At 46.9% G+C, this 144,179-nt stretch overlaps 2 protein-coding genes across 6 annotated transcripts; one reads left to right on the top strand and one right to left on the bottom strand.

The window, feature by feature from the left end:
* Positions 1-34,835: 34,835 nt before the first annotated feature.
* Positions 34,836-56,124, bottom strand: DERL2 (derlin 2). The gene is made up of 7 exons (XM_073590573.1): positions 55,825-56,124; positions 44,380-44,445; positions 43,148-43,221; positions 40,405-40,498; positions 38,735-38,930; positions 38,228-38,318; positions 34,836-35,661 (listed from the first exon to the last, which is right to left on the bottom strand). The coding sequence occupies exons 1-7, from the start codon at positions 55,915-55,917 to the stop codon at positions 35,556-35,558; spliced, it is 720 nt and encodes a 239-aa protein (XP_073446674.1). The 5' UTR covers positions 55,918-56,124; the 3' UTR covers positions 34,836-35,555.
* Positions 56,125-56,963: 839 nt separating this feature from the next.
* On the top strand, positions 56,964-94,466 carry MIS12 (MIS12 kinetochore complex component). Of its 5 annotated transcripts, none has more exons than XM_073590577.1 (2): positions 56,964-57,246; positions 93,680-94,466. In XM_073590577.1, exon 2 carries the CDS (start codon positions 93,696-93,698, stop codon positions 94,335-94,337), a length of 642 nt encoding a protein of 213 aa, XP_073446678.1. In that variant the 5' UTR covers positions 56,964-57,246; positions 93,680-93,695; the 3' UTR covers positions 94,338-94,466. The 5 variants fall into 5 exon arrangements, with proteins under 5 accessions (XP_073446678.1, XP_073446679.1, XP_073446677.1 ...); XM_073590578.1 differs by having other exon boundaries at positions 57,243-57,264; XM_073590576.1 differs by lacking the exon at positions 56,964-57,246 and adding an exon at positions 67,952-68,195.
* Positions 94,467-144,179: the final 49,713 nt, after the last annotated feature.

Below are 144,179 nucleotides of genomic sequence, written 5' to 3' on the forward strand. Positions count from 1 at the left end.
GTGGTACTCCACAATTTTGTTATCTGCAAGGAACCCATTTCCATTGAGGACACCTCTGAAGAAACCACCTTGCAAGATTACCATGACATTACCACTAGAAGTTCTGTGACGGTTTCAGTAATGAGGGACAATTTTGCACTATACTTTATGTCACCTCAAGGCAGAGTACACTGGCAGGATGACAGAGTGTGAAAGATTTGTGCCCTAACCAAACTTGTGTACCTTCTGTACCAACAGTATATACCTTTGCCAACCAAAGTTGGCTATCTTGTCATGGTCTCTATTTTTAGCTTTAGGCCACAGGTGTGTACCTGGTTGTGTTTTATGCAAAGTATTTCACCTTTTAACAAAAGTTGTGTACATTGTTAGGAAATCACCAACAATAAACACAACTTTTCAGGTGAAATACTTTGCTTCAAACACAACCAGGAACACAACTGTGGCAAAAAGCTAAAATTTACCCACAGTTATATACCTGGTTTTGAATACCTTTTTACCTTTTAAATACCCTGTATTTAACCTTTTTTTTAAACATATTTCGCCGCAGAAAGAAATGACAGACAACCAGTGTAAACAATAATTTAACTTTTATTTAAAATATTTTTTTTGTGTAAACTGTTTTTAAAGTTAAAAAAACTTTTTTAATAAAGGTTTGAAACCAACCAAATGGGCATTTTTATTACAAAAAAAACATTATAACTCGGTGTAGTGTGGGGTGGAAATACTGCTGGAGGGGCTGCGGGACACTTCGACAATGGGAGTGTGGAGAGAGGACTGGGATCGTGGTGGGGAAGGAACAGTTAGAGGTGATGGTGTGGAAAAAGCTACAGAATGGGTGGACATGTGGGAGGCAGAAGAGGTGGTGGGCGGTGGAGTGGAGGGTTGGGCAGGGACTGTAGGAGCAGATGATGTTGATGGAAAGTTGTATGGGGAAGGAGTTTGGTACGGGGAAGGAGTTTGGTACGGGGCAGGTTGCTGGAAGTGGGGAGATGTCTGGTACTGGGGAGGTTGCTGGTACTGGGGAGGTTGCTGGTACTGGTGAGGTTGCTGGTATGTAATAGGAGGGGGAGGATGGAAAGTGGCAGGAGGGGGTGCAGATGTAATAGGAGGGGGAGGATGGAAAGTGGCTGGAGGGGGTGCAGATGTAATAGGAGGGGGAGGATGGAAAGTGGCTGGAGGGGGTGCAGGTGGAGGAACTACAGTGGTGGGATGTGGAGGTTGGGAGGTAACCTGCTGTAGAGCACCGTGGCACGAATGCATTACATGCATCTGCTGGGTAGGAGATAGTGTTGCCATGCGCTCCACAACAGACCTGAAAAAGGTGTGGTTTGGCGAAGATCTTGCTTCTGAATGCATGGTTTGCAGAAGTGTCTTCACCTCCAGAATGCTGGAGTTGATCTGCTGAAAGCCTGCGGAGATTTGCTCTGACAAGACTTTTAGACAGTTCTGGAAAGATGCATTCAGATGCAAGAACTCTGGCGCATAACTCTTTTCCTGACCCCTCTGCCGCTGCCGCCCAGTACCCGCAGGTGTACTAGAGGTGGCAGGGGCAGAAGGGTGGGGTAAAGGGAAAGCGATCTCCTCACCAGCAGCTTCATGTAATGTAGGTGGCCACGATGCTCCTGTGCTGGTGGATGGGACAGATGGGTCGAATGTGTGGGAAGGCTGGGAAGGTGCAGATGTACCGGGGCGGTCGAAGTGTCCCTCGGTGCCGGTCTCCTCAGGGATCGCCTCAGAAGGGTCCAATCGTGCAGGCTCCCGAGTGCTGCTCACTGTGCTGTGGAATAAAGAGAAAAAAAAACAATTAAAATACTGACATGGTATGGCCCTGGCTGAAAAAAAAAAGTTACATCTAACATTTTTTTTCACATGTGGTGTGTAATATTTACCTTCTGGTGACCATTGTTTCCCGGAGGAACGACAGGGCTTGTGCGTACTTGTACTTGCTCCTGCGTCCTCCAGATCCACTCGGGGCCCGCATCTCTTTATTGAACTCCTTCTTGAAACGATCCCTCACAGACCGCCACCGATTCACAATTCTGTTCCCTGAAACGAGAAAGGAGTGGTTAGTATACAACATCAGTGTTTCCCAAACTCCAGTCCTCATGGTCCCCAGGGGTCATGTTTTAAGGATTTCCATAGTAAATAGAAATCCTGAACACATGATCCGTGGGGACCACGAGGACTGGAGTTCGGGAAACACTGGTTTGCATCAAGCAACCGGTACTGTATATAATTACGCTCTTTAATCTGGGCCCGAGCATCGAGGTCCTCCCAGCGGCCCACAAGGAGCGAACAGATTTCCTCCCAGAGTCGTCGGGTAACGATAAGGTCAGCATGGCGGCGGTCAGCCATATTCCAGAGCGGCTCCCTTTCTCTGACAAGATCGATGAGGTGGTCCACATCAAGTCCTCCATCCTCACCGTCAGAGTCGGGAGCACGCTGTGAAGGCTGTTAAAGAAAAAGACAAAAATAACATAATTAGCCTCCACAAAAGAAATGAAATAAAAAGTGCAAAAAAACAAAGCAAAAATACTTATACTTACACGCTGGTGACCGCCGCGTTGCTGTCGCCGACGACCCTGGGAGGCACTACGAGGACCTCTTGGCCGAGCACCAGATTGAGAAGACTAGAGAAGAAAACAAAAAAAGTTATCTCTTTGGATGTAGGCATTTGTTTGCTGTGTGTGGTCTGCAGAACATTGTTTTCTATGTGTTGTGTGTAGTGTGATGTTGTGTTTCTGCGTTTGATGCAAAAAACTTACCAATTGTGAGCCCACTCCAAGTGTCTGTCCACCCCTTCCTTCTTCTTCTGGGAGCTCCTCTTCATCTTGTGAATCCTGTTTTGAAATAAAAGGCAATGAATAGACATATATTTACAGAGATGATGGATTTTGGATATAAAAACTTACCGTCAAACGCTGACGATGCGAGGGAGGGCTCCCAGAAGATGATGTGCTGTCTTCCTGGTGGCCACACTCCATGCCTGTGGGTGGTGTTCCAGCTGCTGCCATTGCTGCTGCTGCTGCTGCTGCATCTATTGGGCGGCTGTTGAATAAAGAGAAACAAAGGGCCAATGAATATCTTGATATTCAATAGCCCTAGTTTGGAGGAATGGGGGATTTGATAATTACCATCTCTCATCTGCTGCTGGCCTCCCCTCCTCAGCATGTTCCATTTGCTGCTCCATTTGGGGTGGTGGTGGTGCTGATGGTGCTGCAGTGGTCTCCTGCCTTCTCCTGCGCTTGGTTGCTTTCTTGGGTGGCATGTTGGGTGTGGCTGTGGGTCCCACTGTCTTGCTTTTATATATGTCTTGTGGGCAGAGCTACTGAGCATTCTCAGACCAAAAAAACCGGATCCGGCTACCGGATCCGGCTTTCGCCGGATCAGGCGCATTGCGGCGCTCATAGGCTTTCATTGTGTGAAAAAGCCGGACGCGCCGGATCCGGCGTGTCCGGCTTTTTCGCCGGAGACAAAAAACGTTACAGTAGCCGTTTTTTCCAGACGCCGGATCGCGACACATTGCCGGATCCGGCGAAAACCGGATGAAACGTATGGCCATCCGGCGCGATCCGGCGCAAATGCAAGTCAATGGGGGGGAACCGGATCCGGCATTGCATTTCGCCGGATCCGGTTTTTGTCAAAAGCGCCGGATCGCGCCTGACGGCGAAAACCTGATGTGTGAAAGAGGCCTTAGCATATAACTTGGCCAAATTATATCTGCTCATCAACCAATGTCAAGGTAGCCTCAAAGTCTGATGGGTACCTACACTGTGTGAATACCTCTCTAAGGCCTCTTTCACACATCAGTATTTCATCAGTATTTGTATGCCAAAACCAGGAGTGTCTCCAAAACAAAGAACTGTTATGAGTGGCGGAACACACTAAATAAAAAATATAAATAAAGTGTGTTCGCCGCTCGGGGTCCACCGTGCGGTAGTTGTTAAAACCGCTGCTAGGTGGTGGCAGAGCAATCTGGCGGTAATGTGCACGGGGTTAGATGTCACCCAGGTGCACTAAGCAAACTCTGTTGAACTCACAGAGCTACTATAAACAAACGAGAAAATATAATGTCGCTGAGCCTGTTAGAGGCACAGGGACCAGCGACGCACACGTGGTAATTGGTCACAGGAGAAGCCCTAGCTGGCGGCACTGACTCCGTCTAGACCTACCGTAATACTCGTGTGCCTAGCGTTGCAATTGCAAGCGCACGTGAAAGCTGCTACCGCAGCGCGGCGTAGAGAATACTGCAGAGTAACACCGCAAATAGCGCTGGCGAGATGTTAGGCCTCTTTCACACTTCCGTTTTTGACCATCAGTCAAAATCCGCCAGGTTTTGAAAAAAACGGATCCGCCATTTTTTTTTGCAGATCCGTTATTTTTCCCATTGGGTTGCATTACTGGCGGATCTTGATGGATGGCCATCCGTTGGATCCGTTTTTGTGAGGATCCGCCAAATTTTTTTCGTCCGCCAGCATGCTTGGACGGACCTTGCAACGTTTTTTTTTGTTGTTGGATCCGCATTTTCCATTGCGCATGCCCGGAGAAAGGAAGTCAGGGAGAAAATTAACCCTGAAATCCTTTCTGGCGGACAAAAACGGTTCCTGTGGCATCCGCTTTTCCGCCTTTTTGTTGGATTTTAACTGACACAAAAAACTGAAGTGTGAAAGAGGCCTTAGACGCTAGCAGGTGTGTCCATGGAGCAATAGCGCACTGGCTAAACTCAATCCCTCACACATTCGTATTATCAAAGGAATGGGGTTTCAAATGAGTCATTCACCAGAACATGTATCCATCACCACCATACACACAGCAGCAAGTATGACTATACTAGCGCATGGCGGAATAGCCATGCACACTTTTTATAGCAAACAGGACCTTCTGGAAGTCTTCAGAACTCTGAGCTGACCCAATAGAATCAGGAGCAGGACCTGAGCACCTGACTACTGATCTCCAATGGGAGATCGTCCCAGGAGGGAGCATGCTCAGAGGAGAGAGTTGCTGCAAAGCAATCTCCTCTGCAGTAAACGAAGAGCAGGAGACTGCAGAATGTGAGGGTCTTGATTCCTGCATAGCGAGGGCAGAAATCAGACTCCTAACATTACCCCCCCTCCTAGGGCCCCCCCCTCCCTGAACCTTCCGATCCACCAGCCTCCGCCCGACAGTGGCACAGGCCTCAGACTCGTCCGAAGGCGAGCCTGATGTCCTGGTAGGTGACACAGTAAACCGGGACACACAGAAGGTATCAGAGGAGGCAAGGTCGCGAGGTTTTAAAAGGGACACCCGGGAGATGATGGGAGCGGGAGTTTCAGGGGAACGCCGCCGTGTGTCAGCGGCCGTCGCCATACTCCGTCTGGGAAGGCTATCCCGAGCACATGAGGTGCATGCCCGAATAAACCTTTTAACGTCCCGAGCCCTGTGCGGCCACCAATACGACCCAGCCAGAGACTTCATGGTCTGCATATAGCCACGGTGGCCGTCCGCATTGGACACGTGTGCCCACGCGAGAATCTTAGGCCTCAGGCGAGGATGAACAAAGGTCTCGCCGACCGACTCACAATCAGACCATTGCGGGACGCTGTCATCCTGAGCAACAGCGTGTAGACGGTGACAACCGCACATGGAATCTTGAGCCGGGCGTGTCTCAAAAATGGCGCGAGACACCTCCATGGGCTCTGGGGATAGAACCTCTGGCTCGGGCAGCTCTAGAGGCTCGAAAACATTGGGAGCTGGAGTACCTCTCCGTTTGGAGTGAGCACGCTCCATACCGCACTCCAAAAAACGGAGGTTAATACACGTGGAGATTGAAATTAACTCCTCCAGACTGGTGGGAATCTCTCTAGTAGAGAGAGCATCCTTTACATGCTCCACTAAACCTCTCCAAAAAACAGGGATAAGGGCCTTATCGGACCACTCCAGCTCGGACGCCAGTGTCCGGAAACGGACGGCGTACTGGCTAACCGAGAGGGATCCCTGAGACAAGGCAAGCAGCTGCAGAGAGGTGTCGTGTGTGACCCGTGGACCGAGGAAAATTTGCTTGATGGCTGCTAGCAAATGAGCAGCGGTCCGAATCTTGGGGTCACCACGCTCCCATAAAGGCGTAGCCCATTCCAACGCCTTGCCCGACAGTAGGGAAACAATAAATGCCACCTTGGCCTTTTCCATCGGGAATTGCTCAGGCAGCAGCTCCAGCTGAATTGAGCACTGGCTGATGAAACCCCTACAGGAAGCGCCATCACCGGAAAACTTATCGGGCAACGGGAGACGGGTCACTGTCGGCGCAAGGGAGGACATGGACATATGGCCTACCGCGTCTGAAAGTGCTTTGACAGCAGCAACAGTGGCTTGCGCAGCTGAGAGAGCCCTCTCAAGAGTAACCACGCGGCCCTCTAGCTGTAGGAGTTGCTGCTGTTCTGCCATCACTAGCCAGACCCTGGCGCTAGTATAATGTTATAAGTGGCGGAACACACTAAATAAAAAATATAAAAAAGTGTGTTCGCCGCTCGGGGTCCACCGTGCGGTAGTTGTTAAAACCGCTGCTAGGTGGTGGCAGAGCAATCTGGCAGTAATGTGCACGGGGTTAGATGTCACCCAGGTGCACTAAGCAAATTCTGTTGAACTCACAGAGCTACTATAAAAAAAAGAGAAAATATAATGTCGCTGAGCCTGTTAGAGGCACAGGGACCAGCGAAGCACACGTGGCAATTGGTCACAGGAGAAGCCCTAGATGGCGGCACTAACGCCGTCTAGACCTACCGTAATACTCGTGTGCCTAGCGTTGCAATTGCAAGCTCACGTGAAAGCTGCTACCGCAGCGCGGCGTAGAGAATACCGCAGAGTAACACCGCAAATAGCGCAGGCACGATGTTAGACGCTAGCAGGTGTGTCCGTGGAGCAATAGCGCGCTGGCGCTGGTACTGGCTAAACTCAATCCCTCACACATTCGTATTATCAAAGGAATGGGGTTTCAAATGAGCCATTCACCAGAACATGCATCCATCAACATACACACAGCAGCAAGTATGACTATACTAGCGCATGGCAGAACAGCCATGCACACTTTATATAGCAAACCGGACCTTCCGGAAGTCTCCAGAACTCTGAGCTGACCCAATGGAATCAGGAGCACGGTGGCTCAGTGGTTAGTGCTGCAGCCTTGCAGTGCTGGGGTCCTGGGTTTGAACCCCACCAAGGACAACATCTGTGTTTGTGTGGGTTTCCTCCCACATTCTAAAGACATACTAATAGGGACTTTAGATTGTGAGCCCCATTGGGGACAGTGATGATAATGTGTGCAAACTGTAAAGCGCTGTGGAAAATGTTAGTGCTATATAAAGATTATTATTATTAGGAGCAGGACCTGAACTCCAATAGGAGATTGTCCCAGGAGCATGCTCAGAGGATGGAATGAAGGACTTAGGCTAGTTTCACACTTGCTTTTTTTTGCAGCGCGTTTTTCCCGCAAAAAAACGCATTGAAAAAACGCATACATAAGCATACAACTGCTGCGTTTTTTTCAAGCATTTTTATGAGCATGCATGAAAAAAACGCAGCGTTTTTAAGCGTTTGTACGCGTTTTTAGTGCGTTTTTACCGCGTTTGCGTTTTTTTCCAACATTTTTAGGTGGCCCCTCACACTACCCAAACCATGACTTTACTAACCCTAACCCTAACCCTAACCCTAACCCTGACCCTAACCCTAACCCTAACCCTGACCCTAACCCTTAACCAAATCATACTTAACCCTAACCCAAACCCTAAACCCTAACTAACCCTAACCCTAACCCTAACCCTGACCCTAACCCTAACCCTAACCCTGACCCTAACCCTAACCCTAACCCTAACCCTGACCCTAACCCTTAACAAAACCATACTTAACCCTAATCCTGACCCTAACCCTGACCCTAATCCTTAACAAAACCATACTTAACCCTAACCCTGACCCTAACCCTAACCCTGACCCTAACCCTAACCCTGACCCTAACCCTAACCCTAACCCTGACCCTAACCCTTAACAAAACCATACTTAACCCTAATCCTGACCCTAACCCTGACCCTAACCCTTAACCAAACCATACTTAACCCTAACCCTGACCCAAACCCCAACCCTAACCCTGACCCTGACCCTAACCCTAAACCCCCTTAACTAACCCTAACTCTAACCCAAACCCCTAAATTCCATGGTTTAAAAAAAAAAACGCATATGCAAAAAAACGCATACATGAGCATGCCAGTGCGCACATATGCGCATCCATAGGCTATAATGGCCATTTTTAGCGCAAAACGTGCGCATATGTGCGCATGCGCTTTTTTGCAGGGCCAAAAAATGCAACATGCTGCGTCTGGAAAATACCAACGCACACCCCAAAAAAACGCAGCGCATGAAAATCGCATACATGCGCTTACAAGCGCGCAGGTATGCGCACCCATGTTAAATATAGGGGAAAAAACGCATGCGCAGGTATGCGTTTTTTTCCAGCGCTAAAAAACGCAAATGTGAAACCAGCCTTAGCCTCCGGAGAGAGTTGCTGCAAAGCAATCTCCTGTGCAGTAAACGAAGAGCAGGAGACTGCAGAATGTGAGGGTCTTGATTCCTGCATAGCAAGGGCAGAAATCAGACTCCTAACAAGAACAGACATCAGTCTTTCAATTATATTTTTTTCTTGGTAACTTCCATTCCTGGCTTTGGCATACAAACACTGATGCAAAATACTTACCAAATACTGACGTGTGAATGAGCCTTAGGCCGGGGTCACACTAGCGAGGAATACGGACGAGTGAGAGGCGTTAAAAGCACGCATTACACACGGACAAATGATTCTCTATGGGGTCCCTCGCACCAGCCGTATATTTCTCGGGCGTATTCTACGGTCCGTGCCAATCGCAGCATGCTGCGATTGTCAGCGTACTACGCCAGTAGTACTCCAGTGCAAGTCTATGGGTGCCCAAAAAATACGCATTACACACGTACCACACATGTGACTTGCGAGAAATACGCACCCGGTGTCTTTTAGAAAAGCCGGCAATTCAGTGCGCTATACAGTAAACTCACACTGACAGGTTTAGTAAAGAAAGAAAGAATAGATATAGACACATAGAATACATATATATATATATATATATATATATATATCCATAATCTTTGAAAATTCTTGGAGAACAGGAGAAGTGCCAGAAGACTGGAGAAGAGCAAATGTTGTTCCTATCTTCAAAAAGGGGAAGGTGGACCCAGGCAACTATAGGCCGGTGAGCCTGACTTCTATACCAGGAAAGATCTTTGAACAAATTATTAAACAACATGTATGTCAATACCTGGATAAGAATGAAGTGATTAAACAGAGTCAGCATGGGTTTGTAACTAATAAGTCATGTCAGACTAACTTAATTTCCTTCTATGACGGTATCACTGATTGGGTGGATCAAGGAAATGCTGTAGATATAGTATATCTTGACTTCAGCAAAGCATTTGACAAAGTCTCTCATATAATCCTTATTGAAAAAATGACTAAGTATGGAATGGACAAGGCAACTGTTAGGTGGATTCATAACTGGCTTAGTGATCGGACCCAAAGAGTGGTCGTAAATGGCTGCACATCCAGTTGGAAGAATGTCTCAAGTGGGGTACCACAGGGCTCTGTCCTGGGCCCTGTATTGTTCAACATCTTTATCAACGATTTAGATGAAGGAATTGAGGGTAAACTGATTAAATTTGCTGATGACACAAAGCTAGGAGGGATAGCTAATACTAGAGAAGAGAGAGAGAGGATTCAAAAAGATATAAATAAACTGGAGAAGTGGACAGCAACTAACAGAATGGTTTTTAACAGGGAGAAATGCAAAGTACTACAACTGGGCAATAAAAATGAAAAAAGCATATACAGAATGGGAGGAATAGGGCTAAGTGACAGCACATGTGAAAAAGAATTGGGTATACTAATAGATCACAGACTGAATATGAGTCAACAGTGTGATGCAGCAGCAAAAAAGGCAAATGCAATTCTAGGATGTATTAACAGAAGCATACAGTCTAGATCACGTGAAGTCATTATTTCCCTCTACTCCTCTTTGGTCAGACCTCATCTGGAATATTGTGTCCAGTTTTGGGTGCCACATTTTAAAAAAGACATCAACAAACTGGAGCAAGTTCAGAAAAGAGCGACCAGAATGGTGACCGGTCTGCAAACCCTGTCTTATGAGGAAAGGTTGCAGGATTTGGGAATGTTTAGTTTGCAAAAGAGAAGACTGAGAGGAGACTTAATAGCTGTCTACAAATATCTAAAGGGCTGTCACATTGTAGAAGGATCAACTTTATTCTCATTTGCACAAGGAAAGACTAGAAGCAATGGGATGAAACTGAATGGGAGGAGACACAGATTAGAGATTAGAAAAAACTTTTTGACAGTTAGAGTGATCAATGAGTGGAACAGGCTGCCACGAGAAGTGGTGAGTTCTCCTTCAATGGAAGTCTTCAAACAGAGGCTGGACAGATATCTGACTGGGATGATTTAGCGAATCCTGCTTTGAACAGGGGGTTGGACCAGATGGCCCAGGAGGTCCCTTCCAACTCTACGATTCTATGTCATTGTGACAAACATATATATATATTTATATTTAATAATATTAGTGTGCGCTTGGAACACTCAAAGAAGATGGAAATCTAAATTGGGTGGTTATAGAAAAAAAAAAAAAAACTCTTATAAGTGCTCTTTATGTAGCTGGATAATAGCGAGAAAATAGCAATTAGTAATAGTCAATTGTAAGACCTCAGAAGAAGTGCTTAAGGGAAAAAGAATATATATAGATGCTGGTGGCAATCTTAGTTCCAACCTGAACAATCACAAACTAAAAAGGCATGAGTGAGTTTAAAAACCTGAAATCACTGAACAGGTTATATACTGCAGGGTAAGGCTACTTTCACACATCAGGTTTTCGGCGTCAGGCGCGATCCGGCGTCGTGCCGGAACGCCGGATCCGGCAAATGTTTAGTAAAACCGGATGTGACGGATCCGGTTTTCTGCCGGATCCGTCTTTTTCTTGACAGACAAAACCGGATCCATCTCATCCGGTTCATCCGTTTTTCTATCCGTTTTTCGACGGATTACGTCGGATCCCGTTTTTAAAATTGACCCTTGTGGCCTTCCGAACGGGATTGGCTACTGGAAAACTATATATAGCATGTTCCTACAGCCCTTCTTTGACAGGTTGTAGAGGAGAAAGTGCAGGTTGGAGAGAAGAGCAAGTACTGGCGAAGATGGATGTTGTCATTGAAAATATTTTGAAGAATTTGGCGGATTTTACAGCGGAGGCAAATCGTTTGAGGGTGATTGTTCTGGAGAAGGAGAGAGCGAGACAGCAGCGCATCAGGCATCGTAGACGACGTTTGTGGATCCACCCCATCACAGCCAAGAGAATGACGCGTGGGGTCTATTCTACACTATGCATGGACCTTCGACGAAACCCGGATAAATTTTTTGGATATGTTAGGATGAAAATGGAGAATTTTGATTACTTGGTGGAGCGCATTGCACACCTCATAAGAAAAGCGGACACCTATTGCCGCTTCTCAGTTTCACCCGCAGAGCGTCTGATGGTGACTTTAAGGTAAGCCACATTTATTGGATATGATCGCATCAGAGCACACTTTCACTGCAATCTTGTTGGTGGTAATTTGTATCTCCAAGTGTTATAGGTCAGTTTTGGTATGTAATGCTGTGATTTAAAACTAATTTATTGTTTGTTAATTCCCCACAGATTTCTTGCAACTGGAGAATCCCTTTCGTCACTGCATTTACAGTACAGACTCGGGATTTCCACCATATCTGGAATTGTGAAGTACACATGCCGTGCACTGTGGGACTCCTTAGCTGAAGAGTTTTTACCAGAGCCCACAACAGAGAGGTGGATTGAAATTACTGACAAGTTTCAACAGATATGTCAGTTTCCAAACTGCTTGGGCGCTGTGGACGGGAAACATATCCGCATTGTAAAGCCAGCTGGATCGGGATCGGAATATTTCAATTACAAGAAATATTTTTCAATTGTCCTCATGGCCATCGCTGACGCGGAATACAAATTTATTGCGGTTGATATTGGGGCCTATGGCCGCTCCAATGACTCTCAAGTTTTCAAACTGTCTGCCATGGGGCGTAAACTGTATGGAAACACCTTCCAGTTCCCACCACCTAGACCGCTGCCGCAAACATCTGGTCCACCTATGCCATTTGTCTGTGTAGGGGATGAAGCCTTCCAGCTGTCAGAACACCTTTTGAAACCGTACTCTAGCAGAGGATTGACAAGACCAAAACGCATTTTTAATTACCGCCTCACAAGAGCAAGAAGAATGGTTGAATGTACCTTTGGTATTCTGACAGCCAAATGGCGGGTCCTATTGACTGCGATCAACCTCAAGACAGAAACTGTGGACGAGGTGATCAAAGCGTGCGTGGTACTCCACAATTTTGTTATCTGCAAGGAACCCATTTCCATTGAGGACACCTCTGAAGAAACCACCTTGCAAGATTACCATGACATTACCACTAGAAGTTCTGTGACGGTTTCAGTAATGAGGGACAATTTTGCACTATACTTTATGTCACCTCAAGGCAGAGTACACTGGCAGGATGACAGAGTGTGAAAGATTTGTGCCCTAACCAAACTTGTGTACCTTCTGTACCAACAGTATATACCTTTGCCAACCAAAGTTGGCTATCTTGTCATGGTCTCTATTTTTAGCATTAGGCCACAGGTGTGTACCTGGTTGTGTTTTATGCAAAGTATTTCACCTTTTAACAAAAGTTGTGTACATTGTTAGGAAATCACCAACAATAAACACAACTTTTTAGGTGAAATACTTTGCTTCAAACACAACCAGGAACACAACTGTGGCAAAAAGCTAAAATTTACCCACAGTTATATACCTAGTTTTGAATACCATTTCACCTTTTAAATACCCTGTATTTAACCTTTTTCGCCGCAGAAAGAAATGACAGACAACCAGTGTAAAATAATTTAACTTTTATTGAAAAATGTTTTTTTTAGTAAACTTTTTTAAAATTTTAATAAACATGTTTAATAAAAATTTGAAACTATAAAACTGAAACCATAAAACTGGTCATTTTTATTTAAATACACACATTATAATTCTGTGTAGTGTGTGGTGGAAATACTGCTGTAGGGGCTGCGGGACACTTCGACACTGGGAGTGTGGAGAGAGGACTGGGATCGTGGTGGGGAAGGAACAGTTAGAGGTGAAGGTGTGGAAAAAACTACAGAATGGGTGGACATGTGGGAAGCAGAAGAGGTGGTGGGTGGTGGAGTGGAGGGTTGGGCAGGGACTGTAGGAGCAGATGATGTTGATGGCAAGTTGTATGGGGAAGGAGTTTGGTACGGGGCAGGTTGCTGGAAGTGGGGAGATGTCTGGTACGGGGCAGGTTGCTGGAAGTGGGGAGATGTCTGGTACGGGGCAGGTTGCTGGAAGTGGGGAGATGTCTGGTACGGGGCAGGTTGCTGGAAGTGGGGAGATGTCTGGTACTGGGGAGGTTGCTGGTACTGGGGAGTTTGCAGGTACTGTGGAGGTTGCTGGTACTGGTGAGGTTGCTGGTGCTGGGGAGGTTGCTGGTGCTGGGGAGGTGGATGGTGCTGGGGAGGTGGATGGTGCTGGGGAGGTGGATGGTGCTGGGGAGGTGGATGGTATGTAATAGGAGGGGGAGGATGGAAAGTGGCTGGAGGTGGATGGTATGTAATAGGAGGGGGAGGATGGAAAGTGGCTGGAGGGGGTGTAGATGTAATAGGAGGGGGAGGATGGAAAGTGGCTGGAGGGGGTGTAGATGTAATAGGAGGGGGAGGATGGAAAGTGGCTGGAGGGGGTGTAGATGTAATAGGAGGGGGAGGATGGAAAGTGGCTGGAGGGGGTGCAGGTGGAGGAACTACTGTGGTGGGAGGAGGAGGAGGTTGGGAGGTAACTTGCTGGAGAGCAGCGTGGCATGAATGCATTACATGCATCTGCTGGGCAGGAGAGAGCGTTTCCATGCGCTCCACAACAGACCTGAAAAAGGTGTGGTTTGGCGAAGATCTTGCTTCTGAATGCATGGTTTGCAGAAGTGTCTTCACCTCCAGAATGCTGGAGTTGATCTGCTGATAGCCTGCGGAGATTTGCTCTGACAAGACTTTTAGACAGTTCTGGAAAGATGCATTCAGATGCAAGAACTCTGGGGCATAAGTCTTTTCCTGACCCCTATGCCGCTGCCGCCCAGTACCCGCAGGTGTACTAGAGGTGGCAGGGGCAGAAGGGTGGGGTAAAGGGAAAGCGATCTCCTCACCAGCAGCTTCATGTAATGTAGGCGGCCACGATGCTCCTGTGCTGGTGGATGGGACAGATGGGTCGAATGTGTTGGAAGGCTGGGAAGGTGCAGATGTACCGGGGCGGTCGAAGTGTCCCTCGGTGCCGGTCTCCTCAGGGATCGCCTCAGAAGGGTCCAATCGTGCCGGCTCCCGAGTGCTGCTCACCGTGCTGTGGAATAAAGAGAAAAAAAAACAATTAAAATACTGACATGGTATGGCCCTGGCTGAAAAAAAAATTTACATCTAACATTTTTTTTCACATGTGGTGTGTAATATTTACCTTCTGGTGACCATTGTTTCCCGGAGGAATGACAGGGCTTCTGCGTACTTGTACTTGCTCCTGCGTCCTCCAGATCCACTCGGGGCCCGCATCTCTTTATTGAACTCCTTCTTGAAACGATCCCTCACAGACCGCCACCGATTCACAATTCTGTTCCCTGAAACGAGAAAGGAGTGGTTAGTATACAACATCAGTGTTTCCCAAACTCCAGTCCTCATGGTCCCCAGGGGTCATGTTTTCAGGATTTCCATAGTAAATAGAAATCCTGAACACATGATCCGTGGGGACCACGAGGACTGGAGTTCGGGAAACACTGGTTTACATCAAGCAACCGGTACTGTATATACTTACGCTCTGTAATCTGGGCCCGAACATCGAGGTCCTCCCAGCGGCCCACAAGGAGCGAACAGATTTCCTCCCAGAGTCGTCGGGTAACGATCAGGTCAGCGTGGCGGCGGTCAGCCATATTCCAGAGCGGCTCCCTTTCTCTGACGAGATCGATGAGGCGGTCCACATCAATCCCTCCATCCTCAACGTCAGAGTCGGGAGCACGCTGTGAAGGCTGTTAAAGAAAAAGACAAAAATAACATAATTAGCCTCCACAAAAGAAATGAAATAAAAAGTGCAAAAAAACAAAGCAAAAATATTTATACTTACACGCTGGTGACCGCCGCGTTGCTGTCGCCGACGACCCTGGGAGGCACTGCGAGGACCTCTTGGCCAAGCACCAGATTGGGAAGACTAGAGAAGAAAACAAAAAAAGTTATCTCTTTGGATGTAGGCATTTGTTTGCTGTGTGTGGTCTGCAGAACATTGTTTTCTATGTGTTGTGTGTAGTGTGATGTTGTGTTTCTGCGTTTGATGCAAAAAACTTACCAATTGTGAGCCCACTCCAGGTGTCTGTCCACCCCTTCCTTCTTCTTCTGGGAGCTCCTCTTCATCTTGTGATTACTGTTTTGAAATAAAAGGCCATGAATAGACATATATTACAGAGAAGATGGATTTTGGAAATAAAAACTTACCGTCAAACGCTGACGATGCGAGGGAGGGCTCCCAGAAGATGATGTGCTGTCTTCCTGGTGGCCACACTCCATGCCTGTGGGTGGTGTTCCAGCTGCTGCCATTGTTGCTGCTGCTGCATCTATTGGGCGGCTGTTGAATAAAGAGAAACAAAGGGCCAATGAATATCTTGATATTCAATAGCCCTAGTTTGGAGGAATGGGTGATTTGATAATTACCGTCTCTCATCTGCTGCTGGACTCCCCTCCCGTTGTTCAGCATGCTGCTCCAATTGGGGTGGTGCTGATGGTGCTGCTGCAGATGTCTCCTGCCTTCTCCTGCGCCTGGTTGCTGTCTTGGGTGGCATGTTGGGTGTGGCTGTGGGTCCCACTGTCTTGCTTTTATATATGTCTTGTGGGCAGAGCTACTGAGCATGCTCAGACCAAAAAACCGGATCCGGCGCATTGCGGCGCTCATAGGCTTTCATTGTGTGAAAAAGCCGGACGCGCCGGATCCGGCGTGTCCGGCTTTTTCGCCGGAGACAAAAAACGTTACAGTAGACGTTTTTTCCAGACGCCGGATCGCGACACATTGCGACACATTGCCGGATCCGGCGAAAACCGGATGAAACGCATGGCCATCCGGCGCTATCCGGCGTAAATGCAAGTCAATGGGGGGGAAACCGGATCCGGCATTGCATTTCGCCGGATCCGGTTTCTGTCAAAAGCGCCGGATCGCGCCTGACGGCGAAAACCTGATGTGTGAAAGAGGCCTAATTCTCCCTGATAGTAGCTTAAAAAAAAAAAAAAAAAAGTCAAAGTCAAATTGCAGCCTGTGAACGGCTGTGCAGAGTAGCCGCAATAGTAAATGCACAAGTCAGAGAGCGGTACCTGTAAAGATAATGCGATGCGAAGTCCTCACTCCAGTAAGCGGTGCAAATTAAAATAGCGTTTTTGCTCCAGCGCTTGGAAAAGGAGGGGGGGGTTTGTACACTGGGGTATAGACGAGTTACAGGGGCTACCCCGGCCGGTGGCAGCCTCCTGTCAGTGTACCTCCAGCTGTGGAGCAGACGTGAGCGGCCTCTCGTGCTCCCGGCGTCTGTGAGCTGCTCCAGGTATACAGGACCTTCATGATGTGAATCAACACATGACCACGTCAGTTTCACTTGCTGGAGGTTGCGACAGGGAACAATGGACTTTCCAACATGTTTCAAAGACTAACTGTCTTCTTCCTCTTTTTTTTTTTAAGCTACTATCAGGGAGAATTACCCTGCAGTATATAACCTGTTCAGTGATTTCAGGTTTTTACCCTCACTCATGCCTTTTTAGTTTGTGATTGTTCAGGTTGGAACTAAGATTGCCACCAGCATCTATATTTCTCCTTCGTCTCATTGGGGGACACAGAGACTGTGGGTGTGTGCTTCTGCCGTCTGGAGGCCGACACTAAGTGTACAAAAAAAGAGTTAGCTCCTCCTCCGCCGCATACACCCTCGCCCCTAGGCCGGGCGTAACTCAGTTTTTGCTTAGTGTCTGATGGAGGCACACGCAGTCTGGAGCTCCAGACTAGATTTTTTTTTTTTTTCCCTTTTTTTCTATGAAGATAAGACAGGGGCGACGGATCCTATAGAGAGGATCCGATCTCCCCAAATCATCAACGGGCGACCACGTGTGAGTAACCCTCCACGTGTCCTCTCCCGCACCGAGGGACACATCTGGGACTTTTTGCCAGACAACTATTTTTTAAAAGAGGGGCAACGCGTCCTGATAAGAGGATTCGGTTTCCCCATAACTTCATCAGGCGAGCACGTGTGAGCAGAACCAGGGGTCAGCCTCCACGTTGTTCCTCTCCTACAACAACAATGTATGGAGGCCCCTTCCACCCCTTGGTAGTGAGTCCAGGGGCTGAATTGGAGGCGCAGGTGAGCCGATCTAGTTTGTGGACGTGGCGAGTACAGGGGGAAGAAACCGGTACCAGAAGTCCCCCCCCCCCCCCTGCCGGGGATGGAGCCCACGGCGGATGGCCCTGCTCACCTTTAATATTTGGGGGATCCGCTCCTGGAGCGCACCGCAAGTTTGCCCCGGTGAGTAACGGTAGCCAGAGTGGCGTTGCAACCGGACGCCGCACACCGCGTGTACCGGAGTGCGGCCGGAAGCCCGCCGGCGGCTGCGGCCCCGCTGCAGGAGGAGGTCCGTGACTATCGCGCGAGGCCGCGCGCCGACTTCCGGTGGTAGCCGGAAGTCCCGCCCACTGACGTCGGGGAGACGCGCTGTATAGGAGCAGGAGGCCTGGAGGTCAAGGGGTGGAAAACGGCGGGCGCACAGGTCCCGGAGAGGAGACTTCCGCCCTACCACCTCGCGTCCACGCATCCGGAGCTTCCCGGGGTACTTCAAACAGGAGTGGGACCCTGCCGGTGGGTGAGTGTAACTCCGTTTGGAGAACCGCACTGGTTGTCAGGGAAGGGGTTACCCTCCTCCTCCTTCTACCCTGCCTTCAGCCTGTGCAAGTATGTCTGCCAAAGGGAAAGCTCACTCTTTCCTGTACGCGGTTTGCGTGTCCTGTGGGGTCAGGCTGCCAAAGGCACAGGCGGGTAAATATTGTGAAGCCTGCGAGTCGGAGCGCGCCCAGGAGCCCCCCACTGTTTCTGAACCCAGGGGTCAGGACCCCCCGGAATGGGCGGTGTCCTTATCGCATTCTATGCTGTCCCTTACAAGGGCAATTGAATCCCTTCAAGGCCCGGGCAGGAACAAGGATGGTGGTCTGCCAGCGGAAGAGAGCTCGTCCTCGTCTCAGGACCCTCCAACCATTAGAGGTCGCTCCAGTACCAGGCAAGCTCATATCAAAAGGGCTCGTTCCCCGTCGGCCGGGCCCTCCGGGGCTTCGGCGGCGGGTATTAGGGCATCCCGTTCCCCGTCGCTGAGATCAGGGAGCGATCAGGATGAAGGAGAGGAGGAGGAGGCCTGGAATCTAGAAAGCCTGGGGTTCCAGGACTCGGTGGACAGTCTCATTGAGGCAGTCAACCAGACATTAGAGATCGAGGACGATGTGCCCACAGCCTCAGGTCACAAGGTCTCTTTCAAGAAATCCAGGCGACCACATAGAAGGTTTGCCACGCATCCGGAGTTTGAGGAGCTAGTCCAGAAACATAGAGAACACCCGGATAAGCGTTTTGCAATGCAAAAAGCGCTGCAAGCAAAGTATCCGTTTCCTCCTGAGCTCCATAAGGGTTGGGTAGAGTCGCCAGTAGTGGACCCACCGGTATCACGTTTAGCATCAAGATCGCTATTGTCGATACCCAGTGTTTCTTCTATAAAGGACCCAACTGATCGCCTCATGGACGGGCTTGCCCGCTCGGTATATGAGGCAGCAGGGTCGGCTCTGGCCCCCTCCTTTGCGGCAACTTGGGTGGCTAAAGCCATGGTTTCGTGGGGGGACGCTCTGTATAAGGCCCTCCAAGACAGGGATCTGCCCGCGGAGGTCTTGGAGGTGGCAAATCAGATATCAGGAGCGAGTGATTATCTTGTCAGCGCCTCACTGGACGCGGCCGAGTGTTCGGCTGTGGCGGCAGCGAATGCGATCGCCATTAGGCGTGCATTATGGCTGAGGCTGTGGAAAGCGGATTCTATCTCTAAAAAATCCTTAACCTCATTGCCTTTTCAGGGCAATCGGCTGTTCGGTGAGAAGCTGGACAAGCTTATCTCAGAAGCCACAGGGGGGAGAAGTAGTTTCCTCCCGCAGCAGAGAAGTTGCCCGGCATTCAGGCAAACGCAGAGGCGTTTTCGACCCTTTCGTAGCCCCTGGGGGGGGACTTCGGCCAGGGCATACTCCTCCGCAAACGATGGCCAGAGTAGGGAAAAGCAAGCCTCTTACAGGGCCAATCCGCTGGGTAGAGGCCGAGGCCGTTTGCCCAGAGCGAGGGGGGCCAGGTCCCAAAAACCTCCAGCTAAATGACTGGAGGCGCTCCGTACCTACGGACGACAGAGTGGGCGGACGCCTACTAGGGTTCAGCCACGTTTGGGTCGCAGTGACACGCGACACTTGGGTGGCAGAACTAATATCGTCCGGGTACAAGATAGAGTTTGTCGGACGGCCACCACAGCGATTCTTACGTTCCCGACTTTCCAAGACAGATTCGCAGGCGGAGAGTTTGTTACAGGCTATAATGACGCTACAGCGCAAAGGGGTCATCGCCCCAGTGCCGCAGGGCGAAGAGTCGCAGGGGTTTTACTCCAATCTGTTTTCGGTCCCCAAAAAAGACGGGACTGTGAGGCCAGTACTGGATCTGAAGATCCTGAACAGATTCATCAGGGTCAGGCGATTCCGGATGGAGTCCCTCCGCTCGGTCATTGCAGCCATGGATCCAGGGGAATTCCTGGCCTCGATCGATGTGCAGGATGCATATCTGCATATTCCGATATTTCCCCCACACCAGAGGTTCCTGCGATTTGCGATCGGAGGACGTCATTTCCAATTTGTGGCTCTGCCCTTCGGCTTAGCCACTGCCCCCAGAGTCTTTACAAAGATAATGGCGGTGGTTATGGCCATCCTGCATGCACGGGGCATAACGGTGTTACCTTACCTGGACGACCTTTTGGTAAAGGGGCCGTCGTTTCAGGAGTGCCAGGACAATGTCAGTATCACTCTGGATACCCTGGCCCGTCTGGGCTGGTTGATCAATCGGAGCAAGTCGTCCTTGGTTCCAGCCCAAAGAATCGTGTTCCTAGGCATGATTTTCGACACCTCCCGGGGGCTGGTGATCCTCCCTCAGGACAAGGCGCAAAAAATCAAGCAAGGGGTACGGAACCTTCTACAGCCGGGCACCAGATCCATCCGGTACGGCATGAGTGTGTTGGGCAGAATGGTGGCGGCGATGGAAGCAATCCCGTTTGCCCAGTTCCATCTCCGTCCGCTTCAGCATGCGCTCTTGACAGCATGGGACCGGAGGCTGCTGTCTCTCAGTCATCGGTGCAAGTTGTCTCCGCTGGTACGAGGTTCACTCCGGTGGTGGACTCGCGACTCGTCTCTGGTCCAGGGGAAACCCTTTCCCCCGGAACAATGGTTGGTGGTGACGACCGATGCAAGCCTGCAAGGTTGGGGAGCAGTTTTCCAGAGTCACATAGCCCAGGGGCGGTGGTCCGTTCAGGAGATAGTTCTCCCGATCAACATTCTGGAGATACGGGCAATACGATTGGCCCTGCAACATTTCCAGTGTTTCCTGAGACACCGGCCGGTGCGCATCCAGTCGGACAATGCTACAGCAGTAGCATATGTCAACCATCAAGGGGGCACGCGCAGCCAGGCAGCCATGCGCGAGGTCGGACTGGTACTGCGTTGGGCAGAGAAGAACCGCGTGGTAATTTCAGCGGTGCACATTCCAGGAGTCGAAAACTGGGCGGCAGATTTTCTCAGCCGACAGGGGGTCGCGGCAGGGGAATGGTCCCTGCACCCCGAGATCTTTCAGCAGATCTGCCAACGGTGGGGGACACCAGACGTGGACCTTATGGCATCCAGAGAGAATGCCAAGGTACAAAGGTTTGTCGCTCGATCCCTCGATCCGCAGGCAATCGCAGCAGACGCTCTGGTGCTCCCGTGGAGCCAGTTTCGTCTCCCGTACTTGTTCCCCCCGCTGCCGCTGCTTCCAAGAGTTATCAGGAAAATAAGGAGAGAGAAGGTTCCAGCAATTCTGCTGGCCCCAGACTGGCCCCGGCGGGCCTGGTATGCAGATCTGGTCCAACTAGTGGTGGACGTACCCTGGCGTCTTCCAGATCGGCCGGACTTACTGTCCCAGGGGCCGATCTGCCATCCGAACTTAGGGGCCCTGTGTTTGACGGCGTGGCCATTGAATCTTGGCTGTTAACACAGGCAGGATTCAGGCGCGATGTGGCGGCCACGATGGTGAGTGCCCGAAAGCCTTCCTCGGCGAGAGTATATCATCGAACTTGGGAAGTTTTTTTCCGTTGGTGTAGGGATCGTGAAGTGGCTCCTCTGGTTTTTTCGATCCCCAACGTACTGGCTTTTCTACAGGCAGGGCTGGACGCAGGGTTGGCTCCGAGTTCGCTCAGAACGCAAATCTCGGCCCTGTCGGTGCTTTTCCAACGAAAAGTCGCTTCGGTCTGGCAGGTTAGGACGTTTATGCAAGGGGTCGCACATTTAGTACCCCCCTATAAGGCGCCGACGGAATCATGGGACCTGAACTTGGTGCTCAGGGCCCTTCAGGAGGCTCCTTTCGAACCATTGCAAGAGGTCTCCTTACCTTACCTGTCCAGAAAGGTCGTTTTTCTAGTAGCTATAACGTCTATTAGGCGGGTTTCGGAATTGGCGGCCTTATCTTGTAAACCGCCGTTCCTGACCTTTTATAAAGATAAGGTAGTTTTAAGGCCAGCTCCTCCCTTCTTGCCGAAGGTTGTGTCTGCATTTCATATCAACGAAGACATTGTCTTACCCTCGTTTTGCCCGGCACCGGTGCACAGGGTAGAGAAGGCTTTGCACACCCTGGATCTGGTAAGAGCTCTTAGAAGGTATGTGACAAGGACAGCGCCATTCCGCCAGACAGACTCTCTATTCGTGGTTCCAGAGGGGCGGCGGAAGGGGCTTGCTGCGTCCAGAGCGACTTTGGCCAGATGGGTTCGCCTGACGGTCCAAGAAGCTTATCAAATCAGTGGCACGCCGGTTCCGGCAGGGATCAAGGCTCACTCGGCACGGGCAGTGGGTGCCTCATGGGCACTGCGACACCAGGCTTCAGCGGAGCAGGTATGCAAAGCAGCTACCTGGTCCAGTTTGCATACGTTTGTCAAACATTATAACGTACATACCCAGGCATCCTCGGATGCAAGCCTGGGAAGAAAGATTCTCCAGGCAGCAGTTGCGCACCTCTAATCAGGGGCGCAAATTAGCATGGATTGGGTGAGCTAAGATCCCGCCCAGAGGACTGCTTTAGAACGTCCCACAGTCTCTGTGTCCCCCAATGAGACGAAGGAGAAACATGGATTTTTGTGAGTACTCACCGTAAAATCCTTTTCTCCGAGACGCTCATTGGGGGACACAGCACCCACCCTATCAGCCAGTTGGCATTTACTTATTTTGAGTTTTACAAATCCTTGTACAAGGTTTAGGGTGGCCCCCTTTTTCAGACATATAGTTTCTTGCCTGAGTTTAAGGCGCGTTCTCCTACTGCTTATGCACTAAACTGAGTTACGCCCGGCCTAGGGGCGAGGGTGTATGCGGCGGAGGAGGAGCTAACTCTTTTTTTGTACACTTAGTGTCGGCCTCCAGACGGCAGAAGCACACACCCACAGTCTCTGTGTCCCCCAATGAGCGTCTCGGAGAAAAGGATTTTACGGTGAGTACTCACAAAAATCCATGTATATTTTTTTTCCCTTAAGCACTTCTTCTGAGGTCTTACAATTGACTATTACTAATTGCTATTTTCTCGCTATTATCCAGCTACATAAAGAGCACTTATAAGAGGTTTTTTTTTTTTTTTCCTATAACCACCCAATTTAGATTTCCCTCTTCTTTGAGTGTTCCAAGCGCACACTAATATTATTAGTTATTTTACCTTATTTCTTTGACACCCTTGTGACAGGTGTCTTAGTGTTTGCTGCTGGAATTACACTCATACACAAGCGCCACTGAATCTCCATTTATATATTTATATTTCACAGAGTTCTTCATAGCAGAATAGCCGCTAATTAAATTGCCGGCTTCTATCAAATCCTTCCCCAACCTGACATGAAATGACACATGGTTTGGTTTACATTCAGTAAAGCATTTCATTTCATGTTTTTTTTTATATGTCCTTGACTAATAATTAGATGCGGGTTTGTGTGCAAAATTTGGGAGTTGTAGTTGTTATTTTAAGGGGTTAATTCGTTGTTAAAAAATGCGTGGGCTTCCCTTTGCCCTATATTGGTGGCGAGTGGGTTAATCTAACAAAGGGTTAATGTCACCATTCGATTGTAAGGTGACATTAACCCTTTGTTAGATTAACCCATTCGCCACCGCTACAGGGAAATGGGAAGCCCACGCATTTTTTATAAATGAATTAACACCTTTAAATAACAACTACAACTCCCAAAATACGCAACCACACCTTGCTTACGGATGACCTACAGAGCACTATTTAGGGGTCATTCATCCGTATTACGCCTGTAAACTACGGAGCGTATTTTGCGCCGAGTAGTGTGACCCCGGCCTTAAGGCTGATGTCTGAATTCCTGGGTGAATGTGGACACCTCTGTCAGCAATGCCTGCATTTATGGGTAAGTAGGGACCTGCTATAATTAAAATCACCACCTGGTGGAGGGCGGAGTGCTCGGTCAGTAAGCTAACATACAAGAGACAAAAAAGTGACTGGCACATCCAAACTAATGTGAATAGGTGCATACCAAGAGGAGCTACCCTCATATACAATATACAAAGAATGGTTGCACTCTATCATGCTAAGGCATGTCAATGTGGAATATATGTAATTAGAATTGCAATACAGCTTTAGAATTATAGAAAAAATATATGAGACTCTTAGCATAAAATTTGGCCAAATATTAACTGCCCACCAGCCAACGTCAAGGCGGAGTCAAATCTGATGGGTACCTACACTGTGTGAATACCTCTCTAAGACTGATGTCTGAATTCCTGGGTGAATGTGGACACCTCTGTCAGCAATGCCTGCATTTATGGGTAAGTAGGGACCTGCTGTAGTTAAAATCACCACCTGGTGGAGGTCAGAGTGTAGGTACCTATTAGACTTTAAGGCCACCTTGACGTTGGTTGATGGGCAGATATAATTTGGCCAAGTTATATGCTAAGCGTCTCATATTTTTTCTTAATGTTCCATAGCTGTATTGCTATTCAAATTTATACATTGAAATGCTTTAGCATGATAGAGGCAACCTTATATTGTATATGGAGGTAGCTCCTCCTGGTATGCACGTATTCACACTAGTCTGGATGTGCCAGTCAGTTTTTTGCCTTTTGGACATTAAAAAACTAACATGTCAGCCTGTTTTGTCCATGGAAACACACTGACGTGCACAGACCCATTCACTTGAATAGACAAATAGGGCTCCGTTCTTCCCGAGTCTCTTCGCATGACTAAGTAGTACTGTACAGAAACATAGGGGGTATTGCCACGTTCAGTAGAAATTGCGGGACAAATTTTGTTGCAATTTTTACCTACTTCGTGTGTGAAAATGTAAAATCTTTGGCTAAAATAAAATTGTGGTGGTAAAAATGAAGTTATTATGTCCTCACTGCCCAATGGTATAAAATTCTATGACACACCCATGGTGTCAATATGATCACTGCACCCATAGATGAATTCATTGAGAGGTGTAGTTCGTAAAATGTGGTCACTTATGGGAGGGGGTTCTGCTGTTTTGGCACCTTATGGGCTCTCCCAGTGGGTCATGGCACCTGCAAACTGTAACAGTAAAACATGGCGCTCCTTCCCTTCTGAGCTCTGCCATGTGCCCAAACAGTGGTATCAACGTACTCAGGACAATTTGCACAATAAATGTTGGGGTTCAATTTCTGTTAACCTTGGAAAAATAAAAAATGGGGGGCGAAAATATCATTTTTGTGGAAAAAAAAATACGATTTATTTTTACAGCTCTACGTTATAAACTTCTGTGAAGCAAATGGTTGTTCAAAGTGCTCACCACAAATCTAGATACGTTCCTTAGGGGGTCTAGATTCCAAAATGGGGTCACTTGTGGGAAGTTTCCATTGTTTAGGTACATCAGTGGCTCTCCAAACGTGACACGGCCTCCGATCTGAATTCCAGCCAATTTTGCATTGAAAAGTCAAACGGCGCTCCTACCATTCTGAGCTCTGCCATGCGCCCAAACAGTTGTTTACCTGCATATATGGGGCATCAGCGTACTCAGGAGAAATTGCACAACTTTTGGGGTCCAATTTCTCCTGTTACCCTTGGTAAAATAAAAAAAAAATTGTATCTGAAATAATTTTTTTGTGATAAAAAGTTAAATGTTCATTTTTTTTAAACATTCTAAAAATTCCTGTGAAGCAACTGAAGTGTTAATAAACTTCTTGAATGTGGTTTTGAGCACCATCAGGGGTGCAGTTTTTAGAGTGGCATCACTTTTGGGTATTTTCTATCATATAGACCCCTCAAAGTGACTTCAAATGTGATGTGGTCCCTGTAAAAATGAGAAATCGCTGGTCAACTTTTAACAAAAAAACTGGTTCCAAAATTGTGCTGATGTAAAGTAGACATGTGGGAAATGTTATTTATTTAGTATTTTATGTGACATCTGTGATTTAAGGGCATGAAAATTCAAAATTGGAAAATTGCAAAATTTTCGCCAAACTTGTTTTTTTTTCACAAATAAACGCAAGTAATATCAAAGAAATTTTTACCACTAACATGAAGTACAATATGTTACGAGAAAACAATGTCAGAATCACCGGGATCCATGGAAGCATTCCAGAGTTATTACCTCATAAAGGGACAGTGGTCAGAATTGTAAAAATTGGCCTGGGCATGAACATGCAAACCACCCTTGGGGGTAAAGGGGTTAAACCATACTTATGACCTCGCCCATTTCCCCGATTCCCTCGTTATCTGCAAAAGAGTTAAAAAAACAACAATATTCCTCACCTTTCCACAGAGAAGCTGCTAATCCATTTGTCCTACAACGGGTCCAGCTCTGCTACATCTAGATGGCAGGCTGCATGGTTGCATCATGCCACCATACAGCCTATCATCCAGCAAAGACACTGAGCACCGTGTTCTTAGTGTCTTCCTGTGAACTCGTATTCCCTGTCTGAGGGCACCGCGAGCGTGAGAATGTTCTCCTGCTTGCGGTGCCATCAGACAGGTCCTGCGAGTTCACAGCCAATGAACTCTCTTCACCTTTCTGATGTCAATGACAGCGCCATGGGAAATTTATATATATGTGTGTGTGTCACTGACATCTTTTTGTCTATATAGTCTATGTGTATATATCTGTTCTATCAGTTCTAGTCTAACCTGTCAGTGTGATTTTACTGTATGTGGCATTTGAATTGCCGGCTGCTGAGATTACAACAGACACATTTGTTCACATTTCCTGCACGGACCCCATCTATTCCCAACCTGCACAATCTCTTACCCTGCAGATACCCCAATAATGAGCTGCTGCTGCCGTGTGTGTCCCTATTACTGCACCTTCTGTGTGGTACTGTGTGCCCTCTAAATGGTAAAACAAACTTCGAGAATATAGTAATGCCCTGTGCAAGTGCCCTAGAAAAAAGTGCCCACATTTTGCCCCATAGAAAGTAATAATGTCCTCTGTGTGCTCCTTTGACAGTTATAATATCCAGAGTAGTCCTCATACTGTATCATTGCTCCCTCAGTAACACCCACTCTGTATCATGGCCTCCTTAGTAGCCCCTCTCTCTATCATGGCCCCCTTGGTAATCCACATACTGTGTTATTGTCCCCTTAGTAGCCCCCACACTCTGATAGCCCCCTAAGTAGCCCTACTGTGTATGATGGCCTCCCCTTAGTAGCCCCTAATTATGGGGGCCTACTTAGTAGCCTCCACTGTTTATAGAGGACCCCATTAGTAGCCCCCACACATTATGGCCATAACACAATTTTAAAAGAAAAAAAATAAACCTCATACACTCACCTTACCCCAGCGAGTGCAAAGGCAGACACATGGGCAGACAAACGCGGTGACGTCATCGCACCAGGACTCACGTCCTGTGCATGTCATGGTGCGATGACTTCATTGTGTCACTTCGCTCTGGATCTGCCGTTCTGTAGGCAGCAGGACTAAAGAGACCTACATCCTACAGAAAAGAGAGCTGCACTCATGGGCGTACATAGAAATCATGGGGCCCTATAGCAGAAGTTCTAATTCTCTCCCCACCTAAAGAAAAAAAAAATATTTGGTGGGGTCACAGAAGAACATATAGAGCATATCTCCCAACGTTTCAGCTTTTACAAAGTAACTTTCCTACTACTGGAAGCCTAGATTCCCCATTCATTGCACTCAAATTATAAGGTCAACAAAAGTGCCCCACAAACGCTGTAAAATACCCCTATGATGAACCAACTGTACCCCACCACTCAACTGCCCTGGAAAATTATGATCCCCCCCAAACTGTGACCCCCACACAGCCCTCCATACAGTATAATGGCCCCCACACAAACCTTCACACTATATAATTGCTTGCATCATATATATATATATATATAATTGTCTTATCATGTCTGTCTGTAACCGAAATCCTGCGTCGCTGATTGGTCTCGGCAGTTAGGCCGTGACCAATCAGCGACAGTCGCTTAGTCGTCGCGGCAACACGGCCGCATCGCTTTTTGTACAGGCACATTACAGCCCTTAAAGGCATCACTGCTGTGTCGCTCATTACACAGGCACAGTCCTGTACATATACAATACATTAGGTAAGAGCAGAACAGTGACTGCAGCTCTGGGTGCAACTGGAGTACAAAACATTAGGTAAGAGCAGAAAAGTGGCTGCAGCTCTGGGTGTAACTGGAGTATAATACATTAGGTAAGAGCAGAGTGGTGACTGCAGCTCTGCGTGTAACTGGACTACAGTACATTAGGTAAAAGCAGAATAGTGACTGCAGCTCTGGGTGTAACTGGAGTACACTACATTAGGTAACAGCAGAACAGAGACTGCAGCTCTGGGTGTAACAGGAGTACATTAGGTAACAGCAGAACAGTGACTGCAGATCTGGGTATAACTGGAGTACAATACATTAGATATCAGCAGAACAGCGACTGCAGATCTGTGTGTAACTGGAGTACACTACATTAGGTATCAGCAGAACAGTGACTGCAGCTCTGGGTGTAACAGGAGTACATTAGGTAACAGGAGAACAGTGACTGCAGATCTGGGTGTAACTGGAGTACAATACATTAGGTAACAGCCGAACAGTGACTGCAGCTCTGGGTGTAACTTGAGTACAATACATTTGGTAAGATCTGAACAGTGATTGCAGCTCTGGCTGTAACAGGAGTATAATACATTATGTAAGAGCAGAATGGTGACTGCAGCTCTGGGTGTAACTGGACTACAATACATTAGATAACCGCAGAACAGTGACTGCAGCTCTGGCTGTAACTGGAGTACAATACATTAGGTAACAGCAGAACAGTGACAGCAGCTCCAGGTGTAACAGGAGTATAATACACTAGATGGTGGCCCGATTCTATCGCATCGGGTATTTTAGAGTCTCTGTTAAAATAAAAAAGTTATATACTCACCTTCCAGACGGCCCCCGGACTCTTTCTCTCCTCTCACCATGCTCCTGGCATCTTCCGGTTCCAGTAATGCTTAGAGAGAAGGGCTGAAGATGACTTCGCTCTCGTGAGAGCGCGACGTCATCAGCGGTGTTTCGCGCAAAGCATTACTGGAACCGGAAGATGCCGGGAGCATGTAGAGGAAAGAATCCGGGGGCAATCGGAAGATGAGTATATAATTACTTTTTATTTTAACAGAGACTCTAGAATACCCGATGCGATAGAATCGGGCCACCATCTAGTACATTATAAAGGCTCCCACATAGCCCTCCAAATATTATAATAGCCACATAGCCTTCCGTAAAATGCACACTATTGTTCTTCACATAGTATGATGCACTCCCCATAGTCCTCCATATAGTATAATACACTCCCTATAATCCTCCATATAGAATAATGCACTCCCCATAGTCCTCCATATAGTATAATGCACTCCCCAGTCCTCCATATAGTATAATGCACCCCATAGTCCTCCATACAGTATAATGCACTCCCCATAGTCCTCCATATAGTATAATGCACTCCCCATAGTCCTCCATACAGTATAATGCACTCCTTATAGTCCTCCATATAGTATAATGCACTCCCCAGTCCTCCATATAGTATAATGCACTTCCCATAGTCCTCCATATAGTATAATACACTCCCCATAGCCCTCCATACAGTATAATGCTCTCCCCACATAGTCCTCCATACAGTATAATACACACCATGTAGTCAGACACCGAAGAATAATGGGGGAGTAGGCATCAGCTAATTCTCTTTAACCCATTACGGACACCGGATGGTATAGTACATCCAATGTCAGTATCCCCCGCTTTGATGTGGGCTCCGGCGGTGAGCCCACCTCAAATCCAGGACATGTCAGCTGTTTTGAACAGTGGACATGTGCCCACAATAGCCACAGGCAGAAATGCGATCCACCCGCGGCTATTAACTAAATGCTTCCGTCAAACTGACAGTGGCATCTAAATCACGCTTCCGGACATCGGGCCGGAAATACGCGCACCGCTGACCCCCGTCACGTAATCGGGGGTCATTGGTTCGTCGGCATGACAACCAGAGGTCTCCTGGTTGGCGCTCACAGCAAGCCTATAATTCTGCTACATAGAGGTGATCTGCCCATCGCCTATATGTAGCAGAGTCGATCGAGCTATGGCCACTTCTAGCCTCTCATGGAGGCTTTTGAAGCATGCCAAAAGTTAAAGAAAAATGTTTTTAAAAATATTACAATATGAAAAAAAAATAAAAAAATTTCAAATTACCCCCCTTTCGCCCAATTCAAAAAAAAAAAAAAAAGAAAATCACACGTACACATATTAGGCATCGCCACGTTCAGTATCACTCGATCAATAAAAAAAAAGGATTAACTTGATTGGTAAACTGTGTAGCAAAAAAAAAGAATCGAAACACCAGAAATACGTTTTTCTGGTCGTCGCAACATTGCATTCAAATGTAATAACGGGCGATCAAAAGAACGTATCTGCACAAAAGTGGTATTATTAAAAATGTCAGCTCGGTGCGCAAAAAATAAGCCCTCACCCACCCCGAGATCATGAAAAATGGAGCAATTTGTTTATTTTTTCAGCAAACTTTGGAATTTTTTTTCACCACTTAGATAAAAAAGAACCTAGACATGTTTGGTGTCTATGAACTCGTAATGACCTGGAGAATCATTATGGCAGGTCAGGTTTAGCAATTAGTGAACCTAGCAAAAAAAGCCAACCAAAAAGCAAGTGTGGGATTGTACTTTTTATGAAATATCACCGCACTTGGAATTTTTTCCCGTTTTCGAGTACACGACATGGTAAAACCAATGGTGTCGTTGAAAAGTACAACTCGTCCTGCAAAAAATAAGCCCTCACATGGCCATATTGACGGAAAAATAAAAAAGTTATGGCTCTGGAAAGAAGAGAGAAAAACGAAAACGCAAAACCAAAAATAGCTCCACTCATTAAGGGGTTAAACATTGCTTTCAACTGTATCAGCATCCAGGATGCCACTTGAATGTGTGGACAAGTGTCTTTTATACAGGTAACGAGTTCAAACAGGTGCAATTAATACCAGGTAATGAGTGTAGGGCTTCTTAAAGAAAATCTAACAGGTGTGTGAGAGCCAGAATTCTTGCTGGTTAGTAGATGATCAAATACTTATTCCATGCAATAAAATGCAATTCCTTACTTAAAAATCATACAATGGGATTTTCTGTTTTTATTTGTAGCTATGATAAAAATTACAGACCTCTCCATTCTTTGTAGGTGGGAAAACGTGCAAAATCGGCAGTGTATCAAATACTTATTTCCACACTGTGTATGGGCTTATAGCCACAATTCTTATATGTAAATGAGCTGTTCAGAGGTGTTGGCTGGACACAGATCTCCTTGAGAATCTGACTCCAGAGTTTATTGTAAATGAAGAGGCATTACCAGTGTGAGACATGTAATGACTGACAGTCTGTTCTGCAAATCTACGTGTCTCACACTGGTAATTCCCCCTTCATTTACAATAAGCTCTGGAGGCAGATTCTTATACAGATGTGTCCAGCCCATAGATCTTAACAGCTCATTTACATATAAGGAAAACATGAATTTCTCTGAAATAAGACATCAGATTGGCAATATCAACGTATCATTGTATTCATCTTCCTATGACTTACATGCCCATATAGATGGCTTAGGAGGGTTGATCCTTCTCACAGATTTCCTTTTAATACAATAGGTTCAATCAGGTCAGTTGAATCGAATAGTTTATACAAATGAATAATTAGATCGTATAGAAGAGCTCTATATTGGGGATGCACTGTAGTGGCATAACAGTGTGTGTGAAGGGGATCATTGTGGGGCATCATAGTGAGTGTGGGAGGAAGGGCACTGTATGTAAAGGAATGGTGGGGCATCTGTGTGTTTGCGGGGATGCCCAACATACTGTGTAAGGCCGGGGTCACACCTGCGAGAAATTCGCACGAGTCTTGCGACTTAATACCCGGCACTCGGGACCGGAGCGTACAGCTGCATGTATTTCTATGCAGCTGAGCGCTCCAGTCCGAGTGCCGGCGGCAGTGCCAGGTATTGAAACGCGAGACTCATGCGAGTTTCTCTGGCCTAAGGGAGATCATTTGTGGGAGGGCATCACACTGTCTTATGGGACATCATGGTGGTGCTGTTCTGCATGGGAAGGCATCATACTGTATGGAAAGGCTAAGAGAATTTACTAGGGGCTCTATTTCTGCGTGGCAATACAAAAGGAACTGGATGGCTTTAGCATAAAGAAACTTATGACTACCTTGTCATTACTTGTCCCACTGTCCTAGCTCTCAAAATTATTATACATGCGATTCTCATCCTTAATCAATAATGCATGCCGCTATTTTATGAATATGTAGCACATTGGCCACCATTGGCCTGCATGCTGTGCAGGGTGTTTTGCACAAAAACAGCAATGACTGACAATACACCTATCTCAACGAGTGACTTTTTTTTTCTCTGAAACAAGTGACTTGTGGGCTTTTTCAAGGCTCTCCAAATTCTCCGTTACCAGACTCCAGCAACCAGAACTCTATATCCTTTTGCCCACAGTTGTGACCATCAGGCACAGGTGGCCCTTGTTAATGCATGAAATGTCCTATGGATGCTACACTTAATACAGGGCAAACACACTGATGTGTGACACTAGGCCAAGCCTCACGTAGGCGGGACAAATCTCATCTGTGACAAGTCCGAGGTGTCTGGAAGACGTAAGGAACATTTCAGGTGATACCATGTTTGACAAGCTCTTATCAGAGTTATCAGTGCCACTACACTACTCAAAGACCTTTAACAATTTGTACTATATATTTTCCCCCTGATAAGGCCTATTATAAAAGACTGAAAAGCATAGGTAATGGTTGGGGTTCACTATTACAGGGTCATACTTGGGTACTGCCCTTGTTAGAGCAGGAGTCCTGCATTTGGGGCACGACAGGGGATATTAAGGCCTAACAATCTCACTGATCCCCATTCTCCTATGCTGCCTTCTGAGAGGTTTCTAGAGAAACGTGTGAGATTTTACCCCACAATTGTTATTAAAGGGAACCTGTCGGCAGGATTGTGCACAGTAACCTACACACAGTGTCATGTTGGCGCCGTTATACTGGTAAAAACGATACCTTGGTTGATAAAATCCGTCTTGTGGTTGTTGTTTAATTTTCATTTTTAGTTTTGAGCTAATGAGATGCTCGGGCCCCGGGGCGACCTGGGGGGGGGGGATCTGCATGTGGTGCTCTGCTTAGGTATTTATAATGCAAAAAAAATCCCCTTCTGATCGGATCCATAAATGTGCATTTAATTATGGTTTTAGATGGTATCTATAAAAAAAAAAAAAAAAAATCAGTCTGAAAACAGCGATGCTGTGCAGTCGGTGCCACAGTGCTAGAGAAGAAAAAAAGTCTCCACTAAGATGGCGCCGGCCACGCCTGCTATCTGATGGATGCTACTGCACCGGTGGCACCATCTTGGAAGGGGCAATTTTTGTTTTTGTTCACCAGCCTATGCAGTATCAGCTTCCGGATCACAGATAACTGCTATTGTGCAGGCGGCGCCATTTTCAAACTTTTTTTTATGAATACCATCAAAAATGCACATTATGGATGCGATCATGGTGCAGGGCATTTGCTGCCAGCATCTGCTTAAAATGTATATAATATTAAATATATAAACTAGGGAGCAGGTCAGTGAGGGATCAATGACCTGTTAGAAACCATTCTGATGAATACCTAATCAGAGCATCACATGAAGACCCCCCCCCCCCCACAGGCCGCCTGCATCACGAGCATCTCATTAGCTCAAAACTGAAAATAAAGATTAAACCACAGCCACAAGGTGGATTTCATCAACCCAGGTATGATGTTTATCAGTATAACGGCGCCGACCTGACACTGTGTGTAGGTTACTGCGCACAATCCTGCTGACAGGTTCTTTTTAATGGCACAGGTCTCGCTGTGAGCACCTTTTATGAATGTTTGTGTCATGTCAGATGCTGAAAGCAGAGCAGCTTTGCCTCTACAGCATTGAAAAAGCTTGGAAAGGCAATGATGCCAGCCAATATCAGGCATAAAGAACTTGCACGCACAAACTGCTTGTCTAGGAGACAGGCTACCTTTGATAGGACTGTAGCGGTGGCCGGTAACCGAGGCAATGAGCGCTAACTATAGATATAACAATCTCTTGGTTTCTGAAGAGAGTATTCTCAATACAGGTATGTGCACTGGACATCTTTTTCTGGCTGAATTTCACCTGTAACCGATGTAAAAACACAAAACCCACACACCTTTGGCAAGGCTGCCAAAGAAGGCTAGTCAAGAAAAACATCATTGGGGGTTTCCTGAAACATCTTCTGCTTCAAAAGCTCAGTGGGTGTGCCATAGCGCATGCCTTTAGGGAAAAGCACTTTGTAATTTCACCCACTTAAGCCCCCGTCACACACAGCGAGATCGCTAGCAATATCGCTATAACATCACTGGTTTTGTGACGCAGCAGTGATATCGCTATGTCTGATACTTACCTGCGACCGGCTCCCCCGCTGGTTATCGCTGGTTGCGCGAGAACGTCCTGGACCATTTCTCGTCGGGCGCTTCCTGTGGCGCCGACGAGCGACGCGTGGACGCAGGCGGGAGGACGTCAGGATCGCCGCGTCTGACAGGTAAGTAACGACCCCCGACCCCTGCTATGTCGCTGGTGAGATCTGCCTGTGTGGCAGCTCACTAGCGACCACTTAGCGATGCACCAGCGATCCATATCATTGTCGGGATCGCTGGTGCATCGCTAAGTGTAACGGTACCCTTAGGGTGATGAGAAATCCCCGTTAACACGAACTTGTAAATGTTCAGGTTAGACAGTCATGGGGCCTAACGACGTTGTTAATTCCCCCATTACGTTATACATGGAAAATGCCAGGAATTTGGAATCTGGTTTAAAAGCACAGCTTCAGTGGATTTATTGTGCATATAAAATATTATATAATACACCAATTTTTATTTTTCTTGGATTCCTTGTATTTCCATCCCCCAAATGAAATCCGGTAATAAACCAACTATCTGATAATCAAACCAAAAAAAATGAAAAAAAAAAAATGAAAAAAAAAAAATAATCAGCCAGCAAAGTTTGTGTCGCTGCACAAAAGAGTGTAGTCTAGGGTCGTAACATGTATATAAAATAAGCATCTTGCGTTGGTGCACAGAAGAGGAATGGCGGCTGTTGTAGGACCCCTATTTTGTGCAGTTTATTGGCATTTGCACAGTCTTCTCTACACACAGTATAATTTATGTTCTGCCAAAATCTGGACAAGCCATGTATCCTTAAAGATTTTCTTTTTTTGTATCAAAAATAAAGAAATAGCACACAACTGTTAAAAAGCAATAAAGAAGTCTGCACAGTTTGGTTAAATAGAATAAGTTTCCATATTTCCAGTTTAGGGTCCAAGAGCTTCAAGTACCATTGCAAACAAGTCCTCTATAGGGAGGCACTGGTGGGAAAGTAAAAAGGTCTCCTTGTGTCAGTCAATGGAAGATAAAGTGCATCCTGTTCTGGAGAACTGTAGGTTATTACTACAACAGGGCAATGTGCATTCAAGACGAGATTACACGAGTTCAGCTCCTGTGTGACACTTTCTCTTGTGGGCTTTTCTTTAACCTCCGAGTCTTTGTCCTTCTCCCCAAGCAAATCCCCCAGGACGATCTTCAGGGAGTGGATTGTAGTTTGGGTCTTCATCTTGTGCATCAAATATTGCTTTCCTGCAAATTAAGTGATGTAAAGGCACTATATAAGAGAAATAACTTGTGACTGCACAAAACACATTTGTTACTTCGTGTGCTCACTAAAAGTGAATCTGTCAGCAGGTTTTTACCATGTAATCTGAGAGCTGCATGAAATAGGGGTAGAGACCCTGATTCCAGGGATGTATTACTTACTAGGCTGCTTGTTGCAGTTTTAATAGACTCCATGTGTTCTCTGCTGTAGATGTGGCAGTGGTCACAATGCTGAGCTGTGCATAACCCTGCCCACATCACTGATTGGCAGCTTCCTGGCAATCAGTGGTGAGGGCGGGGTTACACAGATTAGCTAGAATGACCCACAGAGACCTAAGCAGGCAGTGATAATCTCCTGTTGATAAAACACTGATTGTATTGAAAGCACAGCAAGTTTCTCTGCAAGGAATACATCTATGCATCTACATTATGCTGATTAAATAGCAAAAACCTGCAGACAAAATTCCCCATTAAGAGCCTGCATTTACAGGTGCATCTCATAAAATTAGAATATCATCAAAAAGTTAATTTCAGTTCTTCAATACAAAAAGTGAGACTCATTATATAGAGTCATTACAAACAGAGTGATGTATTTCACGAATGTGTCTGTTAATGTTGATGATTATGACTTACAGTCTATCAGGAAGGCTGCTATCAAAGCAACCTGGGCTTCCATAACACCTCAGCAGTGCCACAGGCTGATCACTTCCATGCCACACCGCATTGATGCAGTAATTGATGCAAAAGGAGCCCTGACCAAGTATTAAGTGCATTTACAGAACATACATTTCAGTAGGCCAACATTTCGGATTTTAAAATCATTTTTCAAGCTGGTGTTATAAAGTATTCTAATTTACTGAGATAATGACTTTTGGGTTGTCATTGGCTGTAAGCCATAATCATCAACATTAGCAGAAATAAACACGTGAAATACATCACTCTGCTTGCAATGACAATATGAGTTTCACTTTTTGTATTGAAGAACTGAAATAAATTAACTTTTTAAAAATATTGTACGGTAATTTTGTGAGATGTACCTGTAAAATATATATATATCTATTATATAAAGCTCAAGTGTGTGTGTGTTGTTATGTGTGTATGTCCGGGATTGGCATCCGCACCGTCGCAGCTACAGCCAATAAAATTTGGCAGAGTCACACGTCTGGACCCCGAGAGTGTCCTAAGCTATGTTGTGAGGCGAAATTTTAACCCCGCGCATTCCAATTCACCAAACAATTTGGCCCCTATCTACATAACGGGGAAAAAGTGTGTGCGTATCAACCCCCGCCCCTCATTATGATGTCATAATGGTTGCCATGGCGACGCTGATGTCATCATAGGCTGCAAGCCCCGCTGCTCATTATGATGTCATAACGGCTGACTATGGGATGGAGGATATGCATGACGGGTATATGGGCACTGGACTATGGGATGGAGGATATGTATGACGGGTATATGGGCACTGGACTATGGGATGGAGGATATGTATGATGGGTATATGGGCACTGGACTATGGGATGGAGGATATGCATGACGGGTATATGGGCACTGGACTATGGGATGGCAGATATGTATGACGGGTATATGGGCACTGGACTATGGGATGGAGGATATGTATGACGGGTATATGGGCACGGGCCTATGGGATGGAGGATACGTATGACGGGTATATGAGCATGGGACTATCAGATGAAGGATGTGTGATGGATATATGGGCACTCGACTATGGGATGGCGAATATGTATGATGGGTATATGGGCATGGGACTATGGGATGGAGAATATGTATGACGGGTATATGGGCATGGGACTATGGGATGGAGAATATGTATGATGGGTATATGGGCATGGGACTATGGGATGGAGGATATGTGACGGGTATATGGGCACTTGACTATGGGATGGTGGATATGTATGATGGGTATATGGGCACGGGCCTATGGGATGGTGGATATGTATGATGGGTATTTGGGCACGGGACTATGGGATGGAGGATAATTATTTGCTATAACTAACCACAGTGTTAGTTACTATGCCCGGGCAGCGCCGGGCTCTTCAGCTAGTAAATATATATAATGCTAAAAGGTTATTGACTTTGGAAATGAGCTATCCAATACTGGCTAGATGGAAAGCTATCCATAGGATAGCAGAGGACTTACTGATTGCTGGGAGTATGAACTCTGGGACCCCCCTGATCAAGATAACAGGGATTCTCCCCATTCGAGTAATGCAGAAGTCAAGCACATGAACCTCTGTTCATGATCAATGGGACTGCTGGAAGTAGCTGACATTCCCTATGCTATGGCTCAGGAATAACTTTCAGTCTAGGTAAATCCCGTTTAAGTATAACTGGAGCAAATGTCACAAGCAGCTCTGATTTCTTCAAGATAGCGATGTTGGCTGAACAACTATGACAGACATGCATAAAGAAGTACATTTGGTGATATTTATCCTGATTCTTTACTCCAGTAGTGACACTTGTTTTCTTACTAGATGCATGTAAGCATGCAGAGGCAAGAGAGACGATGTCCCTGAACCAGCACTTCACTTACAAAATGTATGGGGTCTTCAAAATTCTTCCTCCTCCGGGCTGGTTAGGAAACACATCTTCTAAAAAGAAATAGATGTGTCCAACAGCAATACCTAAAAGAACAAAAAGACACAAAAAAGTCACAAAGTGCAACATATGAACAGAGCTACAAACACAGAAACTTTCCCATAAGGATACACCTATGTGGTATTTCTATCGATTTTCCTGGCGTTGCCAGTTTTCTAATGCCTTGAGTAAACATGCCCTCGAGAAAATAAATGAGCCAGACAGATCACTAAAAGCATTGCCAAGTCATTAAGGATTGCATTAACGCAGTGAAGCGCCAGTCTTGAGAAACTTGCACTGCAAAGTAAGACTTTTCTCCTCTATCAATGGGACACATGTGGTGTACAGTGCGAATATTAATCTTTCCTTGTGCATAAGGGGGCAAGGAACACGGACAATACAATTGGATTAAGAAAAAAACATTTACTCCAACAAGTTTCATACCAGGTAGTATAGATCTTACCCAAGAGATCCACAATAATTGAATTCCCCAGCAGCAGGGAAAAGCCCATGAGGACCCATGGAAGGAATGGAGCCTGAAAATTCAAAAGCCCAAAGAAGTTCATTCGAACATATGGATTTCTCCTGCTCCATACATACACAAGCATTATTGTAAAAGCTTGGCCGAGGAAAACTAAATTGACAAAAAGTCCAAAAATCTAGAAAATATTAAGAAAAATGCTGTTAAAGGGAATGTCCCCACCAAAACTCATTTGAAACTAGTTATATAGGGAACTATAAGAGCCATGCCTATAGTGTAGTTTTTTGTGCGCAAAATTATTGCCAACTCAATTACCATAACCTTCCCCTCTGTAGATTGACAGTAGTATATAATTTCTCAATTGCAAAGACATTAGCAATCTCACTATTTAGCATCTAATGTGTTAATTTTGTTAAGTCAAATGTATGTTATCACAATTTTCACTGGTGGAGTGTACTTCCCCCTGTATGATGCTAACCAATCATAGCCGGATGCAACACAGGAGAAAAAGAACATGCCCCAAAATATCTCAGAACAGACTACTCCTGCTTGAGATTTAATGACAGCCTGTTCTGCTCTCACTGCTGATCCATTAGAAGTTACTGTGTCCAGACATAAATGTGGTTATTACACCTTTAAGTTCTAATCTCCAGACAGGCAGCGTGGGGAAAAGGGCAGTAAAGTTGAGGTGACAGTGATTTGATTTTGTAATGCAATGTTTGTAACGTAATACAGCTAAACTCAGCTGTGCTGTCCCTCCTCCACATGGCCGGTCTTGACCTTATCTGAAAGATAATAATCACCTGTGCTCTACTCCCAGCACTTTCTAATCAGGCAGAATATTAGACCAAGATATCAGGGCAGTCTGCCGTTACAAGGAACACAATGAGAAACATGCATTAAACTATTTTGGGACGAGTGTTCTTTTTAACCTGCTGTGTTGCTGCCTGCTTATGATTGGGCAACTGTCACATATAATGATGACGCACACACCCGAAAATCACTCTGGTAAGGTCCACTTGGACAAAATTGAGCTGATTAGTTGCCAAATTCTTTGACTGCTAATTAGTGATAAACCAGCATGCTCATGTGGAAACCAAGTGTCTTCGGCGTCCTCGAATAATATGTTCGAGCCCCTACACCTGTATGTCTCACATCTGATCAACAGCCCCAATACATGGAGGGATTGCCTGTTTGTTAAGACAATCCCTGCATGTTCCATGTATTGGAGCCGTTGATCAGCTGCGAGACATGCAGGGGCAGGGACTCGAACATATTATTCGAGCATGCCGAAGACACTTGATTAGCACCAGAGCATGCGCTGATGACACCTTATGCGATCAAGTACGCTCATCTATGATTGCCAATATCTTCGCAACAGACACAAAAAGAAATAATCTGCCCTGTAGCCAATATTACAGCATGTCCAGTTCAAAATGAAACTGTTGGTGAAAAGTCTTCTATAAAGACATGATGCACTACATATGTCCTTAGCAGTGGAAAAAGGTTTAAAAATGTATTACTTTTCTTTAGATTACGCTAAACATTATTACTTATGGGTGCAAAGTTGAACTATTAATATACCACTGACATTAAGGCCTAGTAAAAAAAAAATATAAAATATATATAATACTGAATACTTATAAGGATACAGTCATTAAAAGGCCACCAAAGAGGAACATAAATACAAAATCTGCTGTACGACCACGAAACGATCCTTCTTCAAGCATCCGGCAGTATCTATATCTGAGTACATTTTTTGTTAAGGAACAGTTCTTATAATTTATTAGACAAACCACATGACTCCAAGTTAACACTTGACCCTGTATAAAACTAAATGTATAGTCAGTCAGTGGGCACGGTCTAAGCTACAGAAATATTGAAGATGACCCATATGTTTAAGGGGAACCTGACAGAGGATATATGCTGTCTGACCCATGGGCAGCAAGTACCAGATGATGACTGCATCATCTCAGGCAGGCATGTTTGACTAGGTAGAAAATCATGCTTTAAAAGCGCCACTGAGGATCAAGTCTCATGGGAAACCAGTCAGAATGGAGGGTCCCCTGGATCCGGTCAGCAAAAAAAAATATGGAACCGTTACAAATTAGGCTTGTTTCACACTAGCGTTTATGAGCGCAGCAACGGCCTGCGCACGGCCGCCGCTAAGCCCTGCCCCCTGCCGCCGGTAGCTCCGCCCACCGGCGCATGACGCTGCATGCGCCCTGCGTCCCCTATCTTTAGCACTGGGTATGCAGGCCGTGCGCAGTATGCGTTTGGCGGCGCACGCGCCTTTTTGACGGTGCGCCGACGCAACCAAACTGCAGCAGGTTGCGTTTGGCGCAGGTCGGCGCACCGTCAAAAGGACGCATGCGCCGCCAAACGCATACTGCGCACGGCCTGCGCCCCCTGTGATAAAGATAGGGGACGCAGGGCGCATGCAGCGTCATGCGCCGGTGGGTGGAGCTACCGGCGGAGGCGCGGCAGGGGCGGGGCTTAGCGGCGGCCGTGCGCAGGCCGTCGCTGCGCTCATAAACGCTAGTGTGAAACTAGCCTTAGAGAAATATGTCAGTGGAAATACAGCACTCCAGCATAAGTCAGTGCTCGGATAACAAATCCGTTTTTCCGTAGTCTTCAATATTAAAAAATAACAGATCCAGCAGAGATCACTTATTTAAAAATGGACTAAAATGTTGTGTGCGCACATCTTTTTTGGTAACAAATTGCTGCTGGGTCCATTCGAGCCGATCTCACCAAACATGTGAGCATAGCCTTAGGCTATGTGCACACGGTGCGGATTCTGCTGCGGATCCGCAGCGTTTCTGGCCCTGCGGGTCCGCAGCAGTTTCTGCTGCGTTGTACAGTACCATCGTTTGCAATGCTAAAACCAAAAACGCTGTGCACATGCTGCAGATTTGCTGCGGGTTGCAATCCGCAGCATGTCAATTCTTTGCGCGGATTCCGCTGCGGTTTCACACCTTCACCACTGTAGCGGTGTGAAACCGCAGGTCTTTTTACCCGAGATTTTACCTGCGGATTTTTACAAATCCGTGCGGAAAAATCCGCAGGACCAAAATCTACGTGTGCACATAGCCTTAGAATGTTTTTCTCTAAAACGCCACAGCACTGCAGAGTCAAACATACCTGGCTGAGGTCATGCAGCCAATGGCTGATACATGCTGCCTGGGGATCGAGCAGCATATATTAGCCATCAGGGTAGCTAGAGCTGCTTTGTTTGCACTGCAGAAAAAATAATTATGGGCAAGTAGAGAATGGAAGCTTTACATAACATGCAGGAGAAGCCACCCAATAATTTTGTATATGAAAAGGAATGTACATTTTAGGAAAGTGACCTCTAAAATCCTCCTCACTAAACAGACAAAAAAAAAACACACACCACTACTTATTCATTTCTATGGTTCATCCATTTTGCAGTTCATGAGGGTTTTCAGCCTGAAAAGGTTTAGAAAAACGTAATGTGAAATAAAGCGCATGTCACTTCTTTGAAATGGAACCCGATGGCATCCACCCCAAACTGGGCACACACCAATCAAAAGGTTGAGAAAAAAACCTCTTCCAAATCTTCTCAGGTAGAGAATAACGCCACAAAAAAAGTCTAACTACAAGAATTTGCCAGCAAGGATTCACCCCCTGAAAGTATTTATATGCACATGTAGCTTTTTCAAATGCAATCCCAGCAATACCTTTACATGGCCAGTCTCTTCCTCCGTTTGAATCTATATGCAAATGGCTGGCTATGATAGATCTGAAGCTTCTGTCATTCCAGCTGTGTTCCCTGCCCTTCAACACCCCCTACTCTTCCCTGACCAATAGCCTTTATGCTGCGTGACTTCTGGTAAGGGAGCCATCCGCAGTCAAGCAGAAGAGGCGTTGCTGGGTGGGGAATAGAGCTGGAGTGACAGAGGCTTCAGATCTTCAGCCTCATTTACACATCAGTTCAAATGGTGATTTCTCAATATGGAGGCACAGACTGTCCATGTAAAGGTATTGATGAGCTTGTCTCTGAAAGCACTACGTGGTCATATAAAAAAGCTTGGGGTTTGAAATCCCGCTGACAGATTCCCTTAAATATGATGGACTTGGGGCTTATGCGGACACGGCCATGCAGATGATATCCCTATGTAAAAATATAAGCGTTGTTTTCCATTTACTCACTTGTAGAGTCAGGTATTAAATACCACACTTTGCCTCCATTTTGCTGTTGTATCTGTCTGTCCCAAAAACAGTCAGGCTTTGCCAGTTTTTGGTTATTAACACATTAAGTTTCCTAACAGAAGTAAGATGTTTCCAGACCTGTAAATCTAAACTTAAAATGATGTAAATTGTCATGTCATACTAGGAATCATGTCTGAAAATCCATTTTATAAAGGATACAGAAAAATCATATTAAATAAAAAATTGAATCCAACTGGTCCAAAAAATAAGAAGTTTGTGACTAGTCTCCATACCTAAAGAAGACGGGGGGGGGAAAAAAAAAAAAAAAATAGAAGCATATTACTTTTCAGAACAGAGTTGCGGAAGTGTCGTAGAGAAACTGTACAGTGACAATTAAAGAGCAAACAGATCGCAACCTGGTCAAGGTAAAAATGTGATATCAAAACAGACAAGTTGAGGAACCTTGGCTTGTAACAAACGCCTACAGGCCCTATGCGATTGCAGACTGCCCAACTGTGACAGCATGTGGTTCCTACGATTCCCCGGTATTTCCACTGCAAGCCGGAGGTCACATGACAGAATGGATACAACTAGCATACCAGTGGTCACATGAAAACCAGACTTACTCCTCTTGAAGGAAGCTGGATGAATCTAGTCGGCACGTGACCACGAGAAGGCAAATTGCATACATTCTGCATATGACAGCCAGCTTACACTAGGGATATCCAAGCGTAACAGTATGAGCGGTCTCTGACTATGGACTCCCCCCCCCCCCAAGCCCAGATCACTCCATTAATCATGGAGACTTGCTCAGCGGAGTAAGATTAAGCTTAAAAAGCTTGTCCATTACTTGGACAACCCCTTCTTAACCAGGATGTTTCCTCCTAGTAAAATAAGACATACTCAACTCCCATGCTGGCACCTTTCCAGTAGTGCCGGCACTGGCATCCCAATGTTATGTAACGTGATCTCGCTGCTCAGTCAGCGATGGCTTCACTCTACCCACCGTCGTGCAAATCAGACATCGAGAGGAAGTCAGATCTGTGGTGGCCGCTCACTTCCTCTTGATGTCTGACGGCAAAGAGAGTGAAGCCATCACTGAATGGTCACAGGGATCGCGTGACATAATGTGATGCAAATCCCAGGAGAGCTGGTGCCAACACTGCCGGAATGGCACTGGAGGCGAGTAAAGAACATTTCAAAAACCACAGTAGAGTCTTTGTACCAGATGTAGACCTATAAAATATCTGCTAACAGCTGTCATTTGGCAAAGATGCACAGTCGAAAACCATGTAATATGAAACTGCCAACAGAATTCAGAAAAAAAAAAAACCCTGTTGTCACCTAACTTTCTGCAGTACTTACTGAGCGCTCCTACAATATTCTGCCACATCACAGAACACTGCAGAAATGGAAACATTACAGACAGGGCCAAAGCCCAGAAGACTCACCTGGTAATGTCGAAATATCAGCTCAGGGTTGAAATATAGTTGAAAGGGTGTGATAATTTCTAATTGCTGGAAGAAAGAAAACAGGAGGTAAATTGTGTATAAAATCCCTGAGCCATTTCCTGCACTACTATGTAGCTAGATATACTATACTAGATGTGGGGGCGTGTGTCCCGCCGCTGCGTGCCTATCCACCTCCGTGAAGTCAGTCGGCAGGAAAGACCGCGGCTTGCGGCCTGTGCTGGAAATTGGGTGCGAGCGCCCTCTAGTGGTCGGACCCGACGCTGCCTGACTACACATGCCAGATCAAACCGCTGCCTGCCCACCCACCCACCTCCGTGCAGTCACAGCCGGCAGGAAAGACGGTGGTTTGCGGCCTGTGCTGGAGATGGGGTGCGGCGCCACCAGAGGGCGCCTGGACCCCATCTCCAGCACAAGCCGCGGTCTTTCCTGCCGACTGTGACGGCAACAAAGGTGGGTGAGCAGGCAGCAGCGGGATCCGGTGCGTGTAGTCAGGCGGCGGGTCCGGCGGTGTCCCACTGGTGGAGCTGCGGAAGGGCCTGGTATCACCAGCAGGTGCCATATTGGAATACCCATCACTTGGGTATTCCAATATGGCGGTCGGCGTACTTCCGATGCAGCGCGGTGGATTGTGGGATTCGAGGACATACGGACAGAAGTGGATGATGGACAATTTTAGGTAAGTATATAATAGATACATGGTAAAGGGAATCGGCATTGGCAGCGCCCATATCAGGCTTGCTGGGACTTCTAGTAGCTGCAGTGCTCCTGGTGCCGACCTGTTCCAGCTCAGTGCCCTTACTGGTGAAGCGGCCAACAAAGCAAACAAGCGAGGTTTACATATCGCTCGGCTTTCTTAGAAGCATCTTCACATAAACTTTTTAATACTTGGGGGGGGGGGGGGGGGGGGAATACACCACACATTCAGATTGTCTTTAACCCCTTAACCCCCAAGGGTGGTTTGCACGTTCATGACCGGGCCAATTTTTACAATTCTGACCACTGTCCCTTTATGAGGTAATAACTCAAACGCTTCCATGGATCCCGGTGATTCTGACATTATTTTCTCGTGACATATCGTACTTCATGTTAGTGGTTAAATTTCATTCATATAACTTACGTTTATTTGTGGAAAAAAACGGAAATTTGGCGAAAATTTCGCAATTTTCCAACTTTGATTTTTTTATGCCCTTAAATCACAGAGATACGGCACACAAAAAACTTAAGTAACATTTCCCACATGTTTACTTTACATCAGCACAATTTTGGAACCAGGGGTAACAGGAGAAATTGGACTGCAAAAGTTATTGTGCAATTTGTCCTGAGTATGCTGATACCTGATATGTGGGGGGGGAGCCACTGTTTCGGCGCATGGCAGAGCTCAGAAGGGAAGGAGCGCCGTTTGATTTTTTCAATGCAAAATTGGCTGGAATTCAGATTGGACGCCATGTCACGTTTGGAGAGCCCCTGATGTACCTAAACAGTGGAAACCCCCCACAAGTAACCCCATTTTGGAAACTAGACCCCCCCAAGGAACTTAGCTAGATATGTGGTGAGAACTTTGAACCCACAAGGGCTTCACAGAAGTTTATAACGTACAGCCGTACAATTAAAAAATCATTTTTTCCACAAAAATGATCTTTTCACCCCCAATTTTTATTTTCCCAAGAGTAACAAGACCTTAAAAGTTATTGTGCAATTTGTCAATTAGCCCATATGTGGGTGTAAACGACTATTTAGGCGCATGGCAGAGCTCGGAAGGGAAGCAGCGCCATTTGACTTTTTTTGGCTGGAATTGAGATCGGACACCATGTCACGTTTGGAAAGCTCCTGATGTACCAAAACAGTGGAAACCCCCCACAAATGACACCATTTTGGAAACTAGACCCCTCAAGGAACTTATCTAGATGTATGGTGAGCACTTTGAACCCCCCAGTGCTTCACAGAAGTTTATAACGCCCGGGCATGAAAATAAAAAAATCATATTTTTTCCACAAACATGATCTTTTAGTCCCCAATTTTTTTTGTTTTCCCAAGGGTACCAGGAGAAATTGGACCCCAAAAGTTGTTGTCCAATTTGTCCTGAGTACGCTGATACCCCATATGTGGAAAAAAACTACTGTATGGGCACACGTCGGGGCTCGGAAGGGAAGTAGTGACGTTTTGGAATGCAGACTTTGATGGAATGGTCTTCGGGTGTCATGTTGCCTTTGGAGAGCCTCTGATGTACCTAACAGTGGAAACCCCCCACAAGTGACCCCATTTTGGAAACTAGACCCCCTAATGAACTTATCTAGATGTGTGGTGAGCACTTTGAACCCCCAAGGGCTTCACAGAAGTTTATAATGCGGGGCGTAAAAATCCCCAATTTTTTATTTTCCTAAGGGTAACAGGAGACTTTGGACCGCAAAAGTTGTTTTGCAATTTGTCCTGAGTAGGCTGATACCTCATATGTGGGGGTAAACCACTGTTTGGGTGCATGGCAGAGCTTGGAAGGGAAGGAGCACCATTTGACTTTTTCAACGCAGAATTGGCTGGAATTGAGATCAGATGCCATGTTGCGTTTGGAGAGCACCTGATGTGCTCAAACAGTGGAAACCCCCCAATTCTAACTCCAACCCTAACCCCTACACACCTCTAACCCTAATCTCAGCCCTAATGGGAAAATGGAAATAAATACATTTTCTTTTTATTTTATTATTTTTCCCTACTTAAGGGGGTGATAACGGGGGAATTGATTTACTATTTATGGCGGTTTTTATGTTTGGCAGCTGTCGCACGCTAAAAGACGCTTTTTATTGTAAACATAGTTTTTGCATCACCACATATTGAGAGCTATAATTTTTCCGTATTTTGACCCACAGAGTCATGTGAGGTCTTATTTTTTGCGGGACGAGTTGACGTTTTTATTGGTACCATTTTTGGGCACGTGACATTTTTTGATCGCTTTTTATTCCGATTTTTTTGGATGCAGAATGAACAAAAACCAGCATTTCAAGAATTTCTTTTGGGGGGTGCGTTTACACCGTTCCGCGTGCGGTAAAATTGATAAAGCCCTTTTATTCTGCGGGTTAGTACGATTACAGCGATACCTCATTTAGGTCTTTTTTTATGTTTTGGCGCTTTTATGCAATGAAAACAATTTTATATAAAAAAAAATTATTTTTGCATCGCTTTATTCTGCGTGCTATAACTTTATTTTTTCGCTGATGACGCTGTATGGCGGCTCGTTTTATGCGGGACAAGATGACGTTTTCAGCGGTAGCATGGTTATTTATATCTGTCTTTTTGTTCGCGCGTTATTGCATTTTTTGTTCGGCGGTATGATGACAAAGCTTTATTTTTTTATTCATTTTTTATTTTTATTTTTTAAGGGGTTCAGTAAAGGGGTTAGCTAATGGGACAGTTTTATAGGGCGGGTCGTTACGAATGCGGCGTTACTAAATATGTGTACTTTTATTGTTTGTTTTTTTTATTTCCAAAAAATGAATTAGGGAATTTTTTTTTTTTTTATTTATTTAGCGATTTTTTTATAAATTATTTTTACACTTTTTTTTTTAACTTTATTACAATGTCCCAGGGGGGGACATAACTGTCATGTGACAGATCGCTGATCTGTCACATCACAGATAACTGTGACAGATCAGCGATCTGTCACAGGCAGTGCAGAAGGCTTCCTCGTGCCTGCGCTTTGCAGGCAGTGAGGAAGCCGGCTCCCTGCAGGCCCCCGCCGCCATTTTGGATCCGGGGACCCGCAGGGAAGGAGGCCCCCGCAGCAGCGCTGTACATTGCACTGCTGCGGGGGGCTCAGGAAAGCACTGAGGGAGCCCCCTCCCTCCCGATGTTTCCCTAAACCCCCCGGTACACTGCGATCGTGTTTGATTGCAGTGTGCCAGGGGTTAACGTGTCGGGGGCGGTCCGTGACCGCCCTTGACACATAGTGCCGGGTGTCAGCTGTGATAATCAGCTGACACCCGGACGTGATCAGCGGCGCTCACTACTTGAGCGCCACTAATCGCTATGACATACTATCCCGTCCATGGGCATAGGGGCCCGGGTCCCATGGACGGGATAGTACGTCAGATGGCAGAAAAGGGTTAATGGCAATTTAACTAATTTTTGGTGAATGTAATATTTTGCACATGCATTTAGTCTCGGAAAAAAAACCATCATACAGAATTGCACGCTGCATTTTAAACCGAACCCGTCAGCAGATATTCTCCATATAAAGTTCAGCCAGTAGCTGTAAGCAGTCGTGTATATACGTCCCCAATCGGACCGGGCCACACCATAGGCGAGCCTAATAAAAGCTATTTTTATGCATTGCAGAGCTGATTGGGGACACATACCGCATTCTAGAAAGCTGTATATAAGAGCTTACAGGTGAAGGAAAACTGGGTGATAGGTTCCTTTTAATATAACTAAAACCACAGCTATGACATTTTATTCAGACTTATTATTTTGCTATAAATTTTAGAATAATATCTGTCCGCAGAGTTTTAGCAATAAAAAAAAAACTAATGAAGATGATCCTTGGGCTGGAAAAACAATACATACAGTGGGGCAAAAAAGTATTTAGTCAGTCAGCAATAGTGCAAGTTCCACCACTTAAAAAGATGAGAGGCGTCTGTAATTTACATCATAGGTAGACCTCAACTATGGGAGACAAACTGAGAAAAAAAAAATCCAGAAAATCACATTGTCTGTTTTTTTTCATTTTATTTGCATATTATGGTGGAAAATAAGTATTTGGTCAGAAACAAAATTTCATCTCAATACTTTGTGATATATCCTTTGTTGGCAATGACAGAGGTCAAACGTTTTCTGTAAGTCTTCACAAGGTTGCCACACACTGTTGTTGGTATGTTGGCCCATTCCTCCATGCAGATCTCCTCTAGAGCAGTGATGTTTTTGGCTTTTCGCTTGGCAACACGGACTTTCAACTCCCTCCAAAGGTTTTCTATAGGGTTGAGATCTGGAGACTGGCTAGGGCACTCCAGGACCTTGAAATGCTTCTTACGAAGCCACTCCTTCGTTGCCCTGGCGGTGTGCTTTGGATCATTGTCATGTTGAAAGACCCAGCCACGTTTCATCTTCAATGCCCTTGCTGATGAAAGGAGGTATGCACTCAAAATCTCACGATACATGGCCCCATTCATTCTTTCATGTACCCGGATCAGTCGTCCTGGCCCCTTTGCAGAGAAACAGCCCCAAAGCATGATGTTTCCACCACCATGCTTTACAGTAGGTATGGTGTTTGATGGATGCAACTCAGTATTCTTTTTCCTCCAAACACGACAAGTTGTGTTTCTACCAAACAGTTCCAGTTTGGTTTCATCAGACCATAGGACATTCTCCCAAAACTCCTCTGGATCATCCAAATGCTCTCTAGCAAACTTCAGACGGGCCCGGACATGTACAGGCTTAAGCTGTGGGACCAGTCTGGCACTGCAGGATCTGAGTCCATGGTGGCGTAGTGTGTTACTTATGGTAGGCCTTGTTACATTGGTCCCAGCTCTCTGCAGTTCATTCACTAGGTCCCCCCGCGTGGTTCTGGGATTTTTGCTCACCGTTCTTGTGATCATTCTGACCCCACGGGGTGGGATTTTGCGTGGAGCACCAGATCGAGGGAGATTATCAGTGGTCTTGTATGTCTTCCATTTTCTAATTATTGCTCCCACAGTTGATTTCTTCACTCCAAGCTGGTTGGCTATTGCAGATTCAGTCTTCCCAGCCTGGTGCAGGGCTACAATTTTGTTTCTGGTGTCCTTTGACAGCTCTTTGGTCTTCACCATAGTGGAGTTTGGAGTCAGACTGTTTGAGGGTGTGCACAGGTGTCTTTTTATACTGATAACAAGTTTAAACAGGTGCCATTACTACAGGTAATGAGTGGAGGAAAGAGGAGACTCTTAAAGAAGAAGTTACAGGTCTGTGAAAGCCAGAAATCTTGATTGCTTGTTTCTGACCAAATACTTATTTTCCACCATAATATGCAAATAAAATGAAAAAAAAAAAACAGACAACGTGATTTTCTGGATTTTTTTTTCTCAGTTTGTCTCCCATAGTTTAGGTCTACCTATGATGTAAATTACAGACGCCTCTCATCTTTTTAAGTGGTGGAACTTGCACTATTGCTGACTGACTAAATACTTTTTTGCCCCACTGTATATATCTTTTTTAAAGGGGGTGCTCATTACTTCCATATTGATGATCTATCCTTAAAGCAAACCCGTCACCTGATTCATGCTGTGCAAACCGCAGGTAGCAGGACACAAAACTTCGCTGCGTGATTGCAGCCAGGCATTATGCTTCGCTTATATATCACCATCATATTTCGCAGCACTTTACAGACATCATCGGCTCACGATCTAAACCCAGCACTTCGTACACATTTTATAAGTGGTCATAAACTTGTAAATAACACATGAAAGAATAAAGTTATGTTAAAACCAAGCACATCATTGTTTTTTTTGTGAAATTCTCAGTAAGTTTGATGTGTCACATGGCCGGCCCTCTTCCCATTGCAAAAAATAAAGTTGGATCCAAAATGGCCGCCATGGTCACCACCCATCTAGAAAAGTTTCCCCCTCCCATATACTAATGTGCCACTAATAGGAAGTTGATATCACCAACCATTCCCGTTTTATTTAGGTGTATCCATATAAATGGCCCACCTTGTGCTTCATGGATCCAGCCGGGGAGTAGACTAGTCCAGCGCCACCCTTGGCTGGCTTCTCCCTGCTCTACATCAGGTAATAGGCAGGTCTCTCCCTATGTACTGATCTGGGAGCAATATGTCAGTCACATAGGAGAAGCGATCCAGAGATGTCACCAAACTAGTCACACTGAAAACATACCTGGCTGCAATAGTGCTGCTTGACGTTTGGGCATCATGAATCGAGTGTCAGGTTTACTTTAGAATGGAATGTCCACTACTCTGACAACCCCTACATTTCCCCTTTATAACAGCTGTATTACAGTGCGGGCGCTGGTTCTCCTGTGAAACTGTTATGACCTGTGAGCCCTGCACTCTCCCGTCCTTCAGACATCACTTCCACCGAATGTATGATGTGTCTGAAGAAGGGTAGAGAAAGAAAAATGCCTTAAAGCATTCTCTCTCTCATTTTTCTGCCATTTGGCAAATAATATTTATAGTAATCCTAATTGACCTAAAACTGGAAAGGTTTATTCTGATTTCATGTCAGATATTGAGAAAAACATGCATGCGTCTTCTTATATAGTGTATGTAAACTTCTAGCCTCAACTGTAATTTTATATACAAACAGTATACACCCACAGCCATACATTATATACACACACACACACATGTCTGACAGCAGAGTATATATACATACACACATATATACACACATACACACTGCTCAAAAAAATAAAGGGAACACTAAAATACCACATCCTAGATATCTCTGAATGTGAAATATTCCAGTTGCAAATTTTTATTCATTGCATAGTGGAATGTGTTCGGAACAATAAAACATAACAATTATCAGTATAAATCAAAATGAATATCCCATGGAGGTCTGGATTTGGAATGATACTCAAAATCAAAGTGGAAAATCAAATTACAGGCAACTTCAGTGGAAATGCCTCATGTCAAGGAAATATCGCTCAGTATTGTGCGAGTCCATAGCTTCAATGCCTTCATCTTGCAGGAACTGCTGACACTCCAGCCACATGAGGTCTGGCATTGTCCTGCATTAGGAGGAACCCAGGGCCAACCGCACCAGCATATGGTCTCACAAGGAGTCTGAGGATCTCATCTCGGTACCTAATGGTAGTCAGGCTAACTCTGGCGAGCACATGCAGGGCTGTGCGGCCCTCCAAAGAAATGCCACCTCACACCATTACTGACCCACTGCCAAACCGGTCATGCTGAAGGATGTTGCAGGCAGATCACTCTCCACGGCGTCTCCAGACTCTGTCACATGTGCTCAGTGTGCACCTGCTTTCATCTGTGAAGAGCACAGGGCACCAGTGCTGAATTTGCCAATCCTGGTGTTCTGTGGCTAATGCCAAGCATCCTGCACAGTGTTGGGCTGTGAGCACAACCCCCATCTGTGGACGTCGGGAACTCAGACCATCCTCATGGAGTCGGTTTCTAAACGATTGTGCAGACATATGCACATTTGTAACCTGCTGGAGGTCATTTTGCAGGGCTCTGCCAGTGCTCCTCCTTGCACAAAAGTGGAGGTAGCAGTCCTGCTGCTGGGTCGTTGCCCTCCTACGGCCCCCTCCACGTCTCCTGGTAGCGCCTCCAGCCTCTGGACACTACGCTGACAGACACAGCAAACCTTCTTGCCACATCTTGCATTGATGTGCCATCCTGGCTGAGCTGCACTACCTGAGCCACTTGCATGGGTTGTAGAGTCCGTCTCATGCTGCCAAGAGTGTGAAAGCACAACCAACATTCAAAAGTGACCAAAACATCAGCCAGAAAGCATTGGCTCTGAGATGTGGTCTGTGGTCCCCACCTGCCTGCAGAACCACTCCTTCATTCAGTGTGTCTTGATAATTGCCAATAATTTCCATCTGTTGTCAATCAGTGTTGCTTCCTAAGTGGACAGTTTGATTTCACAGAAGTTTGACTTACTTGGCGTTATAACAACTCTGTTGTTTAAGTGTCCCCTTTATTTTTTTGAGCAGTGTATAATACACACACACATGGTTTCTCTCTAGGAGACGCACTCTGAGCTGTCCCTGCAGTCTGTGTCAGTCTGCCCCCCCCCCACTCCCTGCGTCGCTCCGCGTCAGCCTGGTCCCCCCCGCGCGCTCCGCGTCAGCCTGGTCCCCCCGCGCTCCGCGTCAGTCTGTCCCTCCAGCCGCGCTCTGCGTCAGCCTGTCCCCCGCACGCGCTCTGCGTCAGCCTGTCCCCCGCACGCGCTCTGCGTCAGCCTGTCCCCCGCACGCGCTCTGCGTCAGCCTGTCCCCCGCACGCGCTCTGCGTCAGCCTGTCCCCCGCACGCGCTCTGCGTCAGCCTGTCCCCCGCACGCGCTCTGCGTCAGCCTGTCCCCCGCACGCGCTCTGCGTCAGCCTGTCCCCCGCACGCGCTCTGCGTCAGTCTGTTTCCCCCTGCGCTCTGCGTCAGTCTGTCCCTCCAGCCGCGCTCTGCGTCAGCCTGTCCCCCCGGCGCTTTGCGTCAGCCTGTACCCCCACGCTCTGCGCCAGTCTGTCCCTCCAGCCGCGCTCTCTGCATCAGTCTGTCCCCCGCGCTCTCTGCGTCAGTCTGTCCCCCGCGCTCTCTGCGTCAGTCTGTCCCTCCAGCCACGCTCTCTGCGTCAGTCTGTCCCCCGCGCTCTCTGCGTCAGTCTGTCCCCCGCACGCGCTCTGCGTCAGTCTGTCCCCCGCACGCGCTCTGCGTCAGTCTGTCCCCCGCACGCGCTCTGCGTCAGTCTGTCCCCCGCACGCGCTCTGCGTCAGTCTGTCCCCCGCACGCGCTCTGCGTCAGTCTGTCCCCCGCACGCGCTCTGCGTCAGTCTGTCCCCCGCACGCGCTCTGCGTCAGCCTGTCCCCCGCACGCGCTCTGCGTCAGCCTGTCCCCCGCACGCGCTCTGCGCCAGCCTGTCCCCCGCACGCGCTCTGCGCCAGCCTGTCCCCCGCACGCGCTCTGCGTCAGCCTGTCCCCCGCACGCGCTCTGCGTCAGCCTGTCCCCCGCACGCGCTCTGCGTCAGCCTGTCCCCCGCACGCGCTCTGCGTCAGCCTGTCCCCCGCACGCGCTCTGCGTCAGCCTTTCCCCGCACGCGCTCTGCGTCAGCCTGTCCCCCGCACGCGCTCTGCGTCAGCCTGTCCCCCGCACGCGCTCTGCGCCAGCCTGTCCCCCGCACGCGCTCTGCGCCAGCCTGTCCCCCGCACGCGCTCTGCGCCAGTCTGTCCCCCCGCGCTCTCTGCGTCAGTCTGTCCCTCCAGCCGCGCTCTCTGCGTCAGTCTGTCCCTCCAGCCGCGCTCTCTGCGTCAGTCTGTCCCTCCAGCCGCGCTCTCTGCGTCAGTCTGTCCCTCCAGCCACGCTCTCTGCGTCAGTCTCAGTCTGTCCCCCGCACGCGCTCTGCGTCAGTCTGTCCCCCGCACGCGCTCTGCGTCAGTCTGTCCCCCGCACGCGCTCTGCGTCAGTCTGTCCCCCGCACGCGCTCTGCGTCAGTCTGTCCCCCGCACGCGCTCTGCGTCAGTCTGTCCCCCGCACGCGCTCTGCGTCAGTCTGTCCCTCCAGCCACGCTCTCTGCGTCAGTCTGTCCCCCGCGCTCTCTGCGTCAGTCTGTCCCTCCAGCCACGCTCTCTGCGTCAGTCTGTCCCCCGCGCTCTCTGCGTCAGTCTGTCCCCCGCGCTCTCTGCGTCAGTCTGTCCCCCGCGCTCTCTGCGTCAGTCTGTCCCCCGCGCTCTCTGCGTCAGTCTGTCCCCCGCGCTCTCTGCGTCAGTCTGTCCCCCGCGCTCTCTGCGTCAGTCTGTCCCCCGCGCTCTCTGCGTCAGTCTGTCCCCCGCGCTCTCTGCGTCAGTCTGTCCCCCGCGCTCTCTGCGTCAGTCTGTCCCCCGCGCTCTCTGCGTCAGTCTGTCCCTCCAGCCACGCTCTCTGCGTCAGTCTGTCCCTCCAGCCACGCTCTCTGCGTCAGTCTGTCCCCCGCACGCGCTCTGCGTCAGTCTGTCCCCCGCACGCGCTCTGCGTCAGTCTGTCCCCCCGCGCTCTCTGCGTCAGTCTGTCCCCCCGCGCTCTCTGCGTCAGTCTGTCCCCCCGCGCTCTCTGCGTCAGACTGTCCCCCGCGCGCTCTGCGTCAGTCTGTCCCCCGCACGCGCTCTGCGTCAGTCTGTCCCCCGCACGCGCTCTGCGTCAGTCTGTCCCCCTGCGCTCTGCATCAGTCTGTCCCCCGCGCTCTCTGCGTCAGTCTGTCCCCCGCACGCGCTCTGCGTCAGTCTGTCCCCCGCACGCGCTCTGCGTCAGTCTGTCCCCCGCACGCGCTCTGCGTCAGTCTGTCCCCCGCACGCGCTCTGCGTCAGTCTGTCCCCCGCACGCGCTCTGCGTCAGTCTGTCCCCCTGCGCTCTGCATCAGTCTGTCCCCCGCGCTCTCTGCGTCAGTCTGTCCCCCGCGCTCTCTGCGTCAGTCTGTCCCCTGTGCTCTCTGCGCCAGTCTGTCCCCCCGCGCTCTCTGCGTCAGTCTGTCCCCCGCGCTCTCTGCGTCAGTCTGTCCCCCGCGCTCTCTGCGTCAGTCTGTCCCCCGCACGCGCTCTGCGTCAGTCTGTCCCCCGCGCTCTCTGCGCCAGTCTGTCCCCCGCGCTCTCTGCGTCAGTCTGTCCCCTGCGCTCTGCATCAGTCTTTCCCAGGACATAGATCTTTCCCATCATTGTACTGGAGGCGGTCAGCAGAGGCAGGACACCACGGTCCCATCAGCACATAGTGCGCCCCTCACTGCCCGGCACTTACCACTACAGCTGTGGTGAGCACACAGGCCGTGGTATACGCTCTGGTCACAGGCGGGATCTGCATATACTCCTGCCGGAAAGTCTGGTACGCCATCTTGCTGCCTCCGCTCTCATCTCCGCCTCGTCCACGTCCAGTAGTGATGTGTCGCTCGTGAACGATCCAATAGAAAGAGCCGTTTCCCTGCTGAGAACGAAGTGAGCCGGCTCTGCAGGGTGAATGAGCCGTTTTTTTTTTTTTCTGGCGCCTGGAGCAGTGAATCTAGACTGTGACTCATCTGGGGGGAGGAGCAGTCAGGAGAGGAGGAGATGTGGAGAAATGCACGTGAGTTAACCCTTCAGTACCAAATATATCCTGCCAGTTCCTCCATGGCATATATAGTGTGTGACTATGTGTAAGAGGAGGGACGCAGCACATTGTTTGTCATCATCATCATCTGCAATGACCTGTGCGTTACCTTTAGGTGCGGATTTGGCCGCGAGGATTTTGTAAAATCCGCAGGTAAGATGCAGGTCAAAAGACTTGCGGTTTTACCTGCGGATTGCTCTGCGGTTTTTCATCTCCACAATGGAAGAGATGGCAAACCGCAGCGGAATCCGCAGAAAGAATAGACATGTCAAACCGCAGAAAAACCGCGTGGAAAAATCCGCACTGTCTGCATTGCGGTTTTGTATTCCCATAGGGAATCATGGTACTGTACACCGCAGCAAAAACTCCTGCAGATCCGCAGCGGCCAAAACCGCTGCAGAACCGCAGCAGAATCCGCAGCGTGTGCACACAGCCTTAGTCCCGAATAAAGATCCACTTTCCTGGCCCCTCATCCATGGCGTATACATACAGTATATGGTATGTGTAGGAGGAGAGGCTCCGCACGTTGTTTGGTATATCGTCTTCTCATAGTGTTAGGCCAGGTTCACATTGCATTTATGGCCCTGCGTTCAACGGGATCGTTACATAGCGGCACTAACACTGTAACAGATAATAATAATAATAATCTTTATATAGCGCCAACATATTCCGCAGCGCTTTACAGTTTAACAGTTTCAAAACACAAGAGCCATAAGTAACAACGTTAACAATACAATAATTAAAGCAAAATAAGACGACCCTGCTCGTGAGAGCGTACAATCTACAATGAGGTGGGGGAGATACAAAGTACAGGTGTGTATTTACAATGGTGTATTTACAATGAAGGTCCAGCCATCTTGCGGGAGTGAAGGATGGATGGAGATAGTGAATGGGCTACGCACGCACACTTACACAGAGAATGACTTTGATTAGTGAATGTGATAGGCCGCTCTGAACAAGTGTGTTTTGAGGGAGTGCCTAAAACTATGCAAATTGTGGATAGTCCTGATGTCTTGGGGTAGAGCATTCCAGAGGATAGGAGCAGCACGGGAGAAGTCTTGGAGTCGGGAGTGGGAGGTATGGATTAGTGCAGAGGTTAGTCGAAAGTCGTTTGCAGAGCGCAGCGATCGACTAGGCCGATAGACAGAAATGAGAGAAGAGATGTAAGGGGGTGAGGTAACGCACCCATTGGCCGCAATGATACTAATGCATCCAAAATCGGCATGATGCGTTACTCCATGACGCCCCCTGGAGCGCGGTCTGCAGCATTTGTGGGGGCGTCATGAAGTAACGCAACATGCCGATTTTGAATGCGTTAGTAGCATTGCGGCCAATGGGTGCGTTACCTCATCCGTTACAGCGTTAGTGCCGCTATGTAACGATCCCGTTGATCGCAGGGCCAGGAGGATTCAGGACAACACTGCAGGGAGGAGGATAGACGACGGCAGTTGTTGCTGCTAACGGCTCACACTCACTTGTGAGAGACGCACGTGATTCTCATGCAAGTCTCTCGCATGAAAACCTGGCACTGCCACCAACTCTGGGACCGGAGCGTGCGGTTACATGTACTTCTATGCAGCCGCACGCTCCAGTCCCAGTTCCGGCGGCAGGGCCAGGTTTCCATACGTGAGACTCGCACAAGAATCGTCCGAGTCTCTCGCTAGTGAGTATGAGCCCTAAGGGGAGGGGAAGTAATATAAAGTGATTTTAGGTAAAACCTGTGGAGAGATCAGGTCCAGCCCCAATCATTATATAGGGTTAAGCTGGGTTCACACTTGCATATTTTGGCTGCACACGGATTCGTTTTGATCTCCATTGACTTTCAGTGGTGACGGATGGGACTTGCGTGTGCATCCAGTTGTCACCGTTTTCCCACAGATCCACATGTCTGCATATTTTATCAGATGCACAATAACGCAACTTGTTGCAGTTTTGTGTCATCTGAAAAACACGCAGGCGCAGGGCGACGCACGGATCCGCGGCTACAAGTCTGGAATTAACATGGAGCTCTATGGAGCACGGATCCAGGACAACACGGGTCCATGTGCTTCCGTGTGCAGGGATCCGTTCTGCGGCACTGAGCATACTCAGAAACGAGGGATGTGCTGTATGGGACCAGTCTGCAGACATAATATAGACTATGCTGCTCGGTCATACAGTGATCTTTCCTGCCTCACTAGAAGGGCTTGTGCCCTGTGCTGTGGTAATGATAATAAAATGTATTGGGAGCATGTATGGGGGCTCCTGGTTAGGGGCTGCATGAGTGGGGCTGCGTTCACACATAGACTGTAGTGGGCCCCTCCCCCTTCATAGGCCAACAAAGTTATTTGTTGTTATCTAATATTGAGTCTATGCAGGGCTGGATATAATATCCGTATAGAATATAATGTAACCCTTCATAGAATATAATGCAGTCCCCCCCATATAGTATAATGCAGCCCCTCCATAGAATATATGGCAACCCCCTCATAGGATATAATGCAGCCCCTTATTTAGTATAATGTAGCCCCTCCATAGAATATAATGCAGCCCCCATAGAATATAATAAATATAATACAGCCCCCTATAGAATATAATGTAGCCCCAAATAGAATATAATACAGCCCACCTCCCCATAGAATATAATGTAGCCCCCCCATATTATATAACACAGCCTCCCCTTATAGAATATAATGTAAAATGTACCCCCATGGTATATAACACAGCCTCATAGTGTATAGCCCAGCAACACATGGTATACAACCCACCATGGTATATAGCTCACCATGGTATAATACAGCCCAGCATGGTATAATACAACCTAGCATGGTATATAGCCCCCCCAGCACGGTATAATACAGCCCAGCATGGTATATAGCCCCCCAACATGTTACAATACAGCCCAGCATGGTATATAGCCCCCCAGTATGGTATAATACAGCCCAGCATGTTATATAGCCCCCCAGCATGGTATAATACAGCCCAGCATGGTATATAGCCCCCCCAGCATGGTATAATACAGCCCAGCATGGTATATAGCCCCCCAGCATGGTATAATACAGCTTAGCATGGTATATAGCCTCGCAGTATGGTATAATACAGCCCAGCATGGTATATAGCCCCCCAGCATGGTATAATACAGCCCAGCATGGTATATAGCCCCCCCCAGCATGGTATGATACAGCCCAGCATGGTATATAGCCCCCCCTGCATGGTATGTAGCCCCCCAGCATGGTATAATACAGCCCAGCATGGTATATAGCCCCCCCAGCATGGCATAATACAGCCCAGCATGGTATATAGCCCCCCAGTATGGTATAATACAGCCCAGCATGGTATATAGCCCCCCAGCATGGTATAATACAGCCCAGCATGGTATATAGCCCCCCCAGCATGGTATGATACAGCCCAGCATGGTATATTTTCCCCCCTGCATGGTATGTAGCACCCCAGCATGGTATAATACAGCCCAGCATGGTATATAGCCCCCCCAGCATGGTATAATACAGCCCAGCATGGTATATAGCCCCCCCAGCATGGTACAATACAGCCCAGCATGGTATATAGCCCCCCAGCATGGTATAATACAACCTAGCATGGTATATAGCCCCCCCAGCACGGTATAATACAGCCCAGCATGGTATATAGCCCCCCCAGCATGGTACAATACAGTCCAGCATGGTATATAGCCCCCCAGTATGGATTAATACAGCCCAGCATGGTATATAGCCCCCCCAGCATGGTATAATACAGCCCAGCATGGTATATAGCCCCCCCTGCATGGTACAATACAGCCCAGCATGGTATATAGCCCCCCAGCATGGTATAATACAGCCCAGCATGGTATATAGCCCCCCAGTATGGTATTATACAGCCCAGCATAGTATATAGCCCCCCAGCATGGTATAATACAGCCCAGCATGGTATATAGCCCCCCAGCATGGTATAATACAGCCCAGCATGGTATATAGCCCCCCCCAGCATGGTATGATACAGCCCAGCATGGTATATAGCCCCCCCAGCATGGTATACAGCCCAGCATGGTATATAGCCCCCCCAGCATGGTACAATACAGTCCAGCATGGTATATAGCCCCCCCAGCATGGTATAATACAGCCCAGCATGGTATATAGCCCCACAGTATGGTATAATACAGCCCAGCATGGTATATAGCCCCCCAGCATGGTATAATACAGCCCAGCATGGTATATAGCCCCCCCAGCATGGTATGATACAGCCCAGCATGGTATATAGCCCCCCTGCATGGTATGTAGCCCCCCAGCATGGTATAATACAGCCCAGCATGGTATATAGCCCCCCCAGCATGGCATAATGCAGCCCAGCATGGTATATAGCCCCCCAGTATGGTATAATACAGCCCAGCATGGTATATAGCCCCCAGCATGGTATAATACAGCCCAGCATGGTATATAGCCCCCCCAGCATGGTATGATACAGCCCAGCATGGTATATTTTCCCCCCTGCATGGTATGTAGCGCCCCAGCATGGTATAATACAGCCCAGCATGGTATATAGCCCCCCCAGCATGGTATAATACAGCCCAGCATGGTATATAGCCCCCCCAGCATGGTACAATACAGCCCAGCATGGTATATAGCCCTCCAGCATGGTATAATACAACCTACATTGGTATATAGCCCCCCCAGCACGGTATAATACAGCCCAGCATGGTATATAGCCCCCCCAGCATGGTACAATACAGCCTAGCATGGTATATAGCCCCCCAGTATGGATTAATACAGCCCAGCATGGTATATAGCCCCCCCAGCATGGTATAATACAGCCCAGCATGGTATATAGCCCCCCCTGCATGGTACAATACAGCCCAGCATGGTATATAGCCCCCCAGCATGGTATAATACAGCCCAGCATGGTATATAGCCCCCCAGTATGGTATAATACAGCCCAGCATGGTATATAGCCCCCCAGCATGGTATAATACAGCCCAGCATGGTATATAGCCCCCCCAGCATGGTATGATACAGCCCAGCATGGTATATAGCCCCCCTGCATGGTATGTAGCCCCCCAGCATGGTATAATACAGCCCAGCATGGTATATAGCCTCCCAGCATGGTATGATACAGCCCAGCATGGTATATAGCCCCCCCTGCATGGTATGTAGCCCCCCAGCATGGTATAATACAGCCCAGCATGGTATATAGCCCCCCCAGCATGGTATGATACAGCCCAGCATGGTATATAGCCCCCCCTGCATGGTATGTAGCCCCCCAGCATGGTATAATACAGCCCAGCATGGTATATAGCCCCCCAGTATGGTATTATACAGCCCAGCATAGTATATAGCCCCCCAGCATGGTATAATACAGCCCAGCATGGTATATAGCCCCCCAGCATGGTATAATACAGCCCAGCATGGTATATAGCCCCCCCAGCATGGTATGATACAGCCCAGCATGGTATATAGCCCCCCCAGCATGGTATAATACAGTCCAGCATGGTATATAGCCACCCAGCATGGTATAATACAGCCCAGCATGGTATATAGTCCCACAGTATGGTATAATACAGCCCAGCATGGTATAATACAGCCCAGCATGGTATATAGCCCCCCCAGCATGGTATGATACAGCGCAGCATGGTATATAGCCCCCCTGCATGGTATGTAGCCCCCCAGCGTGGTATAATACAGCCCAGCATGGTATATAGCCCCCCCAGCATGGCATAATACAGCCCAGCATGGTATATAGCCCCCCAGTATGGTATAATACAGCCCAGCATGGTATATAGCCCCCCAGCATGGTATAATACAGCCCAGCATGGTATATAGCCCCCCCAGCATGGTATGATACAGCCCAGCATGGTATATTTTCCCCCCTGCATGGTATGTAGCGCCCCAGCATGGTATAATACAGCCCAGCATGGTATATAGCCCCCCAGCATGGTATAATACAGCCCAGCATGGTATATAGCCCCCCCCCCAGCATGGTACAATACAGCCCAGCATGGTATATAGCCCTCCAGCATGGTATAATACAACCTACATTGGTATATAGCCCCCCCATCACGGTATAATACAGCCCAGCATGGTATATAGCCCCCCCTGCATGGTACAATACAGCCCAGCATGGTATATAGCCCCCCAGCATGGTATAATACAGCCCAGCATGGTATATAGCCCCCCAGTATGGTATAATACAGCCCAGCATGGTATATAGCCCCCCAGCATGGTATAATACAGCCCAGCATGGTATATAGCCCCCCCTGCATGGTATGTAGCCCCCCAGCATGGTATAATACAGCCCAGCATGGTATATAGCCCCCCAGTATGGTATAATACAGCCCAGCATGGTATGTAGCCCCCCAGCATGGTATAATACAGCCCAGCATGGTATATAGCCTCCCAGCATGGTATGATACAGCCCAGCATGGTATATAGCCCCCCCTGCATGGTATGTAGCCCCCCAGCATGGTATAATACAGCCCAGCATGGTATATAGCCCCCCCAGCATGGTATGATACAGCCCAGCATGGTATATAGCCCCCCCTGCATGGTATGTAGCCCCCCAGCATGGTATAATACAGCCCAGCATGGTATATAGCCCCCCCAGCATGGTATAATACAGCCCTGCATGGTATATATCCCACCCAGCATGGTACAATACAGCCCAGCATGGTATATAGCCCCCCAGCATGGTATAATACAGCCCAGCATGGTATATAGCCCCCCCAGCATGGTACAATACAGCCCAGCATGGTATATAGCCCCCCCAGCATGGTACAATACAGCCCAGCATGGTATATAGCCCTCCAGCATGGTATAATACAGCCCAGCATGGTATATAGCCCCCCAGCATGGTAGAATACAGCCCAGCATGGTATAATACAGCCCAGCATGGTATATAGCCCCCCATTATGGTATAATACAGCCCAGCATGGTATAATACAGCCCAGCATGGTATATAGCCCCCCAGCATGGTAGAATACAGCCCAGCATGGTATATAGCCCCCCAGCATGGTAGAATACAGCCCAGCATGGTATAATACAGCCCAGCATGGTATATAGCCCCCCATTATGGTATAATACAGCCCAGCATGGTATAATACAGCCCAGCATGGTATATAGCCCCCCAGCATGGTATAATACAGCCCAGCATGGTATATAGCCCCCCAGCATGGTATAATACAGCCCAGCATGGTATAATACAGCCCAGCATGGTATATAGCCCCCCAGCATGGTATAATACAGCCCAGCATGGTATATAGCCCCCCAGCATGGTAGAATACAGCCCAGCATGGTATAATACAGCCCAGCATGGTATATAGCCCCCCATTATGGTATAATACAGCCCAGCATGGTATAATACAGCCCAGCATGGTATAATACAGCCCAGCATGGTATATAGCCCCCCAGCATGGCATAATACAGCCCAGCATGGTATATAGCCCCCCAGCATGGTATAATACAGCCCAGCATGGTATATAGCCCCCCAGCATGGTATAATACAGCCCAGCATGGTATATAGCCCCCCCTGCATGGTATGTAGCCCCCCAGCATGGTATAATACAGCCCAGCATGGTATATAGCCCCCCAGTATGGTATAATACAGCCCAGCATGGTATGTAGCCCCCCAGCATGGTATAATACAGCCCAGCATGTTATATAGCCTCCCAGCATGGTATGATACAGCCCAGCATGGTATATAGCCCCCCCTGCATGGTATGTAGCCCCCCAGCATGGTATAATACAGCCCAGCATGGTATATAGCCCCCCCATCATGGTATGATACAGCCCAGCATGGTATATAGCCCCCCCTGCATGGTATGTAGCCCCCCAGCATGGTATAATACAGCCCAGCATGGTATATAGCCCCCCCAGCATGGTATAATACAGCCCTGCATGGTATATATCCCACCCAGCATGGTACAATACAGCCCAGCATGGTATATAGCCCCCCAGCATGGTATAATACAGCCCAGCATGGTATATAGCCCCCCCAGCGTGGTACAATACAGCCCAGCATGGTATATAGCCCCCCCAGCATGGTACAATACAGCCCAGGATGGTATATAGCCCTCCAGCATGGTATAATACAGCCCAGCATGGTATATAGCCCCCCAGCATGGTAGAATACAGCCCAGCATGGTATATAGCCCCCCATTATGGTATAATACAGCCCAGCATGGTATAATACAGCCCAGCATGGTATATAGCCCCCCAGCATGGTATAATACAGCCCAGCATGGTATATAGCCCCCCAGCATGGTAGAATACAGCCCAGCATGGTATAATACAGCCCAGCATCGTATATAGCCCCCCATTATGGTATAATACAGCCCAGCATGGTATAATACAGCCCAGCATGGTATATAGCCCCCCAGCATGGTATAATACAGCCCAGCATGGTATATAGCCCCCCAGCATGGTATAATACAGCCCAGCATGGTATAATACAGCCCAGCATGGTATATAGCCCCCCAGCATGGTATAATACAGCCCAGCATGGTATATAGCCCCCCAGCATGGTAGAATACAGCCCAGCATGGTATAATACAGCCCAGCATGGTATATAGCCCCCCATTATGGTATAATACAGCCCAGCATGGTATAATACAGCCCAGCATGGTATATAGCCCTCCAGCATGGTATAATACAGCCCAGCATGGTATATAGCCCCCCAGCATGGTAGAATACAGCCCAGCATGGTATAATACAGCCCAGCATGGTATATAGCCACCCATTATGGTATAATACAGCCCAGCATGGTATAATACAGCCCAGCATGGTATATAGCCCCCCAGCATGGTATAATACAGCCCAGCATGGTATATAGCCCCCCAGCATGGTAGAATACAGCCCAGCATGGTATATAGCCCCCCATTATGGTATAATACAGCCCAGCATGGTATAATACAGCCCAGCATGGTATATAGCCCCCCAGCATGGTATAATACAGCCCAGCATGGTATATAGCCCCCCAGCATGGTATAATACAGCCCAGCATGGTATAATACAGCCCAGCATGGTATATAGCCCCCCAGCATGGTATAATACAGCCCAGCATGGTATATAGCCCCCCAGCATGGTAGAATACAGCCCAGCATGGTATAATACAGCCCAGCATGGTATATAGCCCCCCATTATGGTATAATACAGCCCAGCATGGTATAATACAGCCCAGCATGGTATATAGCCCCCCAGCATGGTATAATACAGCCCAGCATGGTATATAGCCCCCCAGCATGGCATAATACAGCCCAGCATGGTATATAGCCCCCCAGCATGGTATAATACAGCCCAGCATGGTATATAGCCCCCCAGCATGGTATAATACAGCCCAGCATGGTATATAGTCCCCCCAGCATGGTATGATACAGCCCAGCATGGTATAATACAGCCCAGCATGGTATATAGCCCCCCAGCATGGTATAATACAGCCCAGCATGGTATAATACAGCCCAGCATGGTATATAGCCCCCCAGCATGGTATAATACAGCCCAGCATGGTAGAATACAGCCCAGCATGGTAGAATACAGCCCAGCATGGTATATAGCCCCCCATTATGGTATAATACAGCCCAGCATGGTATAATACAGCCCAGCATGGTATATAGCCCCCCAGCATGGTATAATACAGTCCAGCATGGTATATAGCCCCCCAGCATGGTAGAATACAGCCCAGCATGGTATAATACAGCCCAGCATGGTATATAGCCCCCCAGCATGGTAGAATACAGCCCAGCATGGTATAATACAGCCCAGCATGGTATATAGCCCCCCATTATGGTATAATACAGCCCAGCATGGTATAATACAGCCCAGCATGGTATATAGCCCCCCAGCATGGTATAATACAGCCCAGCATGGTATATAGCCCCCCAGCATGGTATAATACAGCCCAGCATGGTATATATCCCCCCAGCATAGTATATAGCCCCCCAGCATGGCATAATACAGCCCAGCATGGTATATAGCCCCCCAGCATGGTATAATACAGCCCAGCATGGTATATAGCCCCCCAGCATGGTATAATACAGCCCAGCATGGTATATAGCCCCCCAGCATGGTATAATATAGCACAGCATGGTATATAGCCCCCCAGCATGGTATAATACAGCCCAGCATGGTATATAGTCCCCCCAGCATGGTATGATACAGCCCAGCATGGTATATAGCCCCCCCAGCATGGTATAATACAGCCCAGCATGGTATATAACCCCCCCCCAGCATGGTATGATACAGCCCAGCATGGTATATAGCCCCCCAGCATGGTAGAATACAGCCCAGCATGGTATAATACAGCCCAGCATGGTATATAGCCCCCCAGCATGGTATAATACAGCCCAGCATGGTATATAGCCCCCCCAGCATGGTATAATACAGCCCAGCATGGTATATAGCCCCCCAGCATGGTAGAATACAGCCCAGCATGGTATAATACAGCCCAGCATGGTATATAGCCCCCCAGCATGGTATAATACAGCCCAGCATGGTATATAGCCCCCCATTATGGTATAATACAGCCCAGCATGGTATAATACAGCCCAGCATGGTATAATACAGCCCAGCATGGTATATAGCCCCCCAGCATGGTATAATACAGCCCAGCATGGTATATAGCCCCCCAGCATGGTATAATACAGCCCAGCATGGTATATAGCCCCCCAGCATGGTATATAGCCCCCCAGCATGGCATAATACAGCCCAGCATGGTATATAGCCCCCCAGCATGGTATAATACAGCCCAGCATGGTATATAGCCCCCCAGCATGGTATAATACAGCCCAGCATGGTATATAGCCCCCCAGCATGGTATAATACAGCCCAGCATGGTATATAGCCCCCCAGCATGGTATAATACAGCCCAGCATGGTATATAGCCCCCCAGCATGGTATAATACAGCCCAGCATGGTATATAGCCCCCCAGCATGGTATATAGCCCCCCAGCATGGCATAATACAGCCCAGCATGGTATATAGCCCCCCAGCATGGTATAATACAGCCCAGCATGGTATATAGCCCCCCAGCATGGTATAATACAGCCCAGCATGGTATATAGCCCCCCAGCATGGTATAATACAGCCCAGCATGGTATATAGCCCCCCAGCATGGTATAATACAGCCCAGCATGGTATATAGCCCCCCAGCATGGTATAATATAGCACAGCATGGTATATAGCCCCCCAGCATGGTATAATACAGCCCAGCATGGTATATAGTCCCCCCAGCATGGTATGATACAGCCCAGCATGGTATATAGCCCCCCCCAGCATGGTATAATACAGCCCAGCATGGTATATAGCCCCCCCCAGCATGGTATGATACAGCCCACTAGTGTTTTGGTACGGTGCGTTGTGATGTGTAGCAATCCTGATCCAGATTAGATCCCTATACTTAACATAGGGACGCACGGACCTGCGTTGGCATCAGGATCAGGATGCATCAGGTGCACCGACACTTATCACAGCACTTACTAATTCACAAAGGACATTAACAATAAATGCCACACTACATGGTAAGACTACAACTGAGGAGGAGCTGGGGACTGATCACAAGAGCTGACAATCTGAGGAAGCAGCAATGCTGAATAACAGTCTACACTGCGTCTCACAGGGGGAGAATGAGGCCCTCACTTCACAGGCAAAGACCTAGAACCATGACTCTGGAAAACGGATTTCTATTTAAGAAAAGAGCCGTTTAAAGAGCCAAAAGAGCCGGCTCTTTATGGTGAGCGGAGCCGAATGAGCCGGATCACCAAAAAAGAGCCGAACTTCCCATCACTATCGTCCAACCTTGCACATCATACAGACACATTCAAATGCCTGAACATCCGCTAACCAATAGCCGCAAGGCTACCATGATATTCTCCTCCTGATTGGCTAAACTGTTCTGTCGCTTCCGCCCACAGTGTGTAGTTATGTCATGTCTGCACGCCATTGGTCCGCGTTGTACATGTCAGTAAAGCCTGATTGGTGGGGAAGTCGGCCAGCTCAATGAGCTTAGCCTCCGACGCCGTTTTAGAAGGACTGTGGGGATTGTACAGACTGCAGCTGTCACTCTGTAATGTAAATGTGGGGAATAGCTGTCAGCTGTAAGGCGGTCTGTGCCAGAATCAAAGATGGCCACGCCCGTCTCTGTTGTCGACTGTTGACGTGCTCCAGAAGTGTCGGGATTGGTTGCCTACCGTCACGCGTGCGCTGTGGCTTTGGATCTGTTGTTTCTCTCAGTCGGCGGGAAGTTGAGAAGTGACCGGAATAGTGATGGGAAGTTCGACTCTTTTTGGTGATCTGGCTCATTCGGCTCCGCTCACCATAAAGAGCCGGCTATTTTTTTAAATAGAAATCCGTTTTCCAGAGTCATGGTTCTAGGTCTTTGCCTGTGAAGTGAGGGCCTCATTCTCCCCCTGTGTGACGCAGTGTAGACTGTTATTCAGCATTGCTGCTTCCTCAGATTGTCAGCTCTTGTGATCAGTCCCCGGCTCCTCCTCAGTTGTAGTCTTAACATGTAGTGTGGCATTTTTTGTTAATGTCCTTTGTGAATTAGTAAGTGCTGTGATAAGTGTTGCTGCACCTGATGCATCCTGATCCTGATGCCAACGCAGGTCCGTGCGTCCCTATGTTAAGTATAGGGATCTAATCTGGATCAGGATTGCTACACATCACAACGCACCGTACCAAAACACTAGTGGGCTGTATCATACCATGCCGGGGGGGCTATATACCAAGCTGTGCTGTATTATACCATGCTGGGGGGCTATATACAATGATGGGGGGCTATATACCAAGCTGTGCTGTATTCTACCATGCTGGGGGCTATATACAATGCTGGGCTGTATCATACCATGCTGAGGGGGCTATATACAATGATGGGGGGCTATATACCAAGCTGTGCTGTATTATACCATGCTGGGGGGCTATATACCATGCTGGGCTGTATCATACCATACTGGGGGGGGCTATATACCATGCTGGACTGTATTATACCATGCTGGGGGGACTATATACCATGCTGGGCTGTATTATACCATGCTGGGCTGTATTATACCATGCTGGGCTGTATTATACCATGCTGGGGGGCTATATACCATGCAGGGGGGGCTATATACCATGCTGGGCTGTATTGTACCATGCTGGGGGGGGGCTATATACCATGCTGGGCTGCATTATACCATGCTGGGGGGGCTATATACCATGCTGGGCTGTATTATACCATGCTGGGGGGGCTATATACCATGCTGGGCTGTATTATACCGTGCTGGGGGGGCTATATACCATGATGGGCTGTATCTTACCATGCTGGGGGAGCCATATACCATGCTGGGCTGTATTATACCATGCTGGGCTGTATTATACCATGCTGGGCTGTATTGTACCATGCTGGGCTGTATTGTACCATGCTGGGCTGTATTGTACCATGCTGGGGGGCTATATACCATGCTGGGCTGTATTATACCATGCTGGGGGGGCTATATACCATGCTGGGCTGTATTATACCATGCTGGGCTGTATTATACCATGCTGGGCTGTATTATACCATGCTGGGGGGGCTATCTACCATGCTGGGCTGTATTATACCATGCTGGGGGGGCTATCTACCATGCTGGGCTGTATTATACCATGCTGGGGGGCTACATACCATGCAGGGGGGGCTATATACCATGCTGGGCTGTATTGTACCATGCTGGGGGGGCTATATACCATGCTGGGCTGCATTATACCATGCTGGGGGGGCTATATACCATGCTGGGCTGTATTATACCATGCTGGGGGGGCTATATACCATGCTGGGCTGTATTATACCGTGCTGGGGGGGCTATATACCATGATGGGCTGTATCTTACCATGCTGGGGGAGCCATATACCATGCTGGGCTGTATCATACCATGCTGGGCTGTATTATACCATGCTGGAGGGATATATACCATGCTGGGCTGTATTATACCATGCTGGGCTGTATTATACCATGCTGGGCTGTATTGTACCATGCTGGGCTGTATTGTACCATGCTGGGCTGTATTGTACCATGCTGGGCTGTATTGTACCATGCTGGGCTGTATTGTACCATGCTGGGGGGCTATCTACCATGCTGGGCTGTATTATACCATGCTGGGGGGGCTATCTACCATGCTGGGCTGTATTATACCATGCTGGGGGGCTATCTACCATGCTGGGCTGTATTATACCATGCTGGGGGGGCTATCTACCATGCTGGGCTGTATTATACCATGCTGGGGGGCTACATACCATGCAGGGGGGGCTATATACCATGCTGGGCTGTATTGTACCATGCTGGGGGGGCTATATACCATGCTGGGCTGTATCATACCGTGCTGGGGGGGCTATATACCATGATGGGCTGTATCTTACCGTGCTGGGGGAGCCATATACCATGCTGGGCTGTATCATACCATGCTGGGCTGTATTATACCATGCTGGGCTGTATTATACCATGCTGGGCTGTATTATACCATGCTGGAGGGCTATATACCATGCTGGGCTGTATTGTACCATGCTGGGGGGGCTATATACCATGCTGGGCTGCATTATACCATGCTGGGGGGGCTATATACCATGCTGGGCTGTATCATACCGTGCTGGGGGGGCTATATACCATGATGGGCTGTATCTTACCGTGCTGGGGGCGCCATATACCATGCTGGGCTGTATCATATCATGCTGGGCTGTATTATACCATGCTGGAGGGCTATATACCATGCTGGGCTGTATTATACCATGCTGGAGGGGCTATATACCATGCTGGGCTGTATTGTACCATGCTGGGCTGTATTGTACCATGCTGGGCTGTATTGTACCATGCTGGGCTGTATTGTACCATGCTGGGCTGTATTGTACCATGCTGGGGGGCTATATACCATGCTGGGCTGTATTATACCATGCTGGGGGGCTATATACCATGCTGGGCTGTATTATACCATGCTGGGGGGGCTATCTACCATGCTGGGCTGTATTATACCATGCTAGGGGGGGTATCTACCATGCTGGGCTGTATTATACCATGCTGGGGGGCTATATACCATGCAGGGGGGGCTATATACCATGCTGGGCTGTATTGTACCATGCTGGGGGGGCTATATACCATGCTGGGCTGCATTATACCATGCTGGGGGGGCTATATACCATGCTGGGCTGTATCATACCGTGCTGGGGGGGCTATATACCATGATGGGCTGTATCATACCATGCTGGGCTGTATTATACCATGCTGGAGGGCTATATACCATGGTGGGCTGTAGTATACCATGCTGGGGCGGCTATATACCATGCTGGGCTGTATTGTACCATGCTGGGGGGGGGCTATATACCATGCTGGACTGTATTATACCATGCTGGGGGGCTATATACCATGTTGGGCTGTATTATACCATGGTGGGTTATATACCATGGTGGGTTGTATACCATGTGTTGCTGGGCTATACACTATGCGGCTGTGTTATATACCATGGGGGTACATTTTGCATTATATTCTATAAGGGGAGGCTGTGTTATATAATATGGGGGGCTACATTATATTCTATGGGGAGGTGGGCTGTATTATATTATATTCTATGGGGGCTGCATTATATTCTATGGAGGGGCTACATTATACTATATAAGGGGCTGCATTATATCCTATGAGGGGGTTGCCATATATTCTATTGAGGGGCTGCATTATACCATATGGGGGTACTGCATTATATTCTATGAAGGGTTACATTATATTTTATACGGATATTATATCCAGCCCTGCATAGACTCAATATTAGATAACAACAAATAACTTTGTTGCCCTATGAAGGGGGGGGGGGGGGGCCCACTACAGTCTATGTCCGCCCCTGCGCTAGTGTGAACGCAGCCCCACTCATGCAGCCCCTAACCAGGAGCCCCCATACATGCTCCCAATACATTTTATTATCATTACCACAGCATAGCACAGGGCACAAGCCCTTCTATTGAGGCGGGAAAGATCACTGTATGACAGAGCAGCATAGTCTATATTATGTCTGCAGACTGGTCCCATACAGCACATCCCTCGTTTCTGAGCATGCTCAGTGCCGCAGAACGGATCCCTGCACACGGAAGCACATGGACCCGTGTTGTCCTGGATCCGTGCTCCATAGAGCTCCATGTTAATTCCAGACGTGTAGCTGCGGATCCGTGCGTCGCCCTGCGCCTGCGTGTTTTTCAGATGACACAAAACTGCAACAAGTTGCGTTATTGTGCATCTGATAAAATATGCAGACATGTGGATCTGTGGGAAAACGGTGACAACTGGATGCACACGCAAGTCCCATCCGTCACCACTGAAAGTCAATGGAGACCAAAACGAATCCGTGTGCAGCCAAAATATGCAAGTGTGAACCCAGCTTAACCCTATATAATGATTGGGGCTGGACCTGATCTCTCCACAGGTTTTACCTAAAATCACTTTATATTACTTCCCCTCCCCTTAGGGCTCATACTCACTAGCGAGAGACTCGGACGATTCTTGTGCGAGTCTCACGCATGGAAACCTGGCCCTGCCGCCGGCACTGGGACTGGAGCGTGCGGCTGCATAGAAGTACATGTAACCGCACGCTCTGGTCCCAGTGCTGGTGGCAGTGCCAGGTTTTCATGCGAGAGACTTGCATGAGAATCACGTGCGTCTCTCACAAGTGAGTGTGAGCCGTTAGCAGCAACAACTGCCGTCGTCTATCCTCCTCCCTGCAGTGTTGTCCTGAATCCTCCTGGCCCTGCGATCAACGGGATCGTTACATAGCGGTACTAACGCTGTAACGGATGAGGTAACGCACCCATTGGCCGCAATGCTACTAACGCATTCAAAATCTGCATGATGCGTTACTCCATGACGCCCCCACAAATGCTGCAGACCGCGCTCCAGGGGGCGTCATGGAGTAACGCATCATGCCGATTTTGAATGCGTTAGTAGCATTGCGGCCAATGGGTGCGTTACCTCATCCGTTACAGCGTTAGTGCCGCTATGTAACGATCCCGTTGAACGCAGGGCCATAAATGCAATGTGAACCTGGCCTAACACTATGAGAAGACGATATACCAAACAACGTGCGGAGCCTCTCCTCCTACACATACCATATACTGTATGTATACGCCATGGATGAGGGGCCAGGAAAGTGGATCTTTATTCGGGACTAAGGCTGTGTGCACACGCTGCGGATTCTGCTGCGGTTCTGCTGTGGTTTTGGCCGCTGCGGATCCGCTGGAGTTTTTGCTGCGGTGTACAGTACCATTATTCCCTATGGGAATACAAAACCGCAGTGCAGACAGTGCGGATTTTTCCACGCGGTTTTTCTGCGGTTTGACATGTCTATTCTTTCTGCGGATTCCGCTGCGGTTTGCCATCTCTTCCATTGTGGAGATGAAAAACCGCAGAGCAATCCGCAGGTAAAACCGCAAGTCTTTTGACCTGCATCTTACCTGCGGATTTTACAAAATCTTCGCGGCCAAATCCGCACCTAAAGGTAACGCACAGGTCATTGCAGATGATGATGATGACAAACAATGTGCTGCGTCCCTCCTCTTACACATAGTCACACACTATATATGCCATGGAGGAACTGGCAGGATATATTTGGTACTGAAGGGTTAACTCACGTGCATTTCTCCACATCTCCTCCTCTCCTGACTGCTCCTCCCCCCAGATGAGTCACAGTCTAGATTCACTGCTCCAGGCGCCAGAAAAAAAAAAACGGCTCGTTCACCCTGCAGAGCCGGCTCATTTCGTTCACAGCAGGGAGCCGGCTCTTTGTATCGGATCGTTCACGAGCGACACATCATTAGACCGGAAAGCGCTGTGTGCGGCGGAGTATGAGGCCAGGTAAGGGGCGCTACACTGGCAGCATGTTACTAGTGTGTCACCTGTGCACTGCACCTCCCTGCATGGTGCAGAGCCAGACCTGAGGCTGCAGCCTGGTGAGCGGCAGCCGTTGTGAGGGGAGAGGACTCCGGGCAGTGAGCGGCGGGCATGTCTGTAGGCCGAGTCCATGATGTGCTCTGTACCAGGGTGTTAGGTGGTGATGGAGCCCCACTGATGCCAAGGTGTGCAGGGAGCCTTCCGCCTGTGCCCCCTGCTATAGCCTTTGTGTGTGGGATGGCAGGGCACAGCGCTCACCCACCCCACTGACCTGAAAAACCGCATGCGCACGTGTGCAGACGCAAGACCATGTCCCCCCCCATGTTAAACATAGGTACGCATGGACGCGCATGATGCGCTGCGCAAAAAAAGCGAATGTGGAACCAGCCTTAGAGCTATCTTATATTTACCATGGGGCGTTGCACACATGGTAAAGATGCACAGCAGCCCAAACACATGTACCCCCCCCAAAAAAAAAAAAAAAAAACAATAATAAAAAAAGCATGTGAGCCACCCCCCCTCCTTGGTAAAGACCATTACAAATTTGCACTACATGGAAAGGTACCTGGGACAATATAAGCGAATTGAAACAAAAAAGCGAACACAGCGAGCATCATCAAGAAAAAAAAAAAGTAGGAGGAAGAAATGGCCACTTAGCCTGGAGACGGATCCCCTGATACCTACACTTTAAGTAAAAGGAACCTGTCATCAGGATTGTGCCCAGTAACCTACAGGCAGTGTCAGGTCGTCGCTGTTATACTGATGATATCTGGTGGTGGTTTCAGCTTTGTTCTCAGTTAATGTGCCCGTGTACAGTAACTGGTACAGACAACTTCTTTTTTTCCTCTAGCAAAATGGCAGCACCTGCTCAATAGCATCGCTATCAGATCCCCGTTAGATGCTATTGAGCAGGCCCAACCAACACCATTTTGAGAGAGAATTTGTTTTTTCTTTTTTCAGAATAGATATCACTGCATAAAATAACTAAATGGATTATTATAAATGCGATCATGCCGCCGCCTGCTTGCTGAATGTGTTTTTTTTTTCTCTCAATACATATAATAGTCATTACGTATACTAGGAGGCAGGTCAGTGAGAGACCAGTGACCTGACATAAGCCAAGAGTATGAATACCTAAGCAGAGCACCCCATGAAGACCCCCCCACAGGCCGCCCAGGAGCACGAGCATATCATTAACCTAAAAAAAAAAAAGATTACACAACAACCACAAGATGGCTTTCATCAACCCAGGTATCATCATAATCAGTATAACAGCACCGACCTGACACCTTCTGTAGGTTACTGTGCACAGTCCTGCTGACAGGTTCCCTTTAAGAAAGTGACTTCGGGTGTACAGACAGCCTGTTGTGAGCTGACTGGTCACATGATCTAGGGGACTACTACAGTGATCCTGGAAATGGCAGAAACCCAGTATTTTAAAGAGAACCTGTCATCAGATTCACCCACGTGAAACTAGCGGCATAGGCAGAATGGCGCTGTCATACTGATTTTGTTTAGTGTAAAAATCTGCAGCCTGGTTTTATTAAGATCATCATGTTATATTTTGTTGCTTCAGGGTGGGACTGTGGGTAGGGTCTTCGGCGAGGAGGGGCCGTGGCAAAGCCCTCTGTTGCATTCATCATCATGTACTCATTTATATTTTGGGCTGGCGCTGCCTTGTGAGCGGCGCTGGTGGTGGCCTTGAAAATGGCTCATGTGCAGATTGACTTCCGGTGGTTTTCAGGAAAATGTCTCCGGAGGTGGCACGTGTGCAGAATGAGATCTCTTTTTAGCCAATGCGTTGTTTTCACTGCCGATTAGAAACTGAAAGGGGGTTGTGCACTACTCGGACACCCTCTTCTCGATTACTATATTCCCCAGTATAAAATAACCGCATATACTCTACTCCGACGCTGAATCTCCCTGGGCTTTTTGTCTCTCGAGACCTGCCACCAATCAGCAGCCTCTTCAATCTCTCTTCCTTCTGACAAAACTGACATCTGGAGGATATCAAAGAGCAGCTTAAACTTCTGGATGTCCGTTTCTTCCAATGGAAGTGAGCCTGAAGCTACATCTGATTAGCTGCATGGATGACATGACAACATCATGGGTTACCAGGCACCGACATCAATGGAACGGCGCTGGAGGTGAGAATAGGCTGTTATTTTATATGGGGGAATATAGCAATTGAGAAGTTGTTCTCCGAGTAGTAGACCACCCCTTTAATGTGTACAGTTACTATTGGCATTTATTTTGTCTGTACTAGTTCTATACATGAGGCTAAAACCAATTGAAAAATGAAAGGTAAAAGGCTCATAAAGTGGCAACACAAGATTTTTTTTTTTTTTTTTCTCCACTAAAATAAAAAAAAATACAGTATAATATGGTATTGTCACAAAAAAACTTGTCTAGAGAATCTTATTGTCAGGTCTTTTTATTTATTTTTTATTTTTTCCGCGCGCACAATGAACACTATAAAAAAAAAAAAAAACTCAATCCGTTCACTCTTTTTTTTTTTTTTTTTTTACTTTATATGGTAAAATGAATGGAGTCAAACCTACAACTCATGGCAACTCATCGCACAAGAAAGAAGCCCCATCTTAAGACTATGTCACCAGTGTGACATCAGGGTTTCACAGATAGATAAAGAAAAAAAGTAAATGACAACGCTTCTTCTATACTTTGCAATGTTAAACATGGATAGTACACTGATGACATATGGATGCCATCCATGCGCTCTGTTTTTTTTCATGGACCCATAGACTTGTATTGGCCCTAGTCATATGTGCTGCTAGAAAAACAGACATGTCTTCATGTGCTTTGCACAGTCACTCAGTCCATGAAAAATATACAGATTATAATGGGTACATGTATTTGTGCAAAAAACGGACACAACACATACAGTACAGACTAAAAGTTTGGACACTCCTCATTCAAAGAGTTTTCTTTATTTTCATGACTATGAAAATTGTAGATTCACTCTGAAGGCATCAAAACTATGAATTTACACATGTGGAATTATATAATTAACAAAAAAGTGTGAAACAACTGAAAATATGTCTTATATTCTAGGTTCTTCAAAGTAGCCACCTTTTGCTTTGATTACTGCTTTGCACACTCTTGGCATTCTCCTGATGAGCTTCAAGAGGTAGTCACCAGAAATGGTTTTCACTTCACAGGTGTGCTCTGTCAGGTTTAATAAGTGAGATTTCTTGCCTTATAAATGGGGTTGGGACCATCAGTTGTGTTGTGCAGAAGTCTGGTGGATACACAGCTGATAGTCCTACTGAATAGACTGTTAGGCTACTTTCACACATCAGGTTTTCGGCGTCAGGCGCGATCCAGCGTCGTGCCGGATCCGGCAAATGTTTAGTAAAACCGGATGTGACGGATCCGGTTTTCTGCCGGATCCGTCTTTTTCTTGACAGACAAAACCGGATCCGTCTCATCCGGTTCATCCGTTTTTCTATCCGTTTTTCGACGGATTACGCCGGATCCGGTTTTTAAAATTGACCCTTGTGGCCTTCCGAACGGGATTGGCTACTGGAAAACTATATATAGCATGTTCCTACAGCCCTTCTTTGACAGGTTGTAGAGGAGAAAGTGCAGGTTGGAGAGAAGAGCAAGTTACTGGCGAAGATGGATGTTGTCATTGGAAATATTTTGAAGAATTTGGCGGATTTTATAGCGGAGGCGAATCGTTTGAGGGTGATTGTTCTGGAGAAGGAGAGAGCGAGACAGCAGCGCATCAGGCATCGTAGACGACGTTTGTGGATCCACCCCATCACAGCCAAGAGAATGACGCGTGGGGTCTATTCTACACTCTGCATGGACCTTCGACGAAACCCGGATAAATTTTTTGGATATGTTAGGATGAAAATGGAGAATTTTGATTACTTGGTGGAGCGCATTGCACACCTCATAAGAAAAGCGGACACCTATTGCCGCTTCTCTGTTTCACCCGCAGAGCGTCTGATGGTGACTTTAAGGTAAGCCACATTTATTGGATGTGATCGCATCAGAGCACACTTTCACTGCAATCTTGTTGGTGGTAGTTTGTATCTCCAAGTGTTATAGCTCAGTTTTGGTATGTAATGCTGTGATTTAAAACTAATTTATTGTTTTTTAATTCCCCACAGATTTCTTGCAACTGGAGAATCCCTTTCGTCACTGCATTTCCAGTACAGACTCGGGATTTCCACCATATCTGGAATAGTGAAGTACACATGCCGTGCACTGTGGGACTCCTTAGCTGAAGAGTTTTTACCAGAGCCCACAACAGAGAGGTGGATTGAAATTGCTGACAAGTTTCAACAGATATGTCAGTTTCCCAACTGCTTGGGCGCTGTGGACGGGAAACATATCCGCATTGTAAAGCTAGCTGGATCGGGATCGGAATATTTCAATTACAAGAAATATTTTTCAATTGTCCTCATGGCCATCGCTGACGCGGAATACAAATTTATTGCGGTTGATATTGGGGCCTATGGCCGCTCCAATGACTCTCAAGTTTTCAAACTGTCTGCCATGGGGCGTAAACTGTATGGAAACACCTTCCAGTTCCCACCACCTAGACCGCTGCCGCAAACATCTGGTCCACCTATGCCATTTGTCTGTGTAGGGGATGAAGCCTTCCAGCTGTCAGAACACCTTTTGAAACCGTACTCTAGCAGAGGATTGACAAGACCAAAACGCATTTTTAATTACCGCCTCACAAGAGCAAGAAGAATGGTTGAATGTACCTTTGGTATTCTGACAGCCAAATGGCGGGTCCTATTGACTGCGATCAACCTCAAGACAGAAACTGTGGACGAGGTGATCAAAGCGTGCGTGGTACTCCACAATTTTGTTATCTGCAAGGAACCCATTTCCATTGAGGACACCTCTGAAGAAACCACCTTGCAAGATTACCATGACATTACCACTAGAAGTTCTGTGACGGTTTCAGTAATGAGGGACAATTTTGCACTATACTTTATGTCACCTCAAGGCAGAGTACACTGGCAGGATGACAGAGTGTGAAAGATTTGTGCCCTAACCAAACTTGTGTACCTTCTGTACCAACAGTATATACCTTTGCCAACCAAAGTTGGCTATCTTGTCATGGTCTCTATTTTTAGCATTAGGCCACAGGTGTGTACCTGGTTGTGTTTTATGCAAAGTATTTCACCTTTTAACAAAAGTTGTGTACATTGTTAGGAAATCACCAACAATAAACACAACTTTTTAGGTGAAATACTTTGCTTCAAACACAACCAGGAACACAACTGTGGCAAAAAGCTAAAATTTACCCACAGTTATATACCTAGTTTTGAATACCATTTCACCTTTTAAATACCCTGTATTTAACCTTTTTCGCCGCAGAAAGAAATGACAGACAACCAGTGTAAAATAATTTAACTTTTATTGAAAAATGTTTTTTTTTAGTAAACTTTTTTAAAATTTTAATAAACTTGTTTAATAAAGCTTTGAAACCATAAAACTGGTCATTTTTATTTAAATACACACATTATAAATCTGTGTAGTGTGTGGTGGAAATACTGCTGGAGGGGCTGCGGGACACTTCGACACTGGGAGTGTGGAGAGAGGACTGGGATCGTGGTGGGGAAGGAACAGTTAGAGGTGAAGGTGTGGAAAAAACTACAGAATGGGTGGACATGTGGGAAGCAGAAGAGGTGGTGGGTGGTGGAGTGGAGGGTTGGGCAGGGACTGTAGGAGCAGATGATGTTGATGGCAAGTTGTATGGGGAAGGAGTTTGGTACGGGGCAGGTTGCTGGAAGTGGGGAGATGTCTGGTACGGGGCAGGTTGCTGGAAGTGGGGAGATGTCTGGTACTGGGCAGGTTGCTGGAAGTGGGGAGATGTCTGGTACGGGGCAGGTTGCTGGAAGTGGGGAGATGTCTGGTACGGGGCAGGTTGCTGGAAGTGGGGAGATGTCTGGTACGGGGCAGGTTGCTGGAAGTGGGGAGATGTCTGGTACTGGGGAGGTTGCTGGTACTGGGGAGTTTGCAGGTACTGGGGAGGTTGCTGGTGCTGGGGAGGTTGCTGGTGCTGGGGAGGTTGCTGGTGCTGGGGAGGTTGCTGGTGCTGGGGAGGTGGATGGTATGTAATAGGAGGGGGAGGATGGAAAGTGGCTGGAGGGGGTGTAGATGTAATAGGAGGGGGAGGATGGAAAGTGGCTGGAGGGGGTGTAGATGTAATAGGAGGGGGAGGATGGAAAGTGGCTGGAGGGGGTGGAGGGGGTGCAGGTGGAGGAACTACTGTGGTGGGAGGAGGAGGTTGGGAGGTAACTTGCTGGAGAGCAGCGTGGCATGAATGCATTACATGCATCTGCTGGGCAGGAGAGAGCGTTTCCATGCGCTCCACAACAGACCTGAAAAAGGTGTGGTTTGGCGAAGATCTTGCTTCTGAATGCATGGTTTGCAGAAGTGTCTTCACCTCCAGAATGCTGGAGTTGATCTGCTAATAGCCTGCGGAGATTTGCTCTGACAAGACTTTTAGACAGTTCTGGAAAGATGCATTCAGATGCAAGAACTCTGGGGCATAAGTCTTTTCCTGACCCCTCTGCTGCCCAGTACCCGCAGGTGTACTAGAGGTGGCAGGGGCAGAAGGGTGGGGTAAAGGGAAAGCGATCTCCTCACCAGCAGCTTCATGTAATGTAGGCGGCCACGATGCTCCTGTGCTGGTGGATGGGACAGATGGGTCGAATGTGTGGGAAGACTGGGAAGGTGCAGATGTACCGGGGCGGTCGAAGTGTCCCTCGGTGCCGGTCTCAGGGATCGCCTCAGAAGGGTCCAATCGTGCAGGCTCCCGAGTGCTGCTCACCGTGCTGTGGAATAAAGAGAAAAAAAAAAAAAAACAATTAAAATAGTGACACGGTATGGCCCTGGCTGAAAAAAAAAGTTACATCTAAACATTTTTTTGTCACATGTGGTGTGTAATATTTACCTTCTGGTGAGCATTGTCTCCCGGAGGAACGACAGGGCTCGTGCGTACTTGTACTTGCTCCTGCGTCCTCCAGATCCACTCGGGGCCCGCATCTCTTTATTGAACTCCTTCTTGAAACGATCCCTCACAGACCGCCACCGCTTCACAATTCTCTCCCCTGAAACGAGAAAGGACAAAGTGGTTAGTATACAACATCAGTGTTTCCCAAACTCCAGTCCTCATGGTCCCCAGGGGTCATGTTTTCAGGATTTCCAAAGTAAATAGAAATCCTGAACACATGATCCGTGGGGACCACGAGGACTGGAGTTCGGGAAACACTGGTTTAAATCAAGCAACCGGTACTGTATATACTTACGCTCTTTAATCTGGGCCCGAGCTTTGAGGTCCTCCCAGCGGTCCACAAGGAGCGAACAGATTTCCTCCCAGAGTCGTCGGGTAACGATCAGGTCAGCGTGGCGGCGGTCAGCCATATTCCAGAGCGGCTCCCTTTCTCTGACGAGATCGATGAGGCAGTCCACATCAATCCCTCCATCCTCACCGTCAGAGTCGGGAGCACGCTGTGAAGGCTGTTAAAGAAAAAGACAAAAATAACATAATTAGCCTCCACAAAAGAAATGAAATAAAAAGTGCAAAAAAAAAAAGCAAAAATATTTATACTTACACACTGGTGACCGCCGCGTTGCTGTTGCCGACGACCCTGGGAGGCACTGCGAGCACCTCTTGGCCGAGCACCAGATTGGGAAGACTAGAGAAGAAAACAAAAAATGTTATGTCTTTGGATGTAGGCATTTGTTTGCTGTGTGTGGTCTGCAGAACATTGTTTTCTATGTGTTGTGTGTAGTATGATGTTGTGTTTCTGCGTTTGATGCAAAAAACTTACCAATTGTGAGCCCACTCCAAGTGTCTGTCCACCCCTTCCTTCTTCTTCTGGGAGCTCCTCTTCATCTTGTGATTCCTGTTTTGAAATAAAAGGCAATGAATACACATATATTACAGAGATGATGGATTTTGGAAATAAAAACTTACCGTCAAACGCTGACGATGCGAGGGAGGGCTCCCAGAAGATGTGCTGTCTTCCTCATGGCCAGACTCCATGGCTGTGGGTGGTGTTTCTGCTGCTGCCATTGCTGCTGCTGCTGCATCTATTGGGCGGCTGTTGAATAAAGAGAAACAAAGGGCCAATGAATATCTTGATATTCCATAGCCCTAGTTTGGAGGAATGGGGGATTTGATAATTACCGTCTCTCATCTGCTGCTGGACTCCCCTCCCGTTGTTCAGCATGCTGCTCCATTTGGGGTGGTGCTGATGGTGCTGCTGCTGCAGATGTCTGCTGCCTTCTCCTGCTCCTGGTTCTTGGCTTGGGTGGCATGTTGGGTGTGGCTGAGGGTCCCATTGTCTTGCTTTTATATATGTCCTGTGGGCAGAGCTACTGAGCATGCTCAGACCAAAGAAACCGGATCCGGCTGTCGCCGGATCAGGCGCATTGCGGCGCTCATAGGCTTTCATTGTATGAAAAAGCCGGACACGCCGGAGCCAAAAAACGTTACAGTAGCCGTTTTTTCCAGACGCCGGATCGCGTCACATTGCCGGATCCGGCGAAAATCGGATGAAACGCTTGGCCATCCGGCTCGATCCGGCTCTAATGCAAGTCAATGGGGGGGAAACCGGATCCGGCATTGCATTTCGCCGGATCCGGTTTTAGTCAAAAGCGCCGGATCGCGCCTGACGCCGAAAACCTGATGTGTGAAAGAGGCCTTAGCTGCTTTTTTCTTGCCATAATACAAATTCTAAGTAAAGAAAAACGAGTGGCCATCATTACTTTATTTAATGAAGGTCAGTCAGTCCGAAAAATTGGGAAAACTTTCAAAGTGTCCCCAAGTGCAGTGGCAAAAACCATCAAGCGCTACAAAGAAACTGGCTCACATGAGGACCGCCCCAGGAAAGGAAGACCAAGAGTCACCTCTGCTGCGGAGGATAAGTTCATCCGAGTCACCAGCCTCAGAAATCGCAGGTTAACAGCAGCTCAGATTAGAGACCAGGTCAATGCCTCACAGAGTTCTAGCAGCAGACACATCTCTACAACAACTGTTAAGAGGAGACTTTGTGCAGCAGGCCTTCATGGTAAAATAGCTGCTAGGAAACCACTGCTAAGGACAGGCAACAAGCAGAAGAGACTTGTTTGGGCTAAAGAACACAAGGAATGGACATTAGACCAGTGGAAATCTGTGCTTTGGCCTGATGAGTCCAAATTTGAGATCTTTGGTTCCAACCACCGTGTCTTTGTGCGACGCAGAAAAGGTGAACAGATGGACTCTACATGCCTGGTTCCCACCATGAAACTTGGAGGAGGTGTGATGGTGTGGGGGTGCTTTGCTGGTGACACTGTTGGGGATTGATTCAAAATTGAAGGTATACTGAACCAGCATGGCTACCACAGCATCTTGCAGCAGCATGCTATTCCAGCTGGTTTGCGCTTAGTTGGACCATCATTTATTTTTCAACAGGAGAATGACCCCAAACACACCTCCAGGCTGTGTAAGGGCTATTTGACCAAGCATGAGAGTGATGGGGTGCTACGCCAGATGACCTGGCCTCCACAGTCACCAGACCTGAACCCAATCGAGATGGTTTGTGGTGAGCTGGACCACAGAGTGAAGGCAAAAGGGCCAACAAGTGCTAAGCATCTCTGGAAACTCCTTCAAGACTGTTGGAAGACCATTTCCGGTGACTACCTCTTGAAGCTCATCAAGAGAATGCCAAGAGTGTGCAAAGCAGTAATCAAAGCAAAAGGTGGCTACTTTGAAGAACCTAGAATATAAGACATATTTTGAGTTGTTTCACACTTTTTTAATTATATAATTCCACATGTGTTAATTCATAGCTTTGATGCCTTCAGAGTGAATCTACAATTTTCATAGTCATGAAAATAAAGAAAACTCTTTGAATGGGAAGGTGTATCCAAATGTTTGGTCTGCACTGTACGTGCATCACGCATGTGTGAATTGTTCATACTGATTTTCAGAGGTTCAGTTAGGTGTTCGCATGGGTTTCTGCTGTTTTGATTATGGCTGTGGAGTCGGACTCTGTGTCCATTTTGGTGGAGTCAGTATAAAATCGACCGACTCCTAAAATATATATTAAATTGGGTACACTAGTTCAATGCAGTATTTTTCATAATAGTTTGGGAAAGTTATGAAATGTCCTATAAATGTCTGTTCTGTTCCTGATCTCGGTGTTAGTTGAGATGAATCTGTGCTGTACGTTATGTTACATGCTCAGTAGTGAGGCAGTGCAGGGGAGTCGGAGTCAGAGATTTGGCTTACTAATAAGAGTTGAGAGAATTTTTAATAATTCGGATACAATTATGTTTGGCGGCGAATATTGTTTTTGCAAAATTAGCCGAACACAGCCAAACGTCACTGTAGTCAATGGGAGTAGAAAAGAATCTATATGTTCGTAGCCGAACAACAAAATATAAATTTCAGCACGAATAGGGTACCAGTATGGCAAATTCAAATTCGGCGACCGATGCCGAACATATTCGCTCAAATCTACTTACCAACTCCACAGCACTGGTTTTGATGGTGCGAATAGCACAACATTCAGTGATATGTTTGTTCTTACAAATTAAAGGGAATATCAGGGACTTTGTGAAAAACATAAAACGTGCCTAAGCACTAATGGGCAGGTAGTTGCTACCTACCTGCCTGTTGTGCACAGCGCCGTTCGTCCCTGTCACAGACCACTCCTGCCGACGACTCAGATGTTAATTTTTTTGCTTTGCTCTGCTCTGTCGACAGAGCTTGACTTCCGACATCATTCTGATTGACATTTGGCTCCCCCTAGTTAGGCAGCGGGAATCCTGACTGTCAAATAGAATTTTGTTTGAAGCCCTGTCAACAGAGTAGAGAGGAAAAGAAGCCACCGCTCTGTCAACATGACGTCCGCAGAGGCAGCCGAATCGCCAGCTGGAGCGATCTGTGACGAGTCTGTGCCGATCGAGAACGTCGCCGTGCAGAAGAGACAGGTAGTGTCATGTCGGACGCTGTTCACACCACAGCATCCGGCAGGCAGAGGTAGTTCCACCTCCAGCCACTATAGCCTCAGTGGCGCCGGCCTGATCTTCAGGCTCTCGGGGGTTAATCCTGCTGGAGACCAGGTTGGATGGTTAGTCACGCCCACGGTCTTTAAATAGTCATGCTGGCCTATGGGCGTCGCCGATTATAGCTTGTGTTTCATACCAAGTGGTTCCGGTCTGGAGTGGAGGTGTTCAAGAGAGAGAGATTCTTATCTGGTGTCGTATGATCCGTCGTTATCCTTTCTCCTTCCCATATTTGTGTTTAGTTGTGCCCTGTTCACATTACTGTTTATTCCTGTGTGTGTGCGGCGCAGTGCAGTTTAAGTTCTCCCTGTCTGTCATTATTTGTGTGGGAGCTTTGGTGGTGACTTCTCACTGGGTGGAGGGTGGAGGGTTAAGTGCAGGGCTGAGCAGGAGATAAGGAAAGGTCGGAGGCTCAGGCATTTGCACCTTCAGCAAAAACCCTGGGTTGAGGGTCAGACAGGGTTTCCCCTAGTAAAGGGACACCACAGGGGCCCCGGGTATTTCAGCCTTAGTTGAACTAAGCCCCCGTGACATTATAATCGGCCTACATTTTTTCAGGAGTCCATGGATCCATTAGATTCCATAACCCGCCAGTTGGCGGCGCTGTCCATACAGGTCTCCGAGTTGAATGGGGCAGTTCAGCAGCAGGGCCTGGTAGTAGCAAAGGTGCAAACGGCATCTGCAGGTATCGGTGCAGAGCCGAAGTTTCCGCTGCCAGAACGATTTTCAGGCGATCGCAGCAAATTTGTCGTATTTCGGGAGGCCTGCAAATTATACTTCCGCATGCGGCCAATATCCTCAGGTAATGAGGCCCAGCGAGTAGGGCTGGTGTTGTCATTACTGAGTGGTGACCCCCAAGCATGGGCATTTTCCTTACCACCTGACTCTGCTACATTTCATTCGGTCGATAATGTTTTTTCTGCCCTCGGGCTCATTTACGATGACCCTGACCGACTGGCTCTAGCGGAATCTAAAATCCGCGCCCTCCGCCAGGGGGAGCGCTTGGCAGAAGACTATTGTTCGGAATTTCGCCGCTGGGCTGTAGACACACAGTGGAATGACCCAGCACTGCGGAGCCAGTTTATTCATGGGGTATCAGGGAGGGTGAAACAAGCCCTCCTGATGTATGAGACTCCGGCATCATTGGAGTCTGCCATGAGTTTGGTGATACGTATTGATCGCCGTTTTCGTCAGGGGGCACAGGAGACGCTACCTCTGGGAGAAAGCAGAGGTGCAGGTGTGGTTGAAGTAGATGAGTCCCCTGAACCTATGCAGATTGCTGGCGTGGCACAGGTTCAGCCTCGCGCTCCGGGAGTCCGGAAGTCCGGAGCATGTTTCTACTGTGGTAAAGGAGGTCATTATGTTAACGTTTGCCCGGTACTACCTAAGAGGGTCACACCGGCGGAAAACTGTTAAGCTCAGAGGGTATGGAGGAGACCCAACTGAGCGTATGCATATCCTCCATGATGGTATCTCAATGTATGCTCCCTGCCAAGGTTATTGTCGCCGGCAGAGAGCTACCTATATCAGTGTTTGTGGATAGCGGTTCCGCCACCAATCTCATAGATGAGGAGTTTGCACACACCGCCGGGTTTAAGATTGAAAAACTTCCTCACCCCATACAGGTGGTGACCATTAATGCTGTTCCCCTCCCTCAAGGGGAGATTACTGAGTTTGTGGCAGAGGTGAAACTCCACATTGGGGTCCTACATTCTGAGTCGGTTACATGTAGGGTCCTCCGTAATCTCCCAGCTCAAATGGTCCTGGGTTTTCCATGGCTGTCCAGGCACAACCCGGTAATTGATTGGAAAACTCAGGACATAGTACAATGGAGTGGTTTCTGCCAAGACAATTGCTTGGCCACATGTGTGTCCGCCGTGACGCCCAGCCTGCCGGAGGCTTTGCAGGATTTCGCGGATGTTTTCTCTGAGAAGGGTTGCTCAGAACTGCCTCCACATAGAGCCTATGACTGTGCTATTAGGTTAAAACCCGGGGCCAAATTACCTAAGGCCAGGATGTTTAATATTTCTGGTCCTGAGAGACAAGCTCTGAAAGACTACATCGCGGAGAGTCTGAGCAAAGGTCACATCCGGCCTTCGTCCTCGCCTGTAGCCGCGGGGTTTTTCTTCATTAAGAAGAAAGATGGAGGGTTACGCCCGTGTCTGGATTTCAGAGAGTTAAACCAGATTACTATCCGTGATCCCTACCCAATGCCGTTGATCCCGGATTTGTTCAACCAGGTAGCGGGGGCAAAATGGTTTTCCAAGCTGGACCTCAGGGGGGCGTATAACCTCATAAGGGTCCGTCAGGGGGATGAGTGGAAGACGGCGTTTAACACTCCTGAGGGTCATTTTGAGAGTCTGGTTATGCCGTTTGGGTTGACCACCGCGCCTGCCGTTTTCCAACATTTTATTAATGATGTCTTTGCTCATGTCCTGGGGAGATTTGTGATTGTATACCTGGATGATATCCTCATTTATTCTAGCGATCGGGACACTCATTTGCAGCATGTTAGGCAGGTGTTACAGTTGCTCCGGGAGAACCAGCTCTATGCTAAGCTGGAAAAATGTTTATTTTTTGTCCAGGAGTTGCCCTTTTTGGGATATATTGTGTCCGCAGCTGGTTTTAAAATGGACACCGCTAAGGTGCAAGCGGTGTTGCAATGGGAGAGGCCGGAGAGTCTGAAAGCACTCCAGCGGTTCCTTGGGTTTGCGAATTATTATAGGAAATTTATAAAACACTTTTCGACTGTCGCCAAACCGCTCACGGACATGACAAAAAAGGGTGCCGATCTGGCGAACTGGCCTGAGGTGGCTATACGTGCATTTGAGCGTCTGAAGAATAGTTTTGCTTCAGCCCCCATTCTGGTGCAACCAGACGTGTCTAAACCTTTTGTGGTAGAGGTTGATGCGTCGGAGGTGGGAGTGGGGGCAGTACTGTCTCAAGGCTCGTCCTTGAGCGAGATGCATCCATGCGCCTACTTCTCCAAGAAGTTGTCGCCAGCCGAACGGAATTATGATATCGGCAACAGGGAGTTGTTGGCCATCAAACTGGCTTTTGAGGAATGGCGACACTTCTTGGAGGGGGCGGCTCACCAGGTCACAGTTATCACCGACCATAAGAATCTGCTCTACCTGGAGTCGGCCAAGCGTCTGTCTCCTAGGCAGGCTCGCTGGGCATTGTTTTTTACTCGTTTCAATTTTCTTGTGACGTACCGTCCCGGGGCTAAAAACACCAAGGCGGATGCTTTGTCTAGGTGTTTTCCGGGGGGAGAACCTCGGGAAGAGCCGGTACCCATCCTCCAGAAAGGGGTAGTGGTCTCGGCTCTCACGACTGAGGTAGAGGCGGAGATTGCCGAGGCCCAAGAGGAGGTACCACCAGGACTTCCCGCCAACAAATCATTTGTACCCCTGCATCTTCGGCCTAAGGTGTTGAAGGAACACCACGATTCGGTACTGGCTGGTCACCCAGGGGTGAAGGGCACCTTAGAGCTGGTATCGCGTCGTTTCTGGTGGCCCAAAATCCGGCAGGACGTTTTCTCGTACGTGGCAGCTTGCATCACGTGCGCTAGGGCTAAGTCACCCCGAACCCGTCCTGCTGGCACGCTACAGCCTCTGGGGGTACCCAATAGGCCATGGACAGAAATCTCCATGGATTTTATCACTGACTTGCCAGCCTCGGCAGGGAACACGGTCATCCTGGTGGTGGTTGACCGTTTTTCAAAGATGGCGCATTTTGTGGCGTTGTCCTCTTTGCCCAATGCTAAGACGTTGGCTCAGGTATTTGTGAAGGAGGTGGTCAGACTCCACGGAGTACCGTCTGACATAGTATCTGATAGGGGTACGCAATTTGTGGCGAGGTTTTGGAAAGCTTTTTGCTCAAGGTTGGGGATCAAGTTGTCACATTCATCGGCGTTTCATCCACAGTCTAATGGACAAACTGAGCGCATGAACCAAAATCTAGAACAGTATTTACGATGCTTTGTGTCCGACAACCAGGAGGAGTGGTCTACTTTCCTTCCTCTGGCCGAATTCGCATTAAATAATCACCGCCAAGAGTCATCAGGAGAGTCTCCATTCTTTTGTGTGTACGGTCAACATCCTCAGTTTTGTACCTTACGTCAGGGTGACTCCGGGGGTGTCCCGGAGGAGGATCAGCTAGGAGCCCAATTGTCATCAGTCTGGAGGCGGGTGAAACAGCGTTTGTTGAGCATGAGTGCCAGGTACAAACGGGTGGCTGACAGTAGACGCGTGCCAGGTCCGGACCTGTGTGTGGGTGAATGGGTGTGGTTAGCTACGAAGAACATAAAACTCAAAATCCCTTCTTTAAAACTGGGTCCAAGGTTTATTGGGCCTTTTAGGATTTCTGCCATCATTAACCCAGTAGCTTATCGGTTGGAACTTCCCGTGGTGTACAAGATACACAACGTGTTTCACAGGGCTTTATTGAAAAAGGTGGTAGGCTTGGTGGACACGACGCCGATGCCACCTCCAGTCATGGTGGATGGCGAGTTAGAGTTCGAGGTCGCCAAGGTAGTGGACTCTCGAGTAGTACGCCGTACTCTTCAGTATTTGGTGCACTGGCGGGGGTATGGTCCAGAGGAGAGGTCTTGGGTTCCAGCCTCAGACATACATGCGGATCGGCTGGTCAGTTCTTTTCACCGTCGTCATCCGGACAAGCCGGGTCCTATGAGTCTTGAGGGCCCTGGGGTCCCTCGTAGAAGACGGGGTACTGTCATGTCGGACGCTGTTCACACCACAGCATCCGGCAGGCAGAGGTAGTTCCACCTCCAGCCACTATAGCCTCAGTGGCGCCGGCCTGATCTTCAGGCTCTCGGGGGTTAATCCTGCTGGAGACCAGGTTGGATGGTTAGTCACGCCCACGGTCTTTAAATAGTCATGCTGGCCTATGGGCGTCGCCGATTATAGCTTGTGTTTCATACCAAGTGGTTCCGGTCTGGAGTGGAGGTGTTCAAGAGAGAGAGATTCTTATCTGGTGTCGTATGATCCGTCGTTATCCTTTCTCCTTCCCATATTTGTGTTTAGTTGTGCCCTGTTCACATTACTGTTTATTCCTGTGTGTGTGCGGCGCAGTGCAGTTTAAGTTCTCCCTGTCTGTCATTATTTGTGTGGGAGCTTTGGTGGTGACTTCTCACTGGGTGGAGGGTGGAGGGTTAAGTGCAGGGCTGAGCAGGAGATAAGGAAAGGTCGGAGGCTCAGGCATTTGCACCTTCAGCAAAAACCCTGGGTTGAGGGTCAGACAGGGTTTCCCCTAGTAAAGGGACACCACAGGGGCCCCGGGTATTTCAGCCTTAGTTGAACTAAGCCCCCGTGACAGGTAGCCAATACAGGTGCCTCTCTCAAAATTAGAATATCATCAAAAAATTAATTTATTTTGGTTCTTCAATGCAAAAAGTGAAACTCGTATATTATATAGTCATTGCAGAGTGATCAATTTCAAGTGTTTATTTCTGTTAATGTTGATGATTTTGGCTTGTGGCCAATGAAAACCCAAAAGTTATTATCTCAGTAAATTAAGAGTAATTAACAAAAAACACCTGCAAAGGCTTCCTAAGTGTTTAAAAAGGTCCCTTAGTCTGTTTCAGTAGGATCCACAATAATGGGAAAGACTGCTGACTTGACAGATGTTCAGAAGTCAGTCATTGACACACTCCACAAGGAGGGTAAGCCACTAGTGATGGTTGAGTATACTTGTTACTCAAGATTTCCCGAGCATGCTCGAGGTGATCTCCAAGTATTTGGATGTGCTCAGAGATTTCGTTTTTCACTGTAGCTGCATGATTTGCGGCTGCTAGACAGCCTGAATACATGTGGGAATTTCCTAGCAAACAGACGATCTCCACATGTATTCAGGCTTGCTAGCAGCCGCAAATCATGCAGCTACGGCGACAGAAACTAAATCTCCGAGCACATCCAAATACTTGGAGATCACCCAAGCATGCTCGGGAAATCTCGAGTAATGAGTATACTCGCACATCACACTATAAGCCACAAAAGGTCATTGCTAAAAAAGCTAGCTGTTCAGAGTGCTATTTCCAAGCATATTAATGGAAAGTTGAGTGGAAGGAAAAAGTGTGGTAGAAAAAGGTGCACAAGCAACTGGGATAACTGCAGCCTTGAAAGGATTAAGAAAAGGCCATTCAAAAATATGGGGGAGATTCACAAGGAGTGGACTGCTGCTGGAGTCATTGCTTCAAGAGCCACCACACTCAGACGTATCCGGACATGGGCTACAAGTGTTGCATTCCTTGTATCAAGCCACTCAATGAGCAATAGACAATAACAAAAGCGTCTTACCTGGGCCAAGGAGAAAAAGAACTGGACTGTTGTTCAGTGGTCCAAGGTGTTGTTCTCAGATCATTTTGCATTTCGTTTGGAAATCAAGGTTCCAGAGTCTGGAGGAAGAGTGGAAGGGCACACAATCCAAGCTGCTTGAGGTCTAGTGTGAAGTTTCCACAATCAGTGATGGTTACGGTAGCCGTGTCATCTGCTGGTGTAGGTCCACTGTGTTTTATCAAGACAGCACGACCGTCTAACAGGAAATTTTAGAGCACTTCATGCTCCCTTGGCCATCAAGCTTTTTGGAGATGGAGATTTAATTTTCCAGCAGGACTTGGCACCTGTCCACACTGCCAAAAGTACCAATACCTGGTTTAAAAACAACAGTATCACTGTGCTTGATTGGCCAGCAAACTCGCCTGACCTTAACCCCATAGAGAATCTATGGGGTATTGTCAAGAGGAAGATGAGACACCAGACCCAACAATGCAGATGAGCTGAAGGCTGCTATCAAAGCAACCTGAGCTTCCATAACACCTCAGCAGTGCCACAGGCTGATCGCCTGCATGCCACACAGCATTGATGTAGTAATTGATACAAAAGGAGCCCTGACCAAGTATTGAGTGCATTTACTGAACATACAATCAGTAGGCCAAGATTTCGGATTTTAAAATAATTTTTCAAGCTGGTGTTATAAAGTATTCTAATTTACTGAGAAAATTTTTTTTGGTTTTCATTGGCTGTAAGCCATAATTATCAATATTAACAGAAACACTTGAAATTGATCACTCTGTCTTTAATGACTGAGTGTCACTTTTTGTATTGAAGAACTGAAATAAATTAACTCTTTGATATTCTAATTTTGTGAGAATCACCTGTACCTGCCTGTTGGTGCTTAGGGCCCCGTCACACATAGCGACTCACCAGCAATCCCGACAATGATATGACCTTGTCAGGATCGCTGGTGTCGCTACATGATCGCTGGTGAGCTGCCAAATAGGCAGCTTCACCAGCGATCAGCACCAGCAACACGCGGGTAATAAGCGACGCACGTCGCTTAGTTACCCGCTGTGTATGTTAGAAACCTGTGAGCTGGTAACCAAGGTAAACATCGGGTTTCTAAGCGCCGCACGGCGCTTAGAAACCCGATGTTTACCTTGGTTTCCAGCTCCCTGCACCAGCGCGCTGGTTTCTACCGTACACATCGGGCTTCTAAGCAGCGCTTAGAAACCCGATGTTTACCTTGGTTTCCAGCTCGCTGATCGCTGGTCTCCCGCCTGCCACACACAGCGATGCGTGCTGGCCAGCGGGAGACCAGCGATCAAAAAAATGTCCTGGCCATTCCAGTACGGTCAGCGATACCCAGAAGGGGGGCCGGTCGCTGATAAGTGTCACACACAGCGATATCGCTGGTGAGATCGCTGTTGCGTCACAAGACTTGTGACTCAGCAGCGATCTCGCTAGCGGGATCGCTGTGTGTGACGGGGGCTTTACTGTTGAAGCCATGAAATTAGTGTGGACACAGAATAACCAGTTAATTCTATGGTATGACACTAAGTGGCAGTATAGGTCAGTAGACAGCCTTTTTTCTACAATATTGTGTTCTACCAATTTTGTATTTTTATGTTCACTCTTGGCTTCATTCTCTTCCTCGATGCAGTTTCCATTAGGAGCTTCCATCACAGATTCTGTCAAAAAAGTTATAAGCATATAATAGCAGTGGTAAGGAGGAAACCCAGCAGACCCTGTTGGATCCCACTGACTATATCTGGCAACGTTGGTGTCCACTATGTGACAGATCTATAAAGCTATAATTAAAGAGGTTGCCCACTACTTTATCATTGATGATCTATCTGAAGGATAGGTCAATCAGTGTCTGATAGGTTGGGTTCCTACACCTGACACCTGATTTGAATAGACTGAGGCTGTGCAGTAACTGGCTGCGACTACTGTAAGAAGATGGAGGATCTCTGCAATTGAGCATTTCCAGCTGGTGGTGGCTGCCAACACTGAGAACACCTGATCAGCGGGAGGGCCAGGTGTCGAACCCTGACCAATCCGACCTTGATGATCTATCCTAGAGAGAGGCCATCTATGAGAAAGTAGTGGACACCCCAAGTTTTTTTTTTTTTTTTTTGTTCCTGTGATTGAACAGAAAAATTGTAATTCATAATGCTGGTGTGAATATAGCCTAAGATAATTGATCTATTATTAACCACATTGGGAAAAACAAAATGGCCAAATGTATATTTTGATAAAATTATTGTATACTTTATGTCCTAAATATTATGTATGTAAGCCTGATAATATCCTGATCTGTTCTTCTTTCACAGGTCTCCCGTGGCAAAAATGTCTATTGCTCCAATGTGCTATGAAGCCCAGTTTTTTGGGTTTACACCTCAAACTTGCATTCTCAGACTGTATGTTTCAATTCAAGACTACTTATTTGACATGTTGCTGGTTGTGGAAAGTGTGATCCTGAAGAAAATAGAGAAATTTCCTGCCTGTAGGGTAACCCCATTGGATGTTCGGGAAGGCACTAAAAAATACTGGACTTTTCTAAAGGAACGCTTCGAACTGTTGTTTCAGAGAATGGAGAACTGCCTATTAAAAATGGTACTGAATGTACCCAGAAACGTTCTGCTGCAGGAGGACAAGGTCCATGCCGAATACTCGTACAGCAAAGAAAAGTTTGAAACTCTGCAAAGTGAAGACAAATTGCTACATGCTCAATATAAAGCTGAATTGTTTGCTACCCAGGCTCTTTTAGCTGAACTGGAAGAACAGAAAGTGGTACAAGCAGAACTGGGAAAGATACTGACTTGGTTCGATGGTCTGGACAAAATCTGCAGAGAACATGGAAACATTGACCTGTTGGAGAGTTTTGCTTTTATGGTCCAGACGTCGAAGAACCTGCAGGGCACAATGAGGGAAATAGATGAAAAACATAAGAAGCTGAAAGTTGATGTAACTCACAAGAAAGCTGTTTGATCAGTTCTTTAATCTAAAATATACCGTATGTTTTTTGCTTTGCTGCATTTTTTTAAAATATTGTCACTAACCCTTCTAATATGCTGCAAATCAAAGATAAAGAGGTGGTTCTGCTGTTATACTATTGAATCGGTGCAGAAGTTCGTATATACTCTTTATCGGGGTCCCCAACCAGTGGCTTGTGGGCCCATGGTATATGGCTTGCACTTGTCTTTCAGCTTGTTCATTACTATCAGGTGTAAACAGTCAATGTTGAAGAGCAGGTAGCGGTGACTCTTGTAAGTAGTCCGGAAGAGAAGATATGATCTAGAACAGTGGTCCCCAACCTTTTTTGCACCGGGGACCGGTTTCAAGCAAGACCATTCTTCCATGGCCCGGCAGGGCGGGGATGGAGGTGTGGCAGGGGCGGGGCTTTGGTCATAAGGGGGCGGGGCTATGGACACGGTTGTAGTGTAGCAGTGCATACTTATAATTAAATAACATTTATAATGTGACTCAACTCACCATAGGTTTTGAATAAGTGCTCCATCACCCCCTTCTCCCCATCATTGCCTTCACCCCATCACTCCCTTCTCCCCATCATTGCCTTCTCCCCATCACTGCTGTCTCCCCATCATTGCCTTCACCCCATCATTCCCCTCTCCCCATCATTGCCTTCACCCCATCACTGCCATCTCTCCATCATTGCCTTCACCCCATCACTGCCATCTCTCCATCATTGCCTTCACCCCATCACTGCCATCTCTCCATCATTGCCTTCACCCCATCACTGCTGTCTCCCCATCATTGCCTTCACCCCATCACTGCTGTCTCCCCATCATTGCCTTCACCCCATCACTGCTGTCTCTCCATCATTGCCTTCACCCCATCACTGCCATCTCCCCATCATTGCCTTCACCCCATCACTGCTGTCTCCCCATCATTGCCTTTACCCCATCACTGCTGTCTCCCCATCATTGCCTTCACCCCATCACTGCTGTCTCCCCATCATTGCCTTCACCCCATCACTGCCGTCTCTCCATCATTGCCTTCACCCCATCACTGCCATCTCCCCATCATTGCCTTCACCCCATCACTGCTGTCTCTCCATCATTGCCTTCACCCCATCACTGCCATCTCCCCATCATTGCCTTCACCCCATCACTGCTGTCTCCCCATCATTGCCTTCACCCCATCACTGCTGTCTCCCCATCATTGCCTTCTCCCCATGATTGCCTTCACCCCATCACTCCCCTCTCCCCATGATTGCCTTCACCCCATCACTCCCCTCTCCCCATCATTGCCTTCACCCCATCACTCCCTTCTCCCCATCATTGCCTTCACCCCATCACTCCCTTCTCCCCATCATTGCCTTCACCCCATCACTGCTGTCTCTCCATCATTGCCTTCACCCCATCACTGCCATCTCCCCATCATTGCCTTCACCCCATCACTGCCATCTCCCCATCATTGCCTTCACCCCATCACTGCTGTCTCTCCATCATTGCCTTCACCCCATCACTGCCATCTCCCCATCATTGCCTTCACCCCATCACTGCTGTCTCTCCATCATTGCCTTCACCCCATCACTGCCATCTCCCCATCATTGCCTTCACCCCATCACTGCCATCTCCCCATCATTGCCTTCACCCCATCACTGCTGTCTCCCCATCATTGCCTTCACCCCATCACTGCCATCTCCCCATCATTGCCTTCACCCCATCACTGCTGTCTCCCCATCATTGCCTTCACCCCATCACTGCTGTCTCCCCATCATTGCCTTCACCCCATCACTGCCATCTCCCCATCATTGCCTTCACCCCATCACTGCCGTCTCTCCATCATTGCCTTTACCCCATCACTCCCCTCTCCCCATCATTGCCTTCACCCCATCACTCCCTTCTCCCCATCATTGCCTTCACCCCATCACTGCCATCTCCCCATCATTGCCTTCACCCCATCACTCCCTTCTCCCCATCACTGCCTTCACCCCATCACTCCCCTCATGGCCTTCTCCTCATGTCCCCATCTCCTCCAGGGCCAGGCTACACAAACACAGACCAACACACACACAGACATACATGTACACACATTATACACACACACACACAGACATACATATACACACAGACACCACCTCTCTCCTCTCACCTGCCCGCCGCCCGCGCTTCCTCGCTCTGACACAGCAGCGGCCGCGCTCCTCTCTGTGTCAGTCAGAGACAGGAAGCGCGGGCGGCGGGCAGGAAGCTGGACGGGTCCTTGCAGCTCCGCTCCTGCTATTCCCTCTTGCAGGCAGCGGAGCTGCTTGATCGCTCCCTGCCCGCCGCTAAGAGCTGCTGCGCGCCGCCCCAGCCCCTGCTATGCCACTGACCGCCCCTGGCTCCCCTTGTGTCCGCGGACCGGCAAGGGCACTGCAGCGGCCCGGTGCTGGGCCGCGGACCGGCGGTTGGGGACCCCTGATCTAGAAGATGCACATAGACTCTGCGTGGCAGAATGGGGTAATATTTTAAGCTGGAGAAATTATGATACTGCCAGTTAAAGCGATGCAGGAAGCTAGATTTGATGGTATTCTCATGTGAATAACTTCCTTGACAAGGAGTTGGGGCAAGGTAGGAACCCCTAGATGTAAGAATACTACCTTTAAAGGAGGAGAGCACATGGTTTGTGTGATTTTTCTCTAGAAAAGCTTTGACTGTCAATATACTATTAATGCGGCCTCTGGGTGTTATTACTGTGGGAGAGTGGGCCAGGAGGTAACTACATAGGAGACGTCGGACCATCTCTCATGGCTGAATGTGGCCCTTACGGCAACAAAGATTGGGAACCACCGCCGTAAAATAGCAGCGCTGGTCTCTGAAGATGCATACTGCACCCAATTCTAGAGCAATTGGGGTAAGCTCACACAGTGAATCAGGGCTGTGGAGTCGGTAAGCCAAACCTGCGACTCCGACTCCTCAATTTCCCTTACACCGACTCCACGACTCCGACTCCCACACATATTGCTTATATTTAAGTGAAAAATGTATTGTAGTACAATGTGAACCTCAGACATTTAATCATTTTTATGATCCAATAATCAAGATATTTAGATAGAACAGAATATATATTGGTGTACTACCCGGCTTTCATTCTTTTTGGTACAGATACGATATGGATAGACAGATATGGATAAATGGATAGATAGAGCAGATTTCTAATCTGCTTTTGCTATTGAAAACATTATCTATGAGCTCAAAAACCTTTCAGGTGATGCAGTTTTTTAAAAAGATGATCAGCTTTTGCAGCTGAAAAACGTATCCTCAAAAAACACAGGAAAAACGCTGTGTGTGAATGTAGCCTTAGATCAGGAATAGAACAGCCATTTATAGGACATTTCATAACTTTCCCAAACTCCTATGAAAAAATATTCAGCACATCCTGCATTGAATTACTGTACCCAATTTATTATATATTTTAGGAGTCGGAGTCGGTCCATTTTATACCGACTCCAACTCCGACTCCACCAAAATGAGTACCGATTCCACGACTCCGACTCCACAGCCCTGCAGTGAATTCCGATGCATATTCTGCTTCTCATTGATTTCAGTGGGAATCTTTTACGGAGTAATTCTGTAAATTTTAAAGCCACATCATGAATAGAAGTTGTTACATGTTTCTTATTGACACGGGTTCCATATTGGGTGGCCACACGAGGATTGACTAGATAGAATACTGCTACTCCACAGCAGAAGGTCTGAGGGTCAACGTACCGTAAGGATATTTGCAGCAGATATTTCTGCACCAAAAAACTGCAGTTTTACAGTACCAGCAAAGTGAATGAGACTCCTTAAATCTCATGCGCATGCTTATTTTATTTTTTTCTTCCAGATTTCAAGCAGTTTCAACTCTACAATATGTCAATTCTTTGATCATGTTTTACCCATTCAAATGAATAGTGAAAAAACATGTATTTTACTCAGCGCTTTTCCTGCAAAGAGATGTTTTTGGTGCAGAAATTTTTTAAAGTTAACTGGGGAATATTTTAACTGTACAGCTGAATATATAGTAATGGGTTTTTATCACATATATTTGATATTTAGATTTCTTCATCACACAAACTTGGATGTGAAAATTGGTTTATATGCCTTTTTAAAAGTTGATAAAAGCTTGAGTTATAGTTGTAAAAACAAGCATCCTCGCACTTTACCTTTTATTAAAAAATTCTGTCCATTCTCAAGAACAGAGTAATTCTATTATTTACTGATTGTTGCCTAAGTTACTGGCCTCCTCTACAGTCCTATAGTGGTGGCTGGGCTAGGCAAGGAGTGTGTGTCCGAGAGCACTTTAGTTCAGAGTTTGCAAGGGCTACTCTGAAAATGGCTCGATTTATCCAACTATAGTGCCCCTTTGCTCTTCCAATGCTGCAGAGGCAAAGCTCACCCATACAGCAGCAAAGGAGAGTACACAGTTCAGATCCACTGTGCAATCTTCAGGAGTATAAGGCCAGGAGGATGGTATGTTCCTGAGCAAAGAACTTGAGACCCCCTTTAATGATCATCAGATTGTAGAACAGAAGATGCATGTGTGATGAATTCAACGAAGGAAACCTCTACATAGAATTAGTATGTTCTCCTTGGATGTTGGTTTCTTATTTGAAAAGTGCTCAAGAATGCGGCATTCTGTTTCCCACCATCAACCGACTCGCGACCCTGTGCTCTATATGGTATGGGACGACACTCTACTAATGCACAATTTGGGAAAACAAAAAAATTCTGTTCACTGGACTCGGTGACGTGGGCAAGGTTATACACAGCTCAACAATTGAGCTCTGCTAGGACTGCAGCAGAGAAAACGGACTAGCATTTGATAAGTAAACCAAGTGATTCATCATTGGAATCTGGATCTCTTTCCCTACTTCATGCTGTGAGATTACATGGAAACCTAGAAAAGCCTGCAGACAGGTTCCCTTTAATGAAAAATTAAGGATATGTTATTCAGAGTAGAATTTTAATATTTGCAAATAACACAAAGGAGAATTATTATTACTGAAGGATTTATGTTAGCTGGAGGCTTGGGCACATAAATGGCAATTGAAGTTTAATGTAGATGTAAGGTTATGCACTTAGGCAGAGGAAATAAACTGTATAATTATGTATTAAAATTGTAAAACACGGTTACTGAAAAAGACTTGGGTGTATGGGTGGGCGGCAAACTCCACCTTAGTGATCAGTGTCTGCTGCTACCAAGACAAATGAAATAATGGGATTCATTAAGAGGCATAGAAGCTTGTGACCAGAACATAGTATTGCCTCTATACAAGTCACTAGTGCAACCATACTAGGTTTAAATCTTTTTACACCTTGGCATTTGACGAGGGCATCATCTACATATAGAGCAAAGAAGATTTAATCGTAATCACGGACAGTGATTCTTTACTGTAAGAGCAGTGAGGCTAAGGGACTGTCTTCCACATGGTGCTGGTTCACTTCAAATTTATCTGGGTGTCTTTCTTGAATCATATATTACTGGTTATAGGTACAAGATTCTGTGATGGACATTGATCCAGGGAACTAGTCTGATTGCTGTATGTGGAGGCGGGAAGGTTTCCCCCCCCCCCCCCCAGTATGGGGCCATTAGCCTTTACCCCATGGGGTTTTTTGCCTTGTTATGGATAAACCTGTTAGATTATAGGTTGAACTCGATGGACTTAAGGGGGTTTTACACATAGCGATATCGCTAGCAATATCGCTAAAGCATCTCCGATTTGGTGACGCAGCAGCGATATCGCTATGTGTGATACCGGCTCCGCCGCTGTCTGTCGCTGATTGCGCAGCTCCATTTCTCGTCGGGCGCTTCCTGCTGGCGCCGACGAGCGACACGTGGCCGTCAGGATCGCCTCTTCTGAAAGGTAAGTAACGACCGCTGTATCGCTGCTGCATCGCTGTGAGATCTGCCTGTCTGGCAGCTCACTAGCGACCATTTAGCGATGCAGCAGCAATCCTGACCGGGTCGTTTCGTGGTCGGGATCGCTGGTGCATCGCTAAATGTAAAGGGGCCTTTAAGTTTACCTTTTAACCTTAAAGTGATTAAACTAATTGGAAGAGGAAAGTAGGCTTGACTGTTTTTGTTTATGCAAAATCCCATATAGAAAAATACCAAAAAATGATCAATAAATATATTAATGAATATAAATCATAAACATATAAATCATAAACATGATCCCAAAAGAGAATATTCATTAAAAAAATTGTTCATAGATTAATTTTATTATTTTATTGATATATAAGGCAAAATGACACAAAATACCATATAAAAAGCAAGGAATTTTATTAAAGTTAAAATCAATGAGAATAAAAGAAACTAAATAAAATAATCTTGTATGCAGGGACCAGGGTATGTCAGGCCATTTGGTAAGATGAGACAAAAAATAATAATCATGAAAACACTAACATCTGCCATAAGTGATTGTCTATAAAGTGTGTCTTGGATAGAATTCTTGTAACTTATTCTAAGGCATTCATATACCTAAATAATTATGGAGTGGGTTAATAATTAAAATTCCTTGTGTGGTCCTTATTAAGTTATATCGCCCACATAGTCCCATTCTTTGTTTGCAGCGCACCCTTCCCATATGTTTGAAGTCAGATGATGGAAGCCCATGAAACTGTTAATACTTGTAGCCATGGATGAGTCGCCATGCTTGAATCAAAGAGTTGGTGCTGTGAATGGGCTCTGCCTTCCAGAACATTGACATCCCTTGTCACTATGGAAACGCAGGTTCAACTCCTAGACCTTATTAAAAGAGAAGGAATAACTCTTCTGTGCTTTCTCTGAGTAGAGTGCTCAGTGTTCATGGTGACCTTGTGAAGGTTATCAGAAGAATAGGAAGAGTTTCAGTTGTGATTTTCTTTCTACATTTCGTCTTTAGAAACATTTTATTTTTGTTATCAATATTACTTCTTGCTGAATGCTCAGTGCGCTTCTGCTTCCATCCTTGTAAGCGCAAGTCTATTTCTGCTGTCAGCAAATGTCTCCTTTTGACGTATAAATATTCTTGTAATGTTCCCTCTATTATTTGCTTACTTTACCTGTGACTTGGAAAGTGAAGATCCAGCACTTTACTTCCAGTGTGAATAGAAACCAAAAATATTATTAAGCAATACAAATTAATATTGTAGCAACATTAAGAAAAAAAAAAAAAAAAAAAGAGGATATCCTCGAGAGAGCAGCAAAAACCACCACGTTTCAAACTGGTATTTGGGTGCGATTCTTATCCATGGCATTATCACTTTACCTGCGCAGATGGGAGAGGTGGTTGTCTATTTGTGCATGTCCTATTGGGGTGGAACTGAAAACCTGCCTCCATAGCAGGGGACCAAGCATCTTCTACAGGTGGCCATGTAAATCCGTTTCAGAAAAAGACACTTATTTTGTCAGAATGGATTGGACCAGCAATTTATTTTTAATTGTTTCTCCTGCTGGGTGCATAAGTCCTGGAAAGTGACCAAAACGTAGTTTTAGTTATTACTGAATCGGGGCTCTCATAGGGCATGGGCTAGATTCAGATAACCAATCGATGGCCGCACTTACTGGCTAGACCTCTAGTCTCCTGCCTTAAACTAACAGCCCTATAAGTTGCCTTTTATGCGTGATTTGGACTAAAAGTTGTAGTCAACACAGACCATAAAATACATCTATTTGCTCTCCTGCATCAAGCCTTTGAAATTGAAATCTGCCACTGAAATATATGTTAACAAATTATTTTTTTTTGTGGGGCGGCGACAAATCAGAGAAGTGATATTTTTTTCTTAATTTGTACTCTTCCTATTATTTGTTGCTAAAGAAAAACTGCACCAAACTGTTCTAAGTCACACCTTGACTTCTGATGCTTGTTTTACTTGCATGTTTTCACCTGGTCTTCAGAATGTTTAATATGTTATTCTCAGCCATTTATATAAAAGACTTGGTGTTTAGAAATGCTAATTTGGGCCAACCATTCGCTCACAAATGTAAAACCAGTGATGTCCCGTACGACCTGAACTATGCTGCACATAGATATACTTGTGTATTACCCCTTTACCATTTGGCATAGAACTGCTGTTTATGGTCCCCCCTCCCCCCACCATCCATACTTTTCCTACCATGTCGCCTTCTCGTACCTTTATTACCTTCTAGTATTAAGTGGATGTTCTATAGTATGTTGAAGTATTTTCTTCAGTTTTACTACATTAAAAATTTTTTGTACACACACCACTTTGGACTGTATCAGTGGTAATCTAAATCCTTCTTTTTCCCCTGACATTAGCACAGTTAAAAATAAATGAACCTGTTCTACAAAGAGTCTAATATGCTCTAATGGCAATAAGAGAATTCATTGTCTAGACTTTCCCACAGTGTTGTATACCAACACACCTCGTAGAGTTTTGCACACAATATTGGTTTGGGGCCGTCATGGTAGCAAAGGGCAACATTTAGGCCTTGATTATACACTACATGTGCTGCCAATATAATTTAGGTATAACCATGCCAAGACTTATTCCTTTGATCCCGTGTGCGTATTCATACTGTGAACACCCAAAAGTGTTTCTACCAATAAATTATACAGGAAGTTGATAGCTGCTGGAGAAGAAAGTTTAGTACTTTAAGGTTAAAAGGGATTGTCCAGGATTAGAAAACAAAACCTAAACCTTTATTTAAGAAACAGCACCACCGCTGATCATGAGTTAGGTCTGGTATTGCAACTTTGCTCCATTGAAGTGAACAGAGATGAACTGCGCAACTAATAGGGCTGGAATGGTTTGGAAAAACATGGCTGCTTTCTTTCACAATCTTGGACAGCCTATTTAATGAGGTTAAATATCCATAGCACAACACAAATGGACCAGATCTTGCGCCTGTCACCATTATATCTCTGGACTGTGGAGGTGGGGAATTGGAACTAGACTTAGAACTACAGTATATAATCATATGTTTGTCCTTGGTTCATAGTGCAGATGAGATCAGAATGAAACAACCATTAAACCTAGGCTATTGGGGGAGCGTGGCATGGCCGGCGAGGAGTGAGGACGCGTCCTGGAGAGCTCCCACTCCAGCATCGGGAACCAACACAATAAGGGACTTACCCTGATGTCCAGCATCCCAATGTCCACAAGGAGAAGCCGGGGGAGTGTGCCTACAGGCTCCGCGGCACTCGAGAAAGCTCCCCACATTTCCCGCTACTTCGCGGGAACGGGGAAGAAGAAGGCTGCAGGTGCAGGCGCCATGTTGGAAGCGGCGCGCAGAGGACAATCGGCCTCGCCGTCGGCGGGGAGTAAGGTACCGAAGGTGGGGGAGCAGAGTGGAGGGAGAGAAGATAGTGAGGGGACCTCCCCAGGATCCAGTGGGGCAACTTTGATGTAGGTGAAAGGAGCGGGGCAGTCTTTTAATAGCGGTAACAGCACCGCTGAGCCCCTGGAAACACGCGCCTTACAGTGAGACCCCGCAGACAGGCCGAAGAGACCTCACGCTGCTGTAACGCAGGCCCAGGGAAAGCCACCCTTACACATTCTGCGCCATTCTCTCAGGGGACTGATACTAATTCTCCTGACAGCAACCTTACCACCACAGGAGACGATATAATCCAGGAGGGGGCAGACCCCAAGCTGAGAGGGCAGCTTAATCAATCCATAATAATAAATGCCCATCAAGATGACTTACCGTCTGGAATACCTCCCCCACCTATTCCTCAATTAATCACGTCCATACCATCACAATGCGGGCCTGTGGCCCTTCTCCTGGCAGGACAACCTATAGCACCCATTGGAGTTGACTTCACGTTACTGTATAATAAGATAAAAGACATCCCGATGAAACAAGACATGGAACAATATATTGTTCGCTTGGAATCTTCTTACAAAGCGGAACTTTCTATACTTAAGGACGACATCCAACAATGCGGAGAGAAGGTTGAATCTCATGACCAGCTCCTGACCTCCCTGAATGACAGAGTAGAGGCTCAAGAAGCTGCCGTGGCTGCCCAGGCTAGACAGCTGCAGACCCTGGCAGAGATGCTGGACGATTCTGAAAATAGGGGACACAGGAATAACATGAGTACGGGGATTGCCTGAAACTATCCCTCCTCAGGAGTTAAAAACCACCTTGAGAGATATCTTCAACTCGATATTGGATAGACCCCAAGACAGCCCGCTGGAGTTAGATCGTGCTCATAGGGCTCTGGGCCCACGTCCTACTGATCAAGATCCACCGAGAGATGTGATCTGTCGGGTCCATAAGTACCAACTTAAAGGCGCAGTCATGGGAGCGGCCAGGAGAGCAGGACCCATTAAACACTTGAATACCCATATACAGCTCCTACCAGATCTATCCAGATGGACTTTGCAGAGACGTAGAGCCCTTCGCCCACTTTTGGAGGAGCTGTGACAAAAAGATCTCCCCTATACCTGGGGGTTTCCGTTCTGCCTCCGGGTTCAGAAGAGGGGCAGAGTACATCGCCTAAGCCACCCCAGCGGAATCCCAGCATTTTCAGCTGCCCTGGATCTACATGAGGTGGACGTCCTTGACTGGCCACTCCTACCGTCCTTTTACAGAATGGAAGACCCTCGTGGAGGACAGCTTCCTCAACAACAGCGCCGACCCCGAGTGCGGCCCAATAGACGTGGGCTGGCACATCCGGGAGAAGGAGAAAATGACTGATGGCAGAGTTGTGATTTAGGGGAGATTTTCCACATGGGTGGATGGGGGTTGGAGATGAGGGATCAGCTTTATTAGCAATGAGGAATGGAGGGTCAAATCAGATGATGTGATCGGTCAAATTTCTTTTCCTTCCTCTTCTTTCCTCTCTCCCCCCCCCGCCTCCACTTGCCTCCTCCCGCTCACTCTTGGATAGTTGTGTCTTCGTACTGAATGCTTCCAGATACCTAGATGATTTGTCGCCTTCTGGGGCTCCATTTAATGGAAGGCATGATTTTCGGAAGCTTATGGTGATCTAGATTTAATAGCTGTGATGTCTTTAAAATGTCCGGTTTTAACGGTACTGAAGCTGAATATGAAGCATGATATGCCAACGACTCATGGGCCTGTTAGAAATGGTATATATAATCTTAAGGGGTTGGATTCCTTGTTTCAGGGGCAAATGAAGGTTATTTCATTATAAGGTTGGGGACCGGGGGAGATGGGTCTCTATTTCTCTTCTTGCCGCACACTTTCCCCCCTGGAGGTGCTGTCCTGCCATCGAGGCGTACAGCAATTAGTGCATACCTCCACCTGGTTTCACCTTGTCTGTGGGTGTGTGCTTAATCACACCCGCATTGTTAATTGTTATCTTCTGCTCTTTCAGTTCTTAACTCTTTGTTTATTCTCTGTACCTTAGCTATCCCCACCCCACTAACCTTCCCCCTCCCCTACAGCGGGCGCTGGACCCCGGAGTGGACCCATCCTTGTGGATGAAGCTTGATTCACTCGATCCCAGACTGCAAACACGATGCCTGGTAGGACTGCCACACAGAAGATTATATTGGGCTCCTTAAACGTGAGGGGCTTTAACACACCACAGAAACGGTCGCATATCTTATATGGTATGCAGAAGAAAAAAGTTAATGTATTGATATTACAAGAGACACATTTTAAGATTGGACATGTTCCTAATATACCCAATCACTATTACATGTCTTGGTTCCACAGCGCCAACTCGGACTCACGATCCCGAGGTGTTTCCATCTCACTCCACAAATCCCTCCAACATACTATACTGGACACACCAATTGATAGGAGGGGAGGTATGTGATCTTGAAGGTCCAGATTTTTTCAACAACATATACAATACCTGGTTGGTATGCTCCTGGCCGAGATCAAATTCGAGCTGTTAGGTCTTTTTTGAAGACTGTAGCTGATTTCGCTGAAGGGGTTGTTATAATGGGGGGAGACTTCAATTTGACTCTTAACCCGATGGCGGCAAGGTCTTACCTCTCTCTTCGACAGATGGCCTCTTTAAAAAAAGACCTTTATTACTTACACCTCACCGATGTTTGGAGGTTTCTTAACCCCAGCACAAAGGATTACACGTTCTTCTCCACGCCACATAACTCATATGGCAGAATAGATTTCTTTCTTCTTAGCCACTGCGCGTTGGCTTGGAATCCGAAACCGTCTATTGGAAGTTTCCTATGGTCGGATCATGATTCCAAATTTTTCTGGACATCAGCCCCCCTGATTCGGGAACGCGACAGTGGACGTGGAGACTGAACGATAATCTTTTAAAAGACCCCACATGTGTGGCTGACGTTAAAAATACCATAGTGACATTTTTACAAGATCACGCACATGATGACACCGCTATGCCTATCAAATGGGAAACTCTTAAATGTGTCCTTAGAGGGGTTCTTATTAAACATGGTTCCCGCTTGAAGCAATTGAAAAACAAGGAAATTAGGGATCTTACAGAAAAATATTAACTCTGGAGACGACGCAGACTGACCTGATCAAATGTAGGGACGACCTGAAATCCCTGTTAAATGAGAAGTCCCGTATTCATAGAAATCATTTTAAAAGTCTTTTATATGGCCAAGCTAATAAATGTGGACGTATGCTAGCTAGATTTTTACATCCACATTGTCAGACCACATACATACCGTCCCTTCAGAAGCATCGTGGTCAGGTAACGTCGAACCCAACCGAAATCCTAGACATAATGCGGCACTATTACCATGCATTGTACAATATTAAGGGAGGTGACCCCTCTCAGCCGCCCCTAGACCCCCAACCACAAATTGAGTCGTACATACATGATACCGCCCTCCCGACATTGACTACAGATCTGACAGAACCACTAGAAACTGATTTCACAATGGAGGAGGTTGATGAGGTCATTCGGAACACTCCAGCTGGTAAGAGCCCGGGACCGGACGGCTTTTCCCCTCATTTCTACAAGATATTTTGAGAGCAACTTAACCCCATTATGACACAGGTCTTTAACTCCATCGCAGGCGATGCCCCATTTGTCCCACAATCCTTAGAGGCCTTTTTTACAGTGATACCAAAACCGGGAAGGGATCCTACGATAGTAACTAATTATCGCCCAATATCACTCATTAATGTAGATGTGAAACTTTACGCAAAAAATTTGGCTAACCGATTAGCTCCCCTTCTGCGTTTGGTTGTGCACCCCGTTCAGGTGGGGTTTGTACGGGGGAGGGAGGCGAGGGACGGGATAAGTAAGACTCATTCTGACTGCACATGCTAAATCAAAACATAAACCGATGGCGCTGCTGTCGATCGACGCGGAGAAAGCCTTTGATCGGGTACACTGGGGATTCATGTTCTCGGCCCTACGGCAAATAGGCCTGGGGAACTGCTTCCTACAAAAGATTGCGGCTATACACCAGCCCCTCGGCGAGAGTTAGGGTCAATGGCGCATTGTCAGATTCTATAGCTATAGGGAACGGCACACGACAGGGTTGCCCTCTATCGCCCCTTTTATACACGGTGGTCATGGAACATTTGGCGGTAGCAATTAGGGGGAACCCCAGTGTGCACGGCTTATGGGTGGATCGAGTTCATTATAAGGTCTCTCTTTATGCTGATGACCTCCTACTGTTTGTATCTCAGCCACACATTTCCTTTCCGTCGCTGATGGTGGAATTTAAAAAATATGGTGCAGTCAGTAATTTTAAAATTAATTATCAGAAAACTGAAGCCCTTAATATATCCTTGGGACCAGAAGAACTTACGAGAATAACAGAGAATTTCCCCTTTCGGTGGAAAAATGGAGCTATCCAATATTTGGGCGTTCAAATTCCTATTGACATGGCTGACCTTTACAAACTCAACTATTTACCCCTTCTGGAGTCGACCCTGAAGCGTTTGAGGGAGTACGGACGAAAGAATATTTCATGGTTTGGTAGGATGAACTCCTTTAAGATGGATGTCCTTCCCAGGTTTTTGTATTTGTTTCAGGCGGTCCCGATTACACCGCCGAGGGCATTCTTCCAGACCATCAGATCCGCATTGATCTGATTCGTTTGGCAGGCTTCTAGGCCCCGTTTAAAATATATCAGTCTGACTATGCCGAAATCCCAGGGGGCTGCAGGCCTCCCTGACTTAGAACTTTACCATAGGGCCTCCATACCAGTGCGCCTATTCGACTGGCAGTATGGCCACTGCTCTAAACAATGGGTTCAACTGGAACAGACATCCTTTGACATTCCCTTGCGACACCTTCCTTGGATCCGATGCTAAAATCTTACTACAGGCGGCTCTGAGGGATCCATGGGCTTTTTGGCACAAGAGACATTACGACTCTGGAAGCGTATAAAAATTAAGAAGAAATTGATTATTGTCCTGAATCCATTGACACCAATTTTTGGCAACCCGGACTTTCCTCCGGGTCGCCTCAGGGATCGTTTTTTGGGCTGGCACATTGGCTCTGACTTACTCCTGGGACAGGTACTGGTGGGAGGAGATATCCCATCTCTGGAGACTCTACAAGAACAGTCTCCCAATGGGGGGGCTCTCCTGGATGGAATATAATCAGTTGAGGTCGTTTGTCCGGAGACATATGGCGGGCCGCACCTCTCCCCCCCCCATGACAAGAATGGAAAATTTATTACAGCAACAGGATCCTCCTCATCTGATTTCTCTCCTGTATAAGGAGTTTCATATCAAGGACTCCGAGGAGATTCCGAGTTACATTCGGGCATGGGAGGAGGAGATGGGCTGTAGATTCTCGGTAGAGGATCTTAACAAAGCTTACCTATTCACACACAAAATGTCCCCGGCTGGGGGCGCACAGGAGAAAAATGTTAAAATATTAACCAGATGGTATCTGTCCCCCGTTAGATTGAAGTCTATTTTTCCGTCAGTGGAGGACACTTGTTGGCGGTGTGGAACCGAGAGAGGCACACTATGCTACATTTGGTGGCAGTGCTCCGCTATACAACCCTTTTGGAAGAAGGTGTTCTCGGCTTATCAAAAAATTACTGGAGATGTTGTTCTCCCTTCCCCGCAAGTTGCCATCCTCTCGATCCTCCCGGGTTCCATATCGGCCCAGAAACGGAGCCTTCTCAGGGTTTGTGTCACTGCAGCACGTATGGTAATCCCATGCCATTGGCGAGTGGCAATAACACCAACAATGGCGGAATGGGTGTCGGAATTTGCAGATATCTTCCGAATGGAGGAGCTGATGGCTGAGATGGAGGGGGACAACACCCGCCTGGTTCGCATCTGGCATCCCTGGGTCTTGTTTAAAGAAACCGCTGGGCTGTCTCAACTGGTTGAGGAAGCTTCTTAGGGGCCGGTTTGGGAGTTTGGTGCCCGTCTTCCCTCCCCCCCCTCCCCTCCCCTTTCTCCCTCCTTTATTACTCCTAAATGTTCTATTCTAATTTTTCTTGTGTTCTTTCCCCCTTTCTCTCTTATATTAACCTTTCTTTCTCTATGATATACCCTGCTGATACATGTGTAATGCACTATGAATGATTATGACCTTTGTTTAAGATAACTACCCATCTATGTTGCTAAGAACTCAGATAATAGGAGAGGAAAGTTTACTCTCCAGTCTGTTCTATTTTATATAAGCACAATGTTTGACGTAACCTATATGGCTGGGTTAACCAATATTTAGCGACAACTACCCGGTTAGAACTTGCTCAGTGGGGGTGTGTTTGTGTCTACTCAATATACGTCCCACTGGAAGCCACGAGACTTTATTTTAGCAGTCGTGACGGATTTATTAATGATTGTTTATACTGTGATATTGCTCAGATGGGTGTATAGCTTTCATCATTTTGGATGTTTTCTTTGTCTACTTGATCTTTCAATAAAAATAGATTCAGCATAAACCTAGGCTATTGAAAAAATACTAACGTTACCATAATGTACACTGTGGATTTAATGTTCACTTTCCCTACTGTTTTATCCTCTTGTCATTGTGTTGTCTTTCCTTCTATAGGTTATCTTTGTCATGATAAGTTAAAAATTCCCCTGCGAGGGAATATGTTTCAAAGTATACTGTTTTCTAAAGTTATAAATTTCAATAAAACCATTTTGAAATGAAATATCCATAGCACAAAAAGAAGTACAAAATGCATAAAAATACATAAAACGGGACCCAGGAGCAAAGTAGTAGAGCTGAAGTATAACTTACAGAAGTAAGACAACACCGAGCATCACAGTCTAAAACACTACAAAATGTGATGAACAGGTGCAAGAGAAGGACATTCAAAAGGCTTTCCAATGCCAGGATTTGTTGAAAGTTAAACCGCTTAATGAGTCTGAGACCACCATTCTCTTAAAGGGGTGATGCTTCCATTTGATAAACTACAAAGATGTGCATTTTGTCTAGGACAAAGCTAAAAGGAGCAGCTACAGTATATCCCATGTGCAAGGAACTTGTCATCCAGAATTTCAGTAGTGTCCCACCTTGTGGACCTCTACTGCTGTAATTTGTCAGAAAAGAGCAACCTTAGCTGCATTAAAGGTGGCTCCGTTCCCCATCTACTTTATGATTTTGTAAATCGCAGTAATATAGATATAAGTGCTGTAATAAAAATAAAAATTTGTGTGCTGTGCTGCTGAGTGGACTACAAGTTCCAGACACTCTAAGCGAGGGCTGCTGAGCGGAGTGAGGGCTATCATTAAGTCCGAGGCTGCAGGTAAGTCCATAGTTAAACGCAGTTGAACACGAGCATAGTTTGGTGTTTTTCTTACTAGCTTCAATTGTTTATTTTTGTTCTGCCTTTATCTGTATGGTTATCCCCATTGAATATGTGGTTCATGGACAATGCCACCAGGTGTGCGTCTTGTGAGGTGTATGCATGTCTTCAACAGCCGGTTGCGGGTGAATATGTCTGCACTCGACGCAAGCAAGTTACATGTTTGGAAGCCCAGGTAATGGATCTAAATGTGCAGCTGGCAACACGCAGAAGCATTGCAAACCTGGAGAGGCGTTTAGAGCTCACTGAGCTTGTACTGGCCAGAGCCAGTGATATAGAGGAGGGTGGAGGTGGAGAAGATCAGGAAAGAGAAGTAAGCAGCTGGGTAAATGTTACAAGAAGGGGTAGGGGGAAAAGTGCCAGGGAGCCCAGTCCTGATCTGGCACAACCTAGTAAATATGCCTGTTTGGCTGATATTAGGAATGTAAGCCCAGGTCTGGGATCACTGCAGCAGGGCATTGCTCCTAGCAACCAGGAAAACGACTGCTGTAGGAAGGAGGGAAATAGGAGTGCAGAAAAGGCCAGACAGATGTTGGTGGTAGGAGACTCTATAATCAGGTGGACAGACAAGACATCTGCCGCCGAGACCGTGAATGCCGAACAGTGTGTTCTCTGCCGGGTGCTTGGGTTCGACATATTGTGGATCGGATAGACAGATTGCTAGATGGGGCTGGGGAAAACCCAGCGGTTGTGGTACACATCGTACCAATGACAAAGGTAGAGGAAGGTGGAAGGTCCTTAATGATTTTAGAGAACTAGGAGAAAGCTGAAGGCCAGGATCTCCAAGGTGGTGTTTTCAGAAATACTGCCAGTGCCACGAGTGTCACTAGATAGGCCACGGGAGCTTAGGGAAATAAATAAGTGGCTTAGAAATTGGTGCAGAAAGGAAGGGGTTTGGGTTCCTGGAGAACTGGGCCGACTTCTCTGTCAGCTACAGACTCTACGGTAGGGACGGGCTGCACCTCAATGGGGAGGGTGCAGCTGTGCTTGGGAAAAAATGGTGAGCTGGATGGAGGAGCTTTTAAACTAGGATCTGGGGGGAGGGAGAGTAGTTCTAAGAAGGGGACAGGTAGAGAGGGAGGCAATAGGAGTAAATGAGGATTTGGGGGTGCTGGGATATGTAAGGATAGCAGGGAGCAGAATAGTTGTAACAAATGTGCTGGTAATATTGTCTGCTGGCAAATGCAAGAAGTCTAGCAAACAAAATGGATGAACTGGAGACTCTTATGATAGTCACAGAATACGATGTGATGGGCATTATGGAAACCTGGCTTGATGCGAGCCATGACTGGGTAACAAATGTAGAGAGTTATACTACATTTAGAAAGGACAGGAAATATAAAAAAGGTGGATGGAGTGTGTATCTTCCAAAAATCCACATTAAAACCTGTGCTCAATAAAGACACTGGAGGGGGGGGGGGGGGAGTTACAGCAATATAGCTTCACTATGGGTAAATGTACATGGGGATGGTATTAATGGAAAGCTGCTAATTGGAGTTTGCTACAGGCCTCCTAATATAGCTGAACAGGTAGAGGATGACATGCTATAACATTATAAATTAAAAAGGCATCAAACAGTAACAGGGTCCTTATAATGGGGGATTTTAACTATCCAGACATTCAATGGGGCATGGTTGTGCTAAAAGCTATAATTTCTTATCCACAGTTCAGGACAATTATGTTTCTCAGCTGGTAGATAAACTGACCAGGGGAGGTAATCTGCTGGATCTGGTTCTGTCAAATAGACCAGATACAATTTCAGATCTACAGGTCAGGGAGCATTTGGGAAGCAGTGACTGTAACATGATAAGTGAAAATTACATTGAAAATCAAACATTCTAAAGGGGAAATGCCAAAATCTGGAAGTTTAAAAAAGCTGATTTTAACAAATTAAGCGAAAAGCTTAATCGTAGAGACTGGGACAACGTCATTGTACCTGTGGATACCGAACATAAATGGGGCATAAATGGGGAAATACTGCTAGAATCCTGCCGAAAACATCTTGAAAGCCAAGAATACTGAAATAGCATTTCAGGAGCATAAAGATCTAAATAAGAAATGTAAAAAAAATAAATCAAGCTGGTAAAGTTATCTACAGAGAAACAAATCGCCAACAACATTAAAATAAATTCCAAAATTTTTATAAATACATCAATGCTAAAAACAAAAAATAGGTGGTATCGACCCCCTAAAAGATGACAATAACAAGATAATCACAGAGGACAAAGAAAAGGCAGAGATATTAAACAGGCACTTTTCATCTGTGTTCACCAATGACCTGTCTGTTACAGGGATCATTCAACAAGGCAAAAATCAAAATTCACAACCTGATATAACTAGTTTAACACAAAAAGAAGTGCATTTACATCTGAGCAATTTAAACATTGACAAATCCCCCGGCTCAGATGGCTTTCATCCACGGATACTGAGAGAATTGAGCTCAATAATTGACAGACTACTGTATCTCATATTAACAGGTGATATCACAGGATTGGAGGATGGCTCACGTGGTACTAATATTTAAGAAAGATTGTGTCTAACTAACATGTTGAGTTTCTATGAGGAGGTAAGTGCAAATCTGGATGTAGGTAATGCGGATGATGTGATTTATCTGGACTTTGCAAAGGCAATTGATACAGTTCCACGTAACCGACTTATAGTTAAGCTACAGTCTTTGCTGATGACCCCAACCTATGCAGGATATTAAAATCTGACCCTGACATTACAATATTGCAAAACGATCTGAATAAGATGACTGAATGGGCAAACACTTAACAAAAGAGATTTAATGTAGAGTAATGCACCTGGGACGGAGTAATCCTATTGCTGCATATACATTAAATGGGAGAATACTCAGGACTACAGATCAAGAGAAGGACTTGGGTATTCTCATTACAAGTAAGCTGAGCAGCAGTACTCAATGTCAAGCAGCAGCTGCAAAAGCAAAAAAAGTTCCGCTGTCCCGACGTATTATAACCCCTTTATAAGTCACTGGTGAGCCCACATCTAGAATATAGGATCCAGTTTTGGGCTCCACATTTTAAAAAGGATATTCAGAAGTTAAAATCAGTTCAACATGCAAAACACAAGCCACGGAGACACCATCACATGTTTCTCAACGCAAGCAATGTCTAGCCAGGTCTTTCCCCGGGAAGGAACAACCACGGGAAGGGCAGTCTCCAATGAAGGAAACCACCTATACCAAAACATGGTATCCATCCACAGACAGCTGTTTCGGGGTATTGCCCCTCATCAGTGTGGAGTAGGAAACTGGCCAGTAGGAGCAATGCCTAGTAGAAGACTGTGAAAAATGAGGATGAATGAACTCATGGAGATCAACAGCCAACACTGCGGAGACACCATCACATGTTTCTCAACGCAGTGATTCTAGAGCAATGCTCCCATCCCTTATGGGAAATATGTAAAAACATGCAAAACACAAGCCGCGGAGACACCATCACATGTTTCTCAACGCAAGCAATGACTAGCCAGGTCTTTCCCCGGGAAGGAACAACCACGGGAAGGGCAGTCTCCAATGAAGGAAACCACCTATTGGGGCATTGCTCTAGAATCACTGCGTTGAGAAACGTGATGGTGTCTCCGCAGTGTTGGCTGTTGATCTCCATGAGTTCATTCATCCTCATTTTTCACAGTCTTCTACTAGGCATTGCTCCTACTGGCCAGTTTCCTACTCCACACTGATGAGGGGCAATACCCCAAAACAGCTGTCTGTGGATGGATACCATGTTTTGGCATAGGTGGTTTCCTTCATTGGAGACTGCCCTTCCTGTGGTTGTTCCTTCCCGGGGAAAGACCTGGCTAGTCTTTGCTTGCGTTGAGAAACATGTGATGGTGTCTCCACGGCTTGTGTTTTGCATGTTTTTACATATTTCCCATAAGGGATGGGGGCATTGCTCTAGAATCACTGCGTTGAGAAACGTGATGGTGTCTCCGCAGTGTTGGATGTTGATCTCCATGAGTTCATTCATCCTCATTTTTCACAGTCTTCAGAATCAATTCAACGGCGGGCAACTAGATTATTGCAAGGGATGAAGGGCCTCTCATATGATGACAGGTTGGAAAAGTTGGGCTTGTTTAGCTTAGAAAAAAGACGCTTCAGAGGGGATCTCATTTATATGTATAAATATATGTGTGGCCAGTACAAAACACTGGCACATGACTGATTCCTTCCAAGGACCATCTAAGGATCAAGGGACACTCATTACGGGTGTAAAAAGGCGATTCCGACAGCTAAGTAGGGAAGGGTTCTTTACAGTTAGAGCAGTCAGAATGTGGAATGCCCTACGACAAGAGGTAGAAATGGCTGACACTATTACAGCTTTTAAAAAAGGGCTGGGTGGTTTCCTTGATACTCATAACATTGTGGGTTATAGTTAGATTAGTGACGAAATGTACAGTTGGTGGAGAAAGATTGAACTTGATGGACCTAGGTCTTTATTCAACCTACGTAACTATGTAACTCTGTATGAAGCAATGTCAGACCACTAGTTATAGGTCAAATCAGTTATTGGCTCTGAAATAAAAAACGCCTTTCAAATTTTCCTATCACAAAGATATTTTTCATTCCTTTGTAAAGTAAAGGTATAGTTCCTTTCCGAGATGCATAAAATACTTCCTATTGCCTGCTGCTAACTAGCAAACTTTTCTATAGAGTCATGTACTGAATGCACTCAATATGCTGGGGCCCTTAGCTCTTTTCATCACTTCCTTTCATTTCATACCGCACAGTGCAGATCTATAGAGCAATGTGAGTCCTTTATAGTGGTCCAAAACCATTAGAAAGGTATATTATCTACTTTGTTCTCCTCCATCAGATCATTCTTTTCACCTTCCCTGTAATTCCACCATCATTGTGTCATTAAATAAAAAGTTCATTCCTCTCATAATGGATCTGACCGCTCCTGCTAAGATTCAACCTCAAAAGCCACAATTCAATTCAATGCATTCCTGGTTGGATGTCGGAGATATTTATGGAATTGTAAAGCACAACGTACTATTTATTATGTATACTGTGCAATGGATAGGTACAGTAAATTGTGGTGTTATAAGTTTATGCCTAGGAAAACCACACTCTGCTTTATGGGATTAACTGCTTCAGGTGTGTAAATGCAGTTATTAACAAACCACAAAACTGATGGATTAGCTAGTCAGTGTTGTTCTGTAATGCAGGTGTCTGGATTCAACGCAGAGAGGGCACGGGGGCGAAAACAGGCATAGTTGTAATATATACGCACACAGTGGGTACAGAAAGTATTCAAACTCCTTTAAATTTTTCACTCTTTGTTTCATTGCAGCCATTTGGTAAATTCAAAAAAGTTCGTTTTTTTCCTCTTTAATGTACACTCTGCACCCCATCTTGGCTGAAAAAAAGAAACAGAAATGTAGAAATTTTTCCAAATTTATTAAAAAGAAAAAATGAAATATCACATGGTCATAAGTATTCAGACCCTTTGCTCAGACACTCATATTTAAGTCACATGTTATTAGTTTCCTTGTGGTCCTCCTTGAGATGGTTCTACTCCTTCATTGGAGTCCAGCTGTGTTTAATTAAACTAATAGGACCTGATTTGCAAAGGCACACACCTGTCTATATAAGAGCTCACAGCTCACAGTGCATGTCAGACCAAATGAGAAGCATGAGGTCAAAGGAACTAGCGTAGGAGCTCAGAGACAGAATTGTGGCAAGGCACAGATCTGGCCAAGAAATCTACATGAAACGCAATTTGTTTATTTTTCAAAAAATAAAAAAAAAATTTGCGTGGGCTCCCGCATAATTTTCATAACCAGCAGAGGGAAAGCCGACTGCTGAGGGCTGATGTTAATATTCTGGAAAGGAGCCAAAGGTTCCCATGCTATTAATATCAGCTCACAGTTGTTTGCTTAGCCTTCACTGGCTATACTATAGGGGACCCGAGAAATAGACTGACATGGGGTCCCCCTATAAAATCGCATCAGCAAAGACTAGGCAGACAGCTGCGGGCTGAAATTAATAGCCTGGGATGGGGCCATGGATATGGCACCCCCAGGCTAAAAACATCAGCTCTCAGCTGCCCCAGAAATGGCGCATCTTATAGATCCACCAATTCTGGCACTTAGCCTCGCTCTTCCCACTTGCCCTGTAGCGGTGGCTAGTGGGGTAATATTTGTGAGGTTGATCTCACCTTTGTATTGTCCAGTGACATCAAGCCCATGGCTTAGTAATGGAGAGGTGTCAATAAGACACCTCTCCATTACTAATCCTATAGTTATATGGTAAATAAAGACACAGCCAGAAAAAGTCCTTTAATTGAAATAAATCACACAGACTCCTTTTATTAATCTTAATTAACAATACTTACTGAACGCCCTCGTTAAGCGTCATTTAACAAGTGCTTCCAGCAATCGTGCCGCAAATACGCACACCGGTGACCTGTGTCCAGTGATCGTGGGTCACTGGTGTGTCGGCATGACAACCAGAGGTCTCCTTGAGACCTCTATGGTTGTCAATGCCAGATAGCTGTGAGTGCGACCCAGTGGTCAGCGCTCAAAGCAAGTGAGCAATTCTACTACATAGAGGCGATCTGACCATCGCCTCTATGTTGCAGAGCCGATCGGGTTGTGGCAGCTTCTAATCTCCTATGGAAACATGCCAAAAGCATGCCAAAAGTAAAAAAAAATGTTTAAAAATATAAAAAAATATAAAAGTTTAAATCACCCCCCTTTCTCCCTATTCAAAATAAAACAATAAAAATAAAATCAAACATACACATATTCGGTATCGCTGCGTTCAGAATCACCCAATCTATCAATAAAAAAAAGGATTAACCTGATCACTGAATGGCGTAGCGAGAAAAAGTCAAAACACCAGAATTATGTTTTTTTGGTCGCTGCGACATTGCATTAAAATGCAATAACGTGCAATCAAAAGACTGTACCTTCTCCAACATGGTATCATTAAAAATGTCTGCCTGGCACACAAAAAATAAGCCTTCATCCAACCCGAGATCACGAAAATGGAGACGCGTCTGGTATCGGAGAATGACACAATTTTTTTTTTTTTTTTTTTTTAGAAAAGTTTGGAATTTTTTTCACCACTTAGATAAAAAAGAACCTAGACATGTTTGGTGTCTATGAACTTGTAATGACCTGGAGAATAATAATGCCAGGTCAGTTTTAGCATTTAGTGAACCTAGCAAAAAAGCCAAAACAAAAAAGAAGTGGCTTTGCACTTTGTTTTGCAATTTCACCACACTTGGAATTTTTTTCCCATTTTCTAATACACTACATGGTAAAATCAATGGTGTCGTTCAAAAGTTCGACTCATCCCACAAATAACAAGCCATCACATGGCCATATTGATGGAAAAATAAAAAAGTTATGGCTCAAGGAAGGAGAGGAGAGAAAAACAAAAATGCAAAACTGGAAAAAAAAACTGGGTTAAGGGGTTAAATACTCAAACAATGCATGTTAATCTCATCACACCTTCCTCTTGACCTCTGGATGACACCTTGAAGGACAACAATTGTGAACTATATGAGTATGTGCACATGTTGCAGATTTGCCTGCAGAATTTTCTGTGCAGATTCTGCATCTCTTGGCAGAAAGCGCACGTTTTTGATGCGGATTTGGTGCGCTTTTTCCATGTGGATTTGTCTGCATTTTTGTAAGCTAAATAAAGATCTATTATTTAACAAAAAAAAAAAGAATTGTGATGTCATTTCATTGTCCAACCTCTTATTTTACATACTCCATTGAAAAATAATGTTTACACACAGATAGATATATCTATAGATAATTCAAAAAGATTGAGGCAGAACACCATAATAAAGTTGAAAAAAGTGCTCTTTTAATGGCCCATATTGCTCTACCGCCCAATAAAAGAGCACTTTTTTCGACTTTATTATGGTGTGCTACCTCAATTTTTTGTAATTGTTTACAAGGATTGGTATGTACCTGTGAGGCTCTGCATCCTATTTCCAACTGTGCTGTACTTCAACTATTTTAGATCTATAGATAGATAGATCTATAGATCTATCTATCCATACATATACAGTTGTGGCCAAAAGTATTGACACCCCTGCAATTCTGTCAGATAATACTCAGTTTCTTCCTGAAAATGATTGCAAACACAAATTCTTTGGTATTATTATCTTCATTTAATTTGTCTTAAATGAAAAAACACAAAAAGAATTGTCCTAAAGCCAAATTGGATATAATTCCACACCAAACATAACAAAGAGGGCGGACAAAAGTATTGGCACTGTTTGAAAAATCATGTGATGCTTCTCTAATTTGTGTAATTAACAGCACCTGTAACTTACCTGTGGCACCTAACAGGTGTTGGCAATAACTAAATCACACTTGCAGCCAGTTGACATGGATTAAAGTTGATTCAACCTCTGTCCTGTGTCCCTGTGTGTACCACATTGAGCATGGAGAAAAGAAAGAAGACCAAAGAACTGTCTGAGGACTTGAGAAACCAAATTGTGAGGAAGCATGAGCAATCTCAAGGCTACAAGTCCATCTCCAAAGACCTGAATGTTCCTGTGTCTACCGTGCGCAGTCTCATCAAGAAGTTTAAAGCCCATGGCACTGTGGCTAACCTCCCTAGATGTGGACGGAAAAGAAAAATTGACAAGAGATTTCAACGCAAGATTGTGCGGATGTTGGATAAAGAACCTCAACTAACATCCAAACAAGTTCAAGCTGCCCTGCAGTCCGAGGGTACAACAGTGTCAACCCGTACTATCCCTCGGCGTCTGAATGGAAAGGGACTGTATGGTAGGACACCCAGGAAGACCCCACTTCTTACCCCGAGACATAAAAAAGCCAGGCTGGAGTTTGCCAAAACTTACCTGAAAAAGCCTAAAACGTTTTGAAAGAATGTTCTCTGGTCAGATGAGACAAAAGTAGAGCTTTTTGGGCAAAGGCATCAACATAGAGTTTACAGGAGAAAAAAAGAGGCATTATTATTATTATTATGCATTTATATAGCGCCATTTATTCCATGGCGCTTTACATGTCAAAAGGGGAATTATAGACAAATGTAATATATACAAGAATAATAAACAAGTGTAAGACAAGGGATGCACAAGTGCACAAGTACACAAGGAGAGGGGACCCTGCCCGTGAGGGCTCACAGTCTACAGGGATGGGTGAGGATACAGTAGGAAGGGGTAGAGCAGGTCATGCGGTGGTTTAGTAGACCGAGGATCATTGCAGGCTGTAGGCTTGTCGGAACAGGTGGGTCTTCAGGTTCTTCTTGAAGGTTTCCGTTGATGGTGAGAGTCTGATGTGTTGCGGCAGGGAGTTCCAGACAGGGGTGGATTAAGGGTAGCCAGGGCCCGGGGCAGTTCAGACTCTGTGGGCCCCCCTCGTCACGTGACGGGGGTCACGAATCGTAGAGCCACACTCTACATAGAGAATAATGGGGCCTCCAGCACCGACCTCCACCCGCAGAGCCACACTCCACATAGAGAATAATGGAGCCTCCAGCACCGACCTCCACCCGCAGAGCCGCACTCCACATAGAGAATAATGGGGTCTCCAGCACCGACCTCCACCCGCAGAGCCGCACTCCACATAGAGAATAATGGAGCCTCCAGCACCGAGCTCCACCCGCAGAGCCACACTCCACATAGAGAATAATGGAGCCTCCAGCACTGACCTCCACCCGCAGAGCCACACTCAACATAGAGAATAATGGAGCCTCCAGCACCGACCTCCACCTGCAGAGCCCCACTCCACATAGAGAATAATGGAGCCTCCAGCACCGACCTCCACCCGCAGAGCCACACTCCACATAGAGAATAATGGAGCCTCCAGCACCGACCTCCACCCGCAGAGCCGCACTCCACATAGAGAATAATGGGGTCTCCAGCACCGACCTCCACCCGCAGAGCCGCACTCCACATAGAGAATAATGGGGTCTCCAGCACCGACCTCCACCCGCAGAGCCGCACTCCACATAGAGAATAATGGAGCCTCCAGCACCGACCTCCACCCGCAGAGCCACACTCCACATAGAGAATAATGGAGCCTCCAGCACTGACCTCCACCCGCAGAGCCGCACTCCACATAGAGAATAATGGAGCCTCCAGCACCGACCTCCACCCGCAGAGCCACACTCCACATAGAGAATAATGGAGCCTCCAGCACTGACCTCCACCCGCAGAGCCACACTCCACATAGAGAATAATGGAGCCTCCAGCACCGACCTCCACCTGCAGAGCCCCACTCCACATAGAGAATAATGGAGCCTCCAGCACCGACCTCCACCCGCAGAGCCGCACTCCACATAGAGAATAATGGGGCCTCCAGCACCGACCTCCACCCGCACTCCACTTAGAGAATAATGGGGCCTCCAGCACCGACCTCCACCCGCAGAGCCGCACTCCACATAGAGAATAATGGAGCCTCCAGATCCGACCTCCACATAGAGAATAATGGAGCCTCCAGCACCTACCTCCACCCGCAGAGCCACACTCCACATAGAGAATAATGGAGCCTCCAGAACCGACCTCCACCCGCAGAGCCGCACTCCACATAGAGAATAATGGGGCCTCCAGCACCGACCTCCACCCGCAGAGCCGCACTCCACATAGAGAATAATGGGGCCTCCAGCACCGACCTCCACCCGCAGAGCCGCACTCCACATAGAGAATAATGGAGCCTCCAGCACCGACCTCCACCCGCAGAGCCGCACTCCACATAGAGAATAATGGGGCCTCCAGCACCGACCTCCACCCGCAGAGCCGCACTCCACATAGAGAATAATGGAGCCTCCAGCACCGACCTCCACCCGCAGAGCCGCACTCCACATAGAGAATAATGGAGCCTCCAGCACCGACCTCCACCCGCAGAGCCACACTCCACAAAGAGAATAATGGAGCCTCCAGCACCGACCTCCACCCGCAGAGCCGCACTCCACATAGAGAATAATGGAGCCTCCAGCACCGACCTCCACCCGCAGAGCCGCACTCCACATAGAGAATAATGGGGCCTCCAGCACCGACCTCCACCCGCAGAGCCGCACTCCACATAGAGAATAATGGAGCCTCCAGCACTGACCTCCACCCGCAGAGCCACACTCCACATAGAGAATAATGGAGCCTCCAGCACCGACCTCCACCCGCAGAGCCACACTCCACATAGAGAATAATGGAGCCTCCAGCACCGACCTCCACCCGCAGAGCCGCACTCCACATAGAGAATAATGGAGCCTCCAGCACCGACCTCCACCCGCAGAGCCGCACTCCACATAGAGAATAATGGGGCCTCCAGCACCTACCTCCACCCGCAGAGCCGCACTCCACATACCGAATAATGGAGCCTCCAGCACCGACCTCCACCCGCAGAGCCCCACTCCACATAGAGAATAATGGGCCCTCCAGCACCTACCTCCACCCGCAAAGCCGCACTCCACATAGAGAATAATGGAGCCTCCAGCACCGACCTCCACCCGCAGAGCCCCACTCCACATAGAGAATAATGGAGCCTCCAGCACCGACCTCCACCCGCAGAGCCGCATTCCACATAGAGAATAATGGGGCCTCCAGCACCTACCTCCACCCGCAGAGCCGCACTCCACGTAGAGAATAATGGAGCCTCCAGCACCGACCTCCACCCGCAGAGCCCCACTCCACATAGAGAATAATGGAGCCTCCAGCACCGACCTCCACCCGCACTCCACATAGAGAATAATGGAGCCTCCAGCACCTACCTCCACCCGCAGAGCCGCACTCCACATAGAGAATAATGGAGCCTCCAGCACCGACCTCCACCCGCAGAGCCGCACTCCACATAGAGAATAATGGGGCCTCCAGCACCGACCTCCACCCGCAGAGCCGCACTCCACATAGAGAATAATGGGGCCTCCAGCACCGACCTCCACCCGCAGAGCCACACTCCACATAGAGAATAATGGAGTCTCCAGCACCGACCTCCACATAGAGAATAATGGAGCCTCCAGCACCTACCTCCACCCGCAGAGCCACACTCCACATAGAGAATAATGGAGCCTCCAGCACCGACCTCCACCCGCAGAGCCGCACTCCACATAGAGAATAATGGAGCCTCCAGCACCGACCTCCACCCGCACTCCACATAGAGAATAATGGGGCCTCCAGCACCGACCTCCACCCGCAGAGCCGCACTCCACATAGAGAATAATGGAGCCTCCAGATCCGACCTCCACATAGAGAATAATGGAGCCTCCAGCACCTACCTCCACCCGCAGAGCCACACTCCACATAGAGAATAATGGAGCCTCCAGCACCGACCTCCACCCGCAGAGCCACACTCCACATAGAGAATAATGGAGCCTCCAGCACCGACCTCCACCCGCAGAGCCGCACTCCACATAGAGAATAATGGAGCCTCCAGCACTGACCTCCACCCGCAGAGCCACACTCAACATAGAGAATAATGGAGCCTCCAGCACCGACCTCCACCTGCAGAGCCCCACTCCACATAGAGAATAATGGAGCCTCCAGCACCGACCTCCACCCGCAGAGCCGCACTCCACATAGAGAATAATGGAGCCTCCAGCACCGACCTCCACCCGCAGAGCCGCACTCCACATAGAGAATAATGGAGCCTCCGGCACCGACCTCCACCCGCAGAGCCGCACTCCACATAGAGAATAATGGAGCCTCCAGCACCGACCTCCACCCGCAGAGCCACACTCCACTTAGAGAATAATGGAGCCTCCGGCACTGACCTCCACCTGCAGAGCCACACTCCACATAGAGAATAATGGAGCCTCCAGCACCGACCTCCACCCGCAGAGCCACACTCCACTTAGAGAATAATGGAGCCTCCGGCACTGACCTCCACCCGCAGAGCCGCACTCCACATAGAGAATAATGGAGCCTCCTGCACCGACCTCCACCCGCAGAGCCGCACTCCACATAGAGAATAATGGAGCCTCCAGCACCGACCTCCACCCGCAGAGCCGCACTCCACATACAGAATAATGGGGCCTCCAGCACCGACCTCCACCCGCAGAACCGCACTCCACATAGAGAATAATGGAGCCTCCAGCACCGACCTCCACCCGCAGAGCCACACTCCACTTAGAGAATAATGGAGCCTCCGGCACTGACCTCCACCCGCAGAGCCGCACTCCACATAGAGAATAATGGAGCCTCCTGCACCGACCTCCACCCGCAGAGCCACACTCCACATAGAGAATAATGGAGCCTCCAGCACCGACCTCCACCCGCAGAGCCGCACTCCACATACAGAATAATGGGGCCTCCAGCACCGACCTCCACCCGCAGAGCCGCACTCCACATAGAGAATAATGGAGCCTCCAGCACCGACCTCCACCCGCAGAGCCGCACTCCACATACAGAATAATGGGGCCTCCAGCACCGACCTCCACCCGCAGAGCCGCACTCCACATAGAGAATTATGGAGCCTCCAGCACCGACCTCCACCCGCAGAGCCGCACTCCACATACAGAATAATGGAGCCTCCAGCACCGACCTCCACCCGCAGAGCCGCACTCCACATACATGGCTGCTCTCAGTGCTCTGTGCTGTGCGCACAGGACCTGTGATGAGGTCACAGGAGGGGAGGAGACAGGGGTCACATGATCGGGGGCCCTGACACCTTACCTCCTGTGATCTCATCACAAGCCTTTGCACGCTACCAGCAGCATCAGCGTTCACGCTACTTGTAGATGCTGCTGGTAGCAGAGCACATAATGCCTCCCCCACGGTCACTCACTTTTAGGTGGGGAGAAGATGGAGTGCCATTGCAGCAGCCAGCAGGAATGTGGTGGGGGCCCCGGGGCTGAAGCCCCGCCTGCCCTGCCTATAATCCGGCCCTGCGCGGTGGCGGATTATAATGGGGCAATTTACTGGCCTGGGCTGTGGGCCCCTTAACCCCACTGGGCCCGGGGCAACTGCCCAAATTGACCTCATTATAATCCGCCACTGGTTCCAGAGTATGGGGGAAGCATGGGAGAAGTCTTGTATGCGGTTGTGGGAAGAAGAGATAAGGGGGGAGTAGAGAAGGAGATCTTGAGATGATCGAAGGTTGCGTGCGGTTAGGTACCTAGAGACCATGTCACAGATGTATGGAGGAGACAGGTTGTGGATGGCTTTGTATGTCATGGTTAGGGTTTTGAATTGGATCCTCTGGGTGATAAGAAGCCAGTGAAGGGCCTGGCCAGGAGAAGGTTAGGTGGCTGGGGAGAATGGAGGGGGAGATGAATAGTTCCTTACGGGGGATTGCAGGAGTTAGGGAGAAATAGAGTAGTATGGGGGTGATAGTAAAAAGAAGGAGAAACATTGCTGTGGTGTTATAGTCCGTTACCTTACAGTCAATTCCAGTCCAATTCTAGTCTAATTCAACAGTACTTAGAAATAGTACTTTGAAATAGGATTTTGAAATTGATGGAGCTGACTACGTCTGGAACAGACCCATGGTGCTGAATATATGTGCTGCTAAGCACAATCAGGTGTGAGTGAAAGTGGGGTGTGACTGCCAGGCCAAATGCACAGAGTTAAGCAGAGGTCATAAAAGGGGGAAGGGGTTATACAGACCACTTAGATGTGTGGTAAAGATAACAAGATGGACTACAATTATGGATACTAGAAGATGGGTAAGCTATGCATACCATATAAAATACAATGCAGTTCACATGGGGCATTCAGGAGCATGGGAAAGTGGTGGACATTCAGCAATGCATACCATATAAAATACAATGCATTCAAAGAAAAGAACACGGTCCCTACAGTCAAACATGGCGGAGGTTCCCTGATGTCTTGGGGTTGCTTTGCTGCCTCTGGCACTGGACTGCTTGACCGTGTGCATGGCATTATGAAGTCTGAAGACTACCAACAAATTTTGCAGCATAATGTAGGGCTCAGTGTGAGAAAGCTGGGTCTCCCTCAGAGGTCATGGGTCTTTCAGCAGGACAATGACCCAAAACACACTCGAAAATGGTTTGAGAGAAAGCACTGGAGACTTCTAAGGTGGCCAGTAATGAGTCCAGACCTGAATCCCATAGAACACCTGTGGAGAGATCTAAAAATGGCAGTTTGGAGAAGGCACCCTTCAAATATCAGGGACCTGGAGCAGTTTGCCAAAGAAGAATGGTCTAAAATTCCAGCAGAGCATTGTAAGAAACTCATTGATGGTTACCGGAAGTGGTTGGTCGCAGTTATTTTGGCTAAAGGTTGTGCAACCAAGTATTAGGCTGAGGGTGCCAATACTTTTGTCTGGCCCATTTTCTTCATAACTGTTCGTTAGACTACGTGGTAAGTACCAAGCTGGCAGACAGCAGCGAGCCACACATTATAAGACTGTTAGCCACATATGGCTCACTAACAACAGGTTGGGGACCCCTGCCCTAGCCATATACATAGGGGTTATCCCATCAGTAACTATTTAATATCCTTAATTAGATAGACAGCTGGATATGAGATAGGTATATAGAAAGATGGACTGATGGATAAACAATGCTGGTCTTGATGAGGTGGCATGTAGGTGTCAGCCATTACTGATTCATTAAAAGTCACACTATTGTTAATGATTCAGGAGTGCCTGAAAAGTGGTGTGCATCTCACTAGTAATTTTCGGTCTGGAGTAATCATGGACTGGAGAAGCTTTATAGTCTAAGGTATACCACAGCTCATCATGAATTAGACAATCTGTGTCATCACATTCCCTTCCCACCCTAGATCTGCCTATTTTTGCAGAATTGTGCAAAACTGGCACAAAAACCCAAAAAGTCACAATATTTTTGCGCAACTTGAGAAATCTGACAAAAAACACTTTGAGGAGTCAGGGTCAGAGAGAGATGGCAACAGTCACATAGATAAAAGGATAGAAATACTCAGACATATAGATTGATTGATAGATAATTATTATTTAACGGCCTTTAGCTGAATCTTGAGCCATGACAACTTGATAGAAGAATGTTCTGTAGAAGAATGATCTTGTGCAAGCTTAGATAGGTCCACCAGGGTCTTCTCTGACGTTATCTTGATTTTAGCAAGCCATCGGGTTATTGGTCTTCCTCTTCCCCTTGTTCCTTCAATTCTTAGGACCATGATGTCCTTCTCCTGTGATTGCTCTGTTCATATGAAGTGTCCAAAGTAGGCAAGTCGTAGCTTGATAATCCTTGCTTCTAGTGACATATCTGGCATGATTTGTTCCAAATTTGATTTGTTTATCCTTCTTACCATCCATGGTATTGATAACATCATTCTCCAACACCACATTTCAAAGGTGTTGTTTCTTCTGTTTTGTTTCTTTTTCATCCAGGTTTCACATTCATAGGTTACTACAGAAAAGATAAAACTATGCACAAGCCTTGTCTTCATCGCCAGTGAAATGTTCCTTGATTTGAGCACCTTGTCCAGTGATTTCATTGTTGATTTACCCAGAGCTATTCTCCTATTGACTTCTGGTGTCGTTGTTGCACCTTGAGTGATCATTGAACCGAATAGGTGGAAGTCTTTTACAACTTCCAGTTCATTGCTGTCCATCTCAGATATGTCCCTGACATACCTGGCAGTAGTCGATATCTTTGTCTTCTTTGAATTAAGTAGGAGTCAGTTCCATGTTCCAGCTTTCCATCTCGACAGTCCATAACAAGTGATTGATAGAAACAGACAGATACTACAAAATAACAAAAATTGACCACTACCTTCTAAAGGAATAAATCAAATGGGTACAGGTGCAAGCTTCTACGACTGCTCAAAATCCAAACAAAAATAAATACAGCAACATTTTGTATGCACTAAGATATATGCAAATGACGCGCCCCGGGGGCCGTGGGGTACTCGGTACCGGGCCTGTCGACTTCAATGGGGGATGGTGTCACAGTGGCTGTGATCCTGTCTGTGGCCCCAGGCGGTCAAATGCAAAATGTTTGGGTTGGAGTTATTATTGGAGTGTAGTAAAGATGAGAATTAAGTTTATATATGAATACGTGACGCCACCTGTGGTATTCTGGTCAGAGGCGACCAGCGCTGCAGTGTTGTTCCCCTGAGACTGTTGGTGTGTCGCAGCTGAGGTGAAAATGGCTCTCCACAGGTAGAGCAATAGTCCCAGGGCCGTTGACAGTTGTTTTTAGGGATGATGTTGTCAGGCGGAGTGATGGATGTAGCAGTGCTGGGTGCTTGGTGCAGAAAGGAGACAAAGGACTCAGTTGAATGCAGTTCCAAAGTGCTTTACTCACAGTCTGGTGCACACAGACGCCCGCTTCGGTGCTGAGTCCTCCAGGCAAAGGGGTCCAGTAAACTCCCAGGTAAATGAGTACACCCCTCCAGCACTCCCCGTCAGTATATTCCTTCCTAGGCCGTCTTCTCGATGCTGCTTTAACTCCTTCCTTCCTATCAGCATCTCACAGTCAGTGTCCCAGGCTAGCTGCCGCGGATCCTGTCAGAATTCGTAACTCAGGCAATTTCTTGATCCTACGTGGCAGCCTTTCCGGAGAAGGTAACTGCGGAAGTTCACTGTGGCCCATACAGTAACCACAGCTGTCAGCTTGCTAGTTAAGTTCGATGTTCACTCCACTAGGCTAGGGGCTGAGACCCTTTTGCGACCTAATTTCTTCCCCCACCTGACAGCTATCAGCGTGGGACTCTAGAAGAATCACTCCTTCCTTCAGGGAGCCTTTCTTTCCAAGCCAATCAGTCCAGCAGCTCCTCCTGACAGGAGCTGCCCGCAACAGGTCCTTCCACTTGCTCTCCCCCTGAGGGAACTTTATAACTCCTTCAAATCTCCCACTATTTCTCTAAGCTCCGCCCACTCACTGTCACTGATTGTCTGTTCTAAATCACTCCACTTTCTAAGCTCCTCCCCTTCTACCTACCTTCCCCACTAACCCCCAACACCCTTTCCTAGCCAGTCTGGGATGAGGTCATCCTCCCGAAGGGTACACCAGATGCCCTGGCTAACTAGTGTGTGTTGGGTGTCATGTCACTTTGGCAGAGCCCCTGAGGTACAAGAACAACAGAAACCCCCTATATGTGAACTCATTTTACAAACTATACTCCCCAGTGAATTCATCTAGTGGTGCAATGATCATATTAATGTGGTAATAGCAGGTACGCAGGATACATCGACGAGATGCGAGACAGATATGACTTTAAACATTAACTTTTATAGATAAATGCCGTTAGGGCTATTGTTACGCAACCAACAGAATAACAGTAGTTGTCCTCACAGGGAGCCAATACACATAAACAAGGATTGGGAGAACACGACTAATCCGGCAAAGACCGGTCACTATAGGGCCGCGGAATGGCCGACTACGGGTCCTTAGTCACTATGTATCACTTATCCGTCCTGACGTCTCTCGGCGTTCTGTTCCACAGTGTGTCTGCGTCGCAGCCACTGGGCCCAGCCGCTGAAGATCTGGCATAGTCTTCGGGCGTTCCGACGCCCTGGAGGAGTAGGGGCACAACAGGCCCGCGGAGAGTCCTTTGGTGGGATGTCCCCCAGCGGAGGCAGCGGGATACCGCCTGGGAGTGGGAGAGTGGAGGTAGCAACTCCCTGACAGGGACTGGCAGTGGCGGTGATAAGTGGCGGCTGATAGGCCACAGGTGCAGTCTGCGGCCGCACTGGAGAATCCGCAGCGGGCACAGGCCCAGTCTCTATCGTGGACTGGAGCGGGACGGTGGCAGCTGCGGGCGGCAAAGGAGGAGTCACCGCCGTGGTCGGGAGTGAAGCGGCGGTGGCTGCCGGCAGCAGCAAGGAGGCCGCAGCGCGAGCTGGAGTGAGGCGGCATCGGCCGCGGACGGCTGCAAGTAGGCCGCAGTCGAGAGCTGGAGTGAGGCAGCAGTCTTCTTTTGTCAGTAAGCTCGGTGCCGTCTCCCTCCTGTCACTGTCCTCCTCTCAGGTAGCTGCTCGTGGCTCTCGCTCTCTGGCCCTCACCAAGTCTCCACCTTCCCTCTCGTTCTGCTGACTCACACAGTCTGGCCCTCTCCGCCCCTCTTCTCTGGACTCCTCCCCCAACTGCACTGTCAGTCTCAGCGGTCCATCCCCTAGCTCTGCTCCCTGGAAACAGATACCCCAGGAACCTAGAAGACGGTCCCCTCAGTGTTCCGGCCCGGGTACTCGGCGGAGGCCTCTCCTCCTACACTAACACCACATGTGCCTCACAGAATTTTATACCACTGAGTGGTGAAGAAAGAATAAATTACATTTTTACCACTAAAATGTTGTTTTAGCCCCAAGTTTTTTATTTTTCTAAGGGCTAATAGGATTTTTTTTTACAACAAACTGAGGTCCATTTTTTCCTATACGCCAATACCCTACATGTAATGGGGAAATATTTTTCAGGTACAGTGCAAGGCTCAGAAAGCAAGGAGCACCAGATTTTACTGTTATGATTTGCAGGTGCCATGACCCACTGGGAGAGTCCATGAGGTGCCAGAACAACAGAGCTCCACATAAGTGACCCCATTTTACAAACCACCTCTAAAGGAATTAATCTAGGGGTGCAGTGATTATATTGATACCACGGGTGTGTCACAAAATTTTATACCATTTTTATACTACATTTTTACCACCAAAATTTTGTTTTAGCCCCAGATTTTACATTTTCACTCAAGAAGTGGGTAAAAATGGCACCAAAATTTGTCCCACAATTTCTACTGAACTTGGCAATATACCATATGTGTCTGTACAGTACTACTTCGCCATACAGAGAGACATGAAAGGAATGGGGCGCAGATTTTCCTAGGTTTGTGGACTCCATATACAGAGCCCCTAATTGCTAGAAGAGCAGAATCTGCTCTCATGTGACCACATTTTGAAAACTATACCGCTTGAGGAATTTATCTACAGGTGTAGTGATGATTTTGACTCCAGAAACAAGCAGCAATGAATGTTGCCAAGTGAAAATTGCAAACTGCCATTCTAGTGGCCAGAACGCTGCAGTGACCAGTACATTGCAGTCACCAGTACGTTATGCCCAACTCATGCTTCTGGAGGCATGCACCCGTAAGTTAGGTGGGCTCCTATCGCTTCAGAAATGCAAGACATGGATGAAATATGTGGTTTAAGTACACTGTGGAGCTCAGACCGCAGAGGGGCATTTGGATTTGAGAGCATAGAATTTGCTGAATTTCTTTTGGCGGGTGAGGAGCCATTTCGCTTTTCCAGAGCCAGTAACGTGGAAGCCCCCTATATTTCAATTAACAGATGGCAGACCTTAGTGGGGACTTGCTTTTTTGTGTTGAGCTTTTATTGGGAACATTTAACATAACATTTTGGATCACAGTTATCGGGTACTCTACGCTGACCACTTACTTTGGCTTTTCCATCTAAATCTCTGAGTGACGTGATTCAGATGAAACCCCTAAGGGATCCATTCATTATAATGAGGCAGCAGAGTTACTCTGGACTCCATCTGGCATCTGTTCAGCGGTGTCCTTCTTTTCAGAAGCTCACAAAACTGTGGCAGACATTACTTTTATGCAATCCTAAAAAGACAGACACAGCAGGATCATATGTCAGATGGCGTCCACAGTGCCTCCATCTGCCTCATTATAGGGAATATTTCACTAGAGGTTCCATCTGAATCACGTATTTCAGTGATTTACACAGAAACCCAGAGGCAAGTGCTCAACACAGAGCACAGGATAAATGTGCACCAAGCCTTATTGCGATCTTTGGGAGGCAGAATGAAAACAATCAAATCAACAGCAGGAAAAGAATTGATTTTATTTATTTTTACACTGGTCCTCGTGCGGTATAAGTGATTAGGCAACTTTATTCTTCAGGTCAGTGCGACTACAGCAATATTTTGAGAGCTATAATTTTTCCATATTTTGGCCCACAGAGTCATGTGATGTGTTGTTTTTTGGGGGACAAGTTGACATTTTTATTGGTACCATTTTCGGGCACATGACATATTTTGATCGCTTTCTCTTCTGATTTTAGGAAGGCAGAATGAACAAAACCCAGCAATTCAGGAATTTGGGTTTCTTTTGGAGGGAGGGGTTTAAGCCATTCCATGTGTGGTAAAATTGATAAGGCAGTTTTATTCTTCGAGTCAGTACGATAACAGGGAAACCCCATTTATATCTTTTTTTTTTTTTAAAGCTTTGGCACTTTTACACAACAAAAACTATTTTATAGACAAAATAATTATTTTTGCATCGCTTTATTCTGAGAGCTATAACTTTTTTATTTTTTCGCTGATGGAGCTGTATCGTGGCTTATTTTTTGAGGGACAAGAAGACACTTTCACCGGTACCATGTTTATTTATATCCTTTTTTTAATGCGCTTTACTCCACTTTTTGTTAGACGGTATGATGATAAAGCAATGTTTTTTGTCTTGTATTTTATTTATTTTTTATGGTGTTCACTAAAGGGGTTAACTAGTGTTTATATATTTTTTTCATTCAAATATTTATAGATACAATATCTTTTGATTTTTTTTATTATTTTTGATTTTTTTCAAAAATATTTTTACAATTATTTATAATTTTTTTTTTTTTTTTTACTTTTTTACTTTGTCCCATAGTGGGACTATCATTTTTTGCAGGCTTATCGCTTTCTACAACATCTCCATGCTGTAGAAACTGTGAGCTCTGCACTGACTGAGAAGCCTGCTGATCATTCACTGCACATGATCAGTAAGTTTCCTAGCTCTGGTGACCGGATGTCATCATGACAACATCGGGTCACCATGGCAACGATCCAAAGGCAGAGGGGCTTTCAACCCTCTGCCGGCACCCGGAATGCTGCGATCTCGTTTGATCGTAGCATTTTGGGGGTTAAAGTGCCAGAAGCAGTGCATGACCGCTCCTGTCACTTAGTGCCGGGTGTCAGTTGGCAGAATCAGAAAAAATGTCTAAAACACAAAATAAATGTGGTGCAAGGGATATAAGACATTTATTTTTTCGCATAAATGTTTCCAAAATTTTGGGGCAATAAGCTTAACGTGAACTTACTATGTGAAAAAATGCTATTAACTTCCAGATATGGGGTTAATCTGCAGGATAATAGCATTGTGAATGTGCCCGGTGCCCGCACTTAGAGCAATTTTGTTGGGACAAAATTAATTTTATTCCAGCATTCGGGTTCCAGTTTTGCAGGTGGTGCCGGCACGGCTTCAGTCACTGCTCTGTGCATAAAGTGCATTTGTTTCTGGCTGTGGGGGCTCTCAGTGTGATCACCATGAAACACAGACATAAATATGTAGAAGTCTCTTCTTAAGAAGTAGTTACAGTATATAAAACTTAGTTTAACAAAGAAGCTCCTTTCTATAGAGTGACTTTCAAGCAGAACAAAATAGAATCAAATCATGAAACAATTAATTTCTGGATCCCCTAATTAAGCTGTCAAGTTACCCACTTTACAATTCAAGCATTGCTTAGTAATGACAGATTCAAAAACTTCAGAAAGTTTAAACTCTCAGAATCCACTGTTCTTGTAATGTAGAACGCTGCTATTCTTGATTGTGGGCACATACCCCAAGAGAATGACTTTGCCGTTCTAAAAATCTTCTACTTTTTTTTAGGGCTATTAATCCATGAACATATCCATTTAAACTCTGCAGGTAAACGTGTTATCTCCTTCATGTATTCTATTCTCAATACTTCTCTCCCAATTCATAAAGATTCATCTGTATTTGACTTTGACCTCCTGATTTCCTTAAGACAAGAATGATGATTGTGCTGCCACAAGTTGGTCTATGAGGGCAGCCATATCACTAATGGGAACTAATGTTAAAGCTCTACATCAGGCCTATTATGTCCCCACTAAACTTTATCCTAATGTTTCTAACAATGTCTTTGTGACTGCCTCAAGCTTGGGCATCATCTGCACATATGGTGGATGTGCCCCATTGGACCTATACAACACATGATTTTACAAATTATGAAGTGCTATTTCTCTATTTCTTTTTTTTATTTTTTTATTTGTGAAATGAGATGCAAAATCACAGAAAAAGAACATGGTGTCCTTACCGGCAATCTAATGGGAATGCATCCAGAAGTACAGAGACAATCTAACACAATGCAATGTAAATACATACACAATATGTTTCCTGCATGTAGAAGCTGCAGATGTTCGGGCTGGCGACGCAATCTCCACACGTTTTCCCTTCTTAGGTTGTGTGCAAAAAACAATATTTTCAGGCGAATTCTGCTACAGAAATTGCTGGCAGTTGGGCTCATATACATTGGCCAATTTATCTGCTAAGTACAATCTTTTTACTGTAAATTTTACTATAGCAATATTGCAGTTCCTATTTTCCAAAATTCCATATGTACACAATGTTTCCATATGTATACAATATTTTCTATGGCATTAATGCAGCTCCAATTTTCTAGATTTACTATTCTTATCATTCCAGAGCTTTTTTTTTTCTATAAATTAACTTTGGTTTATCACATCTTTGGGAAGCTGCTTTTAAAATCCCTAGCCAGACGCAGGCCTGATTAGTGCCACACCTGTTCTCAATTAAGAAATCACTTAAATAGGACCTGCCTGAGAAAGTGAAGAAAAAAAGATCCTCAAAAGCTACCTGTAGCTACCAGCTACCTGCGATTGCCAATAGCTGCTACTGTGGAGGCGCCATCTTGGAGAAGGAATTGTTTTTCTCTACAAAGATGACACTGTCGGCGCCTGCACAGTCGGAGCTATCGGATCACTGCACCATTTTCAAACAGATTTTTTTTTTTTTAAATGAATTTCAGGATAACCTCAAACAAATTAATTATATACACATTACATATACAATCAGGCTACAGCACAGGTGCCAACGATGTCGCCTGCCTGCAGAAGGAGATTTTTTTTCCAAGATATACAAGTACTAAATTAGAATATCATCAAAAAGTTAATTTATTTCAGTTCTTCAATACAAAAAGTGAAACTCATATATAATATAGAAACCAAAAAGAGGAAAAGAATCATGCAAAAAAATAGAACCATATAAACCAGTGTTTATAATGGTTTATATGGTTTATAATCTAAGATTGTTGGTTATATGCTAGCAGCATTTATTCAGAGTTATTTTTCTCAGTGCACTTTCAGCATTTGCGGTCTACTGATATATTAAAATCTATTATGTTATATTCTGTCATCTTTTGGAGAGTCCATTTATGATCTTTTGGATGTTTTAAATGTTTTTAAATGTGTGCTGTTTTTTGGCTTGTCATTAATAAAATTTGCTCTTAGTTTGTACCTATTGATACTGTGTGGTGATCCTATTTTTTTGCATGATTCTTTTCCTCTTTTTGGTTTCTATATATGTCATGCAAGAGATCCCCCAGTGAATATAGACTCTAATTATTACTGTTGTGATAGTGCCCGCTTGCTCTTTTCATATAAATCATATATAAAATAGAGTCATTACAAACAGAGTGATCTATTTCAAGTGATCTATTTGCAATATATTAAGAGGATAAAAAGCTTGATAAGAGTGCTCCTTTAATTTGCCAGAATTCTTGCATTGTTTGTGCCATAAAACTATCTTTAATGACTTGTTCCATATTTATAATCTGACAAAGAGGTAAGGTGTTGCTGAAAGGGGACGTGCATTAATGCACCAAACTTTTGGAACAGATTTCTACCAGAAACTAAGTCAACTACGGCAATATTTGGCATAATCATAATTAGACTAAGATGCAAACAATCTAAACAACTGTGACAAATTTGGTACATTTTAACCTCTTAATGACTGCCGATACGCCTTTTAACGGTGGCAGTTAAGGGACCTTATTCCTCAGCACCGATTTTTAACGGCGCTGAGAAAAAAGGGTATAGCGAACGCCAGCGTCGGAAAATCTCGAACTTTAAAACATGATTCAGGTTGGTTTTTACCGTCCCCAGGCTTGTGATCCCCATTATTCACCGAATAATGGTGATCGCAAAAAAAAAAGTCTGATTTCCCAAATTTCTCTCTCCTCTGATATGATCTAGCATACCAGAGGAGAGTGAAAATGGGTCCCCTGAGCCCCCTGATACCTCCGTCATCCCCGGACCCTTTTGTTCCGTCCTCCGGCCCTCTGCATCTTCTTACTTAAAGAAAATGGCGGGCGCATGCGCAGTGCACATCAGATGAGAGATAAATAGGGTCTCCGATCCCCCAATCACCCCTCAGTACCTCCGTTGTCCCTGCAGGCCCCCCTGAAGTCTCCCGGGCCACCAGCTTCTTCTTCCGGGAGAAAATGGCGGGCGCATGCGCCCGCCGAGAACTGCCGGCTGCTACCTGGCAACAATAGGAGATTTTTACTATTGGTTCACCCTATCACAGTGATCAAAATAAAAAATAGTAAATAAAACCCACGTTGTCACCCTCTTAGTTAGGAAGAAGCCAGCGGTGAAACACGCGTTGGGGTGGGGAGCCGCTACTGGATTCATTATCAAGTATTTCCTTATTTCTTTTGATTTATGCTAGATCCACATGTATTCCCCTCTTTACTATAGTATATGTCAGTACTGCACTGTGGGAATTTGGATGATGTTTTTGTGACCATTGTGTCTTCATTACACATTGTGATGGGTTTTTTTGCTGGCGGCCTCTCATGTTGTTTTTTTCCCCTTTTCATCATTTGGTCATATGCTAGCGTTGTATTTTGGGAATTTGGATGACATTTATTTAATTGACAGCTTTCTGAGCCTTTTAATAATATTTTCTCAATATCTAATAGTATGTATGCTTGGGTAGCAACTGTAGGATTATTTTTTTTCGTTTTTTAAGGCTTTTTTTTGCTTTTTTCTGCGTTATATTGGCAGATACCTATTTGTAATCATGAAGTGTCATGTTATGTAATATCTTAGTGGCGGCTCTCATTTCGAGACATTTACTGCTTCTTTTAATATATATTTTTTTCTGTGTTTTTTAACCCCTTCACTACCAAGGGTGGTTTGCATGTTAACTCCCGGGCCAATTTTTACAATTCTGACCACTGTCCCTTTATGAGGTAATAACTCTGGAACGCTTCAATGGATCTAGGTGATTCTGACATTGTTTTCTCGTGACATATTGTACTTCACTTTAGTGATAAAATTTCTTCGCTATAACTTGCGTTTATTTATGAAAAAAACGGAAATATGGCGAAAATTTAGAATATTTTGCGATTTTCAAACTTTGAATGTTTATGCCCTTAAACCAGAGAGTTACATGACAGAAAATAGTTAATAAATAACATTTCCCACATGTCTACTTTACATCAGCACAAGTTTGGAAACAAAATTTTTTTTTGTTAGGAAGTTATAAGGGTTAAAAGTTGACCAGCGATTTCTCATTTTTACAACAAAATTTACAAAACCATTTTTTTTAGGGACCACCTCACATTTGAAGTCACTTTGAGGGGTCTATGTGGCAGAAAATACCCAAAAGTGACACCATTCTAAAAACTTCACCCCTCAAGCTACTCAAAACTACATTCTAGAAGATTATTAACCATTCAAGTGCTTCACAGGAGCAGAAGCAACATGGAAGGAAAAAAATAACATTTAACTTTTTAGTCACAAAAATGATCTGTTAGCAACAATTTTTTAATTTTCACAAGGGTAACAGGAGAAATTTGACCCCAAAAGTTGTTGTCCAATTTGTCCTGAGTACGCTGATACCCTATATGTGGGGGGGGACCACTGTTTGGGCGCACGGCAGGGCTCGGAAGAGAAGCAGCGCCGTTTGACTTTTTCAACCTAAAATTGGCTGGAATTGAGATTGGACGCCATGTTGCGTTTGACGAGCCCCCAATGTGCCCAAACAGTGGAAACCCCCCACAAGTGACCCCATTTTGGAAACTAGACCCCCCAAGGAACTTATCTAGATGTGTGGTGAGCACCTTGAACCCCCTAGGGCTTCACAGGAGTTTATAACGCCCGGGTGTAAAAATAAAAAATCATATTTTTTCCACAAACATGATCGTTTAGTCCTCAATTTTTTATTCTCCCAAAGGTAGCAGGAGAAATTGGACCCCAAAAGTTGTTGTCCAATTTGTCCTGAGTACGCTGATACTCTATATGTGGGGGGGACCACTGTTTGGGCGCACGGCAGGGCTCGGAAGGGAAGCAGCGCCGCTTGACTTTTTCAACCTAAAATTGGCTGGAATTGAGATTGGACGCCATGTTGCGTTTGACGAGCCCCCAATGTGCCCAAACAGTGGAAACCCCCCACAAGTGACCCCATTTTGGAAACTAGACCCCCTAAGGAACTTATCTAGATGTGTGGTGAGCACCTTGAACCCCCTAGGGCTTCACAGGAGTTTATAACGCCCGGGCATGAAAATAAAAAATCATATTTTTTCCACAAACATGATCGTTTAGTCCCCAATTTTTTATTTTTCCAAAGGTAGCAGGAGAAATTGGACCCCAAAAGTTGTTGTCCAATTTGTCCTGAGTACGCTGATACTCTATATGTGGGGGGGACCACTGTTTGGGCGCACGGCAGGGCTCGGAAGGGAAGCAGCGCCGCTTGACTTTTTCAACCTAAAATTGGTTGGAATTGAGATTGGACGCCATGTTGCGTTTGACGAGCCCCCAATGTGCCCAAACAGTGGAAACCCCCCACAAGTGACCCCATTTTGGAAACTAGACCCCCTAAGGAACTTATCTAGATGTGTGGTGAGCACCTTGAACCCCCTAGGGCTTCACAGGAGTTTATAACGCCCGGGCATGAAAATAAAAAATCATATTTTTTCCACAAACATGATCGTTTAGTCCCCAATTTTTTATTTTCCCAAAGGTAGCAGGAGAAATTGGACCCCAAAAGTTGTTGTCCAATTTGTCCTGAGTACGCTGATACTCTATATGTGGGGGGGACCACTGTTTGGGCGCACGGCAGGGCTCGGAAGGGAAGCAGTGCCGCTTGACTTTTTCAACCTAAAATTGGTTGGAATTGAGATTGGACGCCATGTTGCTTTTGACGAGCCCCCAATGTGCCCAAACAGTGGAAACCCCCCACAAGTGACCCCATTTTGGAAACTAGACCCCCTAAGGAACTTATCTAGATGTGTGGTGAGCACCTTGAACCCCCTAGAGCTTCACAGGAGTTTATAACGCCCGGGCGTGAAAATTAAAAAATCATATTTTTTCCACAAACATGATCGTTTAGTCCCCAATTTTTTATTTTCCCAAAGGTAGCAGGAGAAATTGGACCCCAAAAGTTGTTGTCCAATTTGTCCTGAGTACGCTGATACTCTATATGTGGGGGGGACCACTGTTTGGGCGCACGGCAGGGCTCGGAAGGGAAGCAGCGCCGCTTGACTTTTTCAACCTAAAATTGGTTGGAATTGAGATTGGACGCCATGTTGCGTTTGACGAGCCCCCAATGTGCCCAAACAGTGGAAACCCCCCACAAGTGACCCCATTTTGGAAACTAGACCCCCTAAGGAACTTATCTAGATGTGTGGTGAGAACTTTGAACCCCCAAGTGTTTCACTAAAGTTTATACTGCCCAGGCGTGAAAATAATAAATCCTATTTTGTGCCCACAAAAATGATCGTTTAGTCCCCAATTTTTAATTTTCCCAAGCGTAACAGGAGAAATTGGACCCCAAAAGTTGTTTTCCAATTTGTCCTGAATACGCTGGTACCCCATATATGGGGGAAAACTACTGTTTGGGCACACGTCGGGGCTCAGAAGGGAAGAAGTGACGCTTTGGAATGCAGACTTTGATGGAATGGTCTGCGGGCGTCATGTTCCATTTGCAGAGCCCCTGATGTGGTTAAACAGTAGAAACCCCCCACAAGTGACCCCATTTTGGAAACTAGACCCCCTAAGGAACTTATCTAGATGTGTGGTGAGAACTTTGAACCCCCAAGTGTTTCACTAAAGTTTATACTGCCCAGGCGTGAAAATAATAAATCCTATTTTGTGCCCACAAAAATGATCGTTTAGTCCCCAATTTTTAATTTTCCCAAGCGTAACAGGAGAAATTGGACCCCAAAAGTTGTTTTCCAATTTGTCCTGAATATGCTGGTACCCCATATATGGGGGAAAACTACTGTTTGGGCACACGTCGGGGCTCAGAAGGGAAGAAGTGACGCTTTGGAATGCAGACTTTGATGGAATGGTCTGCGGGCGTCATGTTCCATTTGCAGAGCCCCTGATGTGGTTAAACAGTAGAAACCCTCCACAAGTGAACCCATTTTGGAAACTAGACCCCCTAAGGAACTTATCTAGATGTGTGGTGAGAACTTTGAACCCCCAAGTGTTTCACTAAAGTTTATACTGCCCAGGTGTGAAAATAAAAAATCCTATTTTGTGCCCACAAAAATGATCGTTTAGTCCCCAATTTTTAATTTTCCCAAGTGTAACAGGAGAAATTGGACCCCAAAAGTTGTTTTCCAATTTGTCCTGAGTACGCTGGTACCCCATATGTGGGGGAAAACTACTGTTTGGGCACACGTCGGGGCTCAGAAGGGAAGAAGTGACGCTTTGGAATGCAGACTTTGATGGAATGGTCTGCGGGCGTCATGTTCCGTTTGCAGAGCCCCTGATGTGGTTAAACAGTAGAAACCCCCCACAAGTGACCCCATTTTGGAAACTAGACCCCCTAAGGAACTTATCTAGATATGTGGTGAGAACTTTGAACCCCCAAGTGTTTCACTAAAGTTTATACTGCCCAGGCGTGAAAATAAAAAATCCTATTTTGTGCCCACAAAAATGATCGTTTAGTCCCCAATTTTCAATTTTCCCAAGCGTAACAGGAGAAATTGGACCCCAAAAGTTGTTTTCCAATTTGTCCTGAGTACGCTGGTACCCCATATGTGGGAAAAAACTGTTTAGGCACACGTCAGGGTCAGAAGGGAGTGACGTTTTGAAATGCAGACTTAGATGGAATGGTCTGCGGGCGTCATTTTCCATTTGTAGAGCCCCTGATGTGCCTAAACAGTAAAAAAACCCCACAAGTGACATTGATTTGGAAACTAGACCCCCAAGGAACTTATCTAGATGTGCCCCAACTAATCTAATGTTTCCGGTAAAGAAATTTAGTAGTGCATTGAGGTGTGGTGCAATTTGAAGCAATCCTTCATACACAGGCCAGGTTTTTCGGGGCAGGTGTCGCATTGATAAATGGTGTCCTTGCGTATTCCGTTTTTGTAACACACTCGGCACCTTTTTTGCGATTTACCTCTTTTTCCAGTTTGCGGGACCTCCCCTGGGAAATGCTGACCTGGTACAATACGAGCACCTTCAGTTCCGGAAGTTCTGGGGCCCGCTCCTTCCAGAGTGCCAAACATCAGGGCCTTAACCACTACCTCCTGAAACTGAAGGTACGACGTATCGCTGGGGCATGCACATTGTGACAATAGGAATGCGTTGAGCATTGCCAATTGGACGATGTGCACGGCCAGCTTTTTGTACCACACCTTGGCCTTTCTCAAAGCATTGTATGGTTGGAGGAGTTGATCGGAGCGATCAAGGCCCCCCATGTTTTTATTGTACCCCAGCACACATTCAGGTTTGCTGACCTGTGCCGAGGTACCCCGTACAGTGCTGAGGGCGCTGCCATCACCGTGTATGGTGGTCAAGAGAAAGACATCCCTCTTGTCCTCGTACTTGACCACCAGCAGGTGGTCACTACATTGGGCCCTGCTCTCACCTTTTCGGAGCATCTGCCCAAGTAGCGTCTTCGGGAGGCCTCTCTGATTTTTGCGGACAGTACCGCAAGCTGCGGTACCTCGCGCAAAGAGGGCTTTGTAGAGTGGGACACTGGTATAAAAGTTATCAGTGTAGAGGTGATAACCTTTATCCAGCAGTGGGTGTACCAAATCCCACACAATTTTCCCACTCACTCCCAGGTCAGGAGGACACTCAGGGGGTTCAATCCTGGTGTCCTTTCCTTCATACACTCTAAACCTGTGGGTGTACCCTGAGGTACTCTCACACAGCTTATAGAGTTTGATTCCGTACCTGGCCCTCTTACTGGGCAGGTATTGACGGAATCCGAGCCTGCCCTTAAAATGGACCAAGGACTCATCCACGCAGATGTTCCTTTGGGGCATGTACACTTCAGCAAACTTTTTGTTGAAGTGTTCAATGACCGGCCGAACTTTGAACAGACGGTCAAAGTTGGGGTCATCTCGTGCGAGACACTGTGCATTATCGTTATAATGCAGAAACTTGAGGATGGCCTGAAAATGCGCCTGGACCATGACCATTCGGAACACTGGAGTGTTGTATAAAATATCAACACTCCAATATTGCGAAATTTCAGGCTTCTTCAGGATACCCATGTGGAGGACCAGGCCCCAAAACTTCGTCATTTCAACTGCGTCCACAGGAGACCAGTTAGTATAGGATGAACGCGGGTTTTGCTCCAAAAATTGCCGAGCGTACAAATTAGTTTGCTCCACCATGTGGTTAACAAAATCCTCAGAGAAAAAGACTTTGAAAAAGTCAATTTCTGTGAGGCCGGTGGTGTCAAACTTGATTCCTGATTCTGCCACAAAATCAGGAATCAGTGGCTCGTAATTTTCGGGCGGCGAGGTCCACACAGGGTTTGCTGAATCAGCTGCGGGCATGGTGGGCGCTGCCTCATCTTCTGTCCTGGAGAGTCTGCGTGGCGGTTCCGCAGGACCCAAGGAGGAAGATGAGGAGGAAGGGGAAGAGGATGAAGAATCCGAAAAATAAAGAAAAGTCGGATCGTTATCCTCGCTATCAGTGTCGGAGGCAAGGTAAGAATATGCCTCCTCCATTGAATAGCGCTGTTGGGAGGAACGTGATGAGCGGGACATTTTGTGTAAATATGGTGCTTGGGTGTACTTTATTTATAACTGTGTATGTGGTGGGGGGCTAGTGATTGGTGCACACTATCCTGTAAGAAAAAGCTAAAAGGAAATGTGAAAAAAAGTCTAAAACAGCAGGACCTAGATATGGTAAGTGAACGGCGTCACTTACCAAAATTTAGTGGCTGCTGGATGTGTGCACAGGGGTGGCTCAAAGGGGGGGGAGGTGAAAAAGAAAAACGGAAAACAGCCGGCACGAACTCTGATAAGTGAACTGCGTCACTTATCAAAATTCAGCGGCTGCTAAATGTGCACACGGAAACGGCGCAAAGGGGGGTAAAAAGAGGGGGCTGGGGGGATTGGGGTGGATGAATAGAGATCGGGCAGGGATCAACAGTTAGGGTTGTAGTTAGGTGGCACAAAAAGGGGAGAAAAAAATGTAAAACGGCAGGCAGGTGGAGCAAAAGTGGGGTGGAGGGGGGAGGGGGGTGGGGGTGGATGAAGAAAGATTGGGCAGGGGTCAGTTAGGGTTGTAGTTAGGTGGCACAAGGGGGGAGAAAAAAATGAAAAACTGGATGTGTGTGCGGAGGAAAAAAAAAGCGAGCACGAGTGTTGATCGGTGAACTGCGTCACCAATCAACGCTCGGCGGCTGCGCACGGAGGTGGCGCAAAAGTAGGGTGAAGGGGGGTAAAAACAGGGGGAAGGGGGATGGGGGGATTGGGGTGGATGAAGAAAGATTGGGCAGGGGTCAGGTAGGGTTGTAGTTAGGTGGCACAAGGGGGGGAGAAAAAAATGAAAAACGGGGGGTGTGCGGAGTAAAAAAAAAGCGAGCACAAGTGTTGATCGGTGAACTGCGTCACCGATCAACGCTCGGCGGCTGCGCACGGAGGCGGCGCAAAAGGGGGGGTGGAGGGGGTAAAAGGGGGGTGAGGGGGTAAAGGGGGGGTGGACGGGGGATGGGGGATGAAGATAGATTGGGGGGGTGAAGATAGATTGGGCAGTGGATCAGGAATCAATTAACACTTACAATTGTAGTTTTCTTTCTTCTTCTTCTTTCTTCTGCAGGGATTGTGATGCTACAAGCTGTGGCACCACAATACCCAGCACAGGAGCTATTGCTGCGTCCGACCTCTCTGCAGGAATCCTCAGCTAGAGTGAGGACCCCTGCAGACAGGTTAGACAGGTCAGGGGCAGGTCAGGGGCAGGTCACAGAGCGGTCACATCGCTGCTGTGACCTGTCATTGGTGGGATCGAATGATTACATCGATCCCACCAATCCCTGCTCTGCCTGGTGACCATGGTAACTGCCTAGGATCGGAGCTCACAGCTCCGATTCCCAGGCAGGTCATGGCCAGGTCATCAGCAGGTCATCAGCCAACCACTTCCTGCAGGCCCTGCTGGGCCAGTCCTAGGCTCTGGCCTAGGATCGGTGCTATTACAGCACCGATCCGGGCCGGTACCGGCAGGGCACAGCGGCGATTGGCGCGATCGATTAGATCGGCGATCGCGCCA

This window comes from Dendrobates tinctorius, unplaced genomic scaffold (assembly GCF_039654945.1).
Source record: "Dendrobates tinctorius isolate UK_male_01 unplaced genomic scaffold, ASM3965494v1 ptg000117l, whole genome shotgun sequence".
NCBI lineage: Eukaryota > Metazoa > Chordata > Amphibia > Anura > Dendrobatidae > Dendrobates > Dendrobates tinctorius.

Bases quoted from the DNA above. Each gene is read 5' to 3' on its own strand.
- DERL2 (XM_073590573.1), bottom strand. From the start codon at position 55,917: ATGGCGTACCAGACTTTCCGGCAGGAGTATATGCAGATCCCGCCTGTG. The intron at 44,446-55,824 runs GTAAGTGCCGGG...TCTTTCTTCCAG, and splicing joins TGCTCACCACAGCTGTAGTG to CAATTAGAAATTATCACACC. The intron at 38,319-38,734 runs GTAAGATCTATA...TTGTTCTTTTAG, and splicing joins AATTATTGTGGATCTCTTGG to GTATTGCTGTTGGACACATC.
- MIS12 (XM_073590574.1), top strand. From the start codon at position 73,787: ATGAGTCACAGTCTAGATTCACTGCTCCAGGCGCCAGAAAAAAAAAAA. The intron at 73,963-78,137 runs GTAAGGGGCGCT...AATTCCCCACAG, and splicing joins GCGGCGGAGTATGAGGCCAG to ATTTCTTGCAACTGGAGAAT.